General features: G+C 41.1%; 4 protein-coding genes across 7 annotated transcripts in view; all 4 read left to right on the top strand.

Annotated features, from left to right (window-relative positions):
• Window positions 1-3,776, top strand: part of SGPP1 (sphingosine-1-phosphate phosphatase 1) — a 14,732-nt gene extending 10,956 nt beyond the window's left edge. Inside the window, exon 3 of the mRNA XM_010223058.2 lies at window positions 2,255-3,776. Coding sequence (XP_010221360.2) covers window positions 2,255-2,806 — 552 coding nt within the window. The 3' untranslated portion in view covers window positions 2,807-3,776. The remainder of the gene's footprint in view (window positions 1-2,254) is intronic.
• Window positions 3,777-16,210: 12,434 nt separating this feature from the next.
• On the top strand, window positions 16,211-31,844 carry WDR89 (WD repeat domain 89). 2 transcript variants are annotated; one of them, XR_015914355.1, is made up of 2 exons: window positions 16,211-16,233; window positions 17,802-17,879. XR_015914355.1 is itself a non-coding variant. In XM_088539395.1 (2 exons), exon 2 carries the CDS (start codon window positions 30,232-30,234, stop codon window positions 31,399-31,401), a length of 1,170 nt encoding a protein of 389 aa, XP_088395521.1. In that variant the 5' UTR covers window positions 16,212-16,233; window positions 30,201-30,231; the 3' UTR covers window positions 31,402-31,844. The 2 variants fall into 2 exon arrangements, 1 of the variants encoding a protein (XP_088395521.1); XM_088539395.1 differs by lacking the exon at window positions 17,802-17,879 and adding an exon at window positions 30,201-31,844 and having other exon boundaries at window positions 16,212-16,233.
• Window positions 31,845-51,712: 19,868 nt separating this feature from the next.
• Window positions 51,713-117,385, top strand: PPP2R5E (protein phosphatase 2 regulatory subunit B'epsilon). Of its 3 annotated transcripts, none has more exons than XM_088539602.1 (14): window positions 51,713-51,815; window positions 54,631-54,794; window positions 89,459-89,655; window positions 100,732-100,833; window positions 102,887-102,979; window positions 107,006-107,136; window positions 107,221-107,280; window positions 107,916-108,024; window positions 108,855-108,908; window positions 109,000-109,050; window positions 109,863-109,982; window positions 110,953-111,080; window positions 113,203-113,289; window positions 115,407-117,385. In XM_088539602.1, the coding sequence occupies exons 2-14, from the start codon at window positions 54,638-54,640 to the stop codon at window positions 115,504-115,506; spliced, it is 1,389 nt and encodes a 462-aa protein (XP_088395728.1). In that variant the 5' UTR covers window positions 51,713-51,815; window positions 54,631-54,637; the 3' UTR covers window positions 115,507-117,385. The 3 variants fall into 3 exon arrangements, with proteins under 3 accessions (XP_088395728.1, XP_088395726.1, XP_088395727.1); XM_088539600.1 differs by having other exon boundaries at window positions 113,203-113,304; XM_088539601.1 differs by having other exon boundaries at window positions 51,732-51,815; window positions 54,634-54,794; window positions 113,203-113,304.
• Window positions 117,386-136,916: 19,531 nt separating this feature from the next.
• Window positions 136,917-139,201, top strand: GPHB5 (glycoprotein hormone subunit beta 5). Its single transcript, XM_010218134.2, has 2 exons — window positions 136,917-137,120; window positions 138,973-139,201. Exons 1-2 carry the CDS (start codon window positions 136,917-136,919, stop codon window positions 139,159-139,161), a joined length of 393 nt encoding a protein of 130 aa, XP_010216436.2. The 3' UTR covers window positions 139,162-139,201.
• Window positions 139,202-143,326: the final 4,125 nt, after the last annotated feature.

Raw genomic sequence — 143,326 nt, 5'->3', positions numbered from 1 at the left:
ATGCTAGCTCAGTAGTTATTTAGTCTTAAATATTGCAGAAGTTGTTTTCCCCTCACTCCAGTACTGGTATTGCTGCTGCAGTGCAAAATTTATTAATATGCTTGCACATAAACTTGGCAAATTAGAGAACAGTATGATCTCCAAATTAAAATGCATTTAGGAATAACAAAGCAATTCCTGCTGTTGAAGTGGCATTTTTGCGATAAAGAATAAACAGCGAACACCAGTGTTTGCATGCTGGTAAGTCCGCTATAGGGAAGAGTGTTGTAGGAAGATACTTCCTTTATACATGAAGATAATAGGGAAATTTGTCTTTTGCCTCCAGCTTGCGCTGTGCCCTGACCTGAGATTTAATTAGGAAATAAGTTTTCAAGATACCATAATTAGCAGTAAAAAAAAGTAGCTGCTAGGGGAAGATTGGAGGAAATGCAATTCTGATCTGTTTCTGTGCAGTTCACAGTATGGAGCTCAAAGTCCAGCTAAAAGTACTAGCTGGACTACAGTTAAGTTACTCTAGAACTCTGGGCAAAAATTCAGCTTTTCTAGCAGTGAGCAGCCTCTTTCCCTTATAAAGCTCCCACGAAGAAACATTTAGTTTCCAAGAAGGGCAAATGTTCAAAAACATTTGAAACCTGAAAAAAGCCTACACAGAGGTGTGCGTTTGAGAGCCATGCTCATGTCTGGAATTTCACTTACCAAATATTCTAAATAACCAATTCAAAAGTTGTTGTGGTTGAAAAACATAATTAGTTATTTAAAAAACATGAAACGGATACCTGTGGTGCCCAAATGGGAAAACTGCAAGATGACAAAATAGCTATTTAAATGTGGAACAACTAATTATAAAAGGCAAAGAAATTTTTGAAAATTACTTGCTAAGAGGACTAAAGCTCCAACACATGGAAAGCGGAAAGCACAGTAGTGACTGGTAAAGCTGGTAAATGAATTAAGTATAAGAACAACACAGAAGAACAAGGCATCTGCAGAAGAAGGATTAATTTGCATTAGTGTCCACTGTAGAGTGATTAGGAGGTTCCCAAGTCAGAACTGTTTGGATGCAGGATAAGTAGAATGAACTGGTAATTCAAGATAAAATCTTAGAGCAAAGTCATGCAACAGAAGCAATGTGTTGTGTAAAACTAGGTTATTCATCACTTCCGTGTTTGAAATCCCTACAGTTTGAGTAAATAAATTAATCATTTGTTACTTGTTAAATAAATTGACTGTGGTGCCTGAGGTTCAGGGAGGCAGGATGGCAAATGTGGTAGAAAGTTTTCATTAATGATTCTGAAACAACCAAAAGCCTGACTTCCATACCAAGGAATTTGTATCAGAGCTTTCATCAAGAGTGCAATTAGCGAAAGTGAATAGAAATGATTAATTGAACAAGGAGCAGTACAAAAATCACACCACTTGGCTCTTACCGAAAAGCTGGTAAGCGTGTGAATGAATGTGATCCCCTCACTAGGGGTTTCTGAAGGTTTCTGAAAACCTTTCCATCGCATTCCTTCACTACCAATAAAGGGGACCAAAGCAGTAAATAATTCTGTACAACTGAGGGACAACCAATAGTAGCTTAAATCTGAGGAAAACTAAGAAGAAATTAAGAGTAACAAGTACTGAGTCACTGAAGTTCCCCTTTTTCCTTTAAAGGCTGCACCACTGGAAACTATTCTCCATTCTGCAAATATTGCTTACCCAGAAATTGGGAATCTGTGGATGGTCTAAGCTACTCAGACTTCTAGGTGCTGTGGTCCTCTGTTGTCTTACAGGTTGTCCCTATCCCTCTTGTGTTGGCCATGGCACTTGGATTCAGTATTGAGCTGTTCCAGCCTACACAGTTGGTGAAATTTTACTTTTTAATTAATTTATTTACACGCATATATATATGTATATATATGTTTTCATTTTTTTTAGCTGGGCTGGCTTTGTGCTGACTGTGGGCTGGAATGGCCTAATCCTGGACAAGAGCCATTGTAGCCAGCGGATAGGTAGGTCTGCAATTTCAGGAAAAAAATGGGAACAGAAAACTGCTAGTTTCATTTGATTACAATGCAGGTATTCTATGAGTAGATGATTAGATGCAATTTAGTTAAAAGGCTAAGTAGATTTGGCCTTATACAATAAATCTGAAAAGATGGGAATCCCTAAGTGGCTTTTAGCAACAAGGCAACTAGACTTGTCTCTATGTTAGTGCAACTTAACTTTTGAAATAGTTATTACACTGAACCTTTTTTTTCTCTCTCTTCAACAGGATGTTATTGCTGGATTTCTGTATGCTATTCTCATCTTGATTGTCTTCCATCCAGTTGTGGACCTGATTGATAACTTCAACTTAACTTACAAATATGCACCATTAATTATCATCAGTCTCCACTTAGCCCTGGGCATCTTCTCTTTCACTCTAGACACCTGGAGCACCTCGCGAGGAGACACTGCCCAGATATTGGGCTGTGGTGCTGGTGTAGCCTGTGGCTCTCATGTAAACTACGTCCTGGGTCTCGACCTCGACCCTGCTCCCGATACGTTACCTTTGTCTCTCAACTCTCTCACTGTGACTACGTTTGGAAAAGCCATATTGCGGTTGTTGATTGGAGTAGTAATTTTGTTATTAACAAAGATAGCGATGAAAAAAGCCACTATCCCACTGGCGTGTAAAATATTCCGCATTCCACACGATGATGTACGGAAGGCAAGACAGCGCATGGAAGTTGAGCTTCCCTATCGCTACATTACGTATGGAATGGTTGGGTTCTCCCTCATGTTTTTTGTCCCAGGTGTCTTCCAGTTTATTGGTCTTTCCTGATGCAGATTCATCCCTTTAAATAGGGTGAGCGGAGCTAGTTGCTTTTTGAAAAGGTGCACTAGTTTGCTAAGGGAAGGCCAGTGAGTTTGGATTGAGCAGGAGTCTTCACTTTAACAGCAATACATACAGGCAGAGCATTTAAAGGACATTGCACATCTCTGGTATCAGTCCCTGAGAAGTGCTGAACTCTCTAAATGCTATGTCTGGACTTGCTGCTGTAACAAAGTGTGTGTTCAGGTTGAAATGAGTGTGTCTGAAATGTCTGTTGTACTGTACCTGTATCCTTTGGCATTTTCAACAAGCGTGTCTGACAGCTCATCAGAAAGCTCCATTCATGATCTGTTTGCCATTTCATTCTTGTTCAACTCACTGGACCATAAGCTACTAAACAATTTATTTTCCTCTCTTTTCCCTAAACCCTGCTTCAAGATGTTTCAGCTAACAGACATTCTGAATGGACCAAAATTGCAATGAGTTTGGATTTTTCTAAAACAGGTTTTTTTCTTTAGTCCCTTTTACATGGTGGAATATCCAGGTTGGCATTGGTGTTAAATATAAATGGAGTTTGTAAGATTCAGGTACTGTATTTTATGGCTTGATAACTGTGCCTTTTTGTTGCTAAACTAAGAAATATACTGTGATGTAAAAATTATTCATTTTATTTTATATCATAATTAGGCAAATATTTTTAAATGTTAGATTGTCCATATTACTGGTATTGTAAAGTTAATCAGAATATTCAGTTTTTCCTGTTTAAGATTGCATAAATGAAATGGCCCAAGAATCTTGCCCTTAGGCTCAAAAGATTGTGAGCAGACAAAAATCCCTTTTGTATGTATTTTTAATATGCACTGTAAGTTACTGGTAGAGGATATATTTTTCTGAGGATTGTTTATATAGTGGGCAGATGTTTCAAATTATCTAAAAATATAAAAAATAAAATTTCCCAGCCAACTGAACATGGGCCTCACACATTATTCTAAACAGATACAGAAGGACCATTGTTTTTGAGGTGTTCTTAGAAAATCTGATGATAATTCTAGAAAAAAGTATGTATTTTTATTCATTAACATAATGTATTTTAAGGCAAGAATTGCTTTTACTCACTTTACATGATTACAAAACGATCAAAATTTTTGATCATTTTTGATAGGCAGATGTTAGTACTGAAGACGGTGTTGTCAGTGCGTAATAGATTTGTGCATCTCTAGGTTTTACTGAGTAAGAATGCACTTTCAACTTTCCAAGTTTCTCTTCCAAGTGATGAGTAGGGCATGATCCTTGAACTATGATTTCACATGCCTCTGTTTGGAATTTCTTTTTGTCTGTTTTGTCTGTGTTTTGTTTGTTTGCCTACGCTGTCCTTCCTGTGTTAGGAACTCTCTTATTGCAGCATTCTGGCAAGACATGAATTACAGAGTTTTGTCTCAGCACATTTTTTCAGGAAAAATAATTTGACTGGGAAATCTAATGAATAATTGAGCTAGAATATAAAGCTTAGGTTTTTGTAATAAATACTTGGATTTGGAAGCTTATTGTATTGGAGGCATGAGTTGCAAACTGTTAAATACATAAATCAACAAAATTAACTTCCTTCTCAAAGCAGTCAGTTATGGTACGCTGGCATTAGAAGATATGAAAACCTGACTTTTCTGATGTGCATTGAGAATGCACTGCTATGAATGTACTCAGAAGAACTTCTCCAGCTCATGAGATCTTATCTTGCAGAAAATGTTCAGCTTTTTGTAGCACATATTTCTTTGTTTGATTTCTCTATTTATTCGTTGTGGTTTTTATGCTCCAAGTGCAGCAAATCAGTTCTCAAGGTTTTGAGGGAGGGATTTCCACTGATGTGGCCTTGCACACTAAGGTGGAGAATTAGTAAATAACTGGGGGAGAGATATACAAAAAGGCTTTTTGCTTAAAGCCTTGAGCAGGTATTATAGTTCTGATGGTAGTAAGTTACCCTGAAGACTGGGAAAATTCATACTAAAAGAATGACTCCTCTGAAATTTAGAACATATTTTCCTTAAATATTCTAGCTTTACACTTTATAGGTAAGAGTGTTTAAATTGTAGCACAGAAGGGAGAGTAAACAAACAAAACTAATTTTTAAGGTACGTATTTGCTGTTAAGACTTTTAGGAACTTGAAGTTTACAGCATAGGATTGTTCTTAACGCTGTGTTTTATAACCGTCATACTAGTAATAGAAAACTACTATGGAAATTTTAGAATGGGTGAAAGAATCATCTGCAGTCATGACTTTCAGCAGACTAAGGAAAATTGCACTGTAACTCATTCTACTATTACTCATATATATAATATATATTTTATATTTTTATACATTACATTGGATAACTTCAAAATGTCATGTTCTGTGTACCACATATTGTATTCTGCAAGAAATGTATATCAGAATATTGGTTTATACAGCACCTTTAAAACCCTTATTGCAACTATATATTGAAGTTTACATGAATAAAATTTTACTATTCTATTTTCATGTTCTAAAAGGGCAGTTCAGCACAAAATATCATGCAATACTATTATAGAATAGAGGAAAGAAAGGCAGGAATGCAAAAACTTAAAAATCCAACTCTAAATACTTACCAAGTTTTCTATTTTAGTGTATTTTTGATTAATAGTATCCTAAGATTTCTTGACATCTGCCATAACAAAACAGTAAGCAAAGCTTGAGCACTTTCTTTGTCCTAAACTATTGTGAGAGTTGAAATGAATGTTCATAGTGTGAACATCAGCTAGTACCAAATTATTTATAAATAAATTTAACATAGCTTTAAGAAGGTCATTATATGTCTTCAGAAAAACAAGACACTTGAAAGGTTTGAAGTAGTGAAGAAACAATTATTCATGTGTCACTGCTATTGAAACTTGAGTTCTAGGTAGTAGTCTAAAAAACAGAGATAATATTTTATAGAAGCGGAAATAGCCCCATATTACAAAAAGGTATAAACAATGTTTGTCTTACCTGGTTATTGTATGCAATATAAAACTGAAACTAATGGTAGAGCAGATAAATATATGTATATATGTTTTCCAAAAGGCTGGAGAGACTCTAGTTGTCTTTCATAGCTACCTTAAACATATGAGCAGGACATATTTTTTATTTGGCCCTCAAATAGAACTAAGATATGCATTGCATATTGGATGTATCTTTTGAATGAGATATTAAAAAAAAAGAAAAAAGAAAAAGAAAAAAGGCGTGTTTATGTGAAAGCTATTGTTTTGCTTCCTGTGCTGGAAAGTGGGGCTGAAGCATATTACTTCTGTGTGATCCCATATAAAGCTTTTGAGCCTCTGATAATGTATGCCTTATTTACTTAACTGGCAAATGAAAAAGAGCTATCTTAAGCAAAATTGGCAAACCAAAGGAAGTTGTATTTTGTTGCTTAAGTGGAATTTTTTCAGGAGTATATTAAAAAAAAAAAGATGCATTTTTAAAAAGCAGGGTCTTTTATTTTTTTTAACCGAATAGTGTTAACGTGTCTGAATTTGAAAAGCAATCATTATTTCATTTGCTGTTTGTATTTTGCTACTACTTTCAGTGTTTGTTATTCATTTATTGTTTATATTCTGGGGCATGTCCTGAATTATTTGTTAGCAGTTAGAAAAATACTGCTTATATAAAGATTGTCATTTTGAACTTGTAAATATTTAAGGGCTGTTAGGTGCTCAAATACTTTAAAAACAAACCTTGCATGCTCTAAGTAAATACATCTGTTGTGCTAAAAGCTTTCTATTTCAGTATTTGCTTTTTCAACATGAAACAAGAATTTTTAACACAAAATATGTAAGTTACTTGATCACGTAAGAGGGCGTAGCCGTCTAACTGCTATCGGTTTTGTTGGGAATTCTGCATCTTGTCCCTGACGACGCTGAACATGAACCCTGAAGGTCAAGTCCACGTTCCGACACGCATATGGGCTCGTGTGTGAGAGCCGATTTACCCTGCGAGACACAAACGCGGGCACCTCACGGTTGAGAACAGCGGGATTGCTGGTCACAAAACCGTTCTTGACCCAGTTTTACAAGGGCCTAAGCTGGAAGCTGCTTCATAGTAGCTGGAGGTAGCTGTCCCCTTCCAGCAGCGCATTGATGCCTTTCCCCCTGTGTTGTAGCTCTGCTGAATGCCAAGATCCCAGGATCATGTCTGTAGACAGAATAATAGGAGGAGAATTGTTTTCTTGGGGTGTTGTGATTCAAACTTACTGTACTGTAATTGATTTTTTTTTTTTTTTTTTTGTCCAATATAGAATGTTTCTGGATTATGCAGCTTACTGCTATATTCTGTAAGTTACTCTGAGGAAACTTCAGCTTTTTTGTGGAAGTCTGATTTGGTTTAAAACTGACCATGAGTATCTGATTCGTCTAATCCTTAAATTGGTTGGATCACTGATGTTTCTTCCTAGAATACTACTTAAATCAAAAGCAAAAAAAAAATACAAAAACCAAAAAACAGTTTGAAAGCAAAATCGGGTATCGTGGCAGATGGAATATTGCTCTTTAGGTGTTCTCTAAATTGCTGGTTTAAAGTATCACTTGCTGGAGAGGAAGCGAATTTACTCTGCATTGGAAAACTTCTGTAATTAGTTCTGCACCAGAAGTAATTTGAATGTTGTTAAAAGTCCATTTAAAACAATAAAGCAATACATGCTTACGATACATAATTGATTCTTCTTGGAGGATCAAAGTAGAATAAAGAACAGTATCTTAAACATAGATGCTAACTGCTAAGTGTAAGCAAAAACCCCATCAATTTGGAGCATTTTTATTAGAAGAGGGAAAAGAATTACTAAATTTCTTTTTTTGCACAACTTTGTTAAAGTGTAATGTAAGTTGCAGCTGATATTCCTGAAATAAAAACAAATACTTAGTAGAACTCTAGCAATCTAAAATACCGTAATTGGAAAAGATGATTCATGAGCGAGTAACTTGAAAAGTAAGAGCAAAATCTGAGCGGGATTTTATACTACACTTCATGCACTTAAATACAATGCCAAAATTTGGCCTATCCTTGATTTATGTGCAATCTGTAATACAATACAGATATATATATGTGTATATATATATATGTATTTTGCATATTGAAGTTTAACTTTTTTATGTTTAGGTTTAAATTGTTACTGTGTTTCCTGATAAAAGCAGCTGTTCATTAAATAACTTTGTCCGTGTTAGGGCTCGATGCTAGTAGTTCAGGGAAATAATGCAGCTCTAGCCCCCGTCTCTCAACCTCTTGGAGAAATCTTTTTTTTAATAAATAAAAAAGATTTTCTAGCACAAGTTCTGAATTAGTTGAGCATCATAACAGTTACTGTATAACAGTGTACAACCTGATATTTAAAAATTAATACATCTGAACTTTGTTATGTTACGGTTAATGCGTTTGTACTCATTGTACACTTTCTGCAGTTGTCAGTTAATGGTTAAGTTTTCATTAAGTTGGTAACTGAAGTGTCTAACTGGACCTGCAATGAATGGATAATAAACTACTGTTGGATTTAAATGTGTTTTGTCGTCTTTATCTCCAGTGCTAAGGAGGAATGTGTGGCTGGATGCATATCACAACAGTAAACCTTTGATCAGAAGATAACTTGCCTTCATATCACTATATAGCAAAAACTATTGGACTCATATTGTATCTTGTAAGGAATGGGGTTTTTATAGATGCACATCCTTAGGAAAAAATGAAGATATACTGCAATTTTTTCTGGCTAAATCTGGACTATTTAATTCTATATACTAGTAAAAAGTATTACACATACTAATAGGCTATTGAAGGAGCTGCATACAGAGAGTTAAGTCCTGACTTTGTGTAGCTTTTTTCCTATTTCAGTGTCATCCTCTGATAAATGAAATGGAAGCTCCTGCTTTGTATCTGACAAGAAACTTGCTTTCTGGGCAAGTGCTTTTTGTGGGGAAGAACAAACAGCTCCGTGAGTTCTGGAACTGCCAAAGGGGCAGTTGGGTGGCAGTAGATTTATCTGATGACAGATTTAGCTTACACTGTAGCTTTCGCCTAACTGAGATAGCCCAGTCTTGCTAAAAATCCGAATCCTCCTAGAAAAGAGCCGTGTGAATTTGTGCCCTCTTGGGCCACCTCCCAGTAGCTTTTACTGTTCTGTCAAATTTGCTTTGAAAGTTGGCTGCCTGGGTATTTTTCCCCTTTCCCATCCCCCTGAGCTATGGGATGTTTACAGCTTTTTATGAAATACACATAGGCAACATGTTTGCTTGAGCTTTGCTTCCTTAGTAAGCTGGGTTAATTGCAGTATACAGTAATCCCAAACACTGGATTTTTTAAATTATTATGGCTCAATTTTTTCCAAGAAGGTGTAACTGTGCTACATAATTTCCAAACATAAAACTTTTTTTCATTTGCTTGTTACTTGTTTTGTAGAAAATGTCTTGCTTTAAATTAAAAGCAAGTTCTTGCCCTAAAGCCTAAACTTTCAGTGTAGTGGGAATTGTCCCCATCTCCCCCTTCATTTTGTAATACAGATTTATTTGCACTGAACAGGAGTATGTGAAGAACAGCTAGATGTGGAGACACTACTATCTTTGCCCAAAAGTTTCCTTATTGCTTGCTGGTTTAACTGAATCCTCTCCATTTATACAAGTGACTTAGTCTGCTATTATGCAATAACTTTGAGATGACAAATAGTTTATTTACAAATTATGTGTTTTGGATGTAAAACCTGTCTTAAGCTGTTCTGCTTGGTTTTCTTCTGAAAAAGAAGGCCAAATCTTTGCTCTCTGCCACGATGACATGGGAGTGTTTTTGGTTTGTGTTTTTTCCCTTGATAACATGCAGCTGAATCTGGATATACTTCATACTCCAAAAGGAATTGCTAAGAGTTTCTTAACTTGGTGCTACTTTGGCTTGCAACTGTGATTATCTGTACAGCAGCTACATAAAAGGGCATCACCTGTATTTAAAAAGGTGTGCTTTTCTCCCCCGTAACTCTCAATAATTCCTTTTGTGCAGGGGTAGTGCAATATATGCCCATTCAACATATATCGCTTTAATTCCTAAATTTAGCTTTTCATGGTGGCATTGTAACTTCCATCTAAAAATAGTATTTATTGCTGGCTCAAATGACCTTAGGAGAGCTGCTTTACAAGGGGAAAATGTGTAACAACCACGAAGTATTGTTGTAGGCAACTATGGCAAGAGGTGAGTGGTGTGTGTGTTAGCAACAGCTGACGTGCTAAATGCTTTTCCTCGTGATAGTATTTGGGCTGTAAAGAGCTACAAAAACTTACGGTGAAAGAAAAAATAAATCTCGTCTCACCTCTTCCTCGCTCTTCTGCAATTTCAGTCAAGGTAGACCCAGATATGAGTATGCAGAGAGATTCAGCAGTTGATCTCTTCAGAATCTTTCCCTCAAAAGAAAACATGTTTTGTTTCTAACAGTTCCCTGCTTGTTTTAATGCATAAACCTGGTTTGATTTGACAGCTTGGAAAATATGAATAAGCAAATAAGAGCAAAGCATGTCTGCTTTATATGTGATTATTTAATGCATATGTAAACATTGTGTTATAGAAACCACTCTAACTTCCTATACCTTCTTTGTGACAGAATTAAGCCTTGTACTCCTGGAAGTGCATTCCTTGCATCCAGCAATCCATATCTGAAAACCTCAAAGAACTGAAGAAAACCTGTAAATGTGGAGAAGCACAAGCCATGGGACATCTGTTAGGTGCAAAAGAGACATTACTGTGAAGGTCTGGCAAAACTGATGTGCTATTTTTGCAAAAGAGGATGTTGGTAGGGTGTTAGAAAAAAAAATGCATGTTCCATTTACAGAAATTGCTGGCTTGAAGTCATATACATGAACTATCCACTAATGTCTCTCTCTTTTTCTCTGATTCTGCTGCTGTCAGTTAAAGAGAAATCTTCCACTAAATTATTTAATTCAATCACATTTGACCATCTCCTGGTATTCCACTAGTTATATTTGGATTATTCCTACTGTAGAGAACTTAGATCCGGTGGCCAGTTAAGTTCATGACTGCCTTAGGAGGATTAAGAACAAAAATGTTTAGTACAACGTGAGTTACTTTGCAATTGCTAATCTTAAACTGTTAAGTAAGCGGATACAGTTAGATTTGCATCACACAGAATGAGCAAATTTCAGAACATGGCGACCTGTATTTCCTCTAAGCTGGAAAAAAAAATAAATTGATAACCTGCGGTTTGAAAGGCTTCTGTTGTAGTTAGCGCATACTTTAAAACCAGTCATTCTTTTTTGGTGATTTACTCTTTACAGAATTATTCATGAAGGTCCTAATTGCTTTATGGTTATTGCTTTGTACTATAGTAGATGAGTTACAGATGCTCGAGCTAGTTAAAAAACAACAAAAAACCACCAGAAAACAAAAATCTATCACTTGGGAGGACCATTTCTATTTTAAGCATTACATTTTTTTTTCAGGGGCGGTACCTGCGGGGACAATTCAGTTTTTGGTAATTTTTGCCTTTGTGAAGAGCGGCAGCATCTCTAAGGCGGTGGTACCAGCGCACCGAGAAGCCGCCGGTGCTGCTGGCCGAGGTGACACTGAGGGCCCCGCGCTGCCCGCGCCGTGCAGCCACCGTGGTCCCCTCTGCAGCGCCCCGGCCTCGGCACCGTGCTGGGATTGTGTCTACGCTTCCCCATGGATAACCTCACCAACACGCACACGAGAGAAATTACGGAATTCTTTGGCTCACACTTGGTTCTCTCCACTTACATTGAGGCGTCTTAAAAAAAAATGTGGTCGCTGTGACTTCTTCCTGGTCAATGCAAATAAATGTTTATTTCAAAATTTATAGCATACTTCAGTAGATAGGTAAGCAATGAATTATTTGTTGGTAATCGAGCAGTTTTGAAACAACTATCTCCTCTGAAAACGTAGTGCTTCTGTCTCTCCTGAACTTGGCCTTTTTTGGAGTCTGGTATAAAAAGGTGCTAGTGTTGACCAATAGCAATTGGAGCTGGGAGATCAGAGTGTGAAGCAAAGATTTAAAATAGGACCTACAAATGAATGAGAAAGTGTGCTGTGTATGGAATCTGACACGTAAATCCATGCATTTAAACTGCCAGGAAAAAAAATGACAACAGGTAGCAGATTTAAGCTCCTTCACAACGTAAGTCAGTGCTGCTTTCACAAAGGTCGCGCATGAATGTGTTTGCTTAATAATGAAGTTTTTATTTTTTTAAAAGGAAATTGCTTTAGCAAAGCTCTCCTCAAGAATTCCTGTTAAGCTTCTGCACAAATAGCAAAAGAACAGGGATTAGATGGAAGGAGATCAAAATCTCTGGGGAAGTGTTCAGTAAAGCAGCTCCAGATAGATTGCCATAAAAATACTTGTTAAAGTAGCTGAAGAGAGTGAATTCAAGTGTACCAGTGGTCATGGTTTAGAGAAACTGCAGGGCAGAAACGCCCACAAACTGAAGTCCCAGAAGTTCCGCATGAACTTAAGGAAAAATTTTTTAACAGTGAGGGTGACAGAGCACTGGAACAGGCTGCCCAGAGAGGTTGTGGAGTCTCCTTCTCTGGGGATCTCCAAAACCCGCTTGGACGCAGTCCTGTGCCACGTGCTCTAGGTGACCCTGCGTGTGCAGGGGGTTGGACTAGATGACCTCTAGAGATCCCTTCCAACCTTTATGATTCGATGATCCCTCCTGGGTCTTCTTTCACATGTGAGGTTCCTGCTGCTGTTTCCTTTTTGATCATAACGGTGCATAAGGGGTTCCTACCACTTAAAAAATCATCCTTCCATCTACCCAAAATCACCACTCGTGTGCAGCCACTGCATGGTTGGGCAAGGAGAGCAGGACTGCAGTGTATTTCTCGTACCTGAGCTGGGCCTGGACTCTCTCTTCAGCCTTCTAGGAACAAGTGCCGAGGACAAGTGGACAGAATGCAGCTTCATTTCCTGATTTCAGCAGGATGAAATAGTAAAAACTTAAACTGGATCCTTGTGCAGCTCATGAGAAACTGCATCATTAAAAGAAGTAGCATGATCAAAATAAAGGATTCCTGCAGAAAAGAGGTGATGAGCACAGCTCTTGTGTGTTAAAAAAGTTAACATGTATTCTCAACAGCCAGAAGCTGGCTGGGAGCTGACCTCTACAAAACGGTGTCCTTACCCTGGGACTTGTCTTTGCAACCAGAGCAGCCTTTTAGTGTAGCGTGCAATTGGAGTATACGATTCACTCTGATTTTGGTTTATTAAGCACTTATTCAGCACTAAGTGGCAATTAATTAAAGTATCTTCAGTAAATCCAGGAGTTCGATAAATGAGGCGAGTTTATCATGATTGTTTATACGTTTTGGTGCCAAGTGCTGTGTTATTTAAAGGTAGAACAGCAGAAACGCTGCAGGGAAGTTTGCCTACCAACAGCAGTGAGAAATGAAAAGGTCCAACGAGATGGAACATTTAAAGATATTCAAAATAAAGCCCTGTCTTCTCAGCAAATCCTCTTACTTTCTAGTACTTCAGCTGGAGGTGCGGGCTGCTTTGTAATGCTTTATCCCCGTGCGTGCAGACTGCTTTACTATAAAAATTGGTAGCCTAAATTACGCTTCAACTTACGTAAGCTTTGTGTGCTAGAATGGATATATTATGGAATAGTTCCGGGTGTAAAACTCTGAAGAAGCCTATGCACTAAAAATTTCCATTGTACACATGACCGTTTAGGCAGGCGGGTAGCATACCACTCCTCATTAGATACACTTTACCTGAATTGCTGCTGTTAAAACTGCACCCAGCAACACTGGCGGTATTACCAAGCTCCTCCAACCTTAATGAAAGTATATGTAAAAAAATACAAGTTCGGCTACATCTAGGCGTGCTCATTCAATGACTTAAAATAAAGCTTTCATTCCCTTTTTTAAATTTAAATCTGAGGTGCAACCCAAGCCAGGTTAAAAAGTAGGATCTAGAAACACTTCTATGCATTATGGTAGCACCTACCAGTTGCTACCCATTGGCAAAGTACTATGCTGTGATGCTGTGCAAACAGTACAGTGAAAAGTCAGTTCTTGCTCCATGAGCGCTTTGTGACCTTGTATGTGACCTTGGTACATAATATTCAAACTCGGATGAGTCTGGGCTGCTTCAGTGTAAAGCAGGGATCATAAAGATTCCTTTTTAAAAAATGAATTCTGTTTTAATTTCCGCCTGTAAAATAGCTGCCAAGTGATACAAGTGATTACAGAGCAACTCTTGTCCAATTATTGTGGGGAACTTGACAGATCCACTGCTAATGAATATACCCGGTGACTCAGCAGCGCTGGAGTGTTTTATTAATATGGTTAGATGCATCTGGGAGTGCTGAATACCAAATTTGCAGCTGTAGAACTATGTTGTTCCAGTTGATCTTGCAGTATTTTTTTTTCCTATGTGAATGACGAGCAGAAAGTTTTTGTTAAATTTGTGGCAATACGAACCGCCCCGGAAAGCTGAGATCAAAGACTGTTAACTAAAAATATTTCTTAATGTAATATTGGCATGATCACAGGAGTCTGAAAATCATAATATGTATTCAATTCAGTGCTGTGTGATACCATATACATCTTGTTTTGCAATCTTGAGAACAGCTTGTCACTCTGAATGCCAATTAGGATGTGGTGCTCTAGACTTCAGAGGGACCAGGCCTCCCAGCAACACAGGTAGGAAAGGTGGATATTTATGGTGAAAACACTGCGCGTGTAACCTGCATCGTGGTGCTCTGATGTCTGCACATGGGCTTGCACGTCCTGCCATGCAAAATGCACAGGGCGGGCAAAAACAAACTAAACTGAAAGCAAAAAAAACTTTTTAATTTCTTTTTTAAGAGGAAGAGTGCTTTGGCATGAATTAACTGTGTTTGGCACAGTTAATGAGCTGTGTGTCTTTTGGGTTTGTAAGGATGGTGCCTGGATGGCTCCTGTGATCCGCACCTGAGTGGCTCCTTATGAATACAGACAGCTCTATGAATATCTGGTCCTAATAAAGTATTTAGAAAGTAAGGCTTTAAGCTGGAACCCGAGTGAATCATCCATGTAGCTGTGAGATACAAGTAATATTCATTGTCTCATGGCACTGCAAAGTGATCACAGCAAAAGTGTTCTCATAAAAAGACCACTGTGCATAACAAGATCTTGTAGACACATGAGATACAGCCGCAGTAATGTGGAAAGGGCAGGCAATAACCATCTTGGAGCATGTAGAACTCATTAAAAATTGCTACATTAGTGGCAGGCAGCTGAAATGTCAGTATTTGAGCCAGCTTTTGACTGACTCTGCTTGCTCCACGTATACAAGTTAAGGATGCCATTAGGCTGAGGAACAAATCATGTGTTTTTAATAAATGCTCCGCAGTTATTATCCATGTGCTGCGGCCATGTTATTGGGTCTCGATGAAGGTTTTTATCTGGTGAGAAAAGCAGAGTCAGCTCCGATGTTCAGATGTTTAGATTTAAAAGACGGCCATGCAAACAGAGCAGATGATTTTTCTTCTTCTGAATACTTCCTGGAATCATCTGCATCTGTTTCAAAAAATAAGCCTTCATCTATGACATTGTTAATACCATAATTTATAGCATTTGTCAAAAAAAAATACACTATTTAAAGAATAAAGTTACAAATGCCTTTTTCAGTTGATCTGTCTAGGTTTACGGAACGCTACAGAAGTTTGCAGTTGCAGGGAGCAAGTCAATGTCACTGCTGAAAAGTAAATTTAGAGCAAGGAACTTTTAATGTTAACATTATAGGGAATAATACTTTTTAGTTTTATTTAAGTTATGCAAGTAGTAACTATACCTGCAACCCACTTTACTTAGGTTGTGAGGCAGAAAAGAAGGAGGAGGAAAAAAAATAAGAAAATAAAATAAAATCGGGGATTTTCACTGCAAAACCAGTCGCGCCTGCGCGTGCCGCCCCCGCCCGCCAGGGCGCCATGTTGCCGCGCGGCGCCAACGGCCGCCGCCTCGCGGCGGGGGGAGCTGCGGGCTGTGGAGGCTCCGGAGCCGGCCCGGGGGAGGAGCGGCCGCCGGGGCCGGCCCGGGGCACCGCGCAGGGAGGAGGGAGGCACCGGGGGAGGCAGCGGGGACACCGGGCCGGGAAGGAGGGGGAGGGCGGAGGAGCCCCCCACCCCCATCCGCCGCTGCCATGGCAACGGGGCGGCGGCCCCGCCACATACGGGTCCCGCCGCGTCACGTGCGGCTCCGCGCGCGCCCGTAGAGCCGGGGCGACGGGAGGGGGAGGCCACGCCCCCTGCGGGCGCGCTGGCCAATGGGCTTCCTCGCTGCTGCCGGGAGGGCTTAAGATGGCGGAGGGCACCACGGGCGGAGCAGCCAATAAGGTGGCCGTGGAGGGCTTGGGGGGCGGGGCCTAGGCGCTAGAGGGGTTGGCCGGCGCGCACGCGGCGGCGCGGGGTGCGTTGCGCGGCGCGGGGGGCGCCGTTGAGCGGGGGGGTCCCGGGGGCAGGGGGTGCCCGTGGGGTCCCGGTGTTGGGGGGCAGGGGGTGCCCGGAGGGGCTCGGGGCGGCCCTGGGCTCCCGGGGTTGTCTCTGTGGTGCGGGGGCCGTGAGAGCGGCGGGTGCTCTGTGCGGCCGGGGCTGCGCTGGGCGGGGAAGGTGCCCGGGGGTCGGTGTGGGCGGGCAGCGGCCGCCGGGGCTGAGCCCGGTGAGGGCTGTGCGGGGGCTGCCGGGCTGCGAGCCCGGAGGGGGGCGAGAGTTACTCGTAATTCGGAAGCAGGAGTGTATGTATGTATATATATATATATATGTATATATATATATATATATTTAATATATATACACACACGCATATGTTTTGTGTGTGTGTGTGTCTGTTTTGTTTTTAACTGAGGGAAAGTGTGTGTGTGTGTGTGGGGGGTTCTGCTTTGGAACAGCAAAATAATACTTGGAGAAAATACTTTAAAGTTGCTGTAGTCACATGCCTGAGGATGTTTTATATGGTCAGTAGGTATTTCAGAAAGTGTGATGGACAGTGGTTTTCTACGGAGTACCGCAACTGCAGCTGTAGCTGTTTTATACTGTGGAATATTGGTTATAACCATATAATTCCAAATTGAGTTTTCCTAGAAACATCCAGAAATAAGCAGAACCATGAGGTTCTTTTAAGGTTCTCTTACTACCACGGGTGTTATCTGGGTGTGTGAAAACTTCATGTTCTAACAACACAGCAGTGGTAGTGCTTATTTCCTAATATTTTTAGAGGATTTCCTGTTCTGGAGCTGCCATCAGATTTCTGTGTGTGCAGAGTGGCCCCCATGAGAGAGCTGTTATTAAAACACCCAGCTGCAAATAAATTGTTTATCCCATGGATTGCCTTCTGTGTCCCAGTCTTACATAGTGCTTGTTTTTATGTATGTATATAGATGCACATAGGTGCATATATGAATTTTCCTCTAGATGCTTTTTTATGGGGACAGGGGGCTCCCCCGTGGGGAAGGTGGGCTCAGGACCGTGTGTCTCAGAGCAGGGCCCCTCGCTGGGCAGCCCATGAGCGCAGTTCAGTAGCGGTCCGTGCATCTCGGCAGCGCTTCCCAACGAGGGACACGAGGAAGCCAGGCCAGGAGTGGGAGATGAGGGGGTTCTGTGCCCTGCAAGCAGCTGGGTGCAGCACGGGCACCCTGCTTCCCTCCCTGTCTTGCTGTTGTGCTGCCTCGTTCCCTTTTACCGAGAGGCCATAGGAGGTCCTGCTGGTGCCTTGTCCTCTCTTATATCCTCTTCCCACCACCTTTTCCTTCCCCTTTCCTTCCCTCTGAGGTGGTCAGACTCTGGATGAGCCAGAGGGCACGACAGCTCTGTGGAGACCTGCAGGAGCTACTGCCCTTGAGCCCTGGCACCCTGAACTTGTGGGGCTAGTGAAAGCACAGGGCAATGGGCCGTGCAGGGTGGTCTGGTGGGAACTTTACTGCTGAATCCTGGATTAAATGCTCTGAACAGCACTTTTGATGATTTTTTTTTTCCCCTTAGCTGACACTTCGATGGGAGTCGCAACTAACAATATTTGAGAACAAAGTGAGATGAGGACGGGTAGCTCACTGGAAAAACAAAGTAAGCCAATCTCTGAAAATTGCCGCTGAAATTGCGGGATTGCAGGGCATACACTGGCCAGCAACACTACACAGTTCTGAAGGCCCCAGGAGTAGAACATGTTCTGTCCTGCTTTAAGGTCCTAGAAATAATCAAAATATTTTTTATATATTGGAAGGAAATAAATACCGCTCAGCTGTCTGTCACTTTCAGCAAATTCATGGTAATGTTTTCTTAAGCTCCTCAGTCTGGTACATTTTTATACTATTTCATCAATGTCAAATATTTAAGTCCAGACAGATGGTTGCACTCTGCAGGCCATTCATTTTAAACATTTAACAACAGCCTGTGCAGTTGTTTATAGCCCTTACATGCTTTACACAAATATTTCTTTTCATATTAATCTGAAGTCGCTTCTTGCAAGACGTTAATGTCCGCAGGGTTGCTTTTTGCTAATATTTTTATTCTTAAATTATTTTGAATTATATTGAAAATATTTTGACGTGAGTTTAATGTTTATCTTCTGACCAAAAGTTGCAGCGGAGAGAGGACTGAATATGATTTTTTATCCTATTCATTGTTTTCTATTGTTTCATTCCTTGACATTTTTTCCTCCATAGGACTTTATTATGGTCTTATTTGACAGTTGCTATTTTTCCTGTTTTAATGCTTTAGCTTCTCATCTTTTCTGCTAAGTGAAAGCTTCCTGAAAAGTCAGAAGTAAATAGTTCTACAAATCCATCTCATGGCATATCAGCTGGATTTTAATTGTGGAAAAAACACAGATGAGCATCACAACCTTGTAGTTCTTGTGCTGGGTTAAAGCAACTAGTTCAAAAGATTAGCTTGAAAATAAAATCTTTTTTTTTTTTTTTTTTGGTGATATGTAGTGCTTGTATATAGCAATGATCTCCTTGAAAATGTTGAATGTGTCTCATAGAATTTTGTGTATTTTATCTTTGCTTTTAGGTGAATGATGAATGAATGTACTATTAATTCCTGTAGCTGCCACTACTACTGTTTTTTTTCTGCTTTAGTTGAAAAAGTTTTCACTAATACCCTTTTCTGCAGTCAGTCAAAACGACTGGTGGTGTCCTCTCACTTTAAAAAGAAAAGGTAAAAGTGTTATATAATGGTTAAACTGGCAAAATAACCCAGCATTGAACTGAAACGGGCAAAGTACTTGCTGTGCTTGCAGTACCTCGAATAGGAAGTTTCAGATTCTGATGATTTTTCAATAATTTGAGGATCTGTTAATAATAGGCAGGGACTTAAGTCTGTTGCTATGGGAACAGCTGAGCTGGAATTAAGTGCTATTATTCCCTGTGGAGTCATAAGGGACGAGCAGATGGCTGTGAAAGCATTAATTCCTGTTCAGAAAGCCGCAGCTCTTGCTAGCAAACCTGCCTGACTCACGTTCTGTAGTTTGTAGAGGTTTTTGTGGAGGTAACTGAGGTAGACGTTGGTTTGTTGGGTATCTGTCAAGGATGTACGTGAACCAGCTTTCAAAGGGAGGGAAATGGGTTTGAGGAAATGGAGCTAAAGCGACTTAATGTCTAGGATAAATATTATCTAGTTATTGTGTGATGTGTTTTGAATGTTCCTGCTTAAGGAATTTTTGTGGCACTCAAATGGTGAGGATAACTTGAGAGGGTCAGGTTTTTTTCTTTTTTTTTTTTTTCTTTTTTCCCCAGGGAAAATTTAGTTACGGATATTTTGGGCTTGACACTTGTTGGATGCTTGAAGAGCATACACAAAAGTGCATAGAGGACAACGACCTCTTTTTGTTTGTGTTGCACGGAGATACCAGAATCAGATCTTTGGTTATCCTGAAATGTGAAAGTTCCAAAGCTATGAATTGAAGTCACAAAAACAAGACTTTTAAGGAAGAGCCCATTAATTATTTCTAGTTTCTGTGACACGTTGCAATGAAGGACAAGGTTGAAATGTCATTTGGTTCTTCTCCTCTTCATTTTGGGGGCTAAATAAAAATACATTTCACTTGTAAATGAAAACTGCCATTCTTGAGTAATAGCCTCATTTTAATGGAAAGAAAAATGCTGTGAGAATTTGTTAATGCTAGGACCCTAATGCTGCTCTTTGCTTGTGTTTTTGCTGTACCTGAAGTTTTTGTTTCCCTGACAGTCACGCTTTGCCTGTTAGGAAGGCAGTGAGCCCACCCCAGGCGATTAAAGCTGGTGCAGGAGCACCTAGGTGAATAGGAAGGTTCAGGGCCTCTCTTGCAAATTTCTTGAGCCAAAACCCAAGTGCCTGCAGCTCTGAAGGGTATTTGAGCTCTTTGCCTGGTGGTCATTGGTGACACCAAGCGGGCTTGCTGTGGAATAACACACTGTCCCAGCAGCCTGGCTGGCTGTGGAGCACCTCATTGCCGTGTTCTGGACGCTGCACCCGGGTCAGGCTGAGGGCTGCTGCAAAGGCAGCCAGGGCAGGACCAAGTGTTCAGGTTGGTATTGCAGCAAGATAAACAGTCACATTTGGGAGGGTGCGTTTCCCATGCAACAGCCTTCCTCAAAATACGTAGCTGTTTGGAGGGCACACTCAAGCCCTCAGGTTTTGCCTCCAAAGTTTGTGCACTTGAGGGGGAGGAAGGCACCTTGCGCTCAGAGCTGCCTGCTCTCTGTGCACTTACATACCCTCATAGGATGGTATTGTTGCTACTTTGGAAACAGTGCAGTAAGCAGCTATTGTGTCTTCCTGTCGTCTGTCTGACAGTATCTCCCAGCAAAGAAAAAAGCTCCTGCTTATCTCTTTCTTGCTTGCCTTCCAATCTGCTTTCCTGCCTGTGTTTTTTGCTTTGCAGGAACAGCTGTGGGCACCAGGCAGATGAGGTTATAAAGGCAGAAGAAGAATCAAAGTGTTTTCCTGACTGTGCTTATGGGAAACTGCTTTGACAGTTAAAAGCTGTATAATTTCTGGTCTAAATTTTATTTATGGTCAGCTAATTCTCTTACATTATTGTGCTGCCATTGTTCTTGAGGAGGACCCTCCTTTCTTAGTGTTTATCCCTTTGATGTATTTGAAGTTAGCAGCTGTATCCCCTCAGCCCTGTCTTTGCCAGCCTTTACAAGGCAGAGTCCTAGCTTGCTCGTAATAAAAACTTCTCATCCTCTGCCTCATCTAAGCAGTTACTCTCTGCACTTGGTTACAGTTCAGTGAAGAGCCCTGCTGTCAAGTGACGGTGACCCCAGCAAAATTTGTTTTGACAAAAGCAATGAGAAGCGAGCAAGGTTATTAAAATGCACAGAATTCTCGACTCTGCACTTTTTCTGTGTCTTATTTTTGGGCAGTGCTGCTTGCCAAAGATGCTGGAAAGGCCTTTTTGGCTCTGGGAAAAGCAGACTCCCCAGTCGGGTCTTTGGGCCTTGTGGGTGCTAACAAGAGCCTGTTGCCTCTGTTATGATTCTGTCTGGACTGTGGCATACAGAAGGCCTGTTGTTCAGAAAGCTCTAAAGTGCAAGTTCCTAAATATTTGCTTTTTCATCTTTCCAGTTCTTGGTCCCGTTTCTTGTGACTTAGGTCTTAAATCACTCCCATAGTGGAAAAGTAGTTAAAACATGAGCTTCCAGCACAGTGCTTTGCAAAAGAGCTGTGGGTGTTAAAAATCACTTCTTCCCTTTTCATATCGCTGTGTACGAAACAGGTGAGACCAGGGCTGGAGTGCCGTGTCCAGTTCAGGTGTCAACGTTGTTTAAAGGCTGTTGGAAACGCCTTGCGTGGGGAGCACACGTGCAAACCAGATGCCTCAGCATCTTCCATGCACAGTGACAGGTAAATTCTTCTGGGCAGGATGGAGTCGCACAGCACCAGACTTCTGCGGTCGCGTTTTCCATCCTTTGTGTTGCCCTGTTGTCACTTAGATTACATCCCTCCCCATTGTCTGCCACAAAGCATCGGAAAGGGAGCTTGGAGCTGATGATGGTTCAGCAGAGCCTCCAGCTGTCAGGTTATGTGCAAGGAGCGTGTTCTGGAAATTGATAGCCTGGGAGCTGTCCTGGGCATGCAGAAATCTCCTGTTTCTCCTGTTGATTTGATACCGGACAAAGTCTGACGATTGCCTTGATATGGTGACATTCTGGATCAGCCAGCTATCAGAAATGTGTGTTGTGGGATGTGATCAATGCGGATGGACTGTGGCCTGGGTATTCTTAGGGAAGCAAATGAGGAAAGTAAAGAGGTGCTGTTTCCCCTGCTTAGTCTTGACCAATGATTAGACCAGTGCGATGCATTTAGAGCTGCAGAGAATTGTTCAGGCAGTGCAACTGTGTTAAAAATCATCACGCACCTGAGCGTATTCTGAAAAACACTGGTGCCACATCTGCGTGCACAGGTATATGCATCCATATCTGCATGTGTGTTAAACAACCCCAGTGCGTTGTAGGAGCTGTGAAGTGACATGAAAGCACACAAGTCTAGTGTTTAGAAGAATGAACTCCAATAACAGAATGTACTTAAGCTAAATTACTGTTGTGAAAGAACTTCTGAAATATCCTGGTAAATGAAACATTTCATCTTATTATAGATATTTTGGCACCGATAACTGGTAACAGGAGCTATTACTCTTGCTGTAGCAAAGTTTCTTTATATCCTTTTATTCAGTTGCTGCTAATTTTAGGCTGAAATTTCCCAGGCTTCCTGTGATGCAGAAACAAACTCTTTGGAAGAATTTCAGCAAAATTTACTAATCTTTGAATCTTCTTGTTTCCAGTTTATTTTATATCAGCTTGCTGGTACCAAGTGGCAGTGTCTAATTTGAAGGAAATAGATGCTCCTGTTTCAGAGTCACTAAATTATTTGTGCAGTTGCATAAGTAATTTTCTTCCACCTTTCTCCATAGGGTGGATCGTTGGGGCTGCCTGTTCATGTGGTGCTTTTGTTCAGCTTAAAGTGGCTTTGAAAATCATCACACTTGGAGCCCTTTGTTGTAATCCCGAACTTGAAAGAATATTGAAGCATTTTCAGATGTGGAATTTGAGAGTGCATCACTGTGACTTTCACATTTTATCCTGTATCCTGAAGGTTCAGAATAAGAATTGTTTTTGCCCCCAAAGTCTGCTATTAGCACTTAATAATGTTTCTTATATGTGGATATTAGAGCAGGCAAATACTGTCTTTGTTTCACTAATTGAGAAAGTAAAGAGTGAGTATTGCAGCTTGCTGGGAGCTACTCGGGCAGCTCTCCTGCAGGATCAGGGCTGGGCCGTAGGCTTTCCGAGGTCGTGCTCCTGTTCAATCCATCTCGCTGCTCAGACACAACTTGAGCTCCGTCTTCCTCGTCTGGGAGACGAGCGGCTTGGCCTGCGGCTCCAGCGCCAAGTCAAACAAGTGCCTCTTTCTTTCAACAAAAGCAAATGCTGGTGTGGGGAGGTGCATGAGAAATAGCACTCAGGGAAAGTTATGAACCTTCTCTTAGCTGATAATAGTTGCATTAGAGATGTGAAAGGAGAAAAGTAGTGCGTGCATGGGGTGATGCAGCCTGTGTGCTTGATTCCCAGCTGGTTGGGCAGCACTGAGGGAGTGCTCAGCGCTGTCCCTCCCGAGGCCAGTGTGCAGGCTCTGGTGGGAGGTGCACGGGAGCAAGGAAATGGCTTGTCTGTGCTCTGATGAGATAAGCACAAGTGCAGAAGGCTGGGGCTTGGATTCTCTTCAAGCGCCACAGTGGATTTGCTGTGAATAGATGTAATTACAGTACAGACAGACACCAGTATGTTTTGAGGCTGTGGATTTTCCACCACATCCAGAAGTTGTGAGCATGGATGTTCACATGGCACTTGGACAGCCAAGTGTGCCAGAGCTGTTGGATGCATCATCTACCTTCTGTTTTGCACGGGCAAATTAACCAATATCTGGGGCCTCTTCTTGTCGCAGGAGGGAGTTCAGGGGACTGGCTCAGTGTCACAGAATGGGCCACGGCTGCTCTTTGGGCTGCTCACCCGTCTTCCAGAATGTGACACGTGTGCTTAATTCCATATGCTGTTAGTGTGCTGGAGTGGGGCAGAGTTTAGACTCTTTATAGCTGGGAGAAGGGAGGGAATGTAGGTACAGACCTACTGTTCAACACTCCTCGTGGTGGCCTGGTCCAGTCCCAGGGCCATGGCCCTGCTCTTGGGCAGTATTCAGAGCTCACCTGAAGATAGAGAGCTTGTGGTTTACCTGTGCTGAGGTGTGTAGGCATCCTGTATGTGTGTGTATATATATATATGTGTGTATATATATATATATATATACATACATGTGTCCAGATTAGCTTTTGCAGAGAGCTTCCGAACACAGTATGCTTTGTTTAAAAAGTAAAGCACCCGAGAACAAATGCCACTTAAAAATTAAATGTCCTGATTACAATATCTCTTTCTGTAATTTAATGTTTCTTTGGGAATCTTTCAGCTCCGTCTGTATAAAAACGGATAGTTTCTGTTGCATTTTCTCTCCACTTGATCTGAGAATAGCCATGAGAGTGAAATAGAGCATCTCTTATCCTCTTACTCCTTAGCAGTCTCCTTTATTGGATGACCACCTCGTCTGTGCCTGGATGCAGGTGTCTCCTCTGCCTGGTGTCTTCACTTCCACAAGTCAGTTCTCAGCTGGATCTGGCTGCTCATGTCAGAGTTGGATTTGGGTGGTGGAGGACTTATTCTGCAGACCCTGTATTGTATGATCTGTGCCACTAGCAGCAAAGTGGGTGAACAGGGAAGACTTGTACAAAAGAAAACCCCAAATCTGTTGGCAGTGACGTGCAACAACTTCCCAGAGCCTTCAGAGTCTTTGTTCCCCCACAGGTTATTCAATATGCTGCGGAGAAGGCAGTTTAGCTATCTGTGCTTCAGCTTTTAAAAATTTCAACTTAAATGTCAAATAAGGATGCCAAAATTACTACTTTAAGCATTTTTGTAATAATTCAGTGCTGTATGATTGTGATGTATTTGAATTCTAATTTTTACACTGGATTGTTTCCACAGTCAGAGTTTTCTGATGGTTTATGAGCTGGGTCTTTCACAGCTCTTTACCCTCTCTTCCAATTCATGTGTTTCCATCTGTAGGCTTTCAATTACTGATGGTTTAATGTTAATTCATTGTAGTTTGGACCTGAAGATGTGCCTACATTTTCTTCTAAATCTGGGCCTGCTTCCACTGTATTGTTCCAGAGTTGGATGCAAAGTCAGAACAGTTTGAGCAGAAAAATCTTAGACCAGCAAACTTGTTTAAGTTTTCTTCTGAGAAAACATGTCCCTTCTGTTTCCGATTTGTATTTTTTTTTCCTCTAGATATTACTGTTGTTTAAGCCCACTTCTGGCCCATTTAGACATAGATTTTTTTTCTCCCACCTCCCCCCCTTCTGCTCTGCTGCTATATTTTTCTCTGTAGTACAAATGCAAAATCGTGTGCACTTGTTTCTTGCTGTGCTTTACAGGTGGAAACTACATGGAGCTGATTTGAAAGGATGAAATAATTTTCTTGGCAGCTTTTGTCTTGTCTCTGTGCGTTAGTGTAGCCTATTGTGCATCTTACTCCGTTCCTGCTCAACGGACTGAATGCTGCTCTTTGCCTTAAAATGGGCATGCTGCATAAGCACCTTAGCTCTTTCCATTGGTAAAATTACAAAATCTACTATAGGAATTTGTGTTCTACAGAAGTTATGTATACCTGATACTCTTTTTGTGCCTCCCTTGCTTGTTTAGGTTGCTTGCCTGACCTGTTTTGTGCTGCAAAGCGGTACCGAGGAGGGGAGGTCTTGAGGGGCTTTGTCCTTAGGGAAGCCCAAGGTGCTAATGTTGTTCTCCTCACCCAATCTTGTGCTTTGCATTTTGGTTTTAAAATGCAAGCCCCATGTAACGCTGCATGCATGAATTGCTTTCCGCCACCCAGAGCTTCAGGTTTGTTCTTATTTTGCTCTTGAACTTTTAATAATTGTGAAAATAAAAAGGGAAGGTCTGTTTGCATTGTTCGTCGTAGGAAAGAGCTGTGCAAATCCCTTGCTATTTTTGGTATTTGACCTCTGCAGAGAAGAGTGTCAAATCTGCAGGTTGTTTTCATTTTTATTACATGTTTCTACCCTCCTACTCACACGTTACTCTTACGTACTGATTTAATCTTTGAGACAAAGTCCTGTTTCTCGCACATTTTCCGATGTATTTTTCTAGAGGTGTAATTTTATTTTCCTATCCATTGCTGAACTAAGAGTCTGCTTTAGAAATGAGATGTCGTGGAATTGCATAGTTCTAGTGTAAATAACTAAAAGGAGAGAGAAAATAGTTTATGAATTACTGGTTTATTTTCTGAAAAAAAATCTGTTTTAAAGACGTGAGACTATTGACCTGAGCTGAGAAGGTGATGTTCAGAGCAACACACAAAGAGCACAGCAGCAGATGTTTAGACAAGATTAAATATTTAGTTTGTGCTGCTAGGTGTTACTTGGATCACTTCTGTATTGCTGGGAAGCCCTGTTTTGGGCACCTAGGACTGTCTGCTTCTAGTTTTGCTGCATGTTTTCAGATCCATTAATGAGAAATATGTAACCAAAGCATCAGTAAATTCTGTCCCTCCTATGTGGCATCCTTCTGCTTCATGCCTTCAAGTTTATTTCCCTTTTAAAGGAGCTTTATAGGATGCTCTAGAGGTCAAAATGTCTTAGGTTATTTCAGAGTTCTCTATTTACTTTGAGTTCGCAAGATGTAATGAGTGGTGAGTGTCCTTCAGGAAGCTCCTGGTGGTCGTGATACCGGGGACGCACAGGGGTCGCACACAGCTATGGGGTTAGCTCAGAGGAAGGTTTCATGGCCTGGTCACTTCAGAGAACCCAATTTGATACCACAAAAGGTTCAGATTTAATTTATAAAAGTTGTTTTTCCCCTTGTTCACTGGGTGTGGATGCAGGTGCAGGTGAGATGCATACTTGTAGCATGCTGTTGTTACCTGTATTTTTGTCTGTGATTCGGACAGTTGCACCGGGCTGCGGTGCTCCATCCCCATGGGCACAGGTCTCCAAGATACTGACTTTGCCAAAGGGTTCTTGGGGACCTGCACAAAACGCATCCTCTGGAGGCTACGTTAAGGAGTGCTGAGCTGGAAGGTGCTTGGCTTCCGCGGCGCAGAGCTCCACGTGCTTTGTAAGTGGCAGCAATCCAGAGCTTAGTTATCTGCCATTGTGTTTGGAAGACCATGGTTTCCTATTTGTCTCATAAATTTAACACAGATCCTATTCCTGCCATTTAAACTTTCCCATCAAAATAAAACAGTGACTTCCCCTCCTGAAAAGGAAGGGCCGGCAGCTACACCCTGAAGTTTGAGCAGGAATTGTTTATATAACCTTCAATCAGAGGCTCATAAGAGTTTGAAGACTTTTTCACCAGGACAAACTAAGGTTTTAGCAAGACCTGGTCAGATACAGCATTATGGTTCTTCATTGTTGCAGTGGAAATAGAAGCCAAGACTCTACCCTTCAGCTTCCTGATGATATAAATTACACATCGAGCTGGAAAACATGAAGAGCTCCTTCTGGTATTTCAAATAGCTGCAACTGCGTCATTTGGGGGTAAAAGCTTAGGAACTATCTTGGGCTAGTGTTACTTTCCAGAAAATATTATTAAATCTGAATGAAGAATGCTTTTGCAGACTCTGGCTTTTTGCAGCTTCTACGTATTTGTAGAGTTCCCTTCCTTTCCCCCACCTCCAAAGTAGTAAAAGCTGTGACATAAGAGGAGTGTTGTAAAAAGTGCTCATTGAATAAATTCTCTGTCAAAGTTGGTAATATTTAAGTAACAACAGCTTGCTTTCCAAAGGGAGGACATTTGTCAGGAATGTGTCTGTTTAATTTTACGTGATCTTTTGCGTATAAAAAAGCGTGATTATTCTGAGCTTCAAATTCAGGTCAGTCTGGAAAACCACCTTTTTCTTGCAGAAGTGCACAGAAAGAATGCAATTCATGGGTAATAACAGCAGTGTAGGATAGCTGCCCTCTAAAGCTGCTTTCTCCCCATCCAAGTGTATGTTTGGAAACACCATTTTAATGAAAGTTTCTGTTGTAATTCTTTGGCAGACTTGGTTAAGCAAAAGCTATCCTATTTTAATAATACATATTTCATATGTCTTTTTCTTAAAATGATTCATTTGCATGAATGTTTAATGCTTTTGTACTGTTTTTGCCCTGGAATTGTTGTATCTTTGACTTTGTGTTGTGGTCTTTGGGGTACTTAGTCTGACACAAATATTTTGTTACACAGCTGCAGTGTGATTCTTCTCAAAAGTCAAGTTCAAAAAACCCAGCTCTTGTGTGCAGCTCCTGTGCAGTGGTGGCGATCAGTGCCCTTCTCCTAAAAGCTTGCTGCATTTAAGGACGTATGCAGGAAAGCACGTAAGGAGCAAGCTGTGCAGGTGGGATTGCACACAGGCTCCTGCCAGAGAGCGCGTTGGCTACTTCTCCGTAGAGGGGAAAGGAGTTTCCACAGGATGTCTGCATTTCATGGCAGAAATTCCTCGTAGATGTGCTCAGAAAGGTTGCTTTGATGTAGAAGATTAACCTGGGGACCTCATTGTCGGGATATTTCTGAGGCACATAGCTTAGTGAGATTATTTGTGACTTGGGAATTAAGCTTTTATGGGTACATCTACTTAAGCTGTTTTTAAAATTTGCTCTTGTTTGTCCCAGGGCCTGCTGGATATTTGTATGTACCAGCTGGGAGCAAAACCCCAGTGCTGCAGGCAAACAAAAAGGGCAGAGGGCAGCTTTGCCCCAGCAACTTCTCTTAAGTTGCTGCTTTCTCATGGACCTTTAATGTAATTAGCCAAAAACAAGCAACACACAGTACCTTATTTCACTCCTAAGAGTCTGGTGTGAAGAATTAATAAAGTTGGGATAACTGGAAGTACATGAGACTACCTTCCCCCCCCCCCCCCCCGCTTCCTTGAGCTGTGAGTCGGCATCACGTTTTGCAGTTCCGGGTGTAATTTTCTCCAAAAGAGTCATTTATGCATATGATTACTCCTTCTAGGTGCTGGCATGGTTCTTAAGGAAATAACTGGATTTTTGAGGAGTGTTTTGTCCTTATATGCATTAGCCAAAATATCCATGCAGATGAGAAGTCACTGGAGAATTGACCCCCAAGGACCTACTATAATTTCTTCAATATAAGAAATTTTCTTTTCTACACAGTGAAAAGTGGTCTAGTGTAAGCTGTAATTTTAACAGAAGTCATCCATGAGTTTGGCTATATTCATTTTCCAGACTGCAATTACATCTTTGACTCTTGTAATCCTTTTTTATTTTTTATTTTATTTTTTATGGTCAAAGGCTGTGAACTGACTAAAATTGCTTATGATTATGACAGGCAGTCATCTCATTTAAATGTAAATGCTTTGATACTTCTTCTGGCTTTAAGCTAATGTAAACCTTCAGTGTGATTGTAGAGTTGAGCTCTGCTTTGTGTTACAGAGAACTTTTTTTTTTTTTTTCAAGGCATGTTATTTGGGACAAGTTTCTTTGTGCGTAAGCATTGAGAAAATACTTCTAATTGTGTTTTGCTTTGCAGTACTTGTATTTTACACATCAGCCTGTTAAGAGTTTCTAGGAGAGTTCAGTAATGCCAGAGAAGAGTTGCTTCCAAAAGTAATTTTTTTATCACTTGCACCAAGAGCCAGATTTATATAGATGTTAAGGAATCTGGAAAAAAAAAACCAGCTAGGTGCTTAGGAGAATTGAGGGTAACAGCAAAGATGTTAAATTCCAGTGAATTCTCCCCATGTAATATAGCCGGCTTAGGTGCTCCATGTTGGCAGGTGTTTATGTGCTTCATTGGGCACCTAAGTACTTGGAAAACTTACTTAATCAGGCTGTTTTAGGATGTAGTTTTGCATAATTTTTGTCTTGTTCTCTCCCTCCCTCCCTTGCCTGCTAATTTGAGAGGTCTCCTGCAGTTTCCCTGATGCCTGTGGCTGTTGGTGTCTGTGTCTTGGAGCGCAGGGATCGCTCCGCGGCAGGTAGCAGTGAGAACTTGGTCTATTCAGGTGTGGAGGACGCTGCTTTCCTGCTTACTGTATAAAAATAATAAGGCAAATTTAGCTGGATGACTTTCACAGGATTCAAAAACAGAATACTTAATCTTCTAAGGGGATTATACGATGTAGTGCTTGCAGTCTCAGGGGACTGAACTCCTTAGCTCAGGAAGCACCTTCCGGTTCTGTTCCTGTAAATAAAGCTGAAGCAGACAGGGTACTGGGATAATTAAATTTTGACCTCATGCAAGAAGCTTTTTCATTTGTGTATTTTTAATACTAATGTTATTTCAGAATGACTTAATTAAAATGCATCTTGGATTTTCCTTTTTACAGATTCCTGACAGCTTCAAGTGCGGTGTTCGCGATGGCTGCAATGGAGAAGATTGAGGAGCAGTTTGGCAGGCTGCGCCTTGCAAAGCGCTCTGTGCTAAGTGAAGAACCTGCTTACTTGTTGGACATAGACATTTCAAAACCTGTTCAGTCTGAAAGCAGCCACTTTGTGGCAGTTTCATGTTCCAATCAGTCAATTAGGATTTATAACAGGGCAACGTTAACCTTCCTGCGGGAGTACAGTAGCAGTCCTGGGATGCTGAATGGAGTCAGGTTTGCGCACACGCGTGACAGCGTGGTGTTTTCAGCATGCACTGATGGCACAGTAAAATGTTGGGATGTTCGTTTAGCAACACAGAAAGCTGTGCAGATATTCAGTGGGTATCCTTCCAATGTTTTCATCAGCTTTGATATTAATTGCAGTGATCTCATAATTTGTGCCGGAACGGAAAAAGTGGAAAAGGACACATTTTTAGTGTTTTGGGACGCAAGAGGTGATACAAGCTGTGCCAGCAAGAGTAAAGAACCCTTGGGAGTCTATTCTGAAAGTCACAATGATGATATCACTAGAATTTGTTTTCATCCTACCAAACCCAGTTTGGTAGTTTCGGGGTCAACTGATGGGCTGGTTAATGTCTTTGACATTAACAAGGACAACGAGGATGATGCTTTGATATCAACTTGCAATTCAGATTCATCCGTAAGTTTTATTGGCTGGTCTGGGAAAGATTATAAACAGGTCTATTGCATGACACACGATGAAGGATTTTCTTGGTGGGACCTTGCTCAGTTAGATACTGAAGAACCCATAACATTACTGCACGTCCTGGATGTCCGAGAGGCAGTCTGCATCGAAAACGGCACCTTAAATTACCTGGTAGGTGGCTTGTACCATGAAAAAGCAGATAAACTGCTGCTTATTGGGGGAACATCCACAGGGAACATCCACCTAATAAGCTGTGGCCTCGATGGGCTGAGCGTTGTGGGCGCCCTTCAAGGAGGCCACGCTGCTGCCGTCCGCTCTTTCTGCTGGGACGCGACGGATGAGTCGCTGTTGACTGGTGCTGAGGATGCACAACTGTTGCTGTGGAAACCGGGAGCTGCCGAGAGGTCCCTCGCAAAGAAAACGTCTCTGAAAACCGCTTCTTCCGTTCAGAAGAGAGTGAGGGTTCATAGCACCTCCCTGCGAAGCAGCAAGAAGTAAAATACCGCAAATGGAGAGCTCTGCTATGGAGAGCTTTTCTGTTTGTGTCATCTTGCAGGCAGGATCTGCCTGCTGCTTTATTTGGAGGTGTTCTACAGAGAGAAGGGTGATACTTAGAAATTCTACCTAGGAATGTGCTTTGGTCATCAAAGCAATACTATTATATGCGTGAAAAGAAGCTGATGACATTAATCTGAAAAGAATGAATGATTGCGCTTGAACAATAGATCCTAAATATTTTTTTATGTAAATTTTTTTATGGTTCTTGATGTCTCAGCCAATGCTTTTAATGTATAATACAGGCCCATGGCTTACGTGGTTTGTTACTTTCCCACTGAAATTCCATGGCAGGCTTAAAAAGCTCTTGTGTTTTGAGCTGTGTTTCTCTTGCTTTACAGGGAACTTAATGAAATTGCTCAATATATTAAAAGATTTCTCTGTCATTGTTTAATGCCTGCGGGAATTGCTTCCTGATGAAAGAGAGAATAAGGACTGTTCTGCACTGTCATCTCACTGTTTATAACAAACTCATAAAGCAGCAGTTCATAGAGCTGCATTTTCATAGCAGAGATGAATGTATTCAGCCAAACAGGAATATGTGATGCTAAGCAGGTAATCTTTTAAGCATGAGAAGTGTTAAACTGGTGTTATTTGGGGCATATTTCCTAAATGAAAACAGGCAGGAATCTTCTTTCCTGGCAAGGGAGGGTATCTCACTGGGTGTACCTGGAAGATGGGGAAGCTCCTCCAGCGGGTTGGAGAGACTGATGGTCATGGTGACACCAGTGCTTGTCACCAGCCCTCCTGCAGTTGACGTTAACTAGTATCACATGCTCAGTTGGAAGGATAAAAACAAAAAACACCTTTTGAGAACGTAGTTATAGAATAAAAGGCCAATATAAGGAGGTTTTAGCAAATCCTGTTAGAGGTTTTTGCCTGTCATGTAAGAAATGCCTCTTCCTGCAGAAGGTAATGTATGCTGAAGCATCTTTCTAGGACTGCTGCGTTTTAGTATTCCATCAAGTAGCTATTAAGCGGTGCAAAAATTGCACTGTACTTGCAAACTGTTCAGTTTTTAGGCTTAATCTTCTCCTTTGGCAGCCTCCAACCTCTGCGCATCTGACTCTGCGCAGGCAACTGCCTCCTGCTTTCTGAGTGCTGTTGCCGTCAAATTGTGGTTGTAGTTGCACCATATTTGACCAACGTCGACCACAACTGAAAACAGCAAAAGAGTATTTAGGGATTGCTATGTTAGAGAACAGTTGGCAAAGGAATTAAGAGTTTTATTTCACCTGAGGGTGATAGGTAATTCTTTCAAAGCAGTGGTCAATGTCAAGTTTACAAAGGGTTTCCTAAGCAGAGGAAGATACTTGTCTCTTGTATAAGGCTACAGCTGTGCTAGGGCTGGCTTAATCATCTCTTGGAGATGTGCCCTGGTCAAGCAGAGGTATCACATTTCCCCATGATACATTTTACAAAGTGGCTGCATACTTCAGCCATGTGTCCATACTTGTTTGGTGCCTGTCTGTTGATGATAATTATGTCAAGACATGATTCGGTTAGTTTTTGTTACTGCTGTTTATTCACTGAATGATTAAGGTTGGAAGGGACCTCTAGGGATCATCTAGTCCAACCTCCTGAACCAGCAGGGTCATCCAGAGCATGTTTCGTGGGAGCCCGCCCAGGTGGGGATGCCTGGCAGTGCAGTTTCACTTGGAAAATCACATGTCTCTAAACTTGTTGCCCATTTCTGTGGCCTTTGTGATTTTGTAACTCAGGGGACTGCAGACCTCAGCCCCCAGGTTCCCTTGCTGGCCTGGTTTGATTCAACGGCAGGAAAAAAAATTAAAGGAGAAAAGAAAACCACAGTTACGGAGACCGGGTTTCATCTCAAACATGATGCATAACTTACTTTTTAGATGCTTCTCCAATTTTTTTCCTGGTGTCTTAGCACATGCAGTGCAGTCCTTGGGCATTGCTAAGAAAAGCTGATTTCTCCTTTTTCATATAGATACCTTATACAGCAACAGGAAGAAAAAAAATACTTATGGATTTAAAATTGCTGCAAAAACATAGCAGGAAGCTCAGGCTTGTGTTGCCTAAAATATTTGACTTTTTTTTTTCTTTTATGTTGTCTTAATTTGAGGTTAATATCCACTAAAAATGTAAATGGAAACCACATCTTGATGAGTAATTCACACTTGTTTGCTTTTGTAAACTGAAAACGCTGTTTCACAGAGCACAAGCAGAATATGTTGTACTCATATAAATAAGCAGGTTTGAAATTAGGCAGGTAAAGGTGTCTGACAATCTGCTTTGGTAGTTTTGAAGCCAGCTAGTTGACTTCAGTATTATTAAGAAACATATTTGAACTGAGAATGTAACTGAAATAATGTGCGAACACCAGGCATTCAGAAATTCTCATTATACTAATTGTTTAACCCCAGGGGAAGCTTTAATTTCAGAAATGGTATCATATTTTTTCCAGCAAACAAAAATGAAAATTAAAAATCCAGATAGGTTACCAGAGCGCAGCAAACGGTGCCCGTCTTTACTTGGAGATTGTGGTAACCCCATCGTGCTCCTGTGAGCTGCAGGAGCACATCGTGTCATTAATCTCCAACCCCAAATTTCTTTATATCAAGCACACTCTTCCCTCTTTTCACTGTGAGTAAAATCTAACCCTTGCACACACCCTATTACTGTGGGTAATGCCTGTTCTTATTGAAAACAATTTGCTTTTTTTGAAATACAACGTCCTTTCGCTTCTCTTTCAAACAAGCTATTGGATATCAGGATGAGATGTGATGGCCAGCAAGACATTTCAGCAACAATTTAGGATTCGGGGAAAATAAACAAATGTTAAGTTGTGAATTTATTTGTCAAATGGATGTATTTAGCAAATTGCCAGGTAAGTCTTTTTGTGGCCGGACTGCACATGGCACATACATGAGGTGTTTAGATGGATGTGGCTGCGTATCTGTATTTAAAACCTTAATGAGAAAATGGGCAGGTAGAGCATTTTGAAGGCACAAAGTACCTGTTTGATAGTGTGTTCCTGAGTGATGGCTTTCCCTCGGCTGGGGATCCTGTGCGACCTTGAGCGTTGTCCTCTTAAATGAAGCGATTTCTTCTGTGAGGTGAAGAGCAGACATGGACGTACCCTTGGAGGGCAGCGGAGGCCAGGCCCCCTGCCTGCCCGGGTGGCTTCACCTCATGCTTTGATGTAAGGCACCGTCCCCGTGAGGAGGGACGGCCCCGGCCGCGGTGTCGCGGGCTCCGGGGCGGATGCAGCTCGTTGCAGGTATGTGTTTTCATGCTGATGGGGAAAGGACTTTATTTTGGCTACCTTATGAAATTCACCACAGTCCGTTTGTTGTCTCCAGTGTGGTCTCCTCAGCCTCGGCCTGAGGACATATGGGGGAGGAGTCTGTTGATGGCTGACTTGACCACGCTGTGGTGAGGAGCTCTGGTAACCTCCATGCTGGTGCACTTGTTTTCATGCCTGTGTTGGGTTCAGGGGGCGGAGGGGCTTAGTTTCAGCTACTGCCACCACCCGGTGGGTGTCCGCTCGCCCGTGTGGCGCTCTGTCCTCCGACAACTGGATCATGTGCATTTCTTTGAGTCTTGTGTCTTTTTGCCTTTAGATCCTTTTAATTCTGTCCTTTGAAAGTATTTCCATCTTTCTGGAAACCAAATTACAGAAAATACCACTCTGCATTTTGATTTTTTTTTATATACTCTCGCTGCAATCTTGGCACCAATATCTTTATGGAAATATGTTGCATTTCAAATTCAATATCAATTTCAGTCTTACCCTGTCATGTGCTGAATAAAAATTGGATGCTGCTAAAATCCCGTAAGGCCGCTTCTTGGACAGGCTTCTTGTCACTGGAGCTCAGAACTGGCAATGAGAAATGCTAGGGGAATCCTAAGGAGTTTTCAATACTCATTTAAAATAATCATTTTGGGAGGTCTAACAGAAAAAGAAAAAAAAAAAAGAAAAAAAAAAAGTCCTGGGCCCTCAAAATTACCCATTTTCAATAGATCACCAAAGACAGTTGTATTCCAAGTAGCACACTTGGTTGTAATTAAGCATAAATACAAAGCCACAATTCCTTTTTCTAGATGTATTTAACACAGGAGTTCTTCATCACTATAGGTGTTGAATATCTCTGAATATAATGTATGCTGCTGCTCACTGCTTCAGATCGAGATTAAAAAATACCTGAATACAAATCTGACAGGTAGCAGATTTGGAAGTGCCTATAATTTAACTTCTCTTCGTATTTCTAGAGATTAATGGAGAGCTGTACTTACAAATCACTACACAGGCTCTGAATTTCCCAGTATTAAGAGTGAAGGCGTGGAAGTAAATCAATGAAGTTTCTGTGACGCTATCTGAAACTGCTAATATTCCTGCTGCCAGTTATTCCGTGTTAGTGGATGTAAGATCCGCGTGCAGGGTTCAGTGTGTTATGTGTCTTAGAGAAGCTTTTCTTTCCTGCAGGTGCTTGTGTTTCCACTCATGGTCACAGCCTCTGGCAGCAGGGGAGGGAGAGGACCCGGGCCCACGGAGCCCAGTTCTGCTGCCCGCCTCCGTGCGCCTCCCACGGGCATCGTGGGCCACTTCCCAACAGCCGTTTGGGATCTGCTTAAGGCAGGAAGTCTCTAGACTGCGCTCTGACCTCGGCGACCTTGGTGAAATGATTCATTTCAGACTGATAGATGAGCAGTCAGGCAAAAGCGGGATGCTCCTTGCTACGAGGTACTGTATTTTATTCCCAAAGTTTCTGTCTGTGTAGCTTGCAGATTGTTCTTAAGAATACTTGGCATGTATAAATCTTGAATGTGTAAATCTAAAGCTGATGCTACCAAAGGAGCACTTAGGTGCCAAGTTATGTGTTTCAGTGTGAGATCTCTTTTGACAAACCCTTGTGGTTACGCCAGCATCCCAGAGGTAATACCGATTGGGACAGTAATGTATTGGATCAACAAGAATAGCATCTATGCTGGATGGAAAAAAAAACCAAACTCTGAGGCAAATTCTACACAACCTAATGCTTATTATAAAGAAGAAAGCATTATAGAACAGTCCTGTTGTGCTGCATGGTGTGTAATGTATGGGGCCAGAGGGAAGTCCTCCCAGACACCAAAGTGGTGAGGAGAGAGTTACAAACATAAAGATCTTGGTTAGTATTCTATATGTATAAGGCAATAGACGACAGCAAGGCAGTTGTTGGAGTTGATTCTTACAGCTGAGCTGCATGTATTGACTGAACTACTGCAAGTACCGGACAGTATTAAGGCAATAAAGGAAAGTAATAGGAACATGCAGGCACCCTGCCACATGCAAAGGAATGAATGGTGACATTTTGTTAAAAACATCTGGCCTAAACTCCTTTATTTTTACTAGTGTTATTATTTTAACATTTCTGTTGTGGTTTATTGCCAGGATGCCTAGACAGTGAGTGAACTGTAGCTCTCAGCTGCTGGGAGCCAGTTCTGGGCAGCGAGTGGGCGCTTCTGCTCCTTCCACGTGTTCACCTGCCCCCCAGGACACAGCTGCTTCTACGTTTTTGCCTTAGTTTTGTTTCAGATGTTCTAAGCCTGAATAATTATTATATTTAAGAATTTGCTCCTAGCTATCCTGTTAGGCTACCTCAAGACTAGCTATGGATGAAACCTAACTCAAGTATTTGTGGCTTCCTTCGTGCATGTGTGATATGCTACGTTCATTTAATGAGTTCTGGATTTATTAACACACTACAGATTGAACAACAGAGAGCTGAATTTATGTATCATGACTGTCAAATTGTACAATCTATGAAAAAAGAATCCCGAGACTCCGCTGAAGATGACAGTTTGTGTGTGTGTGTGTTTAAAGAGTTTGGTTTATGAAACAGTATCAGAAAGCTCCATATTACTTTTGAAAAGGAAAGCCTGGTGTTTTCCAGATGTCTTCATAAAATAATTTGGTAGTTTCAGATAAAGGTATTTCTGGAGCTTCAGATGTGATTTTTGCACATAATGCTGAAGTGAGCTGGCAGAGGAAATGAACTTCAGTTTGTGAAATATAAAAATCCTCAAGTTTCTTCACATTTTCTCCACAACTCAGCGAGTTAAGCTGTCATGCAAAGGTGGCCCATGTGTAGCAAGTTTCTGAACGCCCTTATAAGCTTCATGCAGTAAGGCCACCATTGGCCTTAGTCAGCAAATGCACCTGCAAAGCAGAACATTTTGGTGGCTCGGAATCCAAGAGAGAGGAAAATAAAGCACACTCACACAGCTGACCTATACAGAGAACATGTAGGACCATTGCTGGCCTGTTGGATCATCTTATCATTATTTTTTCCTGTTTCTTAGAAAGTGGTTTGGCTTAGCAATGCAATCCAGGGTCATTTTGCTACAAAAGAGAGAACGTTACCAAGGTCTGGGCTGTCTAAGGATCTCCTGTTTTCGTTTCCTGTCTCGTTCTTGATCTCAAAGCCAAAGCACCGCCGCTCCTTCTGCAGGGTGAACTTGGCAGCTACCAGGATGATTCCAGCTGACCAGCTGGCTAGTACAAGAGATAGCGCACACTACAAAAAGAGGAAACATGCTTTTTAAAACAAACAAACAAAAAACACCCAGATTTCTTTGTTTAATCAACAAACTGCAAGAATATTAGTAAATGCCCTAAAAGCACTCTTTTGCTTGCGAATATCAAGCGATCTTCCTATAGTTTATAGTAAAAAAAAAAAAAACAAAAACTGAGATTGCAGTGTGGCACCTGTGTGCCTTGTTATGGGACTGTGTGTGTAAAGGGAGTTCACTTTTGCCCACATCTCTGGAGGTGATCTGAGAAGCGTTTTGTATAATATTGCACATGAAGGAGCTTGCAGTTTGCTCGTATGTTTCAATGAGATCAGCCGTTAAAAACATTTTGGTATAGTTGATATTAGTATGACTAGGTAAGTGGAATATACTACATGTGTAGCTGGAATAATAAACTACTGCCATTCTGTGGGAAGAAAACGGTGCTCTGTCGTTCAAAGATTTTTCCCCAGATCTTACACAGGATTTGAGCTTTTTTTTCCCCCTATCTATCTTCACTTTAACTAAAACCAACCAGCTCATTTTTAGAGGTGCCTGCTACATGTTTATTCTCAAGGAGCTAAATTAAAACTTCTTGCAGGAAGTGCAGGAGGAACGCGAGTCGCTAAAAGTTCAGCTTTTATTGGGTCCAACATTCGCGGATGGGTTGTGGATTGTCCTTTGTAGCACAGCTCAGCTTCAAAGTGTGCCCAAAAGTGGGTGTTGGAGTTCTCATTTTACAGATGGAGAAACAAGGGGAAAAGCTACCCAGCTGCGCATAGGAAATCTGTGTAAGAACTGGATCCAAGCCGATTTTTTTTTTCCCCTCCCTCCAGTCCCGTGAGGCTGCTGCTGCTTTTGTCTCTTCTGTAGAGGAGAACACCACCACGAAATCAGATGCCCCTTACCAGAGTGGGCAGTTTGGTGAGCCTGTTGCAAATGGGCAGCAATGTGCCTTTTCCTTAAGGCAACCAATGGACAGCTGGTTGCAGCTCAATTTGATTGCAATTAGCACTGACTTTCTGACGCTTTACCTTGCGCGTGCAGTCGTAGTAGTCACTGTAACAGCACTGTCTGCCTTGAGAGTCCTCCCCAGTACAGGAGCTGCTCGTGGTGTTCACAGAGAGGATCTGTTCGGTTCTCTTGGTGCCCCGAAGCGCCGGGCGGGTCCATGTGGGGAGCGCGCAGCCGCAGGCCGGGCAGGCAGCGCTGCGAGCCCAGGGCCTTCCGCGGGGATGGCAAAGGCAGCCTGAGCACACAGCACTGTGTTTTCCTACAGCAGTGTCACCAGCACAGCAAGACATGCCGGAGATGGAGCAGGACCTCCGCCTGGTGGGCTGGGACCCACCAGCAGACCCTCTGGCCGTAGGTCGAGGAGCTCTGCTGAGGCTGCAGCTCCTTCCTGCTGACCACTGGTGGATGGTGACAACCACGAGCTCTCAAAGGACCCAGCGTGGGAGCATTCCCAGAGGTAGGAGGAAAAGCCAAGGTAACTGCAACAAGATGTGTAAGGGGAGAACAGCATAGCCCTAAAAGAGACCATGGGTCGCGGAGGAAAGAGCTGCCTGGGAATGGGCTAAGCTGCTGCCCAAGATGTTCTACAATGACGCACTGCAAAGTGAGCTCTTGTTTTCGTTGTAGTAGATCCGTTTAGCACACACAGCGGTGGGGTTCCTGCTGCTTCTGTTCAACCAACTTTGCCTCTCCTTTTAGTGAGCACTAGGCGTCACTTGGGATCTCCCCGAGTAGTCTGAGGGGTGGAAAAGCCCAGGCAGTGGCTGTGGGCCCAGTAGCTGAGCAGAGGCTCTTCCCCATGGCTGAAGCTAAAACCTCGTTGGGTTTTTGTTTTCTTTGTGTTTAGATATCTGGAGGGGAGATGATTAACAGCAAGTCTGAGGGATGGATGTGGAGGAGCTGCCATGGGCACAACAGGGCACAGGGGTGGCAGTGACCCAAGCAGTGGTTTCGCTGCTGCCCATTCCTGGGCATCTTTAGTAAGCAGGAGCCGTCCTGAACGCCATGCGCATTTGGGATGGCAGCCTGAGATGTGTGATGGAGCTGAGGCTGTGCCGGCTTGTCATTGTGGGTTATGTGAGAAGCAGAGATGATAAAACAAGTTTGTTGCATTTTATCAAAGCTTGACAAACACATGGAGCCTTCCTGCCAAGTCTGTATCATTAACAGCAGTTTAATAGACTTGTATTTCGTGTACTAAACCACTCTCAACCCTTTAAAATCATCTTTCTTAGAAACCCAGGGTTGGTCTTAAATGGCTCATTTGCAGCCTCCCTTACGAGAAGGTTGAAGGCTTCTTCAGTGCGTTTAGGCGTTCCTCAAGCCACGGAAAACATGTGGAAAGCACTTGCAGCAAACCCTAATCCCTTCTGAAAGCTCTTACCTTGGAAGCCAAGTGCCATATTGCCCCATCTCCCTTGTGTTCTTGGATGGTGTATGGGAGGAAACCCTCCTTCAAGCAACGGTCAACCTCAAGCCTCAGGATGCTCTCAGGTGGAGCAAGGGGAGCTGCTGCCCTTTCGGAAAGCTCTGAAAATGCCCTGGTGTCGGGCTGCCTCTGGCGGTCTCCTGACTTCTTCTGTCCTTAGTTACCTTTACCTGATGCAGATCTGCTCCTAGCTCCATGCAATGGCTTGTTCAGGCCTTTCAATCTTGTCCAAATGTTTGGAGTAAAATCACTTTTTTTTCTGATATTTATTTACCATTATTCACTGTTCTTGAAGTTCTTGCATTTGTTTCCTTCTCCATCAGGAAGCAAATATCAGGTCTAATATCATGAGCACTGCAAGTGGTCAGACCTGTGCTAGCTTGAGACGTGCACATAGCAACAGAGCCTGTGTTAGTATTGGAGAAACATCCACAACAAACTGAACTCTGCAAATAACTGTCATGTCTCTAAGTTATGGCACTTTAGCTCGAGTGCAGCATATGCAATATGGAAGAGAATTCTTTCCTCCTTAGTAGCCTGATGAATGATGCATAAATACACCAAGGTTTTTAAATTGCATCTGTGGCAGGGATGAGAGGAGCAGAACCAAAGTTATATTAAAATATATTTTTTATATATTTCATAACTATTTAAAAGTTGGGAGAACACAACAAAGCAGAGAAAATGATATGATGAAATGATGAGGAGAGTGAAAGGAAATAAGCAATTAACAGGAACGGGAGAGTAAAGAGAAAAGAGAAACTTGCTGGCTAAGTCACATATCATGCATTGCAGATGCAGAGTGGCTTGCTTTAAAAACCATCAAATACATATTTGAGCATTTTGCCCCAATTCTTCAGAAAATGCGAAGTAGTAGTTAGTTTTCATTAGACTAAAAGGTATATAGAAGCGGCTGCTCTGTCTAGAGGTGTTTGTCAGACCTTGTGAAGGTGTGAGGACTGCTCACAGCCCTTACACTGTTGGACCTGGTTATTTTCTCTTGTTTATATTTTGAATTTGCAAGTCAGAAAGGGAATTATGCCATAAGGGAAAGGACCATTTTTGTGTATGGAACAGCGCGATGCTCCCATGGCCAAGGGGCTTCCTGGGCTTATCGGTGTTTTCAGGCACTCGGAGTGAGGAATGGAAAGCAGGATGATAAGCCACGTTCCCTGACAGGCATGTGCAATTAAACACACATTTGAATAAGCCTTATTTATGCTTGTTAAGAGTTATTTGTATTTCTCCTGAAAGGTTTGAGCCTACGATGACCTTTTTAGCAGTTCCACAGGTTTCTGCCCTCTTTAGGGGCTTGATTAGTTTGACCTTGCTCTGATCTTTTCTGATGGTAATGTAGCTCCTCCCTATAAATGGGGTAGAACAGATCTGAGGGGCAAGGCATGTGCTCTAGCTAGAATTAAATGGGAAAAGTATCAAAAATATCAGCTGGATGCAGGATATAGACATAATGCAGTGTCTGTGCGTGAGTACGGAGCAAGGTGAGAAGTGGAGTGTGTTTTAGTAAAGACTTTTGCCAGCATGTGTTTGAGATGATGATTCACATCTTCATACGAAGCTTCTCGCCCACTTAAAACTCATACGGCTGTAAAAATGGACAACTGCTTACTAATGTAATAAAAATCAGTAGAAATGAAATATGCCCTAATGATGTGACATGACTTCTTTATACCTGAATCCTGCTCCTTTGAGGGGAAAACATTTTGATGCCCCATGTGATCGTTCATAACCGTGCACATGTTTTTATTCAAGGGCACTTGAGCTGGAATCCTCATTTTATGTGTAATCTGGTTTTATAGCACTTAAAGCTGTATAATTGTCCAGCTTCCCAGATAAGGGAAGCTGTCATTCATAACCACGTGTCTTAACTGTAGTAACCAAAATGGTTCAGATACATTTTGCTGAGTCAGAAAAAAAATCTGGGGAAATGTGAGAGGCTGTGGTAAATTGTGCAAAATAAAGTAGATAGATCTCTGTGCTTCATAGTTTACTTAAAAATGAATGCAAGCTGGTCAGTACAAGCAGTCCTAAAATCTTTCACTGGGATTGAAGAACTCAAAGAATCGGACTATTGCTGTTAGCAAATTTGCTCTATGGTTGGCAGAGTCCACCGAGTGCACGTAGCCCATCCTACCTCAGCACCTATCTTTATGTGGCCAGGAAACATGATAACATTAAGCTAATGGGCGCTCTGTTATAGGTAATGGAAAATGTTGATAGTTTTTTTTTTCCCTATAATATTGATTTTTCTGAGCACAATCTCTTCTGCTAAGCATCATCTCCAGCAACTCTTTGGCCGTATCTCCCTGATGAAGGCAGATCCTGCCATTAGGGTGTAGGTAACCACCTAGGGAGTTTCTTTACAAGCAGGCATTGGCAGACAGGCTGAACAGGGCCGCATCGGTTATTCAAACTAGTCAGAGGCTCTGACTGACTGTGTATTGGGTCAACTGCAGGAAAGCTGCTCCAACAGGAGACTCCCAGGCCTGGGAATTGGATCAGAAACGTCACCGCTGTGGCCAGATCTCTGTAGAGAGACCTTTGAAATCTCTGCTTTTGCTCTGAAATGACTGAGCTGAAGGGCAAGAGGGCTACTGATAAAACTGGTATAAAATATCAAAGACACAGTGAAATCAGTCTTAACCATGATTAGTTTGTTAATAAAACAATGAATTGTAAAGGACTCTGGAAGTGTAAATAACTCTGAGTTAGGAAATGAGAAAGACTTGATGGGTATTGGAGCATGGCCAGTCTAGTGGATCCTTAATGAAACTAAGTGTCGTAGAGTCAGTGGGAGCCTGCTCTGTCAATGGGATGAAGGAAAACATTCCACAAGCCTTATTCCTTCTGGGATTTTCATGAATCAAAGAGGTTCTGGATGGTAAGGGTGCACAAAGATGACTAATGTAAAATTAGCTTGGACTCAGGCCTTTGGTAAATGGTGCATTTAGAGGAGAACCACCGGGATTTTCATAATTCTTCAGCATTATCTCCTAAACAAATGGCTTAATTTTTAGCTCCTCTGAATGCAACAGGGAAGACACGTAGCCCATCGAACATCATCACAGAATCACAGAACGGTTAAGGTTGGAACAGACCTCTAGAGATCATCAGTGCAAACCAGCAAATACACAAGTTCTCAAAGAATGCAAGGTGGGCTTTTTAAATGCTTTTTTATTTTGATACTTAATACTCTAAAATGCAATGGAAAGTGGGCACGTGTAGCTGAGATCAAGCCCATTTATGTAGTGGAGAAAAGTTTTAACCCAGAAAGGATGAAGCCCATTCCCAATCTGGTTTTCCTTCAGGACAAAGCAGCTTCAAGGTTTTTTTTAAGACTTTACAGAGACTACCTGCCGAGACTTGGAGCCAAAGCACCTTCTGTTACTTGTTCTGTTGAGGGGGGGAAAAAAAAGAGATGTGAAGAGGCCCCTGAACACAGGCACATGCAGAGACAGGGTCATGTCTCAGGCTGGCACTGCAGCTAATTCACCCAGACAGGGAGGTGCCCTTGATTCCGGAGGCAGGGAAAGCACAAAGAACTTCAGCTGCAGGAAAACCAGGCTGAGCTCGTGCCCGTGGCGCGTCTCCTGAATGTTAGCTAAGAAGGACATCACCTCCTGCAGATTCCAGCGTGATCCCGAGCAAGGGCTGCCTCCCCGTTGTGAGGTGAAGCACAGTCATTCTAAGAGTATCGTACATCTCCAAAAATCCTTATTCTCTGGAGGAAAAAATAAGCATATGAATATCCTAACAAAGACCTTTTGGCCTGGTGATCAAGGAGCTACACATGGAGGCTGTCAACACTCATCTTGCACCTTTGGATGGATCAGGAAAGTGAGGCAGGCCCCATGGTAGGTCCGCTCCAAAAAGTCAGAGGGCCCAAGCTCTGACAGGTCCCCACTTAGGACACAGATCCAGGGAGCGGTGGCTCGACCAGTCTCCAACCTGCTGAACGTACAGCCTGGATTAGGCTCCCGAAATAAGGCTGCTGCGTGGGAAATGTGAGGTGCCCTGTTGAGCACAGCTTGGGAAAGTCACAGGCATCGGTGGGGTTCTGGGAGAGGTTGTGAAAGACAGGATGTTTACTGGTGTTCAGATGTGCAGTGCAGGTGCCTCGTAGGAGCAGACTTGTTGCAAAATTAATAAAACAACTGGACGTTAAGCTCCAGAGAAAAGCTCGTTACATGTAGTAAATGTATAAATTGTACTTGAGCAAGATAGAAAGCATTATAAACACACATGTACACGTACCCATAATCACTGAAGGGTCATAGGAAAATACGCCAGACAGAAATTTAAAACAAATTCGGAACTAACTTTGCAACTGAATTAATTGCTTTCCTATTTCCTTTATGGAAATTGCTCCTTAAAGAAATCAAGGAAAATAAGACAAGGGAAGGTCCATTTTAAAAACAGCCCTATATGGCTATATTATGAGTTGAGGATAATTGGACAAGCTCCTAAAAGAGAAAAATTAAGGGGTCCCATTCAACAGCACCTCACAAGAAGTTTTCAAGAACTAAGTCGTGCAAATGTTAGAGGACTTAAACCAGCCCATTAAACACCCAATAATTGTAAGGCATAAGAATTAATCTAAAGCAAGTTTGTAAGGAAGCCTGTTTGAGGGGCTCTTTCCTTGGCCAGTTGTATATTAAAATCTCCCTAAATTAGAATTTTGTCATCTAATGTATTTTTGATGGGACTTAAAACACACATCTGCTTATATATAAGAACTCACCTAGAGAGAAAGATAATAAACTAAAGAACTAAATGTGACTCAGAACTGCACAATTATGTTAAATATTTATTTATTCAAGATGAGCAAACATGCTATGTGATCTGTTTTTTTTAATCTGTATTTGAGCTGATGTGGCTCAAGTGGGAGCCACTATTTCTTTGAACATACTAAATATAGCTTAGAATGCATTTTCTAGAGGTGCCTGGTGCCTCTTAGTAACAGCAAATCATGTTTTCAACTCCTCCTTGCACTCACTTAAGAAGGACTTTTTTTTTGGTCTTCTCTCATTCAAGTTTCTGCTATTGACTCCTGCTATAAATGCTTCTGGAACCCACTTGACATTCGGTAATATTAGGAATTCTGTAAGTACAGGGAGTTGATAGCATATAGAAGTAGCAACTCAGTGACTATAACCCAAACCTTACTCTTATCACACCCCAGATTTTGTATTGGCTCAAATTCTTCTATAGTTATTAAAGTATTTTAGCTGTCTAGACTTCTATGTAGAACAGATTTTTAAAGGTTTTTATTTAGTGGGAAATTAAGTTCTAAGCCTATGTATGTAATGTATGACACAATATGGTAGCCTGTTTAAGAGCAAGGGCAATCTGTTCTCCTTGGTGTCCTTGGGCATCTTTATTTTGAACCTGCTTATACTTTCTGCCTCTGTAACAGGATGTGAAAGCGTGTAGTGTATCATCTTGCCAGATAACACACGAATGAATCACACAAAACGGTTCTGAAAAACAAGTCACTCATTCACCATCTCCATTCCATCCAGCATACTGACAGAGCTCTATTAAATGCAGCCCCGGGTTTCTTGTTCCAAGCTCAGGATTCCCAGCGTATTAATTCTCTCCTGACATGGGAGCTGTACTTAACCATCTTCTTTTTAACCGTTTTTAATGCCCTCCCCCAACAATCTTAGGCTGCCTTCTCCACATGCAGCTCTCAGTGAAAAGAGCTCATCCTCCTGCTAGATATTTGTCTCCATTGCAGTTTTATGTAGTGTTCTCCCTCCTCCTGACATGATTTTGCCTATTTTCCTCAAGGCTATAGGCTGCAAACACCCTGCTTGCTCCCAAATCTTTGTTTTGCTCGGTGTGAACGCACTGGGGCTCCTACAGCAGACTCCCATGGGGGTTTATGTTTATACCTGTGGCTAACGCGCAGCCGCTTCTCGCTGACCAGCTCTGCTGCAGACTCCTCTGGCTGTTCAAGGGCTCTGTGAAAGCACCCTGGGCACCTGGACAGCCCCTTCCTCTTACCAGCTTCACCTCGACACTTTGGGAACCCATTAACACCTGTATTTTAAACTTAGCTCTTGGAAGGCTCCACCAAACACTGAGCTCAGCTACAGAATATAAAGAAGCACTTTAATTTGCTGTCATTTGAGAACTTAAGGTTAGAAGCATCTACTAGGTTAAAGCTGTACATTGAGATAAAGAAGATAAAATAGACTGCATAAATAAAACAGGGCAACTTGCTTGTGCTCTTTTGCAACAAAGTTCTTCTTACCTTTATCTACTCAGTCCTCAGGGTCTCGGCACTGTGGGAAAAACCTCATGTGCATCAGCTGCTGCTATCATAGGTTATTACTGGCACACACATCTAAAATATTTACATGATGGCAATACCCTGCAGGCAGGCTTCACCTCCATGCAAACAGAATCAAAAAGGCACAAAAAGTGGATAACCAAAAAAGATGTACCAAGCTAGGGAAGGAAACCGGTACGTAACTCACTGGAGATGCAAGTAGAGCCACACACCTTCGTGCCCATGAATACTGTATCCATTTGTTTGTACTGGAGCTCCATGATGTAGGAAGCCAGGTTTGTGTCAGAGCATTTTGACCTGAAATAGCAGCTCACCTGATGCAGATGACTTTATCTGTAGAGCCTGTAACAACATATACCTTTGTGTATAATGCATTAAATGCAAAAAAGCCTGAAATGGGGAGGGTTAACTGAAAAGCAAAGGAATGACTAACAATCTTGTTTAACTGAGGATTCAGACGTACCCCAGTGGCAGAGGGACAAGGTTAAAGTGCGGCCTGACGTTCTTTTTCTCCATCTACTTTGGTTGGTGAGGGGAGGAAGCCTGCGGAAACCACGGCAAAACCTGAAGGTGGCAGAGGTAACAGGCACTTAAGGTAACAAGAAATGGAGAACGAAGCTAAAGGAGCTCTAGGGGCCAGATGGCAAGTTGAGAAGCTGGAGGCGGCTTCCACAGAAGAACAAAAAAGTGAAGTGGGGACCAAGCGAAAGCAGGATTGTGTCAGAGGAGATATTACTGTGTTGACTACAGAAACAGACTTCAAATGAGGCAGTGCCTGTAAGCAGAGGGGAACTGGTTCCCATCCTGATGCGTGTGACCCCAAGCGCCTGGCGGCGCGCACGTACCGGGAGCTCAGTCCTGAGGGCAGGAGCGCGCAGCCAGCCGGGAGCAGCAGCGAGAAGGCCACGTCACGAGTACTCCATCACTGCTGCAGAAATTCAGTGCTGCAATTATAAATGTCGGTCACAAGCTGGAAACCCCGTTACCTAAGCCAAACGTAGAGCATAAGAAGCCAAAGTCACTCGCAGTGTACACAGACTGTTTCTTCAACAGATACCAGTCTGAGTCAACAGTAAACAAAAGATGTCAAATTGTGCTGTTTCAATCAAAGCGATGGAGCTGGACAGGCACTTTGATGTGCTACTCCACTGTGTTCATTTTTGGTGAAAGACGTATAGGAAAAGCCTTGTTCACATGCTGATTTGCTTCTTCAAACAGCACTGCTGCTTCCTCCATAACGTTTTCTTTTTCTGGTCTTTTCCCCGCTGGTCTGAGTAATTAGTTCTCTGGGGATATCAACTCTTTTTTTGCTTACAAGCATTGGAACAGGGAATAGCTGAACTAATCCCATGATACCAATGATAACGTTTCTTTTGACATATAGGACATCCTTTATGGAACATTATATGACCCTCACTGTGGACAAACACATGTCAGCTGTGCTATGTGAGGCACTTACAAGCTGCAGCTAAATCAATTTATGTTTATCACTCACTAGAGCAGGACTTCCACCTCAGTGGTATCTATTTAGCAATCCCGTCTGATTAAAGTGCCTATGGAAAGAGCAGAATGTCCATGTGGAAGTGAGCCCTGTCCTTGTGACTGTGTGGCCATAACGGATGATCTGTGAGTTTGGATGACTTCAGGCATTAAAAAAAAAAAAACCCTCCAAAAAAACAAAGCAACAACAACAAAAGCAGAATAAATCTAAGCATTACTAAGACAAAACCTGTGTTTTGGAGGACTCCTAACTGCTAGTCTGGCTCTGGGTACCAAAGACTGAGTACCTAGCAAACATCTGGCCCCGAAAATTCTTTTTTAAGCTATTTTATAAAATCCCTTTTAAAGAACAGTAAGGCAGTGCAAGTCTGAAAAGAATATTGCTGTGTCAATGATCACATGGACTGTTGAATAGAAGTACTCAAATGTTTTTGGTCTCTTTTGGGTTACAACAGAGAATTAATAATCTAAACAACTTTTACTATTAACACAATTTCTAGACCTTAACAAAAATTGCAAGTATTGTGTGCATGTATGTTTATAGATAAGCCTGCATATTTATACGTAAGATGTTGGTAATATGAACTTTGTCCAACAATAACTACATATGTTAGTTTGCAAGAAGAAAGATTATCTTATTTTTTTCTTTTTTTATTTCTTCTCCATCATTGCTTGGGATTCAGGTAATCAAGCAGTAAGTTTTACAAAATATAGACCAAGCATAGAGAGTAGGAGAAGGACAAGTATCTGTGCCCCTCCTAAATGTTAGCAGTTTTACATTCATATCTCTTTCAGTCTTAAATCTCATTATAGATGGAAGTAGAATGACCCAAGGAGAAGGCAGCCCAGAAAACAGGGGAAGCCACTGTGGAAAGACTGCTGGCCCAATGAAAAAGTAGGATTTTTTCCTTATTCACCAAAAAACTCTATATTTTCCTTATATTTTTAATTACCAAACATCACCGGGTACAAAGCACATCATAAAAATGCTATATACAGGTAAGATGGGTGTGAAAATTTACTACATACAGTGTTTTTCTTGTAAAATACACAATGAATGCATTACTAACTTGTTATACTGGAGAACCGTTTCTATGGCTATTTTACCAAAATAGAATGAAAGATGAAAACCTGTGTGTATGCAGGACACAGTGAACCTGCTTCAGGTTTAGATTTTAAAGTTTTTTTTTTTTTTTTCCACTGATGGATCTCATTTCACAGTTAGGAAGACTGAAATACAACTATTAAAAATAATATGCTCAACTTCACCTAAAAAGCCAGTTCTAGCCTATTATGGAGTACGCTATCAATCACTTTTTGTCAAAAGAAACACACGGGACAAAAAAAAAAGAGCATTAGAGTAAGACATCAACAAATGGAACTAAGTAGAATTAAGTATATGTAACAAAGCAAAATATGTGGATCTCCAAGTTCAGTCCCCCTTGAGCAGGGGCAAGAGGAAGTTACAGAGTTCTTGCCAAATTTGACCTTATATCATCACAAAAATAAACCACAAAACAAACAAAAAACCCTTATTTACCTTCTTTTGTGCAGGCCCCTGCTTGTAGATGCATTTAGTTTATTTAACTAAAATGGTTTAAGAAGATTTAAATATGTACAAATATTTACTATTCTGTTCTCTTAGAGTTACAAAATCATTTTGTAACTTTGGCACAGTTCAATCTCAGCTTTGTTTTTTAAATTACAATCTTCCAAGAAACACTGCTGATTTACAAAGGACAAAAAATCAAGTTTTCTGACTTAAACATAATCTTGTGGAAGTTTATCTTAGAAGATGTTTTCAGCGTTTGATTGATCATCTTTCCAGTAATAAAAATTAGGCTGGTAGAGCTGTTCATTAAGGAATTTCCCAGTGCTGTCTACTTGAGAGGGAAACAATTGTCTTGGTAGATATAAGTGGATCTACAGCAATGGATGGTGGGATAAAACACGTAAACACCACTGTGAAATGATGACATTTTCTCAAAAATACCTACACTGGCATGTGTGAACAGGAATACAGTCTGTGACAGGCATGACACAAGGGCTGCAGGAGTGTTGAGGTCCCGCCTGTAGCACCGGGCACAGTCTTGGGTGCTGCACTTCAAGAAAAATGTGAACCATGTGGAGTGAACACGTGGGGAAGAAATAAGTACACACTGCGATACGCAGAAGGCCAGGCTGAAAGCAGCAGGATTGCTTAGTATATTGACAGTAAAATTTAGGGGAATTTAGAGGCAAAACTGTTATTTGTGACTGCTGCAGCCAGACCTCAGTAGCTGGGAGCTTTTATGCCTGTGAGGGAGCTCCAGGTTCCTCTGATGGCCAAAACGTGGGCTGGAGCGGGAGCCTTACCTGGCCAAAAATCAGCAGTTTTTGAAAGCAGCTTCCTTGACTGACCCGTCAGAATAAATAACCGGCTCTCAAGCTGACCTCTTCATTTCCTAAAAACAAAACAACAACAAAATGGTACATGAGGGTTTGCGTCGTGTCACAGATGGTGCTGCTGCTCGGGCAGAACTGAAAGCAAACCCGCGGCGGACGCTGTTGAGCACAACTGTCGCCTTTACTTCTGTAGCTGCAATTTGAAAAAAAAAAAGAAAAAAATGAAAAAAACACACACAAAAAAGAACAACACAAAGGAAAAACATGCCACCGTCCACTGCTATTTCTCACCCCCGCTTACCACGACTCACTTTGCGAGTCGATTTCACACATAAATATAGAAAAAAGTAACCGGGAGGAGCGCGGGGCAGCCGGGCCGGCGGCGGCCGCTCTCCGGGCGCCGCGGCGGAGGCGGGCGCTGCGCTGCGCCCTGCTGCGGGGCAGCAGCTGCCCCCGGGGCCGTTGGCTCCCCCGGGGGCCGTTGGTTCCCCCGAGGGCCGTTCGCTCCCCGCGGAGGCTCGCGCGGGGCCTCGCGAGGCGGGCGCGGGGCGCCCGGGCGCTGCGCGGCGCTGGCGGCGCCGCCGAGGCGGCGGGCAGGCCGCGGTGGGCGGCGCGCGGGGCGGGCCGGCGGCGGCGGCAGCAGGCTCGGCTGCGAGCGGGGAGGGCGGAGGGAGCGTGTGCGTGTGTGCGAGCGAGCGAGTGCCATGGCCGGAGCCCGCTGCGAGTGACAATAGGAGCGAGCCCAGCGCCCTCACCTGAGCCCCAGGCCGCCTCCGCCTGCTCCTCCGCCGCGCCGCGCCGCCCGCCCGCCCTGCGCCCGCTCCGCGCCGCGCCCGCCGCTCCCCCCTCGGCTCGGCTCCCCCCGCGCCGCCCCAGGGCCCCTGCGCAGGGCTCCGCCGGGAATGCGAGTGAGGCCGCGGCCATCGCAGGCAGGGCCCGCGCCGAGTGCATGGGACTGAGCGGAGCCCGCGCAGGCTGAACCCGCCGCCGCCGCCGCCCTGCGCCGCGGAGGCCGCCAACGCCGCCGAGGCCTAGAGGCTGCTGCGCCGCCGCCGCCGCGGCACGGAGCGAGCCGCCAGCCGGCGCCCACCGCCCTCGGGCCGCCGCCAACGCGAGGCCTCGGCCGCGCTCCGCCAAGCCCGGCTCCCGCCGCCGCCTGCCCCCGTCTCCGGCTTCTCTACCAGGAGGGTCAAGGTAAGTGCATCCCGCGGGCCCGGCCCGGCAGGGCGGCGGCGGCGGCGCGGGCCGGGGCCGGGCGGCGGCTGCGGGAGCGGCGGCAGGAGGAGGAGGAAGGAGGAGGCAGGAGGGGGGACATGTTCCAGCTGCCTCGTCCCCCCGCGGGCCCTGACAGCCGCCGCCCCCCGCCCGCGCCGGCCCTCGCGCATCCCCAGGGCCCATCGGCGCCGCGGGCACGGCGAGCACGAGGGCGCGGGGCTCCCGGGCGCCCCGGGGCCGCGATGAGGGTCCCTTGTTTGCGGCAGCGCCCGCCGGCAGCGGGGCCGCGCTGCGCCGCTCCCCCGCGCACAATGAGCGCCCCGGCCCCTTCCCCCTGCTGCCGTTACTATTATTTAAAATCTATCCCGTTTTTATTTATTTTTTTTCCTCCCCATCGAAAATAACGTGTTCCCAGCTACAGATGCAGGGGAGCGAGTGCTCGTTTTGACGAGATCTTAAAAAAAATAAAAAAAAAAATCCCCCCCCCCCCACAACAGATCAGTGTTTACTGTAAGGTTGTTAAGGCTGGATGGAGTCTTGTTGAATTAGAATTAGCTTTTAATAATTTATAAAGCAGGTTGGGGAAACTGTTACTAAATTTACAGCGGGGAAGTGTCAGTAAAGCTGCTCGCTGACACAATGATCCTGCAGTTTAAGTGATCTACTTTAGCCCCTGTCCATGTTGTTTTCCTTTATTATTACTATTTTGACAATTCCGTGTCGAGTGAGCGCGGACATTTCTGCAGAAATGGTTACACTTTAATGATGCACGTGACGAGGGGATGAGGAATCTTTCTGAGGAGATGAAACAGGGCCATCATATCCAGGTTTTAAGTAATTTTTTTTTGGACTGTTATTTCCAGAATTTGGCTTATGTAACAGGTAACTGTTTTTTTTATATGCTTTTTGGAGGGCTGTTGAAATCTTAGAAGCGGGTTGCTAAAGTGCAGGCCGTTCTATTTCTTTTTTTTCAGCCTTTTTTTTTATTTATTAATCTTGGCTGGGGCCAGAATGCCCTCGTGATGGTGTTTTTTTTTTTTTTTTTTTTTTGTCAGTGGATTAATAAGAGCAGTTTAAGTTACAGGATCGCTTTGCGGATGATATGTTAAATTTAGAAAGTATAAGTTGATAGTGAAGTAATACCTCAGCAAAAGCAAAAAAAGATGGAATGACTTTTTTTCACGATGGTAATGCCAGCTGCATAGTTCAGCATCTGGGGGCTGCACATGATTCTTTGAGGGAGCTCGGGAGTTGATACTTCCATTTTCTGGATAGATTTAGTGCTCATTTATATAATTTTGCATTAAACACTTTTTATTTTTCTAAACTTGTTTACACTATGCAGTAAGTCATGCTCTTAAAGAGTTTCTCACCAAAACATCAATCCAAATAATGTCTATTTTAACGTGCTTAATAATTTATGGAGCATATCAGCACCAAATGATTTAATAAAATAAATACTTGCAAATGTCCTCTCTCTTGTGGAATCAACTCCTTTTAGCACTCGAGTCACTTTGGTAATTGAAGTCAACAGACACTGAGCATGAGTAATGCTTTCCAAGGACATTTTCTAAGACCCTGATCCTGCAAATGCTTATGCCGATGCTTAACTTTGCATGAGTGTTCAGCTCTACTGAAATCAACAGAACTGCTCTTGCTAATAATATTCCTGTTGTTCAACGTGAATAGCTCTGTTGCTTTCGGCAGAGCTACGAGTGCTCGTAAAGTTAACTGTGTCCAAAGCTGCTGGAAATACGTAGGCCAAAATCCCTCCGGTTGTCTCTTCCTTGAGTATTTTCCACGTATTTCACTGAGGTGTTGCAGGCCTTGTGACAGGCAGGATGGGGAGACTGGAAAATGCACTCACTTGGTGGAGGAATTCAGTGTTTGAGTGTTTCAAGATTTCATAATAGTATGAAATCAGCTACAGAAGTATTATCAAGGCAAGTTTTGTAGGAAGAAGCAACGCTTGCTCCTCAGACCGGCTGACAGAGTTGGGAAACAAACAAACTTTTGCTTGAAAGAGCCCTTGTTGGCTCCCTGCCTCTCCCTGCAAACCCTGTCTCGCTTACACCGTTAGCCTGTCACCGCTGCCGCTCTGCTATTATTGCAGAAATGCTAGAATGTGGAAAGACTGTGGAGGCTCACAGCACAAACACCGGGTATCTCTAAAATGGAGAGGAAAGGAGTAGTAGGGGAAATCTGTCAATGTTAGTGACATTTTGAAGCATAGCAGTTTTTTATTATTATACTTTATTATGTTTCTATAAAATTTTATATATTGGCATGGCAAATAAACATTTTCTTTTATGCCATGTTTATTTTGTCTTAGGCATATTGATGTCTTTAATGCCAAAAATATTCATATATTTTGAGTATCTATTATTTAGCATGCATGGTGCATGCTAAATGCTAGAATAGTTGTTTTGTCTCCCTAAAAAATAAGATTTAAGCTTCACTTTTGGCCCAGTATGAAGTCCTTGTATATGTATGAAGTCCTTATTGGCATAATCATGTCAGCAAAAATTCTGAATTTATCCTGTTGCAGGATTTTTAGCAAGTAAAAGATTAAAAAAAAAGTGAGAGAAAAGCAGCAATACAATGGTATTGTTGCCTTAGGTTTATTGCATAAAGCCTGTAAATATGTTGGTGGGTTATCACTTTTAACAGTGCATCTGGATGAATTTTTAGAAGGAAAATAATGATGAAAGAGAAGAGCTTTTGAAAAATGTAAGTTAATGTATACCCATTTCATCGATTGGGAATATCTTTTCTAACACTTGTTTTCTTTCAGTAGGGATATGTCCTCAGCACCAACTACTCCTCCATCAGTGGATAAAGTAGACGGATTTTCTCGGAAGTCCGTCAGAAAAGCCAGACAGAAGAGGTCACAAAGCTCCTCCCAGTTCAGGTCTCAGGGCAAGCCTATAGAGTTAACTCCCCTGCCTCTGCTAAAAGGTAAGCTCAATATTTTTTAATAAATGAAAAAAAAAAAATCTTTACAGATGACTGCTAAACTCCAAGTAATCTATTGCCAGAAGTTGCAGAGAAATTTTGCCAGTAATGAGAAATGGTTCATGCCAGAAATGTATGTATTTAAGCTGTACAAAATATTTTATCTGGACTTGAGGGTGTGGTAGCAGTTTGCAGTACTTGTGAAAGTTTTAAATGCTCGTGTTAACCTGCACCATGGCTTGAACTACCCAGGCACGCAGCTGTAGGTGAATGTTTGAATTTGTGAATCCTCACCGGCTGACCTAAGTGAGCAGTAATTTTGGTAAGGATGAATTGATTTGTGAGCAGAAGAAAGCTGTGTGATTCTTAGGGTTTCCCCTGGTAACATGTGGGCCTGCAGCCTGTGACACTGGTGCCTAGTGCAGGCCACAGCAGTATCTGGAATGACCTGTAGTCAAGTGTTGCTGTCCGGGGAGCTGGCAGCAACCCCTCTCGTAGCACCTGTGAGTGGGTAACTCGGCTCCGAACTTCTGGTGGGGTCTGAACTCAAAAGGCCCCATGAGCTTTGGCCTCTGAAGAGAAAAGATTCTGCCAGGGAGGTGTTAGGCCTAAGACGCCACTGGTTTGAGAGAGGGAGTCTCCCAGTGCTCTCTGAGGTCCTGGCAGGTTTAAACTCCCTTTAATCTGGGAAAGAAAATGGTGATCCAGCATGCGACTCCTGAAAGGATGCCAGTCTCTCTGTAATATCTCGAATGCTTCCCCTAAACCCCAGTTGTCACTGAATTTTAGTATAAACCCAGGGGTCAGGAGCATCTCTCAGAATTATGTTTGTCTGATGAGAAAGAGTTGCTTCTGAACACTGAATTCAGAAGAGTTTCGTGTAGTTATGTGAAAAACTTGTCAGTATTGTGCTTGCTTCCTTACTCATGACTGTGAAGAACAGCTGATAGCGATATTGATGCTGATGGGTCTGAAAAATAACAAGATTAATAGGCTTAGTATTAGGCCTGCCCCATTCCTGCTTTGGACATATGTACATTTCTCACATCCCCTCTCCTCTACCTATTTGACACATTTGGTAATCAGAGAATGAAAATATGTAACAAGTGCATTTTTTTTTTGCCTTCTTCATGAGAATAGAGTGCTTACAGATAAGAGTATGCACGTAAATATGTGTCTTTTAATTTAAATGGAACAGGGGTTCTGGGATTTGTTCCAGTGGAGTTTAAAATATTTCTTTCTGTGGTGTTCTGTGATAATCTTCCAAGAGTGTAGGGGTGGTCACACTGGGTTGAAAGAAAGGTCTGTCTAGGGTCAGAGTGATGCTGCAGCAAAACTTACCCCATCTGCAGCATCTTTTGAACTCAAAGTCCACCAGAGCCCGTGGAGTTGACTTTGTGGTTCCCAGTGTACTTTCTTTTTATGAATCTTTTTTCCTATTGGTTATATGAAAGTGTGATAATCAAATGCTCTTTTACAATCCTCTTGAAGCTCAATTTTATACTTCTGCAGGTAATTTTTGATAGTTTCCATACACCTTCTGAAACAGAGCCATTAGTATTTTGAAAGAAGTTTGGCCTTTGGCTTAAATGACTGGATTACCAAAAAGCATTCAGATTTATATAAAATGGATGTCGCAATTATTTCATCTATTGTAGTCCCATTCAGGGAATAAACCAGCTGTGTGCACAAGCATAACAAAAATGTGGGCCTTATTTGAGGACCTGGTCTTGCAGAAACATAAGCATATGCAGGTGTTTAATTTGACTATGGTAGCTGGTTGCATGGACTGAAGTATAAAACTATAATAAGATAAAACAGATGGGGGCAGAGAGTGTTGTTGAGACATTTATGATTAGTGTCATAATGAGTTACACTGGTCGAGCTTCAAATTAAGAATCTAACCCTGCACATTAGTTTTCCTTCTTGGACTTAATGCGGATTCCCACGGGCACAGGATCTACCTGTGCAGATTAATTTGCAGGATTTGGGCCGAATAGCCTATCTGAAGCAGCAGAGCCTATTGAAAGGACACTGACGGTCAAAAAATAGCATTACTGTTTAGAAATACTCCTGACCTGTATTGATATTTGTAACACTTAGGATTATTAGACCTGAAAGAAATGAGGAGAGCATTTGTCTTCTGCATTTATTGTGCTTTCATTGGACAGTTGCTTGAAATTCCTAATCTTTTAAACTCTTAGGTTAACATTTATTTTCAAACAAGTGACTAGTCCTGTTACTTCAGTCCAGCTAGCACATGACTTAAAATTGTATCCTTATTATTTGGGTCTTTCAAATCAAAAGAGAAGGGATTTTAGCAAAGTAGCTCTTTAAAGCCCATGAAAAATGAGATCACCTTGGGAGAGGTGGAGTTGTTAAGTTTGTTTAAACTTACTTTTTCAAGTTTAATTCAAATTTAATTGTACCTCTTGTAGACATATTTTAATACTTGCAGTCTTTAGAAGACTGGTCTTGAATTAAACCTTAAAGGCATTTTACACTCCTGAGGGAGGGCCTTCTTATACAAAAACATACATTCTATGATCATATATATATGTGTGTGTGTATATATATATATGTGTATATATATATATTTTCCCCAGTGTTTTGAATATTGACATTGGCAGGGTATTTATTCTCTGAGTAAGATTCTTATGAACTTCTGTATCTTCTTTGATTGCAAGAATAAAGTATGCAGAAAAATAGGTAAATGTGTAGTCCATTCTTCGCAAGTTTTTATACTGCTCTTGTCACCATAATGATTCGAGCAACGTCCAGTAGTGCGTTAAGTGAAGTGACTCCACATCTGTCACATCTGTTCTCATTCCTTTCCCCAGTGACAGTCGTTCATATACAGTGATTATACAGGTTTATTTTGGGAGGGTTTTAATGCGTTCTTTTGCTTGTTGTGAACATGCATGCATGCATTGCAAAAGCAAGTAGATAAGTCAGAGCTGATGGTGCTTATTTAGTAATAATAGAATGTTTCAGGGAAAAAAAAAAAAAAAAAAAAAAGGAAAAGATCTGCCTGAAATGTTAAGGACAAGTCTGAGTGATCACCTTGATGGCCTAAATCTTAATGATAATCTCTATAGATTTAGAGAATCTAATGAGAACAACTGTGAATTTTTCAGTACTGCTTATTCTACCAAAAAAGTAAGGAACAATGAAGTCGTTATTGTCTTTTTTTTTAATTAGGAGTGTGTGTATTGCTTAGCTTCTTGTAAATAAACATTTTATGTATGTATAAAATCTGATATGCCTTCTGAGGCTCAACTGGGCCGAGTTAAGACTTCGAAGAACAAGCCAAAAAGCTCCTCTGTTCTCCTGCTTTAAAACCTTGATTTTTCTGATAATTTAGCTATATCTCTATTTATTGCCTTGCAGCTAAATATACTGCCTTGTAACTAAATATAATTTGGCATTATCTAACGTTTTATGTGACTAATACTGAATATAACACTTCAAAAGCAGCCTTTTCTTCTTTAAGTGCAGAGGAACGGAACAAGAAAGTTTACATGGGGATTTGTGATACAGTAGTCCCACATTTTCACCATGTGCCTTATGTAATGTGTTTCTATGTGAGGTTCGCTTGTGTGTGCGTGCTGTGTATCTTGCATCGTTACGCCCTCAATTTGGACTTTCCTTTTTAGAAAGGCTGTTGCTGTCCCCTAGGTAATTGGTTTGTGGCTGAGCAGTCTTTTTGAGGGGCCTTTCTGCAGATACCTCCAGCTGTGCTGCCTTACTCAAACACAGCCCAAGTTAGTTAACCAAGTTCGTGGTGTGCCTCAAATCATCCTTGCTCTGGACGTGAAGTTAGTGTTTTCTGTGCCCTACATGCCGATCTTCCTTGCTGGAGGGTTATTTTACTTTCATTTTGTGTAGATACTTGTTTTATGCTGCAGTATTTAGAGGTAAATCAGTGGGGATGCAATTGATTGAGGGAGGAAAAAAAATCTGCATTTTAATAGTAGCCACCTGAAAATGTACCCGTTTCAGTACTACCTGAAAGGAGAAGTGGGAGTTTATGCATTTTCCTGCCAGGATCTGTAACGGGAGGGGAGTGCCTGAGGATGAAGATGTGCATGCAAATGTCTAGTCTACATGACATGCCTTATGATGCCTTCAGCATCTTGGGATTCTGGACAAAAATCGAATGTTTAATTCATAGTAGCTCCCCCCAGCCATTGAAAATACATAAATTAGGTTAAGCAAGCCATCAAAAAGTAAGATGGGTTAAATTTTAAATTGATGCATCCCATTTTTGAAATTTCAAGATGTGTACCTGTTTTTTTCCTTTCATTGTGCCCCATTCCCCACTGATATAATAAAATCAGTTTACTTTCATTTTTTTTTCTAAAATTTGTCTATATCTAGGTTGAAAACAGGCTTCAGTTCAAAGTATAATTCTTATTTTAGGTAATTTTTCTTCTTTAAAATAGGTGCTCATAACAGAAATTCTCTATCAACAATAACAATTGCTTTGCTACCTCAATATTATGAAATTTATTGAGCTTCTAATACATTTATCAGATAGTTTCCATGGCATTAAAGAATTGTAGTGGCAACAAAAGAGCGCACTGCATAGTCATAAAAGGGGAATCTTTTTGCACTTGCTGTTTGCTTTTGCCTATTATATTACTTCCCTACAGAGGAGATTTTTATTACAATCTCTTTTTATGAATCCTATCTTTAGGTCAAATACTGAAGTTCCTAAATGGTCAAAAATCCTATCAATTTCAAAACACTTTTGTCTAAATGGGAACTGCAAGATGTTGGCCTTCTCTTTCAAAACCAACTTCATTTTATTAATTTTTTTCCTCTTTCAAATAAGATTTAAAAACATACATATATTTTTCAGAATTATGAGTACAACCTTCAGAATTGTACCTACAGGAAGTAGTTGTTATTTTCTGAGTAGCGGAAGAAGAAAGACATGGCCTCTGTAGACTGTTGACTTCTGTAGGGATTAACTACGTGTCAGCAAAGTTGGGCTCAAAATATGGAAAGCTTTGTAAATATCACTGAACTATTAATAAAATACCTAAGCTTAAATACTTTCTTTTAATTCATAAATAGGAATGTAGGGAAATGGTAGTTACATTTAAAAAAAAATGAATTTTACTGTATTTCCATAATTGGAAATAGAACCCGGGAGCCTTGATTTATTGACTGGAAGATACCCGGGGATTTGGTTCGTGCTGTACATAATCAGTGGTGAATCAGACATCAATCCTGGAAGTACATTGAATAATTTTGCATTTCTGTTTGAAGTAAGTCTGGACAGAGTGGGCTGTCGTTGTGTAAAGACTTCGGAATAGGGCCACGATCCCAAAAGGGTGAAGGAATTATCCTATTATGTAATATACTGCTTAAGCTCTGTGGAGTTCTTGTCATGCATAATACAATTTTTCACTTTTTCTCCTTCTCTTAGCAGTTGTTCTTTTGAATAGAAGTCTAGCTTTAAAAAAAAAAAAAAAAAACAACTTATGGTTATACCTTTTTTTTTTTTTTAATAATCTTGAAGATTTATGTTTCTGAAGTGTATTTGGTGCTTTAGAAAAGGCTATATACAAATTAAGTCCTGTCTTTCTGTTAGTTCCTACCTCCCACATTTGGAATTCAATTTGGTATAATAAGACTTCCTGTGCAGTGGTTGAAATGCTGATCTGCACTTAGGATGATACAGTAAAGGAATGCATCTTTTGTTAGCTGTGTATTAATGAAGTTGCAATTGGTGAGAGATTCTGTGTGCTTAGCCCTGTTCTTCTAAACATAGTCATGAACCTGCTTTATTTCAGAAAAGATAAAGGAAGTTCTGATGAATACTTAGAAGGACTTAACTTAGTTTGATCCCTCTCTGATTGTAAGTGTCAGTCTTTGTTGTAGATGCAATTACATGAGGTTTATTTTCTGGTGCCAAAGCTCGCTTGGGAAGTGCCCGAGCTTACAGGGCCATTCACTGCTCACAGTTGTGCTGAGACAAGTGTTTATGGGGCCACAAAGTAAAACAGATCATTAAAACCAGGACTGCGCTTCTTCACATTCCTCCTCCTTTTTTTTTTTTTTTTTTTTTTTTTTTGTTCTACCTCTATAATTTCATGCATTTGCTTTATCCAGTGTCTTCTCAAACAATTACATTGGCGGAATTGAAACGGGGGTGAACTTGCACATGGGGTTGGTAGCTTCTCTGCATGGGTTTTTTGTTGAGGGGAGAAGTACTGGAGCACCTGTTACCAAGTGTTCTCAAAGGCAGCCCAAGGAACATATATATATATATATATATACATAAAAGTGTGTGTGTGTGTATATATGTATATATAGGCTTAGTAATTGCACTTTGATTGAAAAATCACCTGTTTTGAGGGAAGTTGTGAAGTCAAGCTATAAGGGAATAGTTTTAACAGATGTAATAATGATTTACAGTAGTGGCTTTTTGTAGGCTTCTGACTAATAGTCTTTTCTAATCAATAGTTTTGTGTATGTACTTTTAAAAAATATACATATTGTTAGATTTATTTAATACAGCAATCTATTTTTCAACCGTACAAACAAAGTGTATTTTTCAAGTCACGGTATGTCAGAGACTGATTAGTTCTCTCTTACATTTATTTCTATTGCTTGAAAATAAAGTATACGATAATTTCATTTTCAAGACACTTTAATATTATACAACTTTTTTGTCAAAACATTTTTATATAATAGGATCATTATGTTGCATTTAGACTGTTGAGTATTTTTTGACACTGTTTTTTACCTTTCTGATCCATACGAGAGTTTCTTACCATGGGAGTTTTCCTAGAATATAAAGTGTGTGGCAGTTTCCCTAACATCTGCAAGACTTTGTGGCAGAGAGGAACACAAATACACCTAGTTAAATAGGAAGAGGGAGAGATCCTTTCTGGTTATCCTGGTGAAAGAAAAAATAGAAGAGCAGATTGCTGTGAAAGCTGTTGGGCATCACTATTTCCACTGATAGCTATGTTGTAACCGTGGCTTCACGTGTTCCCTGATCTGAGGAGCTTGTTTTAATAATTTAACATTGAGCATTGCTACTGAGCAAGTTATAAATGAGTTGGAGGCAAACAGTTATTCTGGTTATAAAAGATTTCTGCATAATTTGATGTTTTTCAATCATTAGATGTTGAAGATTTTATGAATTTAAAGGATAGCATCTTGCTACAGAGCATCAATCACAGATACAGTGTTCTTTAGTTGATGGGTATTTTGCAGAAGCTGATGTAAATCATCAGCGGTATCTCAGAGATGATGAAAAATGCAGATAGCTGTTTGTTCCTATGGTAAAAGTATTCATTTTTTAGGACTTGACACTCAGTTGGAGATAATGGTTGAGCAGTCGGATACAGTAGTTTTATCAGAAAAATGTAACACCTTCATGAAGGCAAAGGTTAAGCTGAAATTGAAGTTTGGCTGGAGAAGCTCCGTACCATCAGATCCCATTAAAACAGTGAAATAAATAAAAACTTGTATACTTACCCATTTTGTGCTATTCATTGTGAATAGTGGCCAGATATAAATGTAATTTGTTATATGGTGGGAGGGAAACGTTGCTTTAGTTATCCTTTTATAATATATTTAAGAAGATTTGTCACTGGATTTGTTGTTTTTTATTTGTTGTTTTTTAACGAGTTTGCAACTCTTGCTTTTTTGATAAGAATGGAAAAAATGATGGATGATATAAGGAAGAAATGACTTTGTTTTGTGTTGAGTGTGGCATTGCTGGAAGATTTCCAAGAAGTCTTGGAGATGCTTTGACATCTTCAAATGCTCTTTTCACTGTGCGTGTGGTTTCTAGCTGATCCGAACTATCCATTGGCTGCTTGAGGTTTCTGTGCATCTCTGCTGTGCCTTGAGTCTTGTTTATACTGCCTTGACTTTCGTTACTTGTTTATTCTGCTTGCTCGTACCAGACTTGTATGTCCAAGCTTTCAAATAAATGCAGGTTGCAAAGCACCAAGCTGTGTTTGCTGCTCTCCAGGTTTTGCATGTACTGCGGCATAGATTACAGTGTAAGTGAAGACTACTGCAAGTCAGACTTAAAATGCTACAGATTAATATTGCAAACTGATGAAAGGATGAAAGTTGGGATAATTAGGTAGTATTATTCTTCTTTTATGTTACCTAGGAAATGTAATGAGCATGCATAAACTTCCGTTAGTTTTCTCTGCAAGTTTAGTTGATGTGTTGTGTTCCCCCGTGGGGTGTAGGTGTTGCATGTAGCCTCTTTTTAAAGCAGAAGAGTAATCTGCAAAGTTCTGGCTGACTTGAGTTCTGAACAGTTAACTGGGTGTTTGTACAGAACATGCTCTTCCCATCTATGTGGAAAGGAAGATGCAAAAGATAATGATTGCAGCTGAGACAATGTTTTAATCAGTGTGGTGAAGATAACTTAATTGTTGAGTATTGTGAATGCTACCAAGGGAGAGTATATTTGGCAGCTTGTTATCTTCGGCATTTTCAAATAGCATTTTGGGGAGATATTTTGAAGACTTGGGTTGAGGTGAATATATATACTCGTTATCTTTGTTCATGTTCATTTTCCACTTTTTCCCCGTCACCCCACACTTTTCCTTCATCTGCTCTTCATCACTGTCTTCATCATTCCACTTTGCACTTCTTCCCGTAACCTCTGAGGAATATCATGTACTTGCTTTTCCACAAGAGGGTGATAAAACTCACTCAGACAAGTAAAAACAAGCATTCCATGTGGAGTGGATGGCAGCAATTATTAAGTTCTTAATACAATAAAATTAGCTGTATTTAGAAAGGAAAACAAAATGCTGTTCATCTTAAGATCCATCAGTGTGTGACACTGGTTGTTTGTGTGCACATTTGGAGGCAAGATGAGACCTGTCAGGACATAGATCCAGCCTGTGAAGCACATGCCAGCTCCATCCTGCCTTTGTTACTGTAATGAGACCTCACTGCAAGAGAAAGTCTTCCCTTTTTTCCATTCATGCAATAATTTTCTTGTCCTTCCTTCTCTGTGTATTTTCTTGAGTTTTCCTGTTTATTATTAAAGTGGTACCTTCCCACTCAACTCTGATTCCAAGAGACTGCAATGGCTGAAATTTCTATTAATCTTTTTTTTAAAAAAGCAGCAAGGTGGAAAAGGTGAGAGAGAGAGAGAGAGAGAGAGAGAGAGATATTCGAATCAAGATTAGAGTCTACTCTAGCTTGCCTTTTTGTAGCTAGAGAGACCTTATGGATGTGGTAGAGAGAGGTGGTGATTGAGCACCAGAGCTGTGTGTTTTAAATGATGGAGACTATGGCTAAGATTGGAAGAGTCTTGGAAAAGCCACTTAGTTGTCTCAGAACGTACTTCACAGTAGAGTAGTAGACCTAGTAGAGAAAGTGTCAAGGTTGCTCTTAGCCTATGCTTTGAATGTAATGAACTCAAAAAAAAATGTCACTGCTGTAAACTGGTTCAGAATATCCTGTGAGCTGCCAGATTAAATCTTGTTAACCACAAGTAATAAAGAACTGCAGTGAAGTCCCTTAATATTAGAAATGGGATATATATTTTGGGCTAGACATAAGCTAAGCAGCAAAAAGGCTCCTGGAAAAATTCTAGACGCTTGATTATGATTAGTCAAAAGGAGACTTGGCAAGAAAGGAGAAAGCAACAAAAAGTGCCTGTGGTTATGTTTACCCCATCCTCCCATTAGTGTATCACAGAGTGAATTTTCAGGTCACAGAGAAAAAATCCTCACTGTTCCTCGATTTCAGGAAGAAAAAGCAGATGCCCCAAATAATAAGTGAAAAAGATGTAGAGTGAATCTGTCTATCTCTCTTTTAAGAAGAAAACAAAGCTAGTGTTCTCTTCAAATATCTCAATATTTGTCTGTTCTTTGTAATAGGGTTTTCCAGAGGCTGGAGAAATGTGTCAGACTTACCAGGAGAAGTCTGTTCCCCTTCCTCTTTTTTCCGTGTCCTGTTCTCTCTACCTAAGTTTGTGATGAGCGCAGTCCAGTTCAAGAAACAGAGTTTCTTCGAGGTTCTTCGAAGTTTGAGGTTTCAGCTGAGTGTCTCCAAATCTCAATGTCTCCATTTAGGACAGATCCTTTCAGTTCAGACGCTTGAGGGCGAATATTCCTCAAGCAGCCACTCTGCAGAAACGAACAAACCCAAATTGTTCTTGCAGTGTCTGCTTGTGCTTCTGAGTTGCTTCTATAGGAGTCTAAGGGGATTGGACTATGAGGGGGAATTAGTGTGTGATTCTAATCTACATTAAGCAATGTAAAAGTATTTATCTTAAATTTTCAAGATATTCCTTCAAGTAAGGAGTGCCGTGACTCTCTGGAAACAGAAATTAGAAACAAATTTTGAAGTGTCTGTCAGTGGGTGCGTTGCTTCCTCCGTCTCCTGCATGATGAGGGTTCCTATCTTGGAAGCTTTCTCAATTGGGGATCCTGCAGAGAGGAGGATCAACGCGCCCTTCAGAATAAATTCGGAGGTGACCTCATTTGACATGTGTGTTGTTGGTTTCCCCTTGTTTTGCACGCTTGATCCTAGCATGAAGAGGCATCTCACCACAGCAAAAACACGTTAGAGAGCCAACGGATGAAATGTGCCAAAACTTCATGGTCAGTAAAAAGCAAACTGTAGGAAGTAAACATATTCTCATATTTATTTGCGTTTGGATAGTAGTTACTCTTGTGGATTAAAGAAACCCTGATATTTCAAATAAAATTAATAGCAAAGCTTTAGGAGAATAAATAATATAGAGTAATAACGCCCAGGCCTTTTTTCTTTTTTTCCCCCATTGTAGTTGTGCTTTTTAGATAAAACACCTGGCTCTTATTAATGTTTTGCCCATGTGTTTTTGAATGGCTTGAGCAATGGCAGCTGTTTCCCTGCTGCAGCAGAGAGTAGAATCGGGTGCCCACCTGCGCGTGCTGCGTTTTGGGAGAGGAGTCCAAGGGCGAAGGAGTAGTAGTTGAGTCTCTCCCCTAGGCTCAGTGGGGAGGTAGGCAGAATTCTTCTGAATTTGTGCCATGTTGGTGGTTAAGGCTGTTTTTCTGCATTGTTATTTCACAGGTTTCTTGTGCCTCTTGAATATCTATATTTGGGATGATTTTTCCCAGATGTATCAGTTGGTGTTTTTCCAAACTGAATTTCACTTCATTTTCTGGCTATGTAAGGAACTTGTTTCGGTTCCTCTCTATTATTTCTGCCTTTATTGCTACTGAAAGCTCCCTATTTAACGTCATCAGAAGATGTTATCTCTATGCTTTATAGATCATTAAGGAAGATATTAATGCCTAGACTAAATTGATTCTTATCTCCCTGGTACTGCTTTCTGATTGGATCTTTGATATTCTCATCCTTTTATTTTCCAACTTCTAGGAAGTATTCACTTTCTCTGCCTCTCCTATCCAAAAAACAAAACAAAACAAAAAAAAACCCAGTTTTAAGCATAGGACATCAAAGGAAAACAGAAGTGATTTTTCTTGTGTTGGAACAGGGCAAACTGTGTAGATCCAGTCAAAACTGAAATTGAAGATATATTATAATCATTGCCTATGTACTTTTGCATTGATTCCAATATGCTTTCTTCATACTTTAATTTATACAGTAGTAGTTCTTAAATGATAAATTATTAAGTAAATATTTTTGTAGTGGAATGTACTTTCTATTTTTGTATATCGTCTTGAGAACAGAATGTGATTCCTTTTTGTAGGGTCAGCTGTTTGAAAGACTTGCTTTGTTTTTCCGAACTACCTAATCTATAATCCTCAATGTATCTTTAATCTACTTTATCTCTTATGAAAGGACATCTTCGGAATAGAGAAGAATATAGTAGTGTGAGAGAGAATTTAAGGGAATAAAGTTTGGAAAGATCATTTGATTTCTGAAGTCAGTACTGATAGACTTTGACAAATACAAAATAGAAGAAATTAATAGTTAAAAGATTAAATACTTATATTTCATGTGGAATGAAAAAAAAAGTTTTGTAGTACTTTATGTCTAGAAATATGCTAAAATTAAAAACAGAATTTAGAACCTGGCTAATTTTGAAGCATCTCTAGTAGAATTGAGGAGAAGAAAGTGATATATTTTATTCTGATTCTTTAGGGTTGTTGTCTGAAGTAGAGATGAACTTTAAAATGTTTATCTTTCTCTGCATGGTGAAAGTAGGAAGCAGGTTGCACTTTCCTTAGCATTGGCCGCTCGTGGTTGAGTGGATGCATCAATTTGAAGCATTCAGCTGTGGATTCAAATGTGTGAGTGTTTTGAGGTCTCTCTTTGGGGGAGCAAGTGCCTTTTGGTATCGGATCGTGGGGTTTTGTGCCTGTCTGGTGTGTTGGTTTTGTGGTTGCACAGAGTCTTGCTCTGGTTGCTCCATTAGAGTAATGGAGGAGAGCAACCCTGGAAAGAACGGTCTGCAGCCAACATACACTGACAGGCAGAATGTGACCCCCTTGCACAAAATCACTCGAAACCACTATTTTTATGTGTAAATTCTGGGTATGGTGCTTTTTTCAGGTAAGGAATGATTTCCAGAAGCATTAATGCACATGTATTTATTCAGGTGCTGCTATTGCTTTTGTATGTTTTGGTAATTGACAGTGGTCAGAAGTCAGATTTCTGTGTTTGTCAATACTAGGGTATTAGGTACCATTTGTCAAGGCCCACTGGATTTTTCATTTTGCCTAGTGACAATGTGATGTTAAAAGGTCTTTAGGTTTTGGGGGGGATGATGGGGGAAGAGTGATGTATAAAGCTACAAACACAGCAGATGTCTTTGTTACTGAAGGATGTTAATCAAACATTTCCAGTGCTTCTCCCCTTCTTTGGATACGTAGTCAGTGATAAACACAAATTTTCCTCATTTCGTATTATAGGAAAAGGGTGAAGATGAGAGAACGTAGCACAGCAGTCCTGGTGTTTGTTATCTTACAGATGGCTGGGAACATGCATGGGACACTAAAAACCCACATGGTTATAATACTAAACAGGAAGAAAAAGTTACTGTGGAATTTCAAGGCTGTGCATGTATAAAACACAGATTCAAGGAGATATAAATTGCAGGGTAACTTATTTACAAGAGTAGAGATTGCCTATAATAATAATAATAATAATAAAAAGCTATGTAAAGCAGCATGGTCCTTCTGCACCTATGTGGCTGCAGCGAGGGAGGGAGGGACTGCAGCACTGGCTTCCAGCGCTAGCAGAACTTTATTTGAATTTCTCCAGTGAGGAAATAAGCATCAATTTGCATTTTTTTTTTCCTTTTAGATGACAAGAAGTTGTCTACCAGGGCATTAGCTTCACTGCTGAAAGGTGTATTGTGCTTTGTGCCCTGCCCTACTATTCTCAGCAAAAGAGCAGTTGCATGGAGACAAAGAGAGGGCTGATTTAAGTCTCAATAGCAAAGTCTGCGAGGCTGCAGTTGTGGGAGGATGCTAAATGTAGCCAAGAGGTTGGCAGATGCTACCTGGACCAAAATGGCTTGAAAATATTAAGCAGCTGTTTAAGTTTCCCTAAAAACCTTTTGATGACTGCAAGAATTGCTGGGAAAAATACAGCAGAGACTTGTGGTTTAACAATGTGCTTATTGTCTGGATGTAATTTACTTGTTCGTGTTGAATAAAAGAGTAATAATAATAAAAAAGAAAATAGAGCTTAGCTTCAAATATCCTGCTAGATATGTGCAGAGAGAGCAAAAAGACCAAATCATCCCAAATCAAGCCCTTCTTCCTCTTCTACCTTAAAATCTTTTGGTGAGTGCAGTCTCTTGATTGAAACTACATGAAAGTGGATTTCCATTGCCTTATTATTCCAGAAATGATCATTTGATTGTAGGCAAATGTAGCTAAGCCTAGGGGAAAAAAAAAATCTCCCTCCTAAGAGCGAAGGAGAAGGAAAAGCAACAGCTTTAACACAATCTGTTGATCTAGTTGGCTCTTATCTCTGTTTCTGGTGGAAAATGTAGTTCAGATTTCATAAAAATACGATTTTATTTGCTTATTATTTTGTTATGTACTATTTCAGTTAGATCTTTTTTGCTATGCACACAATTTTATATATTTTTGGATTTTTATTTTAACAGTTCAGAAAGTTTATATCTGAAAGAGCAGGTAGGGTGGGAGGAGGGGAGCACTCTTGCCCTTTAAAAATATTCACTTTAAAACCAGTCAGGGTCACCCTGCAAACGGTTGGAGGCGATTTGTGTGACCTGGATGAGACTTCTGCTTTGTGCCCAACTATCTGCCCGGGTTTGTCAGAACTCTGAGCCTGTGGAAATGTATCTGTCACGTAACAGCTAGATAGAGTTATCATAATTAAAAATGATGAAGCATTTAGCATCTGTTATTAACCAGAGTGTGCACGTGTCATTCTTGCAGAGGAAATGAGTGTGAGTGGCTTCCTCTGAGTTGCGACAGCGGGGAAGGTGTTTTCTCTGTAGGTGGCACTGGTGAGATCCATAGGATATGCTGTAGAGGTCGGGAATCTGCATGCTTGGACAGGCTGTAGGAGGATGAGAGATGCAGGCCCAGGAATTGAGTGGAGAAAACTTGGAATAAGCTATAACTTACAATGCAATGCATCGAAGATTTTCTGTTGAATTTTTGTCAAAATGTGGGAGAAGGGGCTATAATCATAGTGTTTTATGGGGAGAAAATACTGATAAGTGAAAGAACCAAATTGCTTTTGGCCAAAACAAGAGGTTAGGGATGTGGTTTTAACAATAATAGTTAGATGCCGGCAGAAATTGCTCGAAGAGGTGTTAGATCCTCTGTGGCTTTCTAAATTCAGAGCCACCACTCTTCTATTGGTTGTGTTTTAGCCTAAGCAAGTTACTGGGCTTAATACAAGGAGGGTTGCAGCACTGTGGGCTGTTGAAGCCTGTTTTGATGAGACAGGAGGACTGTGCAGCCGGACGGTCCCTTTCAGCTTTCTGAGCTCCAAAACCTTGTACAGCTCCAACTTAACTTGTTTTGGGAGCTTAGAAGTTGGTAGAAAATGTAGTAAGAGATATGGGAAGAGAAGAGGGGTTTTCATGAGTTAGAAAAGTTGAATATTTCCCTGGAGGAATTACACTGAGCAAAGGGCAGAGTTTATCTTGGGTGACCCTCTGCCAGCTGGTGGAAACCACTTGCTCTTTTTGCTGCTGAGCCTGAATCACTGGATCCTGACTTAGAATGGGCCGTCGCTCAAAAAGAAGATGCTGCCAGTGGGAACTAGTCCTGAATGCGACGTGGTGGTGAATAAACTTTGAGAAAAATGGACATGAAACTGAATGGATGCTTTTGTCTGAATCTCTTCACTTTTCAATGTTCTTTTAACTTAGTACCTTGTGAGTAATACAAAATAAAAATGTCAGTCGTCAAAAATGTTATTTGTGTTTAGTTTGAGATAAACAGGAAAGAATTAAATGTGTCATTGTGCAAACTCGCTAAGATTCACTGCTTTTATCATGGCTATGTAACTAGAAGATTCATCTAATGTTAGATTTTTTTTCTTATTTTTCTTTTTTAAAAAAGTCTTGGTTAAAGGTAGTGCTGGAGCATAGTGAAACTCAGGTGGGTTTCCAAATACTACTGTCCTTTTTGGCAACACTGTTGCTGCTTTGGTTTGTTCTTAGTCAAGCCAAGCTTATTTCCTTCCCAATCAGCAGTAAATTTTTAAATTCATTATTTTGTTGGTAATTCGTTATTTTAATTCATGATTTCATTATATAAAACTCATTTTTCTCTTCCTAAGAGTAGCGCACTATTCTGATTGTTTTTACGGAAATCCATAATTCAGTTTGTTGCTTCATCAAATCCAGTTATTTCCATTAGTGCATTTTATCAAGCCTCACCCTGCTTCATTAAAGTAGGTGTGTTGCTGTAGATCAAAAATGATTTGAAACCAGGATCCTGCTTGAGCTGCTCCTCATTCTCTCACTTCCTCCTGCCTGCCCTGAGTGCAGCTGCCCTGCCAGACCGTGTTTCCCCCTCTTTCGTTACTGCTGCTGAAACCGTGTGCGTATGTGACCTTCATTTTCAGTTGAAAACAGTTCAGCAGCAGTTGCCTGGAAAGTTTACGTTCCCTTCTTTGGGTCCAGATCTTGGGCGGTGTTGATAAACGTCTGCCCGCGCAGAAATGAGTGAGACCTCGGAGAGGCTACGATGAAAGTGCGTCATGGCTGCTTTATAGAAACACCGTAACACTCATACTTGTTTGATTTATTTATTTTTGAACATTTTGGAATAAGAAACACAATGTGCTGATGAATCCTAAATGTTTGGGGGATTAAAAAGCACTTCAGTGCCAGCAGCGAGTTGCTGAGGTGAAAGCGGTTTGAGCAACAGCGGTGCTCTGGAAGCTCTGTGGAACCGAGGAGCTGCGACTCAGGGCTGTGCCTTTAAAAGAAGCGTTTCCTGCAAAGTGATTTCAAGGTAGAGACTGAAAAAGGAAGCAGTTTGTAAAATGCTGAAGCAGAGCTCACTGCCACAGCAAGGGGAAGAAAATCTTCAAAATAAATCGTTGCTCTTATTTTGAAAGCGTGTCGTCATGTAGGAGCTTTGTGCGTAGTTGCCCTTGGCTGCCTCAAACCCTCATTTTTGTAGCTAATGATAGCCAGGAATATTAATAACAGCGCTCCTGCCTTGTCATATTTTGCCGCTTAATCACCTTGTTTGGCCGGGGTGGACGTAATTCGGGCACGGCGGCTCGCGGGCCCCGCTCCCTCAGAGCGCAGCCGTCAGCCAGGCCCGGCCTGTGCGGTAATGAAAGGACTGCGGCGAGCGCCTGTTGACACACGGAAACCTGAGGGAAGCGGGAGGAGGGCGAGCAGGCAACGTGCCGGGGAGCAGCGTCCGCCGCTCCTACGTCACCTCCTGCCAAAGAGCCGGGCTGGGGAAGCAGAAACTCCGTGCCCAGAAACTTGTCTCCGGACAGGTCTTCAGTCTGTCTCTCGTTGCTGCTTTGGGAGTGTGGCCTTCCAGGGGCAGTGCTAGCCTTCTGTTGGGGGAAAAATGTCATCTAAAAGTGAACAGCTCCCTGGAAATGGCTGTAAATTAAAGATCAAAGGACAGCTACAGCATGAATTTGAATGAAAATAGAGAGGAAAAACGACATTTTTTGTTTGTTCTTAATATGTTTTAAATAAGTGCAATTACACTTTTAAAATCCAACTTGAACACTTTTTAACATGCTAGCAGTGAATGATGCATGTGATTCAAAGCATTGCTATTTTTTTTTGTTGTTGTTTTAGAGTAGGGAGCAATCACTTGATTTCTGAAATTAGTTGTAGTTGAGGGACATTCAGTAACAGGTAAAATGATGCAAGAATAAAAAGTTTCTGAAACTCTGAAAGGAGGAAATAAAATTTATTTACTCGGAGAAGCTCTTCCTCCTTTCTGTTCATCAGTGGTATTTCATCCTTAAGCAGAATAGGTTCTTCCAAGATGCAGATGGCTTTTTTTCTAAAGTTGTTTCCATGTTCTTGTCAATGCGTGAATAGCAAATAAAATGGGTGGGGAGGAAGTTGCTTCTAATGTGACTTAAAAGCAGAAATGTTTTGGTGTCAGCGATTGGCTATTTGAGAAGAATGATTTGCTGTGCTGTTTGTGTGAGCTTGTTTAGTGTTAATCACCCTTCAGTTATGAATATAATTCACTAGGTAGAATGTGTTTGACTGCTGAGCATACCTTCCGTAAGCACTCATGTTGAGAGGAGGCTTGTGCTTTACAGCCATACGGTAATGGAAGGCAACAGTATTAATCCTGTGGGCATTATTATGAAGGTAAGGCTCTCTAAAAGAGATCTGAAAAAATATTATTCTAATAATGCTTTCTTACATATTTAAAAAATGGATTTGATATTATCTGAGTACTTGTGAAACTTCATGTGTAGTCAAAAGGTAACTTACTGCTACACAGTTGACTTTCTCTACACTGCTTATGTTTCAGATTTTCCTCTTTTCTCCTCATATTTTTTGGTTTATAGCTGAGATCCTTCTTTAGCAGCAGGGAACTTTTGTTGACAAGTTTCATTTAAAAATACTCTGTCAACACTTAGTGTAGCAAAGCTTTGGACTCTTAGAGAAGTTGATCTTTCTATATTATACTCTTACTGCCTTCTATTTGCATACATACTATGAGTTTTTTTTTGATACGGTGAGTGGTAATTAAATCAACTTATGACCTGTTCGTGTATTCAGAGTTCTAGCCTTGGGAGACCTGTAGAAATGTAAGATCAGCATCTGTGTTGTAACAGGTTTTCCCACCTGTAACAGAGTTAAGGTCTGTTTTGGTGTTACTCAGAATCATTTTTAGTGCTTTTGCCTGGTTGAGGTTTGCTGAATGAGTACTAAATTTTCAAGGTAGGCATGAAAAGGGAAGTGTTAATGATGTCTGTGTTACTCTGGCCAGTGAGTTATATAATAATCTTAAATAACACATTATAATCAGTATGTTCAGTGATGTTTAGAGGGACTGTAATGTGATATTGAAGAAGTTTGAATCGAATTGTTTATATAAGCAATTTTGGTATCACATGGAAATATTTGTATTTTAATTCAAAAGAGAAATTGCAGTATATTTTTTTTTCCACAAGGCTTACTTCAATTAAGACCAGTTTGCAGTTGTCATCGAACATGCGAGGACTCAAGTTGGTTTTCTTCCAGTTGGAAGTAGAGGATTATGTGCAGAATAAAGGCGGAATTGACTTTTAAAGATGGGAGAGAACTCCAGTTTTCCAAGTTTTTATGCGAAGGTTATAAATCCAGATGCTTTCTTACTAGTCCTGTCTTTTTAACCACTTTCATGGGGAAAAAAACAAACAAACTGTATTTCTGTTTAGTTTAAGAATGGACATCAGTGTTTATTATGCATAGTAAAAAAATCCATAGTGCATGAAGCTTAATTTTAAAATACTCTTCCAGCAGTAGTTTTGTATACCATCTGTTAGCCCGCATAGTCTAACCTTTGGACATGCAAAAAAGGTTAGAGGTTTAATTCATTATAAATTAAACATTTCTTCTAGTCATCAGTTTTGGGGTTTTATTTTTATTCCTTTTCAAATAGTTCTAGAATTCCTCTTTCTGCAGATTTCAGTGATATATATATTTTATTAAGTATTTTAAGAAAAAAATCTTTTAAGTTTAAAGGTTTAAAATCTTTTTTATTTTTATGACTTTTAAGGCTTAATGAGACCTTTAATAGGAACTTAGTACTCATAAGAAAAGGTGGGATGATCACTGAAGGGGGAAAACCAAGAGGAAGTTGTTGCTCGCATGTAGAATCAGGAAGGGAGGAGGAACTGGAAAGACCTGTTTATAGGGAGAGTTGGGTTATCAGCCTGCAGGGCCGGGGAGCTATCGCAGCTAGCCCGATACCGGAACCTGGCAGAAAAGCAGAGCTCTTTTAGCAAATTTATCCTGCCAAGGAGGAGGGAAATGCTACTGCACACACGCTGTTTCTGCTACCTGAGCTTGGTCTCATATCTAAACTGCTTTTTTCCCTCAAACTTTTTAACTCGGAGGATCTTGCTTAGTAATATGAAAAAAAAATATCAGGGATTGCAAAGATCAGGCACTGCTGAGTATTCTGTTACTGTGCGTTAGTGAGGATGTGAAGAAATGATGATAAACTTTTGCTCATGACTTTTTTCCTGAAGTATTTTATTTTACAAAAATACTTAATTTGTATTTTTGAAGGCTAACAAATCATAGAATCATAGAATGCTTAGGGTTGGAAGGGACCTCTAGAGGTCATCTAGTCCAACCCCCTGCACACGCAGGGTCACCTAGAGCACGTGGCACAGGACTGCATCCAAGCGGGTTTTGAAGATCTCCAGAGGAGACTCCACAACCTCTCTGGGCAGCCTGTTCCAGTGCTCTGTCACCCTCACTGTTAAGAAATTTTTCCTTAAGTTCCTTTGGAACTTTTGATGCTTAAGTTTCCAGCCATTTCCTCTAGTCCTATCAGTGGCCACCACTGAAAAGAGGCCAGCACCATCCTCTGCACTCCCTCCCTTGAGGTATTTATATACACTGATTAGATCCCCTCTCAGCCTTCTCTTCTCCAGGCTGAACAGGCCCAGCTCCCTCAGCCTCTCCTCGTAGGGCAGATGTTCCAGGCCCCTGATCATCCTTGTGGCCCTAGACTTGTTCACCATGTGGGCATTCAGCACTGGTTGAATCTCAAAGCTTGCAAAGGGTAAAGGGCAGGTGGGTTTGGAGGCAGTGCCCGATCCTGTGTCCGTGTTGGCATTTCCTTGTGCCTTCACCCACATGAAGACTCCTTCTCCAGCGCCTTGCTCACCTTGCTGTTTTCCCCTTAATTTCTCAAGGCGCCTTTTCCCATCTCCTCTGCCTTGCTGCACGCCGGCCTCGGCCCTGCGCTCGGGCAGCGGGAAGCTGTGCAGGAGGAGAGGACGGCCCGGGCGCCGCGCGGAGTGAGGCGCTCGGGAGAGCTCGTCCGTCACGGGCAGGCCCATCCGACACCGCCGTGGCCAAAACACCCTCCTGGGCAGGGGGCACTTGCGGGGCCAAGGCCGGGAGAAGTGCAGGGAGGATGCAGGGCTCTGGAGGTGAATCCCATGAGGAACTGAGCTGGGAGCGTCGCAGTGCTCGCACAGAGGTTGTCCCTGTGGAAGCCAGGGTTCCTCACTGCTCCTCGGGCACCAGGCAGCTGAACTCAGTTTAAGGAGGGGAAAAAAATAGCGGTATGCTTTTGCATATCATAATTTATTTGAGTTTTTCTTTGCCTTCTCCTGGCCTCAGTCTGGACCACAGTTGTGCACAACTGTACAGAACTGCTTCTTTAAACAAATAAGTAAACTTTCCTCTAATTTCGGAAGGAGAAGTAGGGGCTTGAAGTGGGGTAGATTGAAGTGGCGTTTCTCTGGGGAAGTGTTGCAGGCTGCTGTGAGACTTGGTGTGTTTTGGCAGGACCACATTGAAGGCAGATCCTTTTTTGCCTTCATTGCAAGTGAATAGGAGTTTCTTTTTCAAGGGCGTAGCAAAACCATCATCGAAACATCCAGCCTCTCATACGCAGAATAAATGATTTCAAGTTCTCTTGCGTCTGCATGGAAAAAGTACAGCACCATCTTACCAGATATTGTGTTCTCCAAAACATTCTTTAAAATATACACACACACACACACACACACACATATATACTATATATATATATACTCTCTCTCTATATATATTTATGACTGCCTTTTTAATGTTCCGGAGCTGAAGGCCCTTCCCTTTGCTCTTGGCAGCTTACACAGGCTTTCTGGGGTGGAACAGGATTTTTTTTTTTTTTTTTGTCCCAGTGAAGAGTTTTAATTCTGCCAGTATTTAACTGAATCCAGGATTACTACTCTGTCTAAAGCATTGCTTTTAGTTTTTACAGAGGATGCTTAGTTCATCTCATAGCTACATTCATGTTGTCAAAAATGCTTGATGTGTTTGTCTGCGGTGACTTCAGAATTTCTAGAGGGGATTCATTATGTTGGTATCAAATGATTGTGGCCTTCATTAGTAAAAACGAGTCTCATTCTAATTCTAAAATGTTAATTCTCTCATTTACATCCTGTACTTCTTCTGAATTAATGCTTTTTAAATACTCAGCATTTTTAAATACTCAACATTTGATTTGCCTTTCTAGAAGAATAATAAAGTATTACATTGACTGCAAAGTAAGATGCTTATTTAAATTTAGATTGCTTAGTTGTTTACTTTTCCCTGTGTTTTCCTAGTAAAGCTCCTTGACTGGTCTAGCTTTTGGAGGGTCTGTTTTTTTCATATCTGCCAATGTGGACAAACAGAAACAGAAGAGCTGGAAAGAAATTCTAATTTCTTAAACTTTACTTTACATTAGTAAGGTGATTAAGAGGCCAAAAAAAAGGACATTCAAATGGTTAGATAGTTCAGATGTATATAAAAAAGAAGTCTGTGGAAAAACACCTGTTTCAAAAGTGGTTGCTTGTATTTCCGATTTTCTCTAGCTGTTTCACTCATAAAAAACTGCATGGATTTTCTGTCATTTCTTTTGAGTAACTCCTAACAGGTTTACGAATTTGTCTGGGTAGCACATGCCAAAAACACCTGGTGAATAAACAGAACAGCTGCTACTTAGTGCTGCAGCTATCTACGAGTTTAAGTAGTGCCTTGTCAGTGGGTTCTAGAACTTCAAGTGCATAAAGCTCTGGTGCAAGAAGGTCATTACTTTAAAAAGTAGTGTGTGAAGTTGCTACAGAATATTACAGAGCATTGCACGGGACTCATTGTTTATGACTCATATTGCACATGAACAAATTCCCTGAAAGTTTTGTGGTTCAGAAGAAGTGCGAGTCTGAGGCTCCCAGATCACCCAGGCGGCAGCTCAGAAAGAGTTACTCAACTTGGTTACTTTTCCCGTTGTGACTAAGGGCCCAATTAGCAGCATCCGGAGTAAGACTGCAGCCTAGGTAAAAATAGCTGGCATTTGGCGAAGTGGGGGCCGTTTTGGAGACGGTCTTCGGCTACAGAGCGAGAGGAGCAACACAAAAGAGGCGAGCTGCTGAACGGAGCCTTGCAGACATGGTTGAGAGGGACCTCAGGAACAGGCGAGAGGTACGAGTGGCCCAGAGAAACGGCAGGAATTAATACAAAATCCGACCCTCAAACTTGGGTTCTCCTGCTTGCTGCAGAAGGAACGTCTGAGCTGGGTTCTTCCCTCCTTGCTCACGAGAGGGGTAATGCTGGCATTGATACCAAAATGAAACAAGCTGTCACATGCTCTAAAGGGCAAGGAGTGAGTATAAAGCCTGCTGGATTTTGGATGTTACTTTCAGGACTGACCCTTCAGTGCTTTTGCCAGAGGAAGGAGTGATGCCCACAGAAGTGCTCCTGCAGCAGGTTTGCTGGAAGGGGATCAGTTGACTTCTGTGTGAATCCCTGAGACCAAAGAACTGAGTGGTCTTCCAGCAACAGCGAGGTGAACCTGATGCTGGGGGATTGTACTTTGCAGTTATAACTTCGTCGTGTGGCTGCACCGGTTTCCACAGTCCTGTGTTATTTCTGTAGGATGCTGAAGCTGCTATAGGTTGGTATAGTTTAAAACTCTTTTGTTCTTGGCTGACCTAGTTTGAGTGTACAGTGGCTATAGGGTTGAGAAAAGGCCATCTGTGTATGTGCCCACTGATAGAGCCTGAACGTAGTGGTAAGAGGATGCAGGATGCTGTCTGTGCCTCCTGTTGATAAACTTTGCTCCAGTGGAGGTGCTTAAATACTCATTTAAAATTGTAAATGGCATGTTCTGTTTGTAATATTATTTAATAATGTATTAGTGAATTTGATATTTCATGAAGAAGTTGAAGGTAATTTTACATTGACGTAATTTTACATTGAGGTAAAGTTGGAGTATATTTATAGTTTTCTGTTATAGATATATAACTTCTGTTATAGTTTTTCTGTTTGTTTTTTAATTTTTATTTTATATATATATATATATATATATATATATATATACAGAGCATGCAGGTAAGTCTAGAGTTCTTCCTGCTGCTCTGAGAATGAATCTGCTACATCCCCAAACCTGTGAGCAAGCGAGAGAATGTGTGGTATCTGTTCATATGGCCACATACAAAGCACGTTTGCTCAACTATACATGTTTTCTTGATCAGTGCTCTGTAGCTGCAAAGACACTGTAAAATGCCTTTTAAAAATTATGGTAATTCACTAGCACTGTTTTTGAACGACTTCACTTGTGAAGGGGCACTTTCAGACTTCTTATATGACTAGGTCTGTAAAATACACTTTCCTGCTGAGTTTCTTCTTCATTAATTTTTAGTGGAATATATTAACTGCTGAGATTCCTTTTCATGATTAGCAAGCAGTGAGCTTGCTGACGGTGAGCGCAGTGGCATCTCGCCCCCAGTAAACTCGTGCAACACTCGGACTACAGGAAGGGCAGTGGTACCTGAAGATGACGTTTACAACCAGCTGAGGGTCCATCTTGTTGATAATCCAATTTCTGTCTGATCTTCAATATAAAAGCAACTTCACTACAGAATATTTTGGAAGGAGATAGAGAGTAGCAGTTGAAAAGCAATGCTTGGTAATGACAGAGGAAAGATTTTAATTATATTTAACTAAATGAACCAGTTATGCTGTGTTAAATGTAATAATTTAAACTAGTAAAGTTTTGCCGAGTGACTTTTGATATGCAGCGAAGTGCTATCTTTGGTTTAGTTTTGGTTGTGTGGTATCCTTACCTGTGTAGTTTTATAATGTCTTGTACTTGCTTATGGATCTTAAAAAGTTTTATAATAATGAATTGTTATTTGGAATGGGTCAATTATTTGCTGAGTGCTGGTTATATTGCAGAGGGGTTAAATAATCTCTAGGGAAATTCACTTCAGATGCCAGGGCCCAGTGATTGTCAGATACATTTGCCTGGGTGATAGCGGCGTTTCTCAGGGACCAGAGACGCAGTGATTGACATACAGGCCCGCAGGCAGGTGTGTTCTGTGGAAATAAACTTCGGTTTTTATTATTTAGCACTTTCTGAAGAGGTTAGAAGTAAAGATAATAAGAAAAAGCTTCCATGTGTGTTATGGTAATGCAAGGCTTTGATAAGAGTGTTTGTTTAGACAGATACAGATATTCATAAATGAAGTCTTTGCTCTCTAGAACTACATTTTTTAAAGGACTAGTTTATATTTTTCATATAATGATAATGCCAATAACATAAATTACCCAGCATAATGCAAAATAACTTGGCTGATTATTGGGGAATATTGCATATTAGTGAAGATGATGAATGTTGTGTTTTCTCTCTCTTGTGGGATTGCTGCACATCTTCAACAACCTAAAGAGGATTGCCGTAGAAATGATCCTCTGGGGATATACTTTTGGGTACCAGTGGATGTGGAGTACTCTACAAAAATTGCAAAAGCAAAATGAAATACTGACCGAGATTTGTTGTTTGTTTGTTTTTCTCATTCAGACAGATTGACTAGGCTTGGCAATACGTGAAAGAGCATTCCCTTAATTAACAGCCTGGCTAATTGAACTTATTGCCATAAGGTACTGAATCACATAGTCTGAGCCTCAGAGCTCGCCACGTCTGAAGAGCAGCTGGTTGAGCCTGACTGCTCGCAAGCCTTGTGCAAGGGCAGGGGCTCACAGAGGGACTGATGTGGCAACCACCTTTCTTGAAAAGCAAGCTGTGCGGTTGCTTGTGGATGCAGCGTCCTCACAGAGCAGCCCTGAGCGCTGCTTTCCAGGTTCTCTGTTCCCAAGGAAGTGTGAGCTTCATGTGTAGGTCGGGATGGGCCTTCAGCTTTTCCTGGGTTTTGACCCGCTCCTCTGGGACGTGTGAGGTTTACGTGGTCGGTGCCTGGGAAACGCAACTCCCTAGTGAAGTGTTCCCAAGGGACACGCTGCCACGTCTCCTCCCTACTTGTACCCCGGCTTGGTTTTGATAGAACGCTGGATCTGGCCTGAGGTGGTAATTCCAATCTCAGAGAGCTCAATGGGAGGAATTTGTAGTATTTAAAAGACTAAATGAACAATCAAGTTCCAAACCAAGAATTTTGTGGGAACATGTGGAGGGAGAGGAAAGCTGTGTCGGTAAAGAAGCTTTTTGAGAGATCCTTTTGGGGCCTGCAGTATGCATTCTTTTGTCTTGCTTCCCCATTTTCCATCATAATGTTTAAAGTGTGTTTATTAAATCTTGTCCTTTTTCGTACACGAACACGACACCTTGTATTGTGTACTCCATTGCACACATTTCTCCCTCTGTGGAGAGAATGAGAAAGCAAACACATGATGGACAAATTGCTTAGTGCATTACTGGAAAGTGTTGGTAGACTACTTTGTTAAATTAGCAGAAATAGAATATGTTCTTGGCTAAAGATAGATGACTGTGCTACCAAATGACAAGAAATTAGGACCTATGTCTTTCGGAGTTCAATTAAACCATTCTTTATCTAAGCTTATGCTTTATATGTGTTTATATTATTCAGGTTAATAACTGCAAATTTTTCTTTCTTAATATTGGCCTCAGCTTTTGAACGGGTGGGTTTTATTTATAAAATAGCTCTCAATTACTTGGGATCATTGGTGAATGTAGTACTCAGTTGACTTTTGATATAAGCATCAGTATCAAGCAGAGTAGCTCTCCTAGTGCTTGTAACTGAGAGTATGTTTGGGTTTTCGGTGCTGTCAGTTCAATTCTTTGCAAGCATCTGAGTGCTTTTGAATACATTTCATAGGGCAAGTCAGCAGTCCTTTCGTGTGAACAAAATGAATATTGCAAATGTTGATTTGGGCGTGTAGTGGTTTCAGAGCACTTGAGAAGCAAGGTCTAATTTTTGCACTCTTCCAGGGAGCACATACAGCTACACAATTTTATCATGATTTCATTATGTACTTAACGTACCAAACAAATACATCCTAATGCAAGTCCTGAATTGCCTTGTGACTGCACTTAGAGAGAATAGTAGCTATAAGAACGCAATGTTATGTTTGTATTCTTATATTTGATAGTCATCAGAGAACAAACCCCTCTCATGTCATGTGGTAAAACAGAAAGGTTTTTGTGATCTGATGGGAACCTGACCAAGAGGATGGTGCTCCTGGAGACTGCCTGGAAAGAAAGATGGAACAAGTGGATTGGGACGGGGGGCATGAAGTTACTGCCCGACTGCCTGTGTCCCCTTACTTGGCTTTCAGAATTGGGGCAATCACTTGAAAGATGACATATCTGTGTTTGCACTGTCCTCTTGGCTCTGGTGTCTGTAATGTGTTTTAGGGCAGAGGAACTGAGCAAGTAGAAAGGAATTTGATTGTCAAATTCAGCCTGTTTTGCTTTTTGTTCTATTTGTAGTTTCGTCTTTTCAAATGAGAAAATCTCAAGTTTAATTTTGATGAAATATATCTTTTCCTGCAAGCCTATTTTGTGTTGGGCAGCAAATGATTTCAGCAATTATCAAATGGTCAATCTGGATAAGTAAAATTAAAACGACATATGAAGGTGCCCCACAGGACCAGCGTTTAGTCATCTCCTTCAGGAAACCAGGGCTGGGAAATGTTGCTAGAGAACATAGGAGGGAACACTGCTGTCAACCAGAAAATATTTGTGAAGAATCATTTATTTATTTATTTAGACAGAAACCTATTTTCTTCTTTTAAAAAGATTCCTAGAATATCGAAGTGTAGTCGCATTTCGAAGCTAAACATTAAAAATGCAGGGCAAAACTTGATGTTGTAATTTAAGTTGTTGGAAGATGTAGAGCAGGAGTCATTTAGAATGTGCTTGTTAGAGTCCAAGACCATGGAGTTAATGCAAACTCGTGTAGTACCAGAAGCAAAAGGTCACAGTAAGGTGGTACTTGGCCACAGCAACTACTGAACAAGTTACCCCAATGGAGATACCACGTACAGAGATGAAGCTAAATTGAATCAAATGAAGGTGGAAGGAGAGACAGCATCTTAGTTACTCATATTGGAGGGTCAAGAAGCCAAAGGACAAAGATATTTTTCTTGCAGTCTTGTATTTGTAGTGGGACATGCGGTTAAAATTTTGAGGACTTTCAGTTTTAGGGCATTTTTACACTTAAAATAATCCATTCCTTATTTCTTTTTCTCTTTGAGAACACTTTGAAAAGAAGCAGTTGGGTCTTTTCCCATGGTGAGGGGTTACCCAGAGGTGTGTGGCAAAGGTGCCCTCATCGTCCCTTCGGTACCTCAGCTCAGTGCCCCGAGTGACAGGAGAGTTATGGGCAGCAGCTCTCTGGTGACAGGTCAGCAAACCCGGTGACTTTGACTCATTTGAATGGAACTTTGCTTCTGTTTGGAAAGTGCAATTCTGTAATAACCTATTTAATACAAGTAGCACAAACTTTCTGAGTCAGTGTAAAAGAAACTTGAGTCAATTCAGGAAAATTGGCCACAATAAATCTCAGTGCTTCAGCAAAGTATTTTTGTCTTATTTGGGGATCTGATGCCACGTATTCCATTTAGGAAATGGAAATAACATTTATGTGTATATTTGCCAGCTCTTTTCTCTGCTTAAGAAACAAAAAAATCTCTAACCATTATTTTGGAAATGCTATTTTTTTTAAAAAAAAAATTCCTTTTTTTTTTTTTTTAAAAAAAAGGTGGGAATAGAAGGAAGGCAAACACAAAATCTGTGATCAACTCAGGGCCAAAAATAAGTTTGAATTTCATGTCAGGGCAGAACTCGCCCCAAATATTGTGGATGGTTATATGAAAGATGTTGTGGTTTGTCAGGAATCTCCAGATACACAGTAGCCTGATCGAATCCAGCCCCTAGCTGTCCTAACCACTGATTAATTCATTACTGTTTTCCTTGAACACTTGGGGTCCTCTTCTTTCCTTTTTAAAACATTCCCTCCTTTCCTTGTGTACCTTTTCCCCAGATATTTTTCCCTCCCCTCTTTTCCAAGTCCGCTTATGCCCTGCCTCACTCTGTTTCTCTTAGTCTAAAGCTTTCTGCTTGCTTTGGCTCTGCCTTCCTTGCATTCCCACTCGCTTCCCTTCTTCTCACAATATTCCCTGGCTCTTTTCCTTTCCTTCCACCTCTTCTGATTTTTATTTATTTATTTTTATTTTTTTAGTAAAACCTAGGATACATTGGGTGTTCCGTACGTGCTGGGAGGTGATATATCCACACTGCTGTTTTGCATTAACAGTCCTCCTGCAACAAGTGTGGGTGTTGAGTGTGGCTCTGCCTCATCGGTAGCTTTGGCAGATGAGCGTGTGCTTTCGGTCAGTGTCCAGAGTGGAAGATGACCATGTCATGGGTGATGGTGTTGGCACAGCTGGTGATTTTGTTGGTCATGGATTGACAAAAGCAGAGCCTAAAGGAGTCCCTCCCTCGCTATGGCTTCACCACGGTGCTTCTGGAGCAAGAGGCCTTCGCACGTGTACAGAGGCCTGAACCGCGTTCTGTCCCATGCCTAATGTGCAAGGAGGCAAAAAGTTTATTGGGAGTTTCCTAAACTTAAAAAAATAAGAAGTATAGTTTTAAAAACATCCTTTCTATTGTCATTTTAATTTTTTTATTGGCATTTTGCTTTTATTCTTGGCCTTTTGCTGAAGCAAAGAGCAGCCTTTATCTCTCTATTCTATGTAGAGACTGAAGTCCGTAAGATTTTTACATGTGTGAGGAAAGAAAGGATTGGTTTAATATATATATTTTTAAGGACAACTGTGCTGCCAAAATGTAGCACTGTGCATGTTTAAGTACATCTGTGAGAGGTATCCTTGGTTTCTTATAATTGCATTCCATACGCACTCAAATCAAACAAAGCATCTACGCTGCTTTTGGACTGCTCTGTTCAGACTGCCGAAATGATGCGTGTGGAAGAGCCCTGTGCAAAGGGTCAGGGAGTATCGTCACACAAGACGGGGAATCACGGGATCCGAAATCCCCAGGGAACTACCCGGGAGACTCTCTCTTGGTGACAGCTTCTTCAGTTTGATCAGGGAGGACTTTATGCTTGGGGAGAAAGTCTCAATTTTGTGATGGGCTTTCTGGAGAGACACTGACGATCAGAAAAAGCACTGGAGCTCATCCCTTGGAATATTGCTAACCATGGATTTTGAACGTGCTGGAAACATTAATATGCCAATGTGCGTATTTTTTTTTTTTGGTGTTCCCTCATGAAAGTCAGCTTGAGTTTGTCCCACTGTATTTATTGCTGGGTGAATAATGTCAGTGCTAGTTAGACTTCATACGTGTGGAACACAATGTCTAAATGCTGTCCTGCCTGCGTTAAGTGTAAGAAATGAGTTGGTGAAACAGCTTTCCAGAAAGCCCCTATTATTATACATGAAAGATCACTGACTCCAGAGTGCATTCATAGTATTGACAACCACTCATGGAAATTAAATGAATGAATCAGGATAGTGATTATTTTTCTGAAGAAGTGTGTGAAGAAGTGAGGGAAAGGATTTGTGCTTCTTGGACTCTTAAAACCAATATTCTTCTGTGAATAGTGTAGCCTCATGTGCATGTGTGATGGGCTGTGAGATATCTAAAGCTTTGAGCAGGATTTTGATAGAGGTTCTCTTCAATAGAGCATCTTGGAGAATACCAAAAAACAGAGTTTTTAATTAAAGTTTACAAATTGTGTCTGAATAAAACCTAAAAAGTTAGCTTCTTATAAATAGGAACTTCATAGTGATCCGTGAGGGCAGATGCAGAAATGGAGATGAATGCACAACTCTGCCTCCTTAGCCTATGCAGGTAGGTCCTTCCTTCCAAAGGTGATTGAATTTAACCTGGTGACAGGATAAATGTGGCAGAGACCTTCATCCATTCCCTGTGGTCACCAGAAATTTCTTTCAGACAACTTGCTTCTCCGGCCAGATTCCACCTGACGAGTCCCTCTTGCAGGAATACAGCACCGAGCTGGGAAAACGCACATCAAATAAATCCTGGCTCTCATCGTGTGTTTTGCTAGGCGGATGCTGAGTGTTCCAGATTTTCTTCCTTGCCATATGTCAGAAGTAACGTTGCAGATGTGCGTACAAAATGCGTATGAACTGGCAATCTTGAAGAAAGGGAAAAATAAAAAAGATTTTCAGATCTTTGGATGGTGGAAATTTAGCAAAAACTGCCTTTTGACCTGAAACCCGAGTCCATTGGATCTGAAGTCTGCTGACAAACTAGTTCTGGGATGCCAATTTCGTCACTGTTTGGCCATCCAGGAATAATTTTAATGCTCTGAGTAGCATGTTTGGTCCTCAGTTCGGTTCTCAGTGTGCATATCTGCAATTTTGGGCAAGAAAATCTGCATATGGAAAGTGGCCTGTTCTCTTTAAGCCACATACTGTTTGACCACTGTTAGGGAATACTGGGCTTTGGGGAGCCCTGGATTTGACTCGGCAAGACATTGCTGACTTTTGGGGTGTTGTGTTTTTTTTTTTTCTTTTTCTGAATTTTTCATTTTGTTATTTTAGAGCTTTAAAGGGACCAGGAGATTTTACTTAAGTAGCAATAGCATAATTCCAGGCTTGGAAAATATATGGAAGATAAATTGAAGCGGAATTGGGGAATTAAAACCTCATTAAATTGATAGGGAAACAATACAGGACACAATCTCTGTTGATGGGGAAGTAAATAACAAGGAGTTTCCTGATGTCTGAAGATTATAAGTAAGTTCTTAAACCAAATACAAGCAAAAAAAGTGTGTTAAACTCTGTCCTTCCGTTTGGATGTACTATTTTGATTTTAGTACATGCTTATATTTTTCATGTTTAACCAAATGCTGGCTATTTTTGCTAAAGTGCAAGATGATACTGCAAGTTTTTTATGCAAACTTTGTCTTCAAGCTAATTAATAGCAATAGTTTATATGCTGGATAGTTACTTTGGCAGCATTTTAGTAACAAATTTGTTATTAATAAGTGTTCTAAAGGCAAGTATTTGGGTGAAGGGTAGAATGGGCGGCATATCATGTTTTTACTTAACATTTTGTTTATAATCTGCAACATTTGTTGTGCGTCATTCTGATTCTAGGCCCTTTTCTCCTTTATGTCTGCAGTTGCATGACTTTCTTGCAGCTGCGGTGCTTATTTTCTGGGTTTATAGATACTTGCTCTCACTCATCTCTCCTTTGTATGTTCTGTGTGTATCAAAAACATTGCACTGGGTTTCAAATGGGCAAAAGGAAACCTGACTAGCCTTTTACCCTTAAAATTAACTTGTAAAGCAGATTTTTTTTTCCTGAAAATAAGGAGGTGAATTCCCACAGTCAACCAGGCAGAAGCCAGCTTTCCTTTAAATACAGTTTTTAGTAATATATTCTCTCATGTGCTCTGTATAGAAATCGACATGCCAGTTAATCATGCCATTTTGATTTTATTTGTAAAGAGTATTAAAGTATTCTCAATATATACACAGATTTATTACAACAGTTGCATGACTCCCTCTTCTTTTAACTGGGAGCAAATGCAATGGTAATATTGAAGGTTAATATTAAATAAAAAAATTGAAGGGGCTAAATGTTTAGCTGCTTGTTAAAACAAGAGTGAAAGGATGCAGAATTCATGGAAACTTCTGAGCATCTTTCTGCTGAGGTCATGGTGATTAGCTGGTTTTCATCAGTTAATTGTGAGTTGGGCATCATTCGCTGTATTAGATCTGTACCTCTGTGGAAGAGAGTTTAGAGGAATAGGGAAAAGACCCAGAACTGGTCTTTCTGGGAAGATTGACAAGATGGAATACGTCTTTTATTGATTTTTGCTGCCCTCTTCCCATGCTGTGTGTATTCTGTCCCTGCGTCCCCACAAAAACATTTATCCTCCAAGGCGTTTTCTGCTGGCAAGTAGGGAAGATGACGCTTTAGGTTTTACCCTGTTCCCAAGAGACTTTTGATTCTGAAGAATGATTAAAAATATTATTGCATGAAACTTCTTGCAAAATCACACTTTGCTTCGTAAAGAAGAGCAGACATGACCAGAGGAGTGTTTTGTTTTGTTCCTTTAGTGCTCATAGGTTGCTGTTAAGGCTGGCCTGGAATTCATCTCATATTCATATGGTAGTTTCTCTTGAGAAGAATTTAATTATATTTTTTATTTCTCTCCCCACACTCTTAGCTTTCTAAGGGGGGGGGCAGGGAAGCCTTAGGGTTTTATAAATTATTTTAATGCTTTAATTATTTTGTATTTAATGCTGATACAACCTTAAAATGGGCATAAACGCGAGCCCTTTTACTGTGGTGCAACTTCCTTTGAATTGAATCCCCATGGATTTCCATGTGAATTTTGCCTACATTTTTCTTTGAACAAGCTTTGTGTAGTGTATTCTTAGATGTACATACCTTGACAGCCAAAATGAAAAGCAAGCTATAGAAATCTTCAACATGTAAATGGCATCAGTAAAAACAAGGATGTCATATAAGTGCAATTTTTTGTTTGTGGAGTTAGATGGTGGATTACAGATAGCGTGAGAAAGAGCCTAAGTTATAATTAAACATAATACTCTTCTTGAAAAACAAACTGGAAAAGAGATGCAAGTGCAAATGTTTGGATTTGCAATGTTTCTTTTGGAGGAAATTGCTAACTACTTGTTAATTGTTAATTCCATAAAAGGGGATGCAGGTGAGTGGAGGAGAGGGCCGGGGATCCCCTGTGGGCTTTGGGCTGGGTAGTGCCGTAGACTGGAAGCTCCTGGAAGTGGCTTTTTCTTCGCTGGATGAGGACAAATGTAGCTGCTCTGAAGCATTGGTGTGTGTGGCTCAGTGAGTGAAGTGGCTTTGGGATGAGCCGTCTTCGATCCCTGCTGGTTTCCCAAAGGGAACTCGCCTCTGCGGGGCCACCTTCCTTGCATCTTCTGAGCCACGGATGGATAAAGCCTCTGGGAGTGTGGGATGGACAATTAAAAGGATGATGTGGTGTGGAATGTCACCACCACCCCACTTCTTTGCTTGGTTGCAGCTGCTACAGGGTTTAGCCTAATGAATGTGAGATTAGTGCGTGCTGCCTATATTGTCCATTAAACTTGTTCTTAGATCCTGTTCTTTGTGGAAGCAGTTTGATAACCCACTGAATCCTGTAACTGCCACGGTGCTGTAAGTGAAAGAAGGTTAAACATATGTTTGTGCTTTACCATGTCAGAACAAAAAGCACAGAGAATATTTATTTGTACTGCAATCCATATTTATTCATTTCAGTGGTGAAGCAATGTGAGGAGTGGATGTGTAGTGTCTCAGGGTCCTCACGTTTCCATCAGTACTTTTTAAAATTACATTTTTATACGATGGCCTTGCAATAGTTCACAGATCTTTCAGACTTGAAATTAATACCTGTTTTGTACGTGGTTTTAATTAAAACAGGCTCAGGTCTTTTATCCTTAAAACTACTGAAAAATTTGTCAGCTTCTGGTGTTTGCCATGTATTCCTAACTCAACAAACCCTGTACCTCTTGTTGGCTTTTATGGTAGCATGTACAAGTCTTAAGAAATAAAAGAATTTAGAAAACAGAGATAAAAACAAAAACAAGAAGAAAAAGACAAGGCAAGTAGTACTATCTGTTTACTGTATTGGTCAAACACATACTGTTTTATGAGAAAATTTTGCTATTAATACATATTTATGTAATAGAGCAGGAAATTCACATTGTGTTTTAAAAAAATTACACTTGATTTTATTACAGAAATAATCAGCATGGTCGTAAGCACTGAGACCTCAAACTTGTTTGCGAAATATAGTTTAAATGCATGTATTCATATAGAGTCGTAAGTGATGCGGTATTTTTGGAAATATAATTTAATAAAGCTTGATATATCTGACAGTTCTTTCTTCCTTCTCCAGGGTATATGTTAACAACGGCTCTTATCCTGGGTGGAAGCTGATGAATGTCAGCTCCCAGGGAAATTAGTGGTGTTTTCTAGAATCAAGACTTAAGTATGGTTGCATTTGTGTTCTGTACCTAAGCCTGGCGTTTTTTCGGAGAACCTTATTTTCTTAAGAACATATATTTAAATCACCGCTATGCCATGATGATGATGATCAAGATCTCATACAGTAAATAACAGTAGATTCCTGTACAGGGGTTCATTTGTTACTCTGAGCTGTGTTTTAGAAAACTGTATGAATGCTGATTTCCTTTGAAACTGATCTTCAAAAAGAATTCCTGTTTTATATAAAGAGATGCCAGACTCACAAAGCTTTCCTTTCTTGTTCCATAGACGTTCCATCTTCAGAGCAGCCTGAACTGTTCCTAAAGAAACTTCAACAGTGCTGTGTCATTTTTGACTTCATGGACACGCTTTCAGACCTTAAAATGAAAGAATACAAGCGCTCCACTCTTAATGAACTGGTGGACTACATTACAATAAGCAGAGGCTGTTTGACAGAGCAGACTTACCCCGAAGTAGTTAGAATGGTGAGTTTTCTTCTTTCTCGTGGTCTCTTTAAATCCACTTGCAATTCCAATTATGTGTTGTGAGCCAAATTGAAACCTGGAGTAGGTGGATTAAATGAGGCCTTTGGTTTGTATTTTCTGCTAGACATCACTTGGGGATAATCCTCCAAAGAGGAAAATACTAATTTTTATGTACACTTAATTAAAGTCAAGTAGATGATGGATGTTGTAGTACCAGAAATGTATGAAAGGAAGCCTGGGTTGTTTCTTCATAGAGAAATCCATAGAGCAGCCTTAAAATTGGAGATTTTTTTTTTTTTAATTCCCTCAAGTATAAACAATGGAATAAATTTTAGAAGTTTCTTTTTTCCTTTGGATTTTATCCAGCATTTTGAGGGTGTATTGAAGCTCTGTGAGAGCTCTAAGTATGTAAAGCTGACTGTTTTTAAATAATAAATGGTAAAAATATTGCGCAGATGTGAAAATTTCGAAGTTGTATTCTGTTGATTCCTAGCGGCTGCAGTTAGAGAGTCAGCAAGATCAGTCAATAATACTGCCATACCTTGTATTTGTAAATTGTCATAGTGTTTTCAGTGTAAAAATGAAGCCAGCACCAGATGCTGTGTTGTGAAGAATATTCACTGCAAATGGCAAGAACTTGCAAGATTGCACTGCTGTAAAATGTTTATACTACCATATGGCAGTATAACCTGTTATCTGAATCTGTTAAGAGTTAAATATATATTTGATAATGATGTTTTTCCAGTGGTACTGTGTGGTCATGGAACCCACTAACTGCCTGCTGTATGAAACATGAATATTTTTCACTAGCTTGCACTGTGTTATATACTCTCCTTATTTCTTTTCTGACACACAGATACGTGATGTATTGCTTATCTGTAATATTTAAAAATAGCTGAAAAATTGTGACAGACTAGTCAAGCAGCTAACAGTGAAGAAAAACAGAATTAAGGGTGCTTGGAAGAATCTCAGTATGGCTTCTAACTGTGTATGCATCCTCATAAAGTCTATAATTATGTGGCCAGATTCTCCCTTCTCTCCTTTTCCCTCTTTTTCCCCTCCTGTACTGGACCAGTCGGAATGAACCGCTCTTCCCCCTGTTGTTATTTTTCCAGCGTGGGGACACGTTGGTTCTGAGTGCTGAGTTTCGAGCATCCTCCTGACCTGTTCTGCTCGGTGCTGTGCTGTAGCATCACCTTAGCACTGCGTAGGCAGGACATGTAACTTCATCAAAACTGGTTGCATTGCTTTTTGTGTCTCAATATTCAGGTTTACTCTCTCTTTAACTTTGTTTATAGCTGTTCACTGTAGCAATGTGGGTAGAATCCAGGCTCTGCAGATCAGTGCTGTGTGAAGTTGTCAGAAAATGAGATCATTGGATCTGTAGCTGCTCGGGAAGATTGATTTGAACCATGAATCATAACCTGTGAATCTCATCGTGAACTGTGGGACTCGAGCCCCTTTTGCTGCCATGTCCTGCTCTCCCTGCAGCCCTGCGTATTGAAGCACAAGAGTGTTTTTATCTTTGGGAAATGAAGCATTGCCTAAATTGTTTGAGTAGGAATAGTGGTATAAATAATTCACTTCAGAGGTTTGTAACTGCAGTGTGTGGTAGTAGTTGGAAGCGAAGATGCAGTGTGAATTTTTTTTGGTGGATTTCGCAGGTACTTGCTAGTAGAGATTCAGGAATTTCTGGTTTCAGCCTCTTCATCTCTGATGGGAAAGTGGCCTGTCTTGGTGTCCCCTCTGTTGCCCTGGCCCTGTCATTGCATCATTCCTCAACCCCGTTTTCTCAGACTTTATACTTGGGCTCCAAGCTACTCATTGTGGAAGTACTTAAGTTTTTATCTACCTAAGACCCTTATTTAGCTGTTCAGTGACCCAGGGCTGTCAAGAGAAGCAATTGCAGGGCAAATCATGGCCAAAATTATGGGTGTCATTGGAAAGGGCCTTATTAGAGCTAATGTCCTGGTGTCCTGGCCAAACTTGCACAGATTTTGATCAAGTACTGCTTTGATTCCCCTGCTAAATCTCAGTCCTCTTGTCAAAGTAGAAGCATTTTAGTCTTCTGCAAAACAGTGGTATTTTTTGTTGTTGTTGTTGTTTTTTTTTTAATCAAGTAGTACATAAGTAATTAGAGAATTGTACACATTTTTTTCCTAAGAAATTTTCTGAGAAATGACCAATATGCTGCTTTTTTATTTATTAGATTTCTAAGGAGCTGTAGCCTGCAACAGACAACCTCAGTTTTGATGAGCATGCGAGCTATTGAATAAATGCTTTAAAAAGAGAGAAACTGGAGTACCGTAATGGTGCATATTGCAGCCTGTGATGTTTTAATGTCCCTGCTCTTGCAAAAAATGCTTTGGTGGTTGTATTCTATGTGAGCAGGATGCTTTGCTCTACTATTGAACTCATGTGGGTGAATCCATGGTTAATGCATGAGTGATTCCTGTCACTCATCCCGGGGAATGTTAATGCAGTAGTTATGCCGAGCTGCATCATCAGAGGTTTTGTCTGCTGCAGGTGTTTAGTATTTTACAGGTAGGCTATCTGGTAAAAGTGCTCTTTTTACATCCTGTTTAGTATAAAAAAGCAAGAATTTTCTAATACCTTTGAGTGCTGTTCATGCGGGAAGGAAAGGTAAAATTCCAAGTATTATATAAAATAATCTTTCACTGCATATTGCCTGGCCAGCAGAAAGCTTTTGTCTACTTCAGGGACAGCAAGTCGCTGCTGTTGGAGAGAAGGTATGGCATTAGGTTTAGCGTAGCTTGTTTTTTGCAGTAAGTGCATGTTCTTGTTTAACGCTGACTCGGGCTCATGCTCTTAAACTGTGACTTTACACGTTTGGCTTCCGAAGCCCGAGACTGGCTCTCCTGTGCAGCTGCCACCGTGATCTGCTTTGGAGGATTTTCCTCTAGGTCCCCAGCTGTGCTCACAAATGACCTGTCAAACTGACAAGCCCTGACCTGTCAAGATACAGAAGAAAGCAGTATTTATATTCTTACCAAATTGCTGCCTGCAAACACGTTGTCATGGGAGTGTTTTCTTTTTTTGAAGACCAGTATCTTAAAATTTGTCAAAATGAAGCACAAATGCTCTCTGTCCCCCTGGAAAGTCTCTTCGCTCTTACATTTAGCACTCGCTTTTAATCCCAGTTGGGACTTGGACATCCAGGAATTAATATTTTCTCTGTGACTCTTTGGGTCGTTGCAGTTTGGTGAAAGGAGGTGCTGAGTAAGGGAGAAAGCAGGGAGCTGTATTGCAGGCTGTGAAGTCTATTCACAGCACAGAAAAATGCATGCCAGGTTAAAGCTGGAATTTAAGAAATTACAGATATTTTTAAGGAAAATTAATGACTAGAGTGCATCCTTAATTATGTGAAATGTCAAATGATATTGATAGAGCAGCCTGCCTGTTTTAAAAAAATTCTGAAGTGCACCTGTACTAAAGTTTTCTGTTTATGGCCCAAAAGAAGTTTGTCTTTACTGATACTAGAATAGAAGAAGGTTGCCTATAAAATTCATTAGAAACCCTGAGAGTTTTAAAAAATGTTGTGGTGTTGTGATATAAATGGTAATCACTCATTTGGGTAACCAGAATAACTTGGCTCCCGAATCTTTTTACTAATCCTCATCCTGTTCCTAATATTATGCGGTTCTGTTTTGTGTCACTTAGTTATTTGTCAGAATGTTATTTGCTTCTTTCAAACCACACTCTTTAGCATGATATGCACATAACTGTTTGGCATGTTATTGGTTATTAAAAAACAATAAAATCGAATTTACTAATGGCCACCCAAGCAAGCTCCGTGTGGCCTCGCCAGTATTATCAATCTCATTTGCTGGGATTGGTGTTAATGGACATAATGGGCACATTTATTCCGGAGGGTTTTGCACAGTGCTCCGCCCTGCACTTCGGGTGTGTTGTTCAGAAGGGCACATCACACTCCCTAGAATTAGGCTGGTCTTAGGAAAAAAGGCCCTTGCCGATTAAAACACGCTCTGCTTAGGAGGAAATGCCAGTAATAGGACTTTACAAGCAAATCATCAGAGCTTTAATCTAAAATTTGCTACTGTCTGAGCAAAATGTGGATGCTAAAACTAATGATGCTGATTTTGCTGGTAGATTAAGTGCTGGCAGTTGAATGAAATGAATGTTTGCTGTTATCTGCAGTACCCGGCAGGATGTGTGTAGTGGAGCTTTTGGGGTTTTCTGGGGATTAAGGCATAGATGGAGGAAACTGCTTTCTTTTAAATAGAAGATCAAACGGATGAGAGGGTGGAAAATTGGCAGGCTCTTCAACTGCAAAACCTGGGTGAATTTCTTTCTGGTGAGCATCATTCCAGCTCCCCTACTTGCTTCGTCAGATACTATAAAATCTGAACCCCAGATGTTGTGTTCATTCCACAACCAAGGGATGAACCAGCTTATAAGAGATTGCTAATGAAATGCTTTTGAAATACACCTTTTAGAGTGGAATATTACTCCTCTTTTCTCTATTTTAAGTGCAGAAATGTCTATAGCTTCCTATAGTCCTTCTCTTCCGTAACGAAAAGTCAAGTAAAATAAAGCTAGAATCTCTCTAGCCAAACTCAAACATATTAGATGTTTTGGGTCTCAGAAGCTGTGTTGCTCAACACAGCCAGAAAAAAAAGCTTGGTATACGTGAATGCCCAGATAAACATCCCAAATTACTTTAAAATATGATGTTCAGATTCTTCTCTGACTGAGATCTACAGAGATTGTTTTCCTTTTACTCTAGGTTTCTCTCAAAAAATAAAAGTCAAAATTTGGATTTTCTCAAAAAATAAAAGTTGAAATTTGGATACAGAGTTTGTTTGTGATGGACCTGTTAAACAGAAAAGAGCCTTGGTTTAAGCCACGATTTTTAAAAAATATGTAACAGACCCTTTTTTTAGGCTGAACGCTGATTGTTAGACTTTATGGGCGTTATGAATGTCTTATTTTCTGTAGCTTTGCTTATGACTAAGTACAACAGTGTACTTGCTAAATGTTCATCCTATTGAGATTTTTCATTTTAAAATGTTACTGGAGAGACATTTTTATGCAAGTCTACCCGTATTCAATCTTACCTATTTCTGCTTAAAAAAAGAATGTTGTGTATGTTCCTCTTAATTCAAACATGAGATTTAAGAATATACTCCTGAATGTCATTTTAAGTAAAATAAATACATACACCCTTCTAAGAAATGACAATTGCAAATTGAGAAATTTAAATAATTTCAGATATTCTGTGAAATATTATGAATTAATCTTAAAACTCATCTAGAAACCACCTGAAATACTCAAGTTGCGTGCTCCTTTGACCTAAAAAAATGAGTTTACCTCGGAAATCTCTGCCGTAGTGAGCAAACTCTCGAAGCGCACAGGCGTGGGGTAAAGTTACTTCATATTTTAAATTCTGCCCTCTTTTCTGTTTGAGGGGGTCACCAGAGCTGGAGAAGCAGACCTGCATGGCAATCTAACTTCTTTAATTTTTTTATGCAGTATTTCCAAATTCTCTATGGAGATTATCTACATTATTCTCATATTTTATACGCGTAGCTTGTATAAAATGCCCAGCCCCTGTTAAGGTAAGAGGCTCCGATGATCCGTGCTTCCTTCCAAAGAAGCCGTTTGCAGGCAGTTCCTTGTGCAGCAGTTATCTCTAGTATTTTTTCCCGACAGGCTGTAGTTCTGTTTATCTGTATCCCTTATTCCTCCTGCTGGTTAGAGGCCTTTCATTCATCAGACTTTATCTGCATAGCAGTGCAGGAACTCAGTATAAAGCAAAGCAGCCTGAAAAATATTAGTATTTGGAAGAAGCGCTTGTTTCCCTGCAGCTACAATATTTTTAGGGGATTTTCTCTCTCTCTCTCTTCCCCCCCCTCTTGCTCGCTTTGGCCATATTCTTAAATGCCATTTTTTTGGCATAGTGCTTGTATATAAGCACAGAGTGACTCTTCAGTCGGAGAGGGGGATGTTTTCTTTTTTTAATTAATTTATTTACTGGTTGTTTGTTTTGCTGTTCATTTTGGAGTTTGAGACAGTATTGGTTTTGTGATACTGTCTGGACTTGCTCAAATTCATGTCTTGGCTTTCGTGGGACTGATGCCTGCTCTGGAAATGAGGGGGCTCTTTCCATCAGTGCTGTATCCCTGATGTGCCCAAGAATTATAGCTCTGGAGTATCTTGATTGATTGATTTTTAAACTCCATTGCCTAGAAATAGCTGGACGCACATCACATAAATACCTGGCTCACTGGCGCGTCCGGACGGAGTTATGTGGAGTTATGGAGGGAGTTGCTGGTGGGAACCATCGGGCCCAGGTCAGTGGGAGCTGGAGTGGAATTTCAGAGCGGGCTCCATTCCGGGGGATCCCTAGGAAGTGGCTCCTCCCTCCGAAAGTTCATCCTGTGGCCACTGAGCACTGAGCAGCCCCGTTGGGTTCTGGTGGGGCAGCCCAGGGCCTCCCCTTGCCCCTCACAAGGCTGGAAGGTGCCGCTCCACCGGGTCGTGGCAAGTGCAGCAACCCCTGGGGTAGAGCTAAGGTTTTGCAGGTTATTGATTAAATTCGTCGATGGCCTGAAGGTCAAGGGAAGATGAAGAGGACTGGCTTTTGTTTCGGTGACCAGGATTTTTGACTGTGTTCCCAGTGCGACATATTTCATTTTAATGTAGCCAAGTTGAAAGTCGTGCTGCTGAGGGGAAAGAACACACATAATACCAAACTCTGGGAGACCAGACTTTGGTAAGCAACGATGCAGAGAAAGACTTGGACGTCGTGGATGATGGTCCTAATGTGCGTTTCTGATAGAGTGCACTGCTCCAAGAAGCTAGTGTTGATAACTGCAAAAGGCAATATCCAGAAAAAGAAGGGAAGTGTTCTGGCTTTTCATCTGTACCTCAAGGATTTAAGGGGTTGCGTATTCCCACGTAGGTGGGAACTCAAAGTAAGCTTGCAAAAATAATCTCAGATTTAAAAGAAAGAAGAAAAAAAAAAGGAAGAAAACCCCTTTTATCTGGCTTTAAGAGCTGCCTTCCATTTAGTAACAAAGAGGTTGAGAGGTGTTGAGGGAGAGAGAGTGTGTGTATAAAAATTTGTATATGCGTGCAGAGTGCAAATGCATTTCTATATACAGATTTAGAAAGGGATCTTATAGATTAGGAAGAACCAGTGGAAATTAGACAAGCTCAACCTTGAAGCCAGAAGCAGTGCCCTAGTCAAACTGGTAGTTAAACTTCAGGGCAGGGGAGATGGTGGAATCATTTATAATCTTTAAGATAAAATTAGTGTTTTTTTTTTTTTTTTTTCTTGTTAGATGTACTTCAGTCACTCTTCTGGGAGCGATGTAATGGGATGGAGAGAGAGATTAGAGTTGAGTGACTGCAGTAGTCACTGCAGGCTCTAAAATATGTAAATCCGTGATTAAAAAAAGGGACACGTGAAGATGCACTTCAGAAGTCCAAGTGCAGTGTCTGTCTCGCCTGGCAGTGCCATCCCAGCCTCTTAGCGTGGCTTCGCATACGTTCCAGTTACTGAATATTGTTACCATATGTTGTGACAATACATCATAGTTGAAATATTGCTTAGATTCAGTTTCATATAGATGTGGGGTTTCTCTGAATGTTTCCAGGTACTGGTAATGGAAGAACAGGTACTCCCTGCGATTTGCTTGGGATGCATTTATCCTGGTTTTATTGGGATTTCAGCTTCCCTGTGTGTATGATGGTTTTCATTCCAGACTCCATGCAGGATGACTGTTACTGATTAAAGTCTTGCTTTGACCAGCGTGGAAAAGGAGCACTCGGGTGAAATGGGGTTGGTGAAACATTTTTGTTCAGATCTGTGCAGACCTTAGAGTTGATTCATTCCTTGTGGTCAACCCAGTCTGCCCCTGCATCACCTTTTTTTTTTTTTTTTTTTCCTCCTCCTCCCCATTTGTATGTTTTTAAAGAGTTATCATCCATTACTGAGTATTGTTTTCTTGGAAATTTTCCCAAAAAGGTTTTTGCCCTGCCTCTGGGTGGAGAAGCTGTACCTGGCTGCACATTGTGACAACCCCACATTGAGCACAGAAGCTTCTGGGCATTTCCCATTTAAACCAAATCATTTTGCCGTTTCCCCCTTGGTCTCGGGAGTTTGAGGTTTCATGACCGTGGGCAGATTTTAGCCATTTGCTAAAGCAGGTTCTCGCACCCGGGTTTTCAAATCCTGCCCGGGGAGGAGGCGGCTGCTTCTGGTGGGGACGGGCACATCCATCCGTAGTCATTTACGTTGGCTGTGGCAGAGAAACCACCAGGTCTGTGCCCGGGCTGGCAGGGAAGCCCTTCAGCGCGCTGATCCCAGAGGTCAGAAATAACTGGGGGTTTTGGCAGGCTGCTTGGGCTCGGAATGCGTGCCAGCTTCCCTAGGCGGCTGCTGCTTCCCGGATCCGGGCTGCCGGAGCAGCTGCACAGCTGGGCGCTGCGCACAGGGCTCAACTGGCTGCATTTCGGCCCCCTCTGGGAGCTCAGAAACAGCCGGGGCGGCCGATTTAACCAAGCACCCTGTGAACTGCTGCCGCACGCAGCCCAGCGCCTTTGGTGGGGATTGCTGCAACCATAACGGCAGGCAGTGGTCGTGGTGGCTTTTTAATTATGATTATCTTGGGATGTCCCTTAAAGATAACCTGCTTAGCCTCTTCTCTGGAGGGGAATAGCTGCATTTTAGCTCTGTATAGCTTTTCTTAATACAGAAAAGGAAAACTGAAGAGAACAAACTGTGTGCCAGCACTGTGCTTCAACTCGCTCTGCTTTTATCCCTCTGTGTTTATGCAACAAACTGCTTTTCAATTCCTTGAAGTTGCCGTGAGACTGGCCTTTTTGTTATGCATCCTCTTGTGAAATACTACTTTTGTTGGGAAGTTAAGATTCGGATGTCCGTGCTGGCACTTGACTATTTGTGGCTGCAACCTGTACAAAACTTGGATTGGCTTAATTGGAATCTTGGAGGGATTTGTCTTCATTTGTCTGAGAGAAGGAGAAGCTAAATGAACCTCATTCTTCTCATTCTTACCCTTTCAGATTGTGCTTCTGCCGCACTCAGGCTTTGGTATTCGTTCTGGGAGTTTTAAAATATGAATAAATGATAAATGCTTATGTCTTTTCAGATGTTTTGGTATGAATTTCATTAGCTAATTTATTTAAATTTGCTGAAGAATTATTTTCCTTGTTTCAAATGAATTTTAAAGCAGAAAAAAATAGCTGCATGTTGCTTATGGGACTGTTCCCGGTTTTGGGCCAAATCTGGAGAAAGGTAGAACTTGTGAATGTGAAATGTTAAATGCTTGAATAAGTATTGCAGTATTCCAGATGTTCGGATCCACAGCACCAACAAATTCCCCCCTTCTCCCTCCTCGTTTTTTGTTTTTATTTGGGAGTTTGGGAGTCCTCTGGGCTTTCTTCCTTCTAAACAGCTCTGAGCTTCTTAAAACTGGTCCTGTTAAAGCTGATTGCTGTCCTCTTCTACCTGTTTTTTAAGGTAAGTTAGCAGAAGAGAAGCTGGGAGATCCTTGGGGAAAGGCAGGCTGTGTTGCGTGGGCGTTCCTGGAACAAATGTTTGACTTATCCTGGTGACACCAGAAATGTCTTTTCATGGAAGGGTGTTTAATGGAAGTGAATGAATAGAGGGAAAAAAATGGGAAAATTGGGAAAGACTCCTAACAAATACTAGCAGTCACTTGGCAAGTGTGCATTTAGGGCAAGTAAATGTAGTATCTATTAGCACATGCTGCTAAGTGCCCTATTTATGAGGGTTGAAAACCACGTGGCTTGAAAACAAGGTTTACATATGCAGTGAGGGCTTCTCTAAAAGCGTGTCTTAGTGTAACACTGTAGTAAAATGCACCCTCTTGTGGCAAGAAGAAAAATGTCCAAGCAGAAACCTGTCTGACTTGCGTTTTTTTCCATGCTCACCACTTTACCCTCATTTATTCTTCATTGAGCTGCTATTTTTGCCTTTCTCCTGTGCTCACTGGTGTATGCACCGCATGCACTTTCCTGCTGTTTTAGAGCAGCGCATTATCTGAAATAAAAGTCTGGATAAAGAAATAAGTGTTATAGACTATGCTGACTTGCTTCATTACTTCAGTTTATCCAAAGACTAAGAAGAAAGCAATAGGGATCATCTACAGACTGGATTAGGAAGGAACATCCTACGCTTCCCACCTGTGGGATTAACCAGCTTGGAGCTGGGTTAAGCAGCGTAGCAGTGTGCAAGGAAGGCACAACATCACCTTCAAAGTGCACAAAAAGCCCCACAGAGGGTTTGCACTTCATCAGATTTGCTGCTGAGAAGCTGCACACTCTGTTCAGCAGGATGATTAACCCAGGGAAGCCCTTCAGCTCAGCCTTCCCTCGTAGCACCAGCCTCACCGCACCGAGCAGTCTCCACAAAGCACCTCTGAACAAGGTTAAGCAAAGCCAACCCATTGCAAAATAAAGTATGGGATAAGTAACAAGCAAATATTATTTGTTGCTTTCATTTAGTACCAAATCCTGTAGTCGGCGTGAGGTGTCCAGGCGCGTAAAGTGTGAACCCTGCTGAAAAGTGAAACTCCTGCTGATAGATGAGACCTTCAGCAGATGCCATTAGTGTTTTCCCTGGGCAGAGGAAAATAACCTTTACATGCAAACACTTGTTGTGTTTACATGTTCATGGCATTTCTCATATCTCCAAAATGGCTCTTCTGCCTGCAGAGCTAATGATGGCCCTTGAGACCCAGGGATACCAGTGAGCTCATCTCAGAAGTGGTAGAGGAAAACGATGGCAGAATGGGCTGTGCTGGGACATCACTGTAAAGGAAACATAAAGCCTCGGAGAAGGGAAAGTCCAGGCAGGCGGCAGCTTTGATAAGGTGATAGCTCTTCAGGTTTCTATCATTTTTAAAGAGCATTGTCAGCCAGTAAGCAAAAGCAATACTCCTTAGGTCACAATAGAGACCCAGGGTAGGCATTACATATGCAGTGTCCTGATGCCTAGAACTATTTCAAAACTAATCTGGAAGTGTTTTTTCTTCTGCTTTTTAGGTATCTTGCAATATATTCAGAACTCTCCCACCTAGTGACAGCAATGAATTTGATCCAGAAGAGGATGAGCCCACCTTGGAGGCATCGTGGCCACATTTACAGGTTTTTAAAAATTTATCTGAGTAGGCCTTAGTATTGCTTAATGTATTTATTATTTTACTACAGCTTTTGCTCACTTGCGAATCAGAACTGGTTTACAAGGTGTAGGAACAGAAGTCTACTTTTTCCTTTACTAATATTGTTCTTGGCTAAAATAAAATGTGTGCAAAAGCAGAGTACTTGGTATGTGCAAGAGTATAGCTTTCTTGTAAGATTAGGTTGGTGGTATTGCTTGTGTTTTATTCTCCTTCACTGGCTAAAAATTTGATTTGCTTCCCAAGTTGCTCTGATGCACACATGCTTCCCAGCAACTCAGCAAGAGCAGTGTGGGGATGATCTCAATAGCAGTGTTTGTTTTACTGAGAACAGCTAATTTTCATACAAAAACACACAGGTGTTGGCTGCTGATTAGAAAAAACATGCATGTTAGTGTGTTTTCCATCCCTCTACAGCCCCCCAGGCCAGATTTGCTTTCAGGTGTTTATGGCAGGATATATGATCAGTGCTGTATATCATCCTTCCTTTGAGCCTCAAGTGTCAGTGCAAGATACTTTGAATAAAGAATATAAAGTAACTTTGGAGTGAGTCAGCAGCATTGGTGCTATTGCACTAAATCCCATCTGTGTTAGACAGGACTGTGACTTTTACCACAGGTAAGTTTGCCTGAGAAACAGTTTGTGTAGTCAGGGAATTTCTGTGAGCAAAGGAGCATGACGGATCTCAACTTAAAATAAGGATTTTATTTGACAGTTGTTACATACAGTCGTTGCCTGAGAGAAGTTTGTTTCCCTCTTTTGTTCTCTCACAATTTAGAATCTGTTGAATTGCAGGTTTCTTCTCTCATTTATATTTAAATCTCACGAAAATAAGAAACTTCTTCAAGGAAGCTCTGAACAGCTTTTGCTGCCTGGAGACAGCACAGGCTGTTCAGTCTGTTCATCTTATGTTCATTCACACCAGTGCTGTAGTTTTAAAAGTCATATTTACAGGCAAATGAGGGAATTTCTGAGCCAGCGGATGATTTGCCATTGTGAGAGTGAAAGCCACCTAAGAATTTGTCGGGAGATGATGGAATTGACTTCCTGTTGAATTAATGTTAGTTATGTAAGCTCTCTCATATTGTATTTCTGAGACTTTCTCACTTTTTTTTTGATTTCATATTGTTTCCTTTTAAAAGTCAGAGAACACTGACACAGAGCAGTTGCAATCTCGCGGTAAATTGGTATTTAGCAAGTGAAAAGCTTAAAATGGTTTAGCTGGTTTATGGTAAAATGGTTTAAAAATCTAACTGATGGCTTTCTTCTTCCTATACCAATATGCATGCCCACAAAAGCCAGAAGCGAAAGCGTGTTATTACAGCTACTACTCTTGAAATGTTTCAGCAGAGAATTGATAACGGGCTCATCTGATGAGGCTCAGGACAGAGTTGCTGTCTTATGAGGCCTGGGTAGTGTTTCTTCCACTTCCTTTCTGCCTGGTTCATAAGAGTTTTCTCGTTGTACACTAATTAGTTTAGCAGAGATGGACTTTCACAAGAGCAAGCAAGGATTATGATTCCCTGATCCTGCAGCCCTAAAGCCTTTGCAGCAAGTCAGGAATCGTGGTTCAATCCTGATTTGTATTCATTTTCTCTGTTTCACGTTGTTGTAGAATGCTACACTAAGCAATTTCTAATTTAAAATAAATATTTCCAACTGCTTCAGCAACCCTTTCAGAATCACAATTTCTGTATTTAATGCGATGTCAGCAGTTCAGAGGGCAGTCAAAATGTGCTTGCCAATTACTCTTGTAAGCTTTACAGGATGCAGATAAACACTACAAGGTGTCAGGGCCCGTTCTTAGTAATGAAATCTCTCTGATGGGAGTTAAATAAGCAAAACTAACTTACAAAACTGGTGTTATTAATTCTAGCTCGAAGGTAGCAGTTTGATAAAACAGGAGAATGTCTTGCATGCATTCCTGGGAAAAACAGCGTCTTTTTTTCTAGAGAAAGAGTTTAGGGAAACGTTTAAAATAACTTGTAAACTAAAGGTTATTCTTTTTTTCTCGTTTGTAGCTTGTATATGAGTTTTTCATACGATTTTTGGAAAGCCAAGAATTCCAGCCCAGCATTGCCAAAAAGTACATAGATCAGAAATTTGTATTGCAGGTAAGCTGATCTGTTTTCTTTCAGGTTTCACTTTGCTTTCAATGTTTGAAAGATTTTGTTTGAAATGTGAAGCTGTAGCTTCATTTACAACAAAAAAAGAGTAAAGAAGGATTTACAATGAAAGTTTTGAAAAAGGAGAGATGGGGAGTTGTGCATGTGCATATGTGTCTGTGCTGCTCTAGGCAATACTTGATTTGGCCTTTTCAGTTTTCAGCAATAGATCTGTCTTATGTTTTTCATTAATGTCATGAATTCATGTGAAACTCAAGAGTCAGAAAGGACTTTGTGTTTACTGCAATCCATAGCTTGCTTTTGCAATCTGAGAAATTTCTAAAGATTCCTATTTAGTTAAGCAAGGGAATTTCCAGGGTATTGAGACTTGAATAAAAACCAAACCAGAAGTGGCAGGAGATGCTCAGCGTTTCTGAAAACCTTCCTCTCACCTTTTCATCATGGGGCTTTTATTTTTCCCTAGGATCCCCAGGGTATAAAAGCAGTGCTTTTGCTGTCCATGTACATTAATCACATAAAAAATACCTGAAAAATGCTCCTGAGGGAGCCATTTCTATCCTTAAATTCAGAGAGATTTGGAAGGGACTTTGTTTTCCTTCAGAATATCACAAGATGTTCTTCACTCTAGGGGTGGAAAGTATTCTGGTTTTATTTTATCCCTCTTCTAAAGGCAATGAATATTTATTTTTTTCCTGCATCAGACCTCTATGATGGATTTTCATTTTTTCTCATTTAAATATTGATTTGAATGAAAAGGTGCCCCAGTCCATGATCTTTCAGTAGCTAGTGGAGTTGTAAAAATATGCCAAAGAATATGTCAAAATCACTAATGGCAGCTTTTCTAAGTCTAATTTTAGAGTAGCTTTGGAAAAGATGCTTGTGTTTTACTTTCAAATATAGAGAAATACCATTCCTAGGTGTTGCTGGTATGAGCAGCTGAACTTGCTCATGAATGCAAAATACCCTCCACACATAGGTCTCTTCAAGACATTCATCCCAGTCCTCATTTGGCCCAGGAGAATGCTGTCAAACAAGGATTTTTTGGATCCTGTTAGCCTGTAATGATGCACTGAATGAAACCATGAGAGAAATATAAGCTTTCAAAAGCTATTTACCTGAAAATGTGTGATGAAACATATGAGAGTTCAAAAGAATTTCCAAAATTCAGGAGTTCTTGCTATTAGGTGAAACATTTTTATACGTTGTTAGGCACCACATGTCAATTTAGTATTAAAACACTTATTTTTTCTGTAAATGACAGGGTTGAGTGTTGTTGTACATGGAGGTGTAGATATATTTGTGTGTGTATAAAGGGGTGAGTTTGACCGATGGAAACTTGGGTGTCCACGCACTTTTTATTACGTTTTTGTATTTGTATAGAGTAGCTCCTAATCTGTGGTTACAGCGGATCACTTGCACTGGAAACTAAGCTGAAGCTTAGTAACATTGAGCGTGTTTGGTGAATCCTGTTTTGTAATACAGACAATGCAACTTTAAAGCAGCTTTTTTTTTTTGGCAGTTTGTTTTTAAAATAGTATTTCTCAGTAGCGAATACACCTGTATACAAAAATAAGACTTTTTTTTAGTGGGCATTTTTCAAAGGGCTGTTTTGCTTGTTTTTTTTTTTTTGTCTTTTTTTAAATGCAGATGCATTCCTGACATTCAGCTTCCGACAGGATGCTGTACTTTTCTGAAAACTGCCTATATACAGTCTGAAACGGTTGTTGCTAAGAGACATAATGTTCACATACCTCCCCGAGTATATATGTTACTGTAGGTTGCTTTTTTGGAAGTTCTATTTTGCATTTCTAAGTACATTTAGTGTCAGAGTAGTCACAAGAATTATGGAAACCTTGCAGTCTGCCTGTTGAAATAAAACTTTATGGGTGAAATTTGATAACAAATTGGACATATCAAATAATATACCTGTTTCTGCAGAGGCTATGCGTAACAGAATGGGAAATGTAAATATTTTGCTTCTAAAACCAATTCACTAATAAAATTAGAAAGCTAAGTGTCTCCAGCTGTTTGCTGTCTTTTTTGGGTGAAAATCGTTCTTTGTAGGCGGATGAGGTGACTGTTTGTTTATTTAACTGTAGAGCTGCTTGAGCAAAGCAATGTGTTTATAACCTCTGGAGGGCACTCGTCAGACTTCCTAGTTTTCTCATGAAATTCCCACCATGATCTCATTACAAGCTATGGAAAGATACCAAACGAGAAGAATACATCCATCCCAAACCCGGATATTAGTGGCTCTGTGTTTCTGAGATATTGGCATGTCTATCTACATATCTGACCTACTGTCTTAGCATTTTTTTCTGAAATATTCTTGTGATGTTTGGAAGTCTCAATTTGCTTTAATTTCTGCAATTTAATTAATTGATTTATTTCGCATTAAGAATTGGCACCTCTGTAAGAAGTGTGATATTTTTAATATGCAAAACCATTTTTTTCTATATATAAACCTTTCAGAAGAGGTATGTAAGTTAGAGATGGGATTCAGAGTGGAAGAGTACAGTGTATTTGCACGAGAGCTGGCGATGACTGTACCCAATTCCCAATATTCTAATGAACTCCAAAGCTATTAGTCATTCCTGCCCAGAGCCCTCTTTCCCAGCTCTGTCCCGCCAGGCATCGCTCTGATCCCTGTGAAGGTGCCCAGGTTCTGCACAAGCCCAGAACTCTGAGTGAAAGGAATTCATTCTGGTGTAGAAATTACATTAGAACTTCCTTGAGTAACTAGAGAGAGAGAGAGTTGGTTACCAAATGTGTTTATGATAGGTATTTATAATGTATCTGTTTGCTAGTTGAAGGTAATTTTGTTTTCTACAATTCTTGTAGTATATTTTCTGTGCCAGTATCTTTGTGCAGTTGTAAGATCTCTTTGGCAAAGTGCCCTTGTTTCTCTTGCAGGATAGGTACTGGCTGCCAATTGCTTTTGCGTGCGAGATAGATCCTAGCTGCCTATGATTATTACCTTAAATTTCTTTATGTTCCATAGGCTTCATTATTTTTTTTTTTCTTTAAGTTTACCTTCAATTTCATTCCAGGTGTCCTGCAGCATAACCCATGGTGTTGTGCCAAAAAACGATGGGGTAGGAAGGGTGGAAGGAAGCTCATTTACTTTATCCTAGAGAATTCAAGACAAATAGGGCACAAATGCTATAGGTGATATTCCTGCTGCTCATTTAATGACTTGATTCTTAAAAGCAACTTCAGATTTCAGTGTTTCGGGTTGTATTTTGTACAGTACAAGATGCTGGATGGTATTCTGTTTTCACTGAGTGTTGCATAATTATTTTTAAGTTTTTTATTTTTCTGTTTTAAAATCTTATTTGAGAGATTCTTAGTACAAGCCTTTTTTATTGGGCAGCGAAGCTAACATTTTGTTCAACCTGCAAGATTAATCCTCCTTAATTCTTTGATTCATCTAGCCTGGTGGAGATCCTGTGACAGCAGATCCATTGCTGGCATGGGCTTCAGTGTCAAGTCTTTCCACAACGTGAAGCTGTGTAGCTACTTGGGAGGCTTAAGAGCTCAAAATATAAATTACAAGCAATTAGAAAAATGTGACCTTGATGCAGAGTTTTGCGGGCAAATTATTAGAGCAATTGAGGATCTCTAGTTGCAGAGAAAGAGAGAATAGTGGAGCGGTAATAGGCAAACTGGCTTATTTCTGCTGTGTGACAGCTCCTTATTATTATTATTACTATTTTAATTTTTGTGGAGAAGAAAGGCAAAATTTTTCTCCTAATCAATCAAAAGTGTGTTGGTTGTTCAAAGACTGTGAAAGACCTGTTATAATTGAAGCAGAGATTAGTAAGATGAGTTGCATGATGTTGTATTGAGGTCACATCATATATTAAATACTAGATTTCTACATCTTTGATGCTGAAGATAGCAGATTCACCTGTGCATATGCTTGCATGGGCATACCTTTTATCTAAAGGTCTGTATATAATACTTGTCAAATATAAAGTCAAGCCACTGATTCCCATCTTTCTTTAAACACAGCTGTTGGAGCTGTTTGACAGCGAAGACCCTCGAGAACGGGACTACCTAAAAACAGTCTTGCACAGAATTTATGGCAAATTTCTCGGTCTTAGAGCATTTATCCGAAAACAGATTAATAATATTTTTCTACGGTAAGTTGTGAGAGAAGATACTTTTCTCTTACGAGCCCTTTAGGAAACTGATATATTATTTATATTTAACTTTTCTTTTTTTAGATTTGTTTATGAAACGGAACACTTCAATGGCGTAGCTGAACTGTTGGAAATTTTAGGAAGGTAAATGAGTCCTTATTTATTACTTAAACTTTCGTTCTGGACATGTCTGAATAGTGTCAGACTCAGAAAAATTACTACTTAAAACCCTGATTCTTAAAAAAATAAGTAAATAAAATTTATGCAAATGCTCATTTCTAAGCCCATGTGCAAATCTCTCAGGTCTTTGCCAGGTTTATCTATTTGATGCATTTTGACTGCATAAAGTGGTGGGTTTTTTTTTTTTTTTTCCTCCTTGTGTTCCAGCCTGGGCATTTCATCTTTATGTACTGCAAGGTTTTTAAGCTCACTAAAATCTTGTGAATATCTCAAGTGAATCTAGTTCTGATAAGTTCAGTTGTTAATTACCAAAGAGCCTGCTGTATATATGAATTTACTGGCCACGTAGAAAAGCCTTATCTGTTTGGCAACAGGTTTGTGCAGCTGTTCACTTAATTATTCTTAGGTCGGAGCAGAATTGCTACCTAGATGTGTACTGCATTGCTGGTATCAAACACAATAAAAGTTGGCACCTTATTTAGCCATAGCCTGAACTTGTCTTCCTGAATAATGGTTTTAATCTAGAAACTATTTGTTCAGACCTCAAGTATGTTTTCTGTGATCATAACACTAACTTTTTTTTTTCTTTTAATTTCTAGTATTATCAATGGGTTTGCTTTACCTCTTAAGGCAGAGCATAAACAGTTTCTGGTGAAGGTGCTGATTCCCTTACATACTGTCAGGAGTTTATCTCTCTTCCATGCACAGGTAGAAATTACAAAAATATTTTCTGTTAGAATGATACATTATTTTAGTTGCTTTGGAATTTTAACTACTTAGCACAAAAAAGGTCGGGGGAGAAGATTTTGTTAACAGCTGTTTTTTATGATAGCTATTTTTAATTCATTAAATGTGCTTTGTATTAAAAATACCTTGCTTCTGGTTGGATGATTAAAAATGAAAATATGCATAACCTCTATATATCTGTAAGATTTGGGGCTTATTGTTTGGTAATGGAGTTTCAGAGCTTATACTCTGCTCCTTTTTGAAGGCTGCCTTCCCCATTCTATCCAGCCTCTTTCCCTCTCCCAAGAGAGTGTTTATGTTTCTTAGTCTAATGTTGTCTAGGGTCATCTTCCTCCTAACAATTTTCTGAATACTAACACCACTGCTGTTTTTGTTTAATCTTCAATGTTTTCCCTCATATTTGCACGTTATTCTCTTACACATTCTGCTTTTATGACCTTTTTTCCTTCTGCTAAGTGCCACCTGTTGCCTTTCTCTCTGCTCTCACATAGTGTGATCTTTCTTAAACTGATGCACTGTGGCTTGCTGCTTAGGCTGAGTTTTGGCTGGACCAGCTTGTGCGAGTTTTCATAGTTTTGCCAGTATATAAAAAGTATAAAGGAAGCAGTTTCAGAGAACTGTGGTTTTCTATAAACTGGGCTTTGCACAGTCCTTTGCATCTCAGTTTAAAATCAGATGCAATCTGAGAAAGCTGTATAGCATCTTGCTTTGAGTCTCTAGTTTTTTAATGTTGGTGTATTTTTATTAAAAATGTTCTAACACTATTTTCTTAAATTTTTACCCTTTCACAGTTGGCATACTGCATAGTACAATTTCTGGAGAAAGACCCCTCACTCACAGAACCAGTAAATATTTCTTTCATACTTCTTTGCATCTTAAACATCTGGCTTACCCTCTGAGATAAGTAAAAATATATATTTTTTTCTTCTAATTTAGGTCATTAGAGGTTTAATGAAATTCTGGCCAAAAACCTGCAGTCAGAAAGAGGTAAGTGACGTGTTACTGTTAACAAAAAGTAGGAGACAGTTTTGTAATGCCACCAAATAATATGCAGAGAATTTCTACATATTTCCAGGTAGATGCTGTGGTGGATCTTGTTATTAATTCATGTAGGCGATTGTCCATGCTTGAATCTTATATTCTGGATATGAAGAGAAAAGTTTCTGGTAACCACAGTTTCTGTTCGGAAAATAAACACTGATTCTTCTGCAAAGAAAAGAATATCTTTTTGTTGTAGAAAGGAGAAAATAAATATATCGAGGATAGATTGGGGAATTCTGTTAGATTTGGAACTATTTGTATATTTATATATTCCAAAGGTTGATGAAAGAATGTTTTATTATCTGTCATTTACCTAATAAGCATACAAAGGATACAGTCCGACTTTTACATTTCTACTTCCTATCCTTTATGCAAATCTGAGTTTCCCTAATGAACAGCAGAACTGTTATTTTTGAATGTTGCTTCCCAAAAGGAGATAAAAATAAATGATTCTCCTGTATTAACAAAGTTGAAGTCATTGTGAATCAATTTTTCTGAATTTTGATTTAGGGGATTAGTAATTACCTTTAATTACAGCATTTGCACACACTTGTTCTCTGTGCAAGAGACAAGATGCAGAAAATGCAAAAATTAAACTGATAAGTTGTTATTATTATTATTATTATTAAGACAGTCTTGTTGAGCTAGTGAGGACTTCCAGTTCTCCCTGAAGCAGTAGAATATTGAGGACATACAGGATTTTGCAGATGAAAATAATTCAAAGGTTTTGAATTCAACACTTCTTTCCTTGTCTTAAGGTCATGTTCCTAGGGGAGCTGGAGGAGATCCTGGATGTGATCGAACCTTCACAGTTTGTCAAAATCCAGGAGCCCTTGTTTAAACAAATTGCCAAGTGTGTTTCTAGCCCTCATTTTCAGGTCAGTAGTAGCAGAGGTTGTTGTTTGACTATTGTCTATAGAAATGTATAGTCTCAATTTCAAACTTAAAAACTTCTGAAATGCAAATGTTATTTTGTCTTATGTGATTTAAAATATTTATCTTTTAGCTGGAGAAGTGGCAGGAGAATTTTCTTTTCTGTACTGCTCTGATTTTAGTTCAGAGCTCCATGAATGACAGGTTAGATTCCATGAATGACAGGTTTGGGGCTAAAGCAAAGAATTTGCAGTTTTGAGGCACCTAAGGCCTTAAGCTGCTCAAGCAGCCACTGAGCCCTCCTGCCTGTAGATGCACTTGCTACGTGGCCTTAGACCCTTTTCTTCACTCAGACTCAATTTCATGACAGAAAGAAAGGGTTGAACAGGAACAAAGGTTTAATCCTGTCTGAAGAAGACAGGGGATCCATGTCCTGTAGTCCCTCCATACTAATCTCTGTGCCCTGTTCTGGCACGTAGGCTGGTATGATTCTTTTAGGCTCTTCTTGGGCTATGTTTTCAGCATAATTTAGATGACTGTTCCCGTTTTGCCTACTCTCTTTCCCCTAATACAGCCCAGCTAGTAAGCCTTTCCTTATCTGTTTCTTTTGATTCCCTCCTTGCTGCTTTCCTCTTTCCATGTCTGAAACTGCAAGACTGAGGGAATGGAAAAGCGTGAAGTTTTTCTCTTTCCCTTCCTCTCTGCAGCAGTATTGCAGTGCCTGCAGCTGGCATTCACTGGGAGACAACAGATTGTCCAGGAGAAAGAGAGACTGGGAGCTGTAGGATCTGCATTAGAGTATAAAAAATTAATTTCATTAATGCATGTCATGCTACTGCTTAAAATAGGGTTTTAATTCCAAAGTTAATTTCATGTTCGTTCATTGCCATTAAACTTAGGTGGTTTGTTTTTATTTTAGAATATTACAAAAATTATAGGTAATTCCTGTTAATATTTTATTCTTCTAACCCAAAGGTGGCTGAAAGGGCGCTATATTATTGGAATAATGAATACATCATGAGCTTGATAGAGGAGAATTCAAACGTTATACTTCCCATCATGTTTTCCAGCCTTTATAGGATTTCTAAAGAACACTGGAATCCGTAAGTTTTGGCTTTAAATTTTAACTTGTCACTTGTCAAACAACTAATCAACTTAGTTACTGTCTGCTGAAGGACATCTGAACGGGAATGATTGAATTTCAAAGCTGGCACATGCAGGTGCAGCTCTCTTAATGCCAATGGAAATTAGACCATACTTGAGCTTGGTTCAAAATGTGTAAATGACCCGAGAAGTGTGCACAAAAAATTGCACTTCATGGGATAAAAATAAACCTTCTTTTAAGTTGGAGAAAAAAAATAGTAGTTAGGCATTACATTGTTATTGAAGAAAAAGTGTTGCTCATCAAGCATTTCTCCTATGCAACGTTTTTTTTAACTGGGTTATGTCATAAGCATGATCATAAATTGTTTCGATGAGTATCACTTATTAATACTAAGTCTTTGGGCCTTTTCCGTGGGCGATGCTGATACTTCTAGTAGACTTCTATTACCTCATTATTTTAAATGCTTACGAAGCATATACATCTCAGTATATTTTTAGGGTGGGTTGTTTCTTACAAATATATTTAAATACAGATGTTCTCTGTTAAGTGCAGTATTTCTCAGCAGTTGCTTCATCTTGAAATCCTCTTAATTTGCCTCTTTTTGGTAACTAAATTTCCTAGTGGAAAGTTTTTAATGAAAATTACTATTGCAATTTGATGCCACATATTCTGTACTTGGAAGAGTGTTTCAGAGCCAAGGTGTTTACCATTTAGTAAACCTAGCATTTTTAATGAACTGTGCTGCTTTCAGCTCCCAGTTGCTATGTTAAGTCTTTAATGCAAAATATTTGTGAAATGTTTAATCTTTTAAAATGTTTGTTGTCCTGTTATATGTCTTCCCCAAACCCTCCTGTTTCTGTGCTTTCAGCAGGAATGTCTTACAAACACAGGCCAGGTTAAGATGCATGTGAAATAAAGAAGATGTAAATATTTAAATGCAGGCACCACAACTACAGAGAGAAGCAATAGCATGTGTGTTTGGTATCTAGATTAGCTCCAAAGGTCCCTATCACCTCTAAGGTTCATTCACTGCCTTCTGCTTAAAGAGACATTTATTCAAAAGCCCCATGTCTACATATAACAACACCAGTAGAAGATCAGGAATTTGGGGGTCTCTTGATTTATAATGTATTCCAGCCTCTTTGTATGCTGTTCACACTCAGTTCTTCCCTCTCTTTACCCCTTTTAGTTGTTTAAATTTTTTCTTTATCTTCAACACTGCCAGAGGGAAATTCTGACCTCTAGATAATAAGAATATTGGCAGCCCCATCTGCTTTTGAAAATTCCAGTAGGTTTAAGTTAGTTATCCAGTCAGATGGTTTAAAAGGGAAAAGTGATTACACCTGCTTTTGAACCTCTGTGAGACAGAACGCCTTTGATTCCTTTTTAAAATTAGTACTACACACCTTCTCTTCTTCCATGGCTAGATCCTGCCTCTCATTTGTATGCAATTAACTTAATGTAAGCTGTGGCATATTGGCTCTTGTGTGTGATCAGGGACAGCTATAAGCAAAGTAGGCAGAGGTCTGAGTAGATATTATCTGTATGTGCACTGCTTGATGTAGATGCTGCAGTATTTCACCCGAGTGATTTGTGTTTTTTAAAGATTGTTTTGTTTTCAGTGAACCAAAGTAAAGATGAATATAGAATGTGTGAATACAAAGAAATTAATCTTGAAATCCAGACCTGCATTTTGCATAGATGTGCTGAGTGTTCAACTTCATAGAAAAATCTTAAGGAAATATGAATTATTCCTATTTCATGTATAAATTTTATTACTTTTGCCTACATTGATGATTTTTATCCCTGGAGTTGCACTCAAAGATGCACAGCATGAGGGAAGAGTCTGCAGTTTTATTGAATAGTTTTCTGTTGTTATCTTTTGCCCTAGAGTTTTGAGTTGCTCCATTTAAATAATCAGTAAAGAAATGAAATTTGATTCTCACCTTTAAATGTTTCAAATCAAAAGTAGTCTCACTGAAATTGCAGGATTTACATTATCATATTTGCAAGAACAGAATCAATCCTAGAAATGCTGGTAAGACAAGATAGTTTTCTTTCTCATTTGATTTCAGCTGAAACTAATAAGCATCTCTTTTTTGTTTTTTAATGTTTTGCAGGGCTATTGTGGCTTTAGTCTACAATGTGTTGAAGGCATTTATGGAGATGAACAGCACCATGTTTGATGAGCTGACAGCTACTTACAAGTCAGATCGTCAGCGGTAACTTTTTAAAGCTTCTTTTGTCAGCTGTGCATAAGGCCTGCTGTTTAGTTTTTCCCTTACACCAGCTGTAATTGCATAACCTCACACGTGACTGACCCAATATCTCATTTTTTTCTGCATACTCTTTAACCACCTTCTTGCAAGAAGCAAGATAACACCATGTATAGGTGGTTCTTTATCCCTTATGAAATACAGGACCCACTGTGTAGTCTGTGAGTCTGCATTCCCCATGGAATTCCTATTGGCTGCACATTCCAAATGACTTGAACATTTCAAGAACTTCAGTAATAGAAGAAAAAACAAGAGTTTAAGGATACCACTTTGCTTAAAGACTTCAGAAAAGTTACACGGAGGTTTGGGGAAAGAGATGTGAGAGAAAATCCTAAAATGGGATTTTCCATGATACTCTTCTTAGGCTAGATGTGGTCTTAAGGCAGAGAGGCACCTTTCAGCCCTGTCATTTTTTTCATGTTCAAATTCAGAGGCCTTGCTGTATTTGAGTCTTTTGGCGTGCAACATCTGCTAGATCCTTACCACTCATAAAATCATTAGTTGCACTCTAGTAAAATGGGTTTTTGACATTTTTTCCTGGTCTTGATTTTCCTACTATAGTGCATCATCTTTGGCTAAAATTTCAGCTTATCCAAAGCTGCAGGTGAAACAAAAATGAGGAATCGGACAGTATTTTAGTATATCCAATGTATAGGTAATGGGTGAAATTTATTGACTGAGCTGTATAAAGAATTTTTCTAGCACCTACTGAAATTGTATCTTTTATCAAAGCAGGTGCTGACTATTCACCATTTTTATTTACTAGTTATCATTATAAAATGTATAAATATCTGAATGTATAAAGTGGGATATTTACCTTAATGCATACAGTAAAGCTTGAGTGTCTCAGTGAAACAGCATATACAAGGTGTAACTTTTATACTTTTTAAAGCTTGTGGATGAGTATGTTTAATATTAAGGACTATAGTAGGTCATATAGGTAAGCTGGATGAGATTGTTGTCCTCTGGCAGTCTTTTAGTAAGCACACATATAAATGGTAATGACTAGTAGCCTGGTAATAGCCTGAAAATGTTGAGCTATATCACTGTCTCTTAAATTTAATTTTAAATACTCTTTAGTAACAGTGGATTCTTTTAAGTTTTATCTTCAGAGACTTATTCGAGAGTTGCTTGTAGTTTTTGTATGTTTAAAATACTCTAGGGAAATTACATTTTCAGATCAGTGACTCAGTTGTCAGCACTATGAGTGAATGAAGGAATAAAGTGGAAATAAAATTTCTAATTACGTGAAATATTTTTATGAAATTCTGTAATGTGACAAGGTGAGAATCTATATCTGTAAATTGCTAACTTCACATTCGACCTTTAACCTGCACGGTGATTTAGTAGATATGGAAAACTTTTTTTTTTTCCTAATTTGCATTATTAGGGACATTAATTTTATGTAAGGTGTGGCAAAGATAGGAAATTTAGTAAGCGAATAATGCAGGTGAAGCAACCATTAGGTTTCCTATTACCCAAGCAGCCAATGAGGCCTCCTGATAAAGGAAGTGCCACACAGACTTTGTTCCTTTAAGGATGAAGAGGGAAGCACGGATCAAAAGACTTGGAACTGCACTTTTTTTGGCTGATGTCAGAGCTAGGTGAAAGTGTCCAAAATCAGTATAAGACAATAAGGCAACACTCATTCTAGAAAGTGGCTGTTATTTATAAGATTTTTTTAAAAAATGAAAATAATTTAATGCAAATTAGCCTTGGAAATATTATTTTTATTAATATCAATATGTTTAATCCATACTAAAATTACACTGCAAGTTTTTTCTTCTATGCTGTAAAGTATTGACTATAGACACTTATTTTTTCAGATTTCCTATGTTCTTCTCCTGCTTTGTTTAGCAGTATTTTTGTAGGTAACAAAAAGCAAAAATATAAATGAAAACTATTTACAAAAATTAAATATATGCTAGGAGAATTGCAGAGGTACAGAACAAAATTAATGCTGCTAATCAATGTCAGCTACACTTTTGTTACATAAATGCTTTACAGTGTTCCCTTCTCCTAACTCTTCATTTTATTTCATCTGTCAGTGAGAAGAAGAAAGAGAAGGAGCGTGAAGAACTGTGGAAAAAACTGGAGGATTTGGAATTAAAGAGAGGTCTTAGACGTGATGGAATAATTCCAACTTAACAAAAAAACAAAACAGCATTACTAACCTGTGGAGTCACACATTTATGTAGTAGAAGATGGAGCAACAGTTTTCTGTATTGTGCAACTTTACAGTAGATTTCACATTTGTTTCATTATTACAACAGCACTGTATATACCTGTCTCTAAGTAAAGGAAAAAAATAAGGACTTTAATCCAAAGTTTGGACAGCAGATGGACTTCTCAGAACTTTGCAAACATAATCATTGTTTTAACCCTTCTTTAAAACCAGTCTTCAAAGATCTGTTGATGAAAATTGCGATGTCAAATTCCATTGTCAGGACCTGTTCCTTATTTATCGTTAGCAGAGAGTATAATACAACTTTCAAATGTGAACAATCTTAAAATTTAGCTTGTCTTTCTGCTAAACTGTTAAGTGTATTTATAGTAAAAGAGAAAAAAGACTGTCATTTCCTTATGAGTTTGTGTAACATCCTCCTTCTCTGGATAACTTTACTGTAATTTGACTTTTTTTTTTTTTCCTTCCTTTTGCACATCTTCATAAGTTGAATGTCCATTCAAATCAGGGCCATGAAAAACATAGGTCCTGAATAAAGTTTTGTTTACTGGTGTGAGCATTTTTAGTACCAGGCTATTTCTGGTGCGTCTTTAATTTGAACATTAGGAGTTAAGAAAACAATAGGTCATAAACTTAGCAGGAAAAGGGAGCCTTGGATTCATGCACCTATTTATTACAAATCCAAATTAGTGTCCACAATCCTGAAAAAACGGGCAGTGGTAACACCCAAGATTACCTAACCAGTATTAGTGAAATGGCATTGGACATGCATACCAGAGCTGTTTGGGAAATACTAATTGCTAAATTATTAGTATGTTTTTATTGGACCATTTCGAAAGAATAAAGACAAACGCTAAACAGTGCAAGCATGACATTGATCTGCAGCAGTCACGGATCTAATTGGAAATTGAGGTGAGCAGTTTGGGCTGTTTGGAGTTGTTGCCTTACTTTTTAATATGTATTTATAAAGTGTTCCAGCAAAAGAGGATGTAGCCTCTAAGAAACATACTATAGTGTTTTTGTGGTTCTAGTACTATTACTCATCACAGCACCAGCCCTATGGTCTTAGCTGGAAAGGATTCTGGATAATATTCTGCATTCTCATCTGGATGCTCATTCCTAACTACTGTATTTGTTACCAAAAGTGGTTCTACAAATGCTACTGAAAAAAAAAATTCTGGAAATCCTAATGTTCTGAGTATTAATAATAAAGTTTAAAATGCTTTTATATCAAAGGTGCATTGTGACCAAATTGTTTGAAACAAAAGAGAAAAAAAAAAAAAAAGAGGAAGAGGGCTGTATTATAAGTATACATTATTGGCTATCTGCTTTGTATTTGAAAGTGGAATCTTACATCTTTGGTAGGTTAAAATGCTGATAAGACTTATGTACAGTATATATTTAGCTAATGCAGTTGCATTATTATATACCGAAAGGTATGTGTTTCGGGATTTTTCTCCAGGATGCTTCTGAACTGTTATAAACTTGACAACGGTGAATTGATAATCCTAAACCATCAATCCAACAGTATTTACAGTATAAAACTGATTTGGTGTTCATGAGTCTTTGTGATAGTTGCAAACATGAATTTATGACCTGTTGCCATTGATAGAAATACAGTATAAATACAAGCTTGTATATTTTTCTTCCTGCCATTTAAATATACAGTAGGATTTGAAGTTTTCTTGTTTCCAGGCACAGAAAAGAGGAAAGGAAAGAATTCCCACCTAGACTACTGACTGTTTCAGGATTATCAGGTCACAGTTTGTACTCCTGGGTCTGCGCACACAAATGTTGTAAACTCAACCATTTTGTAAAAACTTGACACTGTTAATTCTGGGGGTTGGGGGAAAAAAGTGGAACTAGTCTTATGCAACACCAAACACAACATGGTCATGGTTAATGGGATTAATATGAGATTCTTTTAAGAACACTGACTGGGACGCAATGTAAATTAGGCAGTTACTGTCATAGTTGAAACATTTTATTTTAAAGTGCTGAAGCAAAGGTGCAAGCTGAAATACTGAAGATTAAATAAATTTATAACAAATCATGTCCCTCAGCCCGTTGATTTGGACAGTCTTTTATTTCTGTTACAAAAAAATATTTGCTAGTGTGATTTTTGTGTGACATGATCATGCTTTATAAGAGGATGCATTTAAACTCATGCTTAAAGACTGTGTCAAATTGTCAAATATTGAGATATAATGGAGAAAAAAATTAATATTTTCCACCTAGTGGAGTAAAACACAACTGTGTGACATTAGAAAAAGCACCTTGTCCTGTACTTAGAGTTTAGGTGAGTGTTGTTTGTTCATAAACTATTTTCAGTTTTGACATGATGTTCTGGTATTGCTCATACAAAACTGATGAGAACCTGATGGGTTGCAATATTTTGTTACCTCTGATGTTACCTCTGACGTGGGGATGGTGGGGAGTACCCGGATGATGCATCACCTCCGGGCAGGAGCGAACGTGGCAGTGTGGTGTCCGAGGGCTCTGGGTTGCACTGTGTGATGGGTGTGAAGAAGCCCTTGCCCCACGCTCCGTGCCCCGAGGGCTCCGCACGTTGCTGCAACCCCACGGCAAATCCGATGGTCCTGCTCCTCGTGTCCCGCTCCCGTCGGGCCCGACCGGAGCGGCGGGCAGCGAGGAGGCAGCGCGTGGGCCCAGGTGTCACCAGTGCGTCTAGTGAATTATGCTTCCACTTTGTTCTGTGAGCCCGAGAAACTACCTTTCTTTGTGTAAATGTGTCTGTGAACTGCCCTTGCGGCAGCTGTCGGGTGGTCGCGCGTGTCCTGAACCATATTGGTTTCAGGAGAAAGGACTGAATAGTGGCTGGTAAAAGGAAAGAGTCTTCGATACTAGGGCATTGCATCAGGTCATGGGGATATAACAACTGTAAAAGTAAAGTTCCTCTCATATACGTTAAATTAAGTACACATTGTGCTCTTCATCTTGCAAGTCTCCCTTTTTGTTTTTCTTTCATTGCTTTTTGAGTGTTTTTGTCTCTCTTCCAGACACCGGAATGCTTTAAATAAAAGTATTCTGATGCCATTGGGGCGTTCACTCGCAAGGTTGCAGTAAATTTAATCCTGGTTTTGTTAGCCTTTATAAAAGGGTTTAATTTATTTTTTATCTCCTCCTATATCTGGAAAAATCCAAGCTGTTAGAACCAAGAGATGCTTGAGCAAGAATTGTGGCAGCTGTACTCGTATTATACATGTGTAAGTATAGCCTCAGGCTCTCTTACACTATGGAAAGAAAAATTACTAGGAGCTTTGAAAACCTCTTTATAGCTTTGTGAGAAGAGGGAAGGAACTGAATATATTCCTCTCTCCCTGAATGAAACCCAAACAATTTGGTTTTAGATCTTGGAAAACAAAGATGCCCTTTCTCTTAATTTTTTTTATAGTACTGTCACAGAGCAGTTTCCCTAAAATAAGATAAAGGTGGCAATGTGCAAGATTGAAGAATGTTGTATTTACATGTGACTTTCTTTTCCCTGTTCTTGGCTCACCTGCTTCACTTAGCTGTATTGTGAGCCACAGCCTCTGCAGCAGATTCCGTATTCCCTAGTTTTTCATTTTTCCAAGTGTATGAAGCAGGATCTTGAAAGAGGATGAAACTAATTTGGATTCCAAATGTCAGTCCAAGTGTTGCTTCCTATCCACAGAAGCACATGCTTTTTATCACGACCTCTGAATACGAGTCTTTGCTATTTGGGTCACTTGTAAATACCTTGTATTCATAACCTCATGTAACAATGAGGAGCTTTCAAATATAAATAGTACCAATACATTTCTTGTCGTCGTCCTATTTTTGATTGTAGTATTGCAGATGACCTGTCATGCTTTTTGTTTAAAGGTTAGCATTAGATTCATAGATCTCTTAATATTTTAGCATTTCATTGTTTAAGCAGGAGAGGGCAGCAAAAGTTCTTTTTTCCCCATAGGAATGCTCTGGTCCATTACTGTTTTTCAACTTAGATGCATTTAACTGTCTGTGGGAGGGGGGCAAAAATGGAGCATTTTTTATATATATTAAAAGGTGCATATGAAAATATATAGACTGGTCTAACCAGCCTGTGAAAATGTCTTCTACTCTTACATCAAAGTAATAATAAAAATATCTTCCACCTCTGGATAAAGTGCAAGCAGGTCTTAAGCTCTTGGATTCAAATGTCATTCTTTGGAAAGAGTTTACTTTCTTAAAAATGGTATCAAAGAAACTCAACCTCAATGGTGCTCCCAGCTATAAATGTGTAATCTTCCTCTTGTGCACATGCTCAAGAGGCTCTGTACTGTGGGTGCATCTAAATAAAGAAGCAATGAAGTGTTTTCCAGGTGCTTGGCTTTTTTTTCCACCTCCTCCCATCCAAACTCCGTGTAGCTGCTCTGCAGTGACCGCTCATCTCAGGTACCCGCTCGTGTGCGTTAAATGCAACGCGCGCAAGGCCAGCGCTGAGGGCAGCGAGGAGCTCTGCGGAGAGGAGAACAGGCACTAGGTGCTCGGCGTCTTCCTGAGCCTTCCTGAGCGTTTGGCAGCAGGTAAAGGACCAAAACGCAGCGAGAGAGGAGCCCGGGATGGTCGCGTCCGTGGGAGACACCCTGGAGAGAAGAGCAGGTAGAGCCCGGTGAGGGGTAGTGCCCGGGCAGGGCGCTCATAGCAGTGTGCGAGTCACGGATGCTGCAGCAAAATGGGACCCCATGTGCATTAAACATCTGGTTGGAAAATGCCACTTTTCTAGGTGAACTGTTCCATCAACCTCTCTCTTAAACATTCTTCCCATTTTGAATATTGCCAGATAATTTTTTTTTCAGCGGGCGGATCATGCATGCCTTTATTAGAAGCTTTTATTATCAGAAATCTCCTTAATACTCGTAAGACCATATTCAGATCACTTAATGTCCTCATGTAGAAAACAGTTTCTTTAGTTTCTTCCTGCAAGGCAAGTATTTTCCAAGGAAGCTGTTTAAAAACATTTAAGATTGGAACTTGCTCTAATTTGGCCTTCAGGGTAGGATTTGTCTTCTGTACTTGGAAAAATAGAAAACAACCTTTAAAGGAATAGAATTAAAAGCTTAAAAAGCAGATTTCTAATTTCTGTAGTGATAATTGCTTTGCAAACTTTTTGTCTGTGCATTTCCTTCCAAGGAATGTTTTGCTTTCTCATGTAATAGCAGAGCTGCTGGTTTTATCTTAAATTGAGTTTGGACCCCAGATCAGAGGTCTGTGGCCTGCAAAAAATGGGTTTGTGTGCAGATAAAAGCTGTTCCCAAGTCTGTATTCAATTACCACTTTAATGTACAGTGAAGCGGTACTTTGGGTATTAAAACTAAAAAGTGATATAAGGTCTTGCACTATGAATTCAAAGCTATCTATGTATTTAAAGATTAAATGCCAAAGCCAAAGCAAATGCACTGGGTTCGCTAATAAATACCTTGAAGGGAAATGTGCTCAGCACTACACATCTTTGTGAAGCTCCCGTCACATGAAAAATCCAATACCTTTTTCCCATAAATGACATGAGAGATTAGGAATAATTTAGGAAGAACAAAAAGTTTGAGATATACAGGGGAAAAAAGTGTTTGCATTGCTGGACAGTGGCTCGGACCTCTGCTACCCCTTTGAAAATATCTGGGACCTTCTGCATTATCCTTACATCTGGGGAAGTCTGAAGAGAACGTGAGAAAGGGAGGACAGCCACGATACCCCATACAGCCTCTGCATCCCGTTATAAAGACGAGGCCGATTCTTGTTTGTGGTGGTTGAACGATTCCGTTTCCCTTATGGACGAAGCAACGACCACGAGGCAGTAGTGGCACGAAGCGTCCGGAGCGGGGCCCTGGGGAGAGCTGTGCCAACCTGCAGCCCAGGCCCAAGGAAGCTCCAGCAGATTGGCCTGATCCTAAGGAAAGACGGGGCCTCAGCTAAGGATCTTTGCGAACCTCTGGCAGCAAAATGCAGCAGTTGCCTTCAAAGCCTTTTTGGATACACAAGGCTCTGATCAGGTTTGAAAAAAAAATCTCTCATTTTTTTGTAGTTCCCTTGTAGTCTTGTGTTTTTCCAGCTGCCGTGCAGCCATTGGGGACCCAGAGGTAGGAGCATTTTTCTTGTGACAATTACAGTTTTGTTTGTGAGATTGTCAGTGTCTAGGTGCAGGTTCTGCATTCACCGCAGTGCTCCTGGTCAGGCAGACACAGTATCTGTGAGAGCAAAGGTGGTCAAACAGCCCATTGCAGGCTCGGTCATCTCCTAGGATTAGCTCTGTGGAACTTACTGAGTAGAGCTGGAGCTTGCTGTCATCTCCTGCCTGTGGGAAGATCCCTATGAATTTTCCACTGTCTCTTTGGCTATGCAGATCGTGTGCATATGATGAAAATAACTGTATAACCGAAATATTGATACCAGAACTGTCTATTTTGTTTGCTTTATTTTTTCATGGTGAGGACTGGGTTGGTTTAGCCTTTCAAACACGGAGGGGCATCTGCCTTATGCACCCCACGTTCCAAGCATCTTAGAGGCGGCAGGTTCTAGTCGACAACTGCTGGATCATGAAGCAGACCGAAACTTGGCAGCTCAGTGCTCTGCTGGAGCAAGCAAAGGTGGAATTCAGACAGCGGGAATTTGTTATTAGTCCCCAGGGCATTTCACAAGCATAAAGGGATATTACTGGGATATTACGCTGTACCCGGCTCTGCTCACACAGCAATTGTTCGCATGCTTGGGGATTGCGCCGCGGATTCCAACGTCAGTCCTGACTGGATTAAAAAAAGCTCCTAGGACTGCGCAGGGAGCAGCGCTGTCTTCTGTAAAGCAGCAAGCTGGGCTGCCCTCCCTTTGGTGTTAAGGGGTGCCAAGCTCCCGCAAGGCTCCCCCAGCCCAAGCACAAAGACTTACGATGACCTCAACAACTCCAGCAAAATTTGCTTTTCTCTTCAAACAGGGCAGAAGGGGGCCAGGGTTGGTGGCCATGGAAGGCTGGGTGGTTTGGTTTTATCTAAGCAAATGGCTTCGCGTGTGACACGGCTATGTTGGTACTGGCTAAAGATCTGAGAGGTTTCAAGTGGCTCTTTGGAGCCTTGTTCTGAGCGGGCCTCATACAGAATCAGAAAGCAGAGAATCAGAAAACACCTCTTGCTGCTTTTGCAGAAACTCAGATGGAGTTTTTCAGATGAAATGCTATTTCTGGGATAACCTTCAATCTATTAACTTCCTCTAAAATTATCATCTTGAATTGTTAAAAGATCCTTCTCCTGCTTCAAATCCCACCGCTATAATCTATTTGGTAATTTAGGTCAGGGCAAAATGGGAGCAGGAGACAATTTATTGGTAACGTGCTTTGAAAGTGCTTCATGCTGTCTGAATGAATGCTCTGTGAACTTGCTCCAATGTTTAGAAGTGCTTCAATAAATGCAGCAGACTAGCTAAAGTTGTAAGGCAATAAGCAATTTGATTTGGCAGCATGATACCATAAGTTTACAAAGCAAATGATTTTTTTCCCCCCTTCCGCTTTCTCTCCCCCCACCCCAACCTACTTCTGTTTTCTCTTGTTCTAGTGATAATTCTGCTCATGGTAAATTTGAATACGTCCCTCTCCTCTACTGCTTGCAAGAGCGGTGTCCAAGGCAGCAACTCTCTGCCATGGAGATGAGCTTAACCCGTGCAGAAGGTGCAGGTAGGCCGGTACACGTGGCGTGACGACACAGGCTTTGCTTCCTTAGGAAACTTCAGCATAAAGGAATATTGGGCTATTTCCTGCATTATGAGAAGTTCTATTACGACAGCAGCCCCTTGGTTTGTAGCAAGTGCTCTGGACTTGCCTCCACCGACGAGGCCTAAGCATTTAACCAAAGCAGGAGCACCGTGTCTTGCAGAAGGTGCTCAGGTATGCAGTGCTACTTAACTTGTGAATTCAGTGTCTAAGAAAAGAGATTAGCTAAATTAGTTAGATTGTTGAGAAACTCCTTTTTTTTTTTTCTTTTAACCGAGCCTAATTTATATCCCTATTAAATTTACTGCAATTAAAGAGATTTATTTTTCTTTTTTCTATTCGAAAATAGCAAACTAGTCTCAAGACCTTGGCAATGAAATGTATGTAGAGCATAACTTAATGGAAAAACATCCAACTTATTACTGCAATTTGAAATCTAATAATTAAATGTGAATGCTTGGCTTCATTGTCTAGGAAAACAGAACATAAAAATAAGGCATTTAGAGTCATGCTTATTTTGATCAGGCTTTATTTAGTCCTTGATGAGGGGTATCCTGTTTTAGTTGCATCATTAATGCAGCAAGGACTGTTAACATGGAGTCAAGATCTTGCAGTAATAAAAAGACAACTCCAGTTCCAATGCTTAAGTTGTCTTTTCACATGAGCTTAATTTCACACAGCAACTGTCTGACCAAGCTTCATGCATTATGGTAGGGTGATTCCAAGGCAGAAATGGGAACAGTGTGATTGCCTTGGTGCTTTATTGAATGAAAAATCAGATGAAACAGAAGCATTGCCCCTACAATGCACTTCTCCAATCCCTAGGATGTGCAAAACACAGGTAACCTGTAGGGCAGTGGTTTGAAGCTTGTCGTGGAAATACTGGAAGTCAGTTTAAATTGCATGACCTTACTTCCACCCGGGCTTTTTTTCCTCTGTGCTGCCTGACCTGGCAGTGGTTGAAGTTCCCAAAGCACTTCTTTGAAATGTATTTTCCTATACTGTAATCCTGAGCTGTTTTCCATGTGTTCACATACTGTCTGGCCCCTTCGTTTTCCTTGTTGGTTCACTCGGCAATCATGTATTTGCCAAGTAACTTCTTAACATCTGGAGACGTCTCTGACAGCCCACAGAGCTGGAGGGCTCCTATTTTTGCCTGGAGAAGGAGGACGGGAAGGGCGTTGGGAGGAGAGGGGCATCAAGGTGCCCTGTGCCCATGGGGAAGGGGACAGGGAGGCACCTCGGGGCAGGTGTTTTGGTCCCTCCCTGTCCCAGCCCGGGCTCTGGACGCAGCAGTCACCTCCCACTCCTGCTGCTCCAGGTCTCACTGTCCCTTCCCGGAATGGTTCCCTGGGCAGTTGGGTGTCTTCCCACCCCCTGACCTTTCCTTGTCCCAAAGGGACACGCACCTTCCTCACCCACTGCTTCCTCTCATCGGAGAGCACCTTTCCTTCACCCTACCACAACCTCTCCTCCCTCCCTCAAGAGGCAACCACTGCTCCATTGCCAGATCCACTGCAGCCCCCAACCGCGTGCCCCCCTCCTGGAGCTCCTGTGCCCACCAGCTGCAGTTGTCCCATATGGAGGCTGCTCCTCCTGCCCGCTGGAGCTGAGTCCACATGAGCCGCCCTGACCTTGGATTCCAGCAGGTCAACTCACACCTCTTGGAAGAAAGAAATTCTCTGTCCTGATGATGTGAGGGTTTCAGAGCTGGATGTAGCGAGTAGGTCATGATCCAAAGTCAACCAGATGCTCTGAGGTGGGGAAAAGAGGATGTGTAGAAAACCTCGATAACCTTTGAAAGCCCCTTCCAACCTCAACTGTCCTGTGACTTTGTGTGGGTTAGTCCTGAACAGAAAGGGATTTTATTTCTTATCTCAAAAATCCAAAGCGTGTTTTTCCCTCATTAGCTTAAGTGTTTTATTATTATTATCATTATTATTACTATAAAAAATAGTAATATTTTCACCCTGGGCACACTCGTGCTTGCTTGAATGAGGGAGGCCCTCCCAGCGGAGAAACCGAAGTAGAGAAACGTGATGAGACAGACGAGTGCGTCCCTTCTGGCAACTGCAGGTCTCAATTCGGTTCCTGCTGGAGTCCATGCTGGTCACATCGCTGTCAGCTAAGCAAAATAAAGGTCTATGAGGTTGAGGTTATTGGATGAATCTGCCTTGTCTGCATGGGAAGCTGGGCAGCACAGATCGGAGCGATGTGGACTCAGTTTCCTCTTCCTGCAGTAAATTTGCCCTGCTAATCTCATCTGCTCTTCTGTACATATTGGCAATGTGACCTCTAGGAACCTTTAATGCGCTTAAGCTTCAGTGGGAATGTGGAATCCCACTTCTCCTCCCACATGTGTTAGAGATGTGCCCATTCCTCCTGGAGAAATCCTGAGGAAATTTATGCTGCATTATTTGACAAAAGTATGTGAGCATGCAGTTTAACGTGCACGAACACACAGAAAAAACCCCTTGACGTGACGTAGAGGTAGTTTGTCTGAGGCTTCCTAGACACAGTGTCTCTGGGCAAAAGATTTTGGTTATGAACAGGGCACCTCTGTTAAAAAGGTGACGTTCTGCTTTGAGGAGATTTAAAGGAACCTTTTTGTTTCTCAGTGTGGGTAAGCAGCCTTTGCTGGTGTATGGGTGGCTGTTATTTTATGAACAATGTTATTAAGCCACTATTTCCCCTCTGAGACTCTCCATTATTACTACTTAAACTGTCTTGAGCCAAAGCTGCTTACTTGGTGTTAGAGTGAAAAAATACGGAAATTAAGCAGTATAACTTACTATCATGATGTGAAGAAGCAGCGTACATACTTCCCATGTTGGTACCCTGCAATGGAAGTGGACTGAGGTTTTGTAGACCCTGGAAGAAATTAGCTTGCACGAAATGCACCGCTCTGTACCGTACCAGCAAAGGAGAAGGGACACTGGGGAAGAATGAGGGTTTGGAACAAAGTGAAAGCAAAAACCAGGCAAAATCTACTGTACTTTTCTTTTCCTTCAAAGATGCCCAGGGAAGCTTAAGAATCTAGGGGAGAGAGTCATTTTTGAGCGTATCAACTCAGTCTACATGCAGACAAACTCGATACTCCTGCATTTGCCCCAAGGGGGCAGGATGGAGTTGCTGTAGTTGTGTCAGTCAGGTGCTGAGTCTGGCTCTCTTGCTTTGACCGCCCATCATCCTGTTTCGGTTTTTGGCCATGACTTTCACGTCTCAGGCTAATGGTTCCTTGAACATGGCCAGGCACTTGGCTGCTTCAAGTTTAGTGCATCTGACATTTCTCTAGCAGTCTCCCAAATGAAACGTGGTGCCAGGAGTTTGGAGAGAAGGGCTTCCCTGAGAAGAGGGGGGACGTCACCTTTCCAACCCCTTTTCTCCATAGGTGCTTCTCTTAAACAGGCCTGTGCATTTGTGTGTGTTTTTAGGGGATTGGAGAGGTTGGCGTCCTCCTATTTGATGTTCAAGATAGGGCAACAAAAGGGCCAGGAAGCTCTGCTTTGTGCCTCCTCTCATGGAAAACACCTCTGGATGAAAAGTCATGATCCCTCTTCAGGCTCATATGGAGGCCCAGATCCAGTGCCCAGTGATAAAAATCCTCTTAGCACACAAGGCCAACCTCCAAAGCAGAGTTCTTTGAACAGGATTTTAGGCATCCCACACTTCTGTGGTAGGAAGAATTCTCATTTCAGTCCTGCCCTTGGATTGGTATGGGAGAAAACTGTATGGAACCATTGCTGATCAGTCAGGAGTCACTGCCTGTTTTTAATATTAGATTTAAATTTAAATAGAAAGAGGTTTGTGAAACTATTGCCTCGGAACAACACTTCTATGGATGCAGTTCTAAACATGTAATCAGACAAACAAAATGAGGGAAGGTAAAAGTTTATTCAAGTTTAATCATTCTGGTAACACCGTTACGAGAGACTCCTTGAGTTAAAAAAAAAAAAAAAAGTTAGGTGCCTTTCAATGGAAAGACTCAGAAACTCGGGCATGCAGAATTCTCCATGTGATGGATCTCTTCTCTTTAAAGAGACTCCTAGTTCTACCAAAACTCCATGCTAGGTGGGGCCTCCCAAAGCAGGACAATTGATAATTATTTGACTGTGGTCTTCCAGCTTGCACATATAATGATACCTTTTCAGCACTCCAGGAACAAGCTCTGCAGGGCGAGTTTTCCCTTATTAGTGGCTGTGGAGATTTGGCTACTACCGAACTCTTGCAAATCTCACCTATGGTGTGTGCTGCGATATGAGAGGCCCGTGGGTTCAGAAACTCAGTTCTGTGCAACTAAACGTGCTCTTCTGGAGCCTGAAGGACAATTAGTCCTTTAATACACTCATTGCTGATGTTGATTAAAAAGGTGAGCCATAACTTTTCTAGACTTATGTATAAGCTTCAAAATAACATTTTATTATCTTTCCAGCTTTATCATTGAGTCATTTGTAATGCATTTTCCATATAAAGCAACATCTGTATGCTGTATTCTTTAGATATCAAAGGGGTTCAGGCTCTTTTAATATTTCAACTTGAGTGGGGATCCCAGGGGTATAGTTTGGCACACTCCTGTGAAAACATACCTTTTAGTCATTTCACTGCTGGGTTTCGAGGCAAACGGCTGATTTAGGATTTAAACAGCTGGATTTTGCTGTCTTTTTGCCACATGTCAGCTGCCAGCGAATCAAGAAATTATTGCACTAGGTTGTGATTTACACTTTTGACCTCTGAGCATAATCAAAAATAGCATAAATCGTTGGAATCCAATACAGTATAAAACTCTGTGAAGCATGAAGCTTGTCTTGTTAGACCATTGGATCTTTACATATTAATCTTTGGAAGTCTTTTTAACCAACAAAAGCATTTTGTATTAATCGAGATTTTTCTGTCTAATCTGATTAAATTAGACATAGTTTACAGAGACCATTGAATATAAAGTTTGCTTGAGGAAAAGCAGAGCTGTATAGCAATAGTGCCATGAAATTGAACTTGTGGTTCTCTTTCAGTTAATCTGTATCGATTAATCTGTATGTAGAAGGCTACTGGCTCCCACCTGAACTTTCCATTCATATAGAAAATGATCATTTATTATTGTGACATCAGAACAAAGACACAATTTCTGAATTTGTAAATAAGTTATAAATATGAGGGATGTGTTACCAATCACACAGAGCTGTCCACCTTCAGGGCACTGCTCTATTTCTGAAAACCCTGTAAGTTCCTGTGTGAACATCTTGCTCTGGATGGAGCGTTTGTTCACTCTGTGCCGAGCTGGCACTTCACAGGCTGCAGCACGTGTGTGGCATGGATGGTTTGCTCTGGGTTAGCGTGTCGGCTCTCTGCTTGGTTTCTAGGGTGGGTTTTGAGATGGACTGTGAGCCAAGGTACACAGCAGTGAGCTGGCAACCACCCTGGCACCCATCATGGCCTGGAGGTAACACATTGGGCTTGCTTGCTGTGCTGCCCCCAGCAGTGGTCCTGGCTCTGGCCAGTGCTTGTGAGGGACACCACAAGTTTGATGGTGACTTTTGCTTGTACCTCTCTGGGTTTCTGCTGTGTAATCTTTGATTTGACCATGGGCCTCTGTGGGGTTCGGGATCCTCATATGTGTTTTCCTGACTGGATTTTGAAAAGTTCAGTAGTTCTATGAATTCACTCTAACAGGATTCAAAGGAAGAGACAGTAACTTCTTCAAAAGACTTTTTTTCCAGCTTTGTCTGATTTGTGAGCTTCACTGAGACCGTGTTGAAAAGAGAGCAGTGACTCTGGTAGTGATGCATGTTTGAACAAGGTGTCTTTTTTCCCAGTCCAGTCTGAACACAGACAATAGGGAAATGAATGAATTAAGCTAATGTATCTTTGAACTTCTGTAGTTTTGATTAAGAAGTTTCATCTTCAACTGCTGAGCCCAGAGGAGGGGATTAAGGATGTTGCGTCATTGCCTTCTAGACAGTCAAAAAGGCCTGAAATCGTCTTTCAAAAGACTTAGGGGAAAGCTATGGAATGCAGACGTGATTTGAGCCAAAATGGTTGTTGTCAGTCACATATAAATTATCTAGCATCTACATTTATTGTGGGATCACTTTCACCTAGCAATGAAATTAGAGCAGATCTCCAGATAATTGCAAGATGTGCAATTACAGCACCCTGTTCTTACCCATGTCAACAGTTAGCATCTCTAGTAGATTTGAATTCTTGAATTACACCTGCCCGAGTAAGATCAGAATAATGTCCATAAATGAAGAGTCTTGCAGACAAACCTAACCAAAAGAGGGTGTGAAAACCATAAAGCTCATTACAGAGTGTGTGATGTTCAGAAGTAATTATTAATACAGGTTTGATAAAGACAAATATAAAGCATAAGATTAAATGCTATAAAACTTAAAGCTTGCATTCCAGAACCTCAGAAATATAAAGCAAAGCACACTGCTATCATCTTTCAATAGTAAGTGTCTTCCATTTTGCTGATTATAGCATTTCTGATTGTCTTAAAAATGTGGTTTTCTGTATATATCATTCTATTGGTCTCTTTACCTTAATTCTTTTTACATCTGTTGAATCCTCTTGCTGCTTATAGCAACTTGGACAGAATAACGGGACTTAATATATTTCAGGAACGAGTACTGTGGAAGCAGGTGGCCTGGTAGGGTTCATGAACAGAAGCTGCAGTACTGTTGCAACACTAACCAGACACCAGAAAACCCATGTGTCTGTTTTGATATGCATCCATAAACGAGCAGACATCCCAGGCTTCAGTGATTGCTCAATGCCACTTTCTGTGTGAAGAGTGCTTTCTAATGTACTTTCCCCTGCATTGCAAGAACATATCAAAAGTTGCTTGGCCCACTTTGACAGTCCCTTAGCACCAGTTCTGCAGGTATTGCCCAGGCAATTTTCCTGGTTGACTTTTTTGGAGATGGGGTCAAGTGTTGAACAAAGAGGAATGCCAGTCTTGGACGCTGTCATTTACCGGGTGCTACTTACTGTCAGATTCAGCCACACATTGCCTTGCTCTAGAGATGTCAGATGAGCTCAAAATGTGTCAGGAACTAGGGACTTGCTGTAACACTTCATGCCAAGCAAATGTCTATGTTCTCTGGGGAAATTTGAATCTCTATATTGAGAATGATGTTGGAGTTGATTAGACCCATTTTCATATAATTTCATGGCATGTACATCAACAGTGGTCAATAGTAAGTTTATCTGGTGGCTCTAGCTTTCATATTCTCTTTTTGCCTTTTTTTCCTTAATCCTTAAATTGATACTTTTTCCCTAAAAAAGATTTTCTTGGTTCTGATCATATTGTATATATGTCATAGGTAAAACAAAGAGGGGAATCCAGTTCCCCTCTAATTAAGTTGTGTTTTATTCTCTATTACTAGAAACTACGCTTGACAAATATATTTTTCTTAAAAAAAAAAAAGGCCTGGCAATTTAAGAAGCCATTTGACTTTCCTAAGGACCATGATTAAGGAATTCCAGAGCCTGAGCTTGAGTTGTGCCTTCACTCTCCTTTTCATATGTTCCAGGCACCTCTTTTCTTTTTCTCCTGATATCACTGTATATATAACAATTCATAAATCTTTAGGGGACTTCCTCGTAATTTCCACGTTTTGGGTAATTTCTTCCCAGCAGTCAGTATTTGAGAAATGTGAACTAACCAACTCTTAATCCTTCCAACATGTAATTTACTGACTCTGAGTGCCAGCTATGGAATCACAGCATCACCAGAATCTCAGTAAACTTGCTTTGAGCAGTTATTGGTATTGGCCAAACCTCTGATAGAATAAAAAAAATTGAATCTTGTTTGTTTCTAAAGGTCTGTCTCTTACTAAACCATGTTAGCCTGCACTTTTGATAGTTTAGCTCTTTCACTCTTCATTAACAAATTCCTAGATCAATATTGTCCCTGCTTAAGCAGGAACTGATGTCAAGCAAACAGTCTACCAGATCTCTTTTTTATTATTTATTTTTAATTGTAGCTATCCTTGCATGGTGGGAGCAGGGTGTGTTTTGTTGAAGCCTATCCTTTGCTCTCCCTGGAAATCCCAAATTTCCCTTACATCTTTCCTCCTGAGTTTTTTCTCCAAAACACTTTGCACAATATTTCAGGCTTGAGAAGTCCAGCCCTCTGAGGTACCATATGTACAAACCAGGAATTTTAGTAAATGTACACAAACTATGTTTGTCCATATTGGATAAAAACAAGTTGATATCAAAAGTCTGAACTGAATTTCCAGTTATGGTATGGATTTATCTTTGCAGGAATTATCTTAGGAGGTGCTGAATGGTGTTTGGCAGTTTCCCTGTTACAGCAATGCTGGTAGGTCGGGGTCTGTACTGGAGCAACTACAATATTGTTGCAGTCAATGCAGTGTTATTTCATAGCAATCCAGATCTGGACGGGCTTTTGCTATTCTATTTATTGGACCACTTGGCCATTTGTAAAGCAGATACCTTCACAAGCACCAAGGAATAATTCGTTTTTCTTTAAGATCTCTCATTCCCCTAAGTACTAAGCGTGGCATGTTTTCCTTCCGCAGCAGACTTTGACAAATCCTCTTTTCTGACTTCATTCCTCTCGTCCCAAGACTCACTCAGCTGCTGCCAGTTCGTGTTGCGTTCAGCTCGGAAGGGAAGTGAGCAGAAGTCTTCTAAAGCGGGAGGAGTGGATCTGTGCGCGGGGACCTTCAATTGGGGCTGGTGTCCCATTGTTCGGAGGGCAAGTCAACATTTATCTAATTACCGTCTCAGAATACGTTTCCTGACGGCCGCATTGTGCTTTCTGCACTTAACGCTTGGCAGTGTTTCTGTCACAGTGTTTGTAAGAGCTTTACTCGCTTCCTTTGATTTTAATTTACGGATCAGCCGTGCCCTCTCAAGGTTAAACCTACTTTGTCTCTCCCCTTCCAAATCCATTCTTCACATTGTTTAGAAATTTAGCAAATGACAGAAAGTCACATTCCAAGACAAATATGCAGCAGCTGTGAGGGGAGATTAACGAATCTTAATGTACTTGTTTGTAATGCTATTCTGGGGACACAAAGGTTATCTCCTGTACAGAACTACTGGCAAAAGAAGAAAACAAGCTATTGAGGCAGTAAGGTCTGAAGCAGATAAAGCTGTAGAGGAGAAAAAAAAAAGAATCTGGTGCTAATTATTTTTAGATGAGTTCATCAAATTACAATTAGCATATATAGCTTCCTCTCCTGCTTGGCTGACACACGTCTGGCTTTCTGACTTGCTCCATTCTAACCTGAACCGGAGCCTCTCTTGGGTGCCCGCTCCTGGGAGTGCTTGGGCAGCAAACCTTATTTTCTCATCCATTTCTCCTTTTCTGTTCCTTTTGAACTCACAGCCACCCTTTCTGATATTGGTGAGAGCCAACTCTAACTCCTCATTTCTTATGCTGACACTGACCAAAGTTCTGATACCTCTTTCTCTGCGTGTTCGCTCTTGTTTCCATTGCTTAAAAACCTCTGGCCTGGCCTACTTGGACAGCTATGAGTTTCTTCCCGGCCTGCCAGTCACCTACGTGGTTCTCTGCAACAACTTCTATACGGAGCTGCTCAGAGTTACTGCTTCCCTTGGCTGTTTCATTATATATAGGACATCTCTGCTCCTGTCCTGTGACTGACCCAACATGAACTTCTAGTCCATTGACTCTCTGTTCCTACTGTACCTCCTTGCCTACTCGTATCTGCTTCATCTCACCCCTTTTTTTCATAGTACTATCTCAGCTTCCTAATTTCTGTGCTGTCTTCCAGTTCTTTGCTTACAAAAGGTCTTTTTGAGATGACTCACAAGGTCTCCACAAGCTCCGTTTTTCAGCTCCTAACCCAGCTAATATCACTGAGGACAGTAGGAAGCTAGTGAGCTAAGAGCTGACATATTTTGTCCATTTTTTCTTCTCCAAACCCCCCTCACAATTTTGGGAAAAACTTCTGTTAGAGAGACTGAGAAATATGGTGAAAAACAGAGGTTATTGAGTTGCTGGAATGAAAAAAATAATGTTCTCTGAAATCAAAATTTGACACAACATGAAAAAATCACTGGTGTTTTTAGACCAGTGACAAAACTTTGATTTCTCCCCTTAACCTCCCTGTGGTGGATCTGACTTTGGACCTACTGCCTTCATTTCCTCGCTGTTTCAATGGGAGAAAAGGTTCCCCTGACATGTTTTGGTGATCAGCTCTATTTATTGAGACCCTGCAGGAACACTGTGCTTTTTCTCTGATTTTGCTTGTTTTTAGTAGCAAACAAAGTAAATGGTGGCACAGCCCAAGAGACTCTGCTGAGTACTTCTCTTCCAGTGTCCTCCTGATGGGTCCTCACTCAGGGTTGGAGAAGGCTCTATGAATAACGATGAGCAAGAGTAAGAGTACTCCTCCCCTAGCCATCCAATTTTGGTGGTGTTTTTTTTTTTTTTTGGTTAAAATTGTATTTCTCCCTTCTTTGTTCCTCCTCCTCTCACATGATCAAGTGTGAGCCTTGGTATGGATCTGCTGTGCTGCCACAGGAGCAATACATGGTTAAAAGGAGTAACTTTGGGGAGAGAAAAAGGTGAGAGAAAGGGAAGAATTAAGACGACGGTCTGGTCGGGTTGTGCAGATGCAAGCACCATCACCCCATAAGCCCAGTTTAGACACTGCTGCTACGAATCATCTCATATACAAAATGTCCAGAGATTTCACACAAGGTTTCAAGAGAATTGCTTCCCTTCTCCACTGCTTCCAAGCACCATTTCCTAATTTAGACAACAGAGGCACAACTCAGAGGTGAGTAATAAGTCTATGACAAGTCAGTGTGTGTGCATGTCACCAGTGTCATTTACTGACCAGGGTCATATAGTAGGAGGTAAAACAAACAGACAATGATTGCTTAAATCTGGAAAGTAAAGTAAAACAAGCATTTTGTGGGTTCTCCAAAGCCAGACTGAATATGGATCCTGATACTGTAAACATATTTTTGCTCTGGACCTTGGAACTGAAGCAAGGGCCATACCTGCATGTAGTTTTTTTAGGCCATACTCACTGAGTAGGACTGAGCACAACTCATCAAAAATACACATTTGATTTTCATAAGGTAAATTAACAAAGTGATGAAAGTCACTTTGTGTGTATGTAACTTCATATTCTGGACATCAATACATGTTTGTTTGTTTGTTTTTCTTTTCTCAGCCTTCATAGAATGAAATTTGATCTGTAATGTCTTCTATTTTCAGGGCTGTGGCCTCATTCTTTAACAGGAGCATCCTGAAGGGTCTGTAGTCACTGGCACTTGTTTTGCCCAGGCGTGCCTGGGACTTGGACCATGGAGCAATGGGAAATCACGGTATGGCTGGGAGCTCGTGGTCGAACAGTGAGGGCACATGACTTCTCTGTGTGTGTATGGTTGCACTTCTCAGTCCACTTGTGTTTCACAGCCTTGCTGCCAGTAAGACCTTGACAGCTCCAAGGTTCCTCAGCCGCCTTCTGTCCTATAGATAGCTGAAACTTTTATTTGCACGGTGAAGGCAATGGACATGATTTCTAGATTTCCTTTGCACAGTGCTGCTTGCCTATGTGACAGCTGCCTGACTAGTCAAGAAAACTTCTCCCACCTTCTCCCTCTATCCTTGCCCTAGCTTGCACAGCGCAGTCGAATACAGGTTTTATGCAGTTGACATAAATGCAGGGTTTTGTTCACACAAATATTTGTGAAGTTTTCCTTCAGGGGGTTCACTCATGGCTTGCTAAGTAGGGGCGATGATTATTTCCGTGCCAGCCTACAATCTTCTTGCAAAGGTGTTGCAATTCCACTACGGAAAAGAAGATCCATTTTGCCCCAGTGCATGCTCAATATTTCACTCAAATTATGTCACTCACCAAGACACTCCTTTTGTTTCAGGGGTTGTGGTATGAAACTCTACCCTTTAAGCTAATCGTTGTGGGAAAGGAGAGGCTTGATTTTTGAGTGAATGTCTTTGATGCTTTGGGTAGTTTGAGTAAGGATTGGCCTCTATGTTGGCTTGACTGACAAGATCCTTTCTATAAATGTGAGCAATTAAGCACCCCAGTAGCAGCTGCTAAGGAAGGAGATCTGCTGAGCACAAACCTGTGGCGATCTCCTCTTATTCCTCTGGCTCTGAAACACCACCTGCAATTTGAACTGCAAAAGGCCATCTGACTCTGGCACATTAGGTGAGTATGTGTCTGTGTTTGCTCTGTCACGATTCCTGCTCATGAATAAAGCAGCGGGTTTTGCTAAAGTGGTAAGTGTTCAATTTGCTCTGAAGTTTGTCTCCTTTGGTCTCAAATATCTGTTATTAAAAATGGGAAATTTTAGTCTGCTCTGAAGCTTATATATAAACATATGCTCATTTAATCATGTGTGAGACTGTAGTATATGCATGGCCATATGTGAAGGGCTTACTGTAGCAAACCTCCGTGTACTGATCCAAAACTCTGCTTTAGCAAAGTTAAGTGTTTGGGTTAATAGGAGCCTAGAGGAATCAACATCAGTCAAGCGAAAAGAGGGGGCAAGTTCATCTGACTTAAATGTATCAACTGAGGGACACAACCCCAAGCACAAAAGACTGTGTGCCAAATTCAGTTAGCTGATCTTCCCTCCAAGTTAAATGTCAAGTCTGAGGTTTCTACGTGAACATTTTTAAATGCAATGCAAGTATGTGAAATGTAGAATGATCTTGTGGCTTAGGGCTTGAGCTATTTTCCATCTCGTTTTTTTTTTTTTTTTTGGAGAGAGAAAAAGCTATACCAGAGACACTGCTAAACTTCTTCACCAAAGGTTTAAAACAAAAAGACAGCAAGTATCAGAGGGACTTGGCCAGTGGTGGCAGCTTGGAAGTATGAGAAATTAAAATCCTTTCTGGTCCCCTTGGCCATGTCCTTCCTTGTCTACTTGGCTCTGTTCATGGCTTAGCAGCTGTGGCTGGGTCTGAGCTGGGAGGGTTGTAAGTGCCGGAGGGAAACCCAAGGTTGCTTCAGCTCTCTGGCTGCAGCCCTAGGAAGGACCCAGCACCAGTCTAGGACTCAGGGGGTTGAAATCATAATTCCAGTGTCTGAATCAGTCTTTGGAGGTGCTTGTCTTTCTCCAGAGGTTATAGTATGAACTCAGTGGAAACTTAATTTCAAGTTAAGCTAAAAGGTAAGTGGGATAAATTCAGGATTAGAGGCCCTCATTGAAGTACAGGTGACAACAGCAGGCCTAACCCTGCTAAGTGGACGGAGCTGCAGCTCAGTTGCTTCCTCCATATGCGGCGAAATTGGGAACCTGCCAGATCCCTATGAGACGGTGTGGACAGAGCACTCCTGGCTGTTCCTACCAGGTCAGGTCTGCCAGTGACCGACACCAACTAGATGTGTGTCCCCAGAGAGGGCAACCAAAGCCTCTTGGTCTGGTGCAAGCTCATAACAAACTAGTGGGCCTGGAGGAGGGCATGTGTGTGTGGCTGGTGGCTTTACTGCCTCCAGGCAAACCCCACTGCCTGGTGGGGACATCCTGCAGGACGCTGCTTTCTCGTACAGACCTTTTCGCTAAGCCTTTGCCCTTTGGTGAGCTAGATGGTTCCCTCATTCCCACATATGCCCCTCTTCTGGGCAAAGATGGCCACTTCTCACAGGTCCCCGCTTGCCTCCCTCCTGCCTCAGGATGAAGCTCCAGCACATGGCCCTGGGCTCTCTGTCTCTCCTGCTGCTCGTGGGCTGCCTCAGCACCCTCAAGACCCCCAGCATCAACCTGCGCACCTTCGTGGGCTGTGCCGTGCGGGAGTTCACCTTCCTGGCCAAGAAGCCTGGCTGCAGGGCGCTGCGCATCACCACGGACGCGTGCTGGGGCCGCTGTCACACGTGGGAGGTGAGCGTGGCCCGGGACACGAGCGTGAGGGTGGCCGGCTGGCATTGACTCCTGTGGGGGCGATATCCCTTAAACCTGGCAGCTCCCTACAAAGCGGCTGGGCAGGTGCCCCCATGGGGCCACCATGACCACCACGGGAAGGTGGCTGTGCTCCTGATGGAGCTGTGGTGCGTTTCTGAAGATGGAGACAGATGAAGACAAGGGCCATATCCCCCTTGGTGACCACCTCATGGCCATTGCCGTTGAGCGCTCTGCTGTACATTGTTCCCTCCTCCCTTCTGCTGTTTCAGAGAGATGAGTACCATGTGACAATATTAATGAAGCACTTATGTAATACTCCTATTATGCAATTTGAAAGCCTCTTACAGCTTAAACGCTTAAGGAGAAGAGGCCTTTTTACTTCACTGGAAGAAAATTCCCTTGAGATTAGATGGATCTCCCAATTGATGGGTAATATATTTTGTTCCGAAAAGCAAATCCCAGAGATAATGTCTATTTTCTGATTCAGTCCTGTTTTAAATCACAGGCCTGTATAAACCCAAAGGAGCTAGTTTGGGAGCGTGGAGAGGGAACAAGAAAGAGCATAAGTCAGTCTGCACACACTTCAGAGAACTACTCAATGGCTCGAGGGGCCCGACCCAGATGAATGGACTCAGGGAATCTTCCAGTGACTCCAGAGGGATTTTGTCCATGTAAAGGCAAGGACACTCTGTTGCTGAGCAGAGGAAGAACCAGGGCCCAACTGCTGATTCTCACCCTCTTCTTTCACTGATTCAGTGGGGAAAGGTCACTGGCTGCCAATGTCCCCTGTTGAATAAGGGTCCTTCAAGGGACCACTTTGCTGTCCTGTGACTCCTGCTCCCTGAGCTCCTCAGCACCATCCCTTACTGTGCTGCGAGTACCACTGGGAGGTCAGCTAGATAAATGCATCTATTTGGTGGCTCAAACAGCTTCTAAAAAGGATTGTGATATGTGTGAATGGGGAGGGGGGGTGTTGATAAGAGGTTGTCTGCATGTCTGCCTGCTGGGATATTGCCTCTGTTGTTTTTTTTTTTTCCTTCACCATCATTCTCTGTTCCTAGGGCAGTTTTTTTTCCATGGGTGGAAAAAATTTAAAATACTTCCTGGCTGTGTTAGCTTATGCTCTTTCCCATCTGAGCAAGGAAAGAGATTATAGTGTCTCCCATTCCTGTCTGTCTTGCACCTCTTTGGACTTTCTGGAAAAAAAAATGGGGCTTTTGTCAAGGAAAAACTCACGTTTTTCCTCAAGATAATGCCACCATGATAATGCATGGGGGGTGTGACTTTCAGAGCCTTCGGGCTACTGTCCCTTCCTGCTGTCTAGGGCCAGACTGCAGCCATCTCTGCTGTTTGAGCCTGTTCCTGGTAGGACGTACAGTCTGACTGGCCTAACTGAAGCCCCCTCACTGTTTGGCACCTGGATGCACCTCTTATCTTATGGCAGCCTGTGCAAGCAGAAGGGTTTCCAGCTGCAAGCATTTTCTTTGATGAGAAATCAATGCTTTTGGAAGGAAGCAGCTGCTTTTAGCAAGCATGTGCATTTGGTCGCAACGCTATTATTCTGCTAAACCCCAGCTTTTTGGATAAGCTCTTGTTTTCCTTCAGGCGGCCTTAAAGGGAACTTTAGATGAGCACGCACATGCACATCCACCCACTCCCCTGATGGCAGCATCCCAAAAAGCAGGTGTTGAAGGGTACAACCTAAGAATTATTTCCATAGACCTTTCTATCTTGATCCAGTGGCTCCTGTATTTACTCTGAATCCCTTTGAAGGGACTGAGACTCTGCATGGTTTTTCTTGCTTCTTGCCTAATGCCACATTGCTCTGCAGAAACCGGTGCTGGAACCACCTTACATTGAGGCTTACCATCGTGTCTGCACCTACAACGAGACCAAGACGGTGACGGTGAAGCTGCCCAGGTGTGCCCCCAACGTGGACCCGTTTTACACCTACCCAGTGGCCATTCGCTGTGACTGCGACGTCTGTTCCACAGCAACTACTGAATGCGAGACCGCCTGAGTGCTCCTTTCCCAGGTCTGGCTAGAATGGGTCAAATTCTTTCCTGGCTTTAGACCCCTGGCATCTCGGGCATTACAGGTGGTCTAAACTAGGCCAGAATTTGATCCATATATCTAACACTCCTAATCACTGATTTTTGGAGGCATAGGAGGCTTAATTGCCTCTCCCCATCTTGCTTGTTGTAGAGATGTAGATGATGTAGCGATGTAGTATGCAGCCTTGAAACAGCAAACCCTATGGAAAAAAATGGATGAATTTTCCCTTCCTTACAGGTATTTTGTAGTATGTATGTGTCTTGTCTTCCTGCAGAAGTGGACACTGAGTATAAAGGCATTCTGGTCTGTGTAACAACCTCTTTGTTCATTTCTGTTTTTCACACCTTTCCAGGAATGTGAATGAAAAAAAGCAGTGTTCTTTGTGCCCTATCACTTCTTCTTAGACTGAGGTCTGTCAGGAGTAGCTGTCAAAGAAAAGGCCTTAAGGCCAATGAAGTGGAAATTTGGTGTTGAAATTACAGCCTTGAAATTAGGATGAATGCAACCAAAGCCTTGAGTCCGCAAGGTATGTAAGCTCACAATCAAGTGCTTTGCTTAGTATTTGTGGAGTTACAGTTAAGCACATATTTCAGTGATTTAATTGGAGATATTGTATTGGAAAAAAAAATCCTGTCTTGCAGAGAAAATTCTTTTAAAAGAGAGAAATGCATTAAATCTGTAAAATCAATCATCCTGCATCTGTCCAGGGATAAGAGAGGGTCTGACTTCATGTAAAATGAGAGACTCTGCACAGCCCAGGGAGTCTCTCTTGACCATTTCCAGAACTAAAGAGGCGATAAACCCAAAATACATTGGTCATGGTTGGGCTTCAGTGAGGCCTGGTTGCAGCGGCAGGAAAAAGGGGCCGTGTGGGTATTCCCACACTTTCCTGTGATGCTCAACTCTGCAAAGGCCTGTTCCTCAGAAGGAAACATGCATGGAGTGCCAGAAAAGAGCCAGGAATTCCCTCAGGAGAGCTAGGGAGTTGTGACTTTGATACCTCCAAATGTGGACTGAGTAGGTGGAGCAGGTCCTGGACAGGGAAGACAGCAGTCATGCTAAAGGAGGGTTCACACCTTCCCAGATTCACTATTTATAAACTGATTCCTCCCCTGAACAAGATGGGAATTTGGGCAAATCACAAAAAAATTGCAAAGTAGAGTATAACACAAAGACAGCTTCTCAGATAGCTGTGAGGATCCCTGCTCTGAATAATATCAGCACCTGCCTTCCCATCTGGTTAAGTGCCTTTCCTTCTGAAGTTCTGAAGCATCCTCCTGCATTTCTAGCATGAAATTGTATCCCTGAAATTTGTCTAAGTGTCCTGTCCTCACTAAGACAATTTTTTTTCTTTTTTTTTTTTTCATGTAAACTGTAAAGTATTAATTTCTGTAATTTTGGGGGGGCTCAGTTACTGCAACATTTTTGTCTGTGGAATTGCAAAAGCCACACTAGTGTGTAGAAAGGATGTGATTTTATATTTCTGCCTGCCGAAATTCCTGAATGGAGACTGCTGTGTTAAACAGCAGCAGTAGCAGTTTTCTGCTGATGTTGATGTTAAGAGTCTTTCAAGACATCCTTGCATTTTGTATTGGGTTTTGTCTCACAGTTTCTCCAGTCTTGTTATTGTTCTTGCATCGCAACTATCATACGAGATCTACAAGGTGTTTTCTGTATCCTTAATAAATGCAAAAACTGTAGTATGAGAGCGGTTTAAAGCAATGAATTCCTCTTTATTAGAGGCTTCTCACTTGGAATATGCGTAAGTTACTATGAACTCTGTCGCAGAGATGTGAACACCTGCAAAATATCTCCCTGATGCTGGTGTGAAGTCATTTCCTTTGCTAGATTTCTCTCACAGAGCTTGGCTGTGCTGCAGGCCTAAGACTAGGATGAGGGTTAAAAAGTGGCAAATCTCCTTCCTTTGCAGCCAGCAGGAAATAAGGACTGTCCATGGGTATCAAAGGCAGCAGAAACTTGTGCAGTGTTTACAAGAAAACACTCCTGGGTGGGAAGTTTTGGCTGATGGTTTTGGCTGATGTAGTAACAGCTAGACAAGGACAGTGCAGGAGGAATGGGAAGAAGGTACTGCCTGAAACCAAGCTGGCATTTCTAGATGATAGTTTAAGGAGAAGAGCAAAAGTGAAGGTGGAAGCTGCTGGTTTGCTGTGGGTGACAGCAGTAGGGACCACCAGCCCAGTTCTCTAGAACATCCCTCTCCATTGAGCAAGTGGGGTAGACTGCATTAAGTTTCAGGAGCCAATTTAATTCTTGGTGCTAATAATTCCAGATCCGGGCTCTTTCCGAAGCTTTTACCCTACAGAGTCACACTGCTATATTCCCACTAATTTCAGCACTTCAAGTCAGGTCTCCTGGCTGCTACATTCTTTTATGGGGCAGCTGTGATGTTATGTCCAAGTCAGAATTTGCGGGCATCAAAATAACCCATGTGGTCCCAGGGGTGAGAAGACCCTTTCTGAGGCTGCCTTCATGTCCTCAGAGGGGCCTTAGTGCTCTTCAAAGCCGCTGATTTAAAATCCCTCCCCTTCTTCCCACCTATCCAAGGCAATTGCCCTAAACTGAACAGTCAAAAAGCAGCAGTCAAAAATCCTCACAAATTGCTGCGTCTTCAAAGTGCAGTTCCATTTGGTTCCACTTTTACTATCCAAAACCAAAGAATTTTTACTCCAGATTTATAAAGGGAACATGACTTCTCTGGGAAAACTGTCTTTGCAAAGCAGGGGCCAGAAAGGCTCTACCTCCTTCACACAGCCCTGGTGTTGAACCATTCACAGACCTTCCAGATGACCAGTGGCAAATCAGTGGATTTCTTCATGCTCCTGTCTTCTCGACTCCGGACATGGTGATAGGGCCTTGCTCCTGCTAGAGGCCCACTGGGTCTTGAGGTTCAACTGCCCCTGCTCCCTTGCAGCAGATGCTGCATCCAGCCAGGCTGAGTGTGTCAGAAGTCAGCCAGGAGGATATTTCACCTCTTCTTCAAAGGCGAATGGCTCGCACTGAGAGGGAGGGCAGGAAGAGGCTCCAGACGAGTGTTTCCTGCGTTGGCTGGCTTGTTTTCTGGAGGATGGGGAGGCAGCTCCCTCCCGTTCTCATTGTACTCGCAGAAAAACATAGGAACTGTCATACTGGGTCTGAGCAAAGAGGCGTCTAGCCCAGTATCCTGTCCCAAACAGTGGCCAGTAGCGGATGCTCATGGAAACATGTAAGCACCAGGTGTGTACAGAGGTGTCCTTCCCAAATTATACCAGCCAGCTTTAGCAGGCAGCAGATTAGGGACTTTCTGCTCCAGAGGATGCACTTGACGCCTAGTTATGAAACACCAACATACCTGTCCTTCACACCGCTGCCTCCAGGACATGGTCGGACCTTAGTAATTCTGGTGGCTGCTGCCAGCTTCCTCCAGGGGTAGGTAAAGAAAATGTATTCTAGGCCATGTGCTCTGAGCCCTTGAACTGTGCTGACTCCTCTAGGGGTGTATCCGTTTACAGGAGCTGGGCATTTGGGCTGCAGTGCCTTTCCTTGTTATAGGAACAAACCCTTGCAACCCTTTGCCTTTGCCCTGAGCATGAGTTCCCCTAGGAGAGGCTGCCTCAGCCTGCAGATGTTCATTAGCTGGGGAGGCCTGGCAAGTCTGAGGAGAGCATCTCTCTCTGATGAAATTTGCTTTAGCCCAGTCACTACTAGGAGTTTCCTTCAGCAATGATGGGATTTATGATCTTAATTTGAAGACCAGACTAACTGGCCCAGATGATTGCTTCTGGTTTGGAAATCAATGGAAGGGAAAAGCCAGGTAACAAAAGTAGCAGCCTTTTCTTTCTTTCTTTCTTTCCTTTTTTTTTTTTTAAAAAAAAAAAAAAACCGAGATGCACATCTCAGCACTGAATCCGTGGAGGAGTGGAGTCAGTTATGGTCTCGATTCCAGTCCAGCCCCTAAGGGCTGTCTTTCCTCACGTCATTTCTTCAGCCCTTTAGGCATTTTGCTTCCTCTCCAACCTCCCTGCTCTGTCTATTGGGATGGAGGCTGCGTAACTCCCCATCTTCCTCACTGTCAGTGTTTGCTGGGGAGTTTTATTACCCATGTGTTAGGTTTGTCAGTGAGCAACAATTAC

This window comes from Tinamus guttatus, unplaced genomic scaffold, assembly GCF_059628265.1.
Source record: "Tinamus guttatus ecotype Peru unplaced genomic scaffold, ASM5962826v1 Tinamus_guttatus_pri_ptg000048l, whole genome shotgun sequence".
Taxonomy (NCBI): Eukaryota; Metazoa; Chordata; class Aves; order Tinamiformes; family Tinamidae; genus Tinamus; species Tinamus guttatus.
The sequence above is the reverse complement of the archived record's forward strand: the minus strand, read 5'-3'. Positions and strand labels throughout refer to the sequence as shown.

What these genes read in the sequence shown, in the direction of transcription:
- WDR89 (XM_088539395.1), top strand. Translation starts at nt 30,232, where the DNA reads ATGGCTGCAATGGAGAAGATTGAGGAGCAGTTTGGCAGGCTGCGCCTT.
- PPP2R5E (XM_088539600.1), top strand. Translation starts at nt 54,638, where the DNA reads ATGTCCTCAGCACCAACTACTCCTCCATCAGTGGATAAAGTAGACGGA. An exon ending in TATCTCTCTTCCATGCACAG is followed by an intron (nt 108,025 to 108,854) that starts GTAGAAATTACA and finishes ACCCTTTCACAG; the next exon opens with TTGGCATACTGCATAGTACA. An exon ending in ACCCCTCACTCACAGAACCA is followed by an intron (nt 108,909 to 108,999) that starts GTAAATATTTCT and finishes CTTCTAATTTAG; the next exon opens with GTCATTAGAGGTTTAATGAA.
- GPHB5 (XM_010218134.2), top strand. Translation starts at nt 136,917, where the DNA reads ATGAAGCTCCAGCACATGGCCCTGGGCTCTCTGTCTCTCCTGCTGCTC. An exon ending in GCCGCTGTCACACGTGGGAG is followed by an intron (nt 137,121 to 138,972) that starts GTGAGCGTGGCC and finishes ATTGCTCTGCAG; the next exon opens with AAACCGGTGCTGGAACCACC.